Source organism: Tasmannia lanceolata, unplaced genomic scaffold, assembly GCF_043159265.1.
Source record: "Tasmannia lanceolata isolate RefF3 unplaced genomic scaffold, GAP_Taslan_0.1 ptg000013l, whole genome shotgun sequence".
NCBI classification, from domain to species: Eukaryota; Viridiplantae; Streptophyta; class Magnoliopsida; order Canellales; family Winteraceae; genus Tasmannia; species Tasmannia lanceolata.
The window spans coordinates 12,909,661-13,053,839 of NW_027518690.1; the positions used below are offsets into that span (position 1 = coordinate 12,909,661).

The window sequence follows — 144,179 nt, forward strand, 5'->3', positions numbered from 1 at the left end:
CTTCCCTGAACCAGACTCAGAGCTAGAGTTACTACAGGACATGAACGCAGGAAAAGAAACGAATAAAAGACGCGCTCAAGAAGATTACCGGTCAGAACAGAAAGCTCCCAATCCGCAGACGGTCACAACCACGAGCTACCCGAGTCGAACAGGCAGAGCAAAAAGCAGAAAGGCAAGAGTGAAAAGCAAGAAATGCAAGAGTAAAAAGTTAAAAGTGAGAAATGAAGGGTGAAAACCTCTTCTTATAGCCTCTGTAGGCTCGAGGCGGTTCACATTCGCGAACCAGATAATGCCACGTGTCTTTCATTAATGACGGACACACACTTCGAGGCAAGGGCGTGACTAAATATGCACGTATCTCCAAGAGGCTAAGGGACATCCGTAAGGTGCTCGTGTACGGGATAACTTTTAAAGCGATTGTGCCCGTCAAGAAAATCTGCCCGGCCCAAGCCGGACAGAACATGGTGCATTCGCTAGCCGACAAAAATCTATCCGGCCCAAGCCGGACAAAATATGGCGCATTCACTAAACGACAAAAATGTGTCCGGCCCAAGCCGGACAGAATATGGCGCATTCGCTACGCGACAAAAATCTGTCCGGCCCAAGCCGGACAGAATATGGCACATTCGCTACGCAACAAAAATCTGTCCGGCCCAAGCCGGACAGAATATGGCGCATTCGCTACGAGACAAAAATCTGTCCGGCCCAAGCCGGACAGAATATGACGCATTCGCTACGCAACAAAAATCTGTCGAACAAAATTTCCCGACTGATTTCCTGGCCTGACAGACAAAATTTTCGGACTGATCTCCAAGCTGGACAGACAGAATTTCCGGACTGATTTCCAGGCCGGACGGACATAATTTCCGGACTGATTCCCAGGCCGGACAGACAGAATTTCCGGACATATCCAGGCCGAACAGACGGCTTAGCCATTTAAGGATACAACTCTTTACACTTCCCCAAATCACTACAATGACTTGGAGAACTGGGGGCAACTGATGGGGTACAAAAAACAGCAACTAATGAGCTGTCGACACGTGGCCCTAGGAGGGTCCACCACAAGCCCAACTGCTACACAGGGGCAATCTGGTAATTTCCTGAATAGTAGGTGGACCTAAAGCCACAAAGGGTCTGACACCTGTCCTGGGGTAGGTAATCCAACCACCCCAGGTCCCCTCCTATAAAAGGCCTCTCAAGGCTCAGATCACAGGGTAATAACTTCTTGTGGACCCCGATCCGGGAGAGAGGTGGAGGACGAGCCCCCAGCGGCCTCTAGGATCATCCACGTGTGAAGGAGAGCTCTACCAAGGAACTCTCGAAACGGATGCCACCCTCATAGCATAGCACGAGTGGCGATATAAAAGAGATACCTCTTGATTCGGGAACAAGTCCGGATTCGAAACGTACCTAAACAAACTCAGAGTCGCCATCCACGGTATACGGCCATGGATCTTTTAAACAAAAATATGATTTGCATACCATGGATAACCAGAAATATATATGGGTTCGTGCCTGATTACGAATGGAGAAGGCCTGAGAGCACCCCCAATTCGTCCGAGTGCAAGCACTTGGTCTCTTATGCCATTTATCATTAAATTTAAAGAGTTTCGGGCGAAAATCATATAAAATAGGAACAATTCTCAGGAATCGTCTACCTAAGCATGCATTTCCTGAGGATAAAGAAATAAGCATACACAAAATGAAATGAAAAAAATGTGTCACCTAAGCAAAGCTAGGTTATGAGTGACATGTCTAATGGGTGTCTAAGTTCTGGTGAACATACACATGCAAGCTACAGCTAAAAGTATAGTATCAGTACAAGAAAGTAAGAAAACACATCAAAACATAAAACATAAATCAATCCTATATATGACAGGACAAGACAAGTCCTAACTCTAATGCGACTTAACTCGGACCAAGATGGCCGTCCATCCCAGCTGCTCTACGTATCCCGGCCTCGGGAAGAATCGGAGTCAACGTAGTTCGATGACCTATTCTAAACTACGATGCCTAACCATCTAGAACCGCTACCCTAGACTCAATCCACTAGACTCGACTGATTTTTAAAGCTTTTTACACAATTGCTTAAGTTCAAATGAATTATAAATTTTCAGGACTCTCTATATGTCCTAACTAATGCAAGTTGATTAGCCTTAAGCTAATGCAGATGGGCCCTACATCCTATGTGTATCTAGGCTGTGCAACCTAATGAAAACCATGGGCTGACTATATGCTTCCTAGTCTAGCCACCGGTTCGACTAAATGTCTAACCGATCGATTCGAGGCCTCCTAACTCTAGGGACACTCACACGACAGGACACACCATATCAAACAAATCAAGACAACCTCCTAACTCTAAAACAAATCAAACAGCTAGGACAGACTCCTAACTCTAGGGGAAGATCTTTTAAAAAGGTTTTGAAGAAGCTTTGTATTTTTTAAGTTTTGACAAATTTATTTTTAAAGGTTTGGCTGGACCTGGGATGTGGATCCCAAGCTGCACTACGTACCTCGTGGAAGAGGATCAAGCCAACGTAGTTCGAAATGCGAACTCTCCTAATTACCACTAAAAAAAAGCTTAACACTCCAAATGATTTAAAAGCTTTTGGTATTTTTTAAAGTTTTCATATGTTTTTTGAATTTTAAGATATTTCAAATGTTTTTGGATTTCGAATTTTCGATGTTTTTAGATTTTTAATTTCTGATTTCACCCTTTTGGTCAAAGACCTAAGGGAACACACAAAGCAACAAACTAGGGCAAAACCCTAAAGCTACGGGGAAACCCCGAACAAGTAAGCTAGTGTTAAAGACACTTGAACTAAACCATAAACAAGTAACTGAAATCTAAAGTAAAAGAGAAAGAATAAGGTTCCTAACAAGTCAAACCCGAACAAGACTAAGCTAGTCTCTAAGGATAAACCTCTAAACCAAGATAAAACTAAAGAAGGGTTACAAATTGAGGTCAAGTATGGGAGGTTCTATAAATGAGACACTGTATGCCTCCTATGGGTATCTCTCTATTAAACCAAGGAACACTCCTTAAGGGTAAAATTAAAACGAGGATTATCTCCAAATGAGAACCACCTAATGAGACATAGTGTGTCTCCTAATGAGGGCTCTACTATTTAAGAGGTGTCTAAAAGACTATGTTAGTCTACTAAATAAAGAGGGGAGCACTACTGGGACTGAGTAAGTCCCCTAAGGATGGGCTTGGGCTAGCGCATTCATCGCCTAAATGCACTTAAAAGGCTAGGCTAGCCTACTATATGAAAGAGGGGAAAACTACTCATTTGCAAAATACTATTATAAAAGCTTTTCTTTCACCCTGAAAATAATAGGTCTAATGAGGAAACAACATGTAAGTCATATCAGATCTATTACTTGAAACTTAATGATTGAAATGTCCATCATCTAAAACAAAATTACTCAGAGATTTACTTATAGCACAAGAATTAATGTGTGTGTATACATATATATATATATATATATATATATATATATATATGTATATATATATATATATATATATATTATGATCAATTTAAACAGTTAACAATATTCTTAAGCATGTACCAACGAAGACTCAAATTCTAATAGCGTTATTTAGTTAAGAAAATTTTACTCTAATACTTAAACTGAAATTAAAGGCTTTTGCAGGTCTATTTCAAAAGATAGACCTTATTATACCATGGTTGGGATATTATGCAGCCAAAAGTCATAAAGGAAGTAATACTAAAGGATCAATCTCATATCTTGTACTTGTCTAGACGTCCATTTAAAAAGCTTAAAGACCAAAATCATAACTAAAAATGGAACCTATATAAACAATCAACCCTGTACACCAACCCAACCTTTCACATTTATGACCAACCATGATTGTGAAATATATGAATAACAATTAAAACTACAATAATGTTATCAAAAGAAAACTCAACAAAATTCGTGTTATTGATCATTTCAAATCACATCAAGTAATCAGGCTAATCTATACATCATATTATGACCTCTTACTGAAGAAATACAATGGAAATTTCATATCAAAAACTATTAATGTACTATTTACAAAAAAATATAAACTAAAATACGTTTCAATACAGTATTAGGATTTGAAGGCAAACTTACTTAATGAAAAAAAAAATTATCATACTAATATGCTATTGGGAAACATGAACCCAAACAAATTTTATTCAATTGCCATTGCTAAATTAACTAAATAAATTCAATTCAATATTCTTAAACTTCTTTGTAACTGAAATCAGTTTGAGGAACAACATATCACAAACAAAATTGAGACCTAAACAAGTATTTTATATGCTCATAGAGTATTAATGCTGCCCTGGTTCTTTAAGTAGGAAGAATATATAGGGAAAATTACTGTGATAATTTTTCTTATAAAAAATCTTTTAAAATATAATTTGGTGACTTAAGCTTTCAAAACAAAACATTAACATCTCTTAAGCCCCCTAACTAAAGTATAAAATGGAATCAAGATAAAGTTTGACTATCAATCCATTATATACATTTAATCAAGAAAACCTTCACAGTCCTTCCTACGAACTAGCATTGAAATCCAAATATTAAAGGTGAAATATTAGAGCAATTCCATCATCTAAACATATTAATATCCCTATCACTGTTTGGACATTATAACAGCCATGTTATTCATAATTTAAAGTTTAAAATTTCTACAAAAATGGAATCATAAGGAGTTCAAAAAGACAATAAACTGATCATATATAGCCATAAAGATATGCTAGTATTATCACTGCCATGTTTTAACATTTGCATTAAAGCCTTCTTGTCTTTCATCCAAACAATGTGAATGAGATATTCTTGGTGGAAGGACTAAAAAAAAATGAAAATGAACTGGATCACTATATAATGAACCTACTACTATGTTTAAGGTCCCCAAGCAAGATGCGTTTTCTTATGGTTAAGAGCAGGAAAAGGGGAACTGAGTTGACCTTAATCAATTAGTATCCGCCTAAGGCACGTAAATGAGACAGCATGCAACTGTTTCTCTTATCTGCAGTCTTTCCTCGTTAGTTATCATATCCAAAAAGAAACAACTAGTGTCTAGTGGCATAAATGAACTAGATTAAATGGGCATCACCATTCAGGATCCTCTGAAACTTCTGCACTAATTCAGTCAAAAACTAGGATGCATAGGTATTCCAAAATAGGCAGTGTATCCATACCGTATTTTTGTTTGATGTCCAATATTAACTGCAAAAGCCATCCTCAGGCCATTCGGTGTCATATCGAGGTATCATAGCTTGAAAGTGTTTCAATTCAACCCAGAAATGACCACCCACAAGCTGCAGCCACAAACTATTCCAGGTAGCTAAAAAAAAACTTCATCTAGATAATTGTGAATTGAAACTAACGGATGGACAACGGCTAACCAGTCCAGTGTCAACATCATTCTTTTCAACTCAAGGACTCAAACTTGTCATTATTTCATTAAAATTTTACACCAGGGCCACCAACAAATTACAACAAGAAGGATAAAGGAACTGGTTGTGCTTCACGCTATAAAGATAGGTGTGTTCTTGTCTTTATATTTTTAGTATTAGTATATTAAATATTTGCTTTTTAGCAATCAATAATTATCTTTACCCAAGAATGTAGCTTCTTGCAGTCTAACGTTCCAAATTACAGTAGGACAGTAGTTTTTATAAAAATAAATGGATATACATATGAGATACCCTTAACCAGATACTGATTGAGACTTTCTAACACACCCAATGACTAACAGAATCATGTCAAGGCAGATTTTGGCACCCAAGGCATTGTCATAAACCAAAGAAGGAAAAATAAAAAAAAATTACTATATAATAAATCAGGCATGAAGAGAGTGACCTAGCAGCTAAATGAGCACATAACAGAGAGAACTCAACCTTCTCTGAGAAAAAAAAAACGTAAGTGCTAAGACTGGCAAAAGGCATGACATGCAGGAACAACAACAATTCAAAGGAATATCCTCTGATTAAAAAGCATTTTGGCCACAACATGTTATATATAAAATCATTTTTTTTAATGGAAATATAAATAGAAGAGTTAGCTACATGAGAGACAAGTTGACAAAAAAAAAATGGTTATCAATGTTCATAATATCATATCTCTCTTCAACCCATTTAAATCAACCACATGATCCGAGGAATCATCAACCTTAAGACTAAAAAAAAAAACTTATTTGGTCCTCCCTTAAAACCAGATATTCATGACACAACATGATTCCAATCACCTCTTGTCACATTTTTTTTTTATAAGAAAAACGCCTGCGCAACATAACCAATAACCTCAAGACCAATGCCTAGACCCCCTCCAATACCATATCCAAAACAGGGGCTGAAATAGGATAGGGGCTGAAATCATATTTATTAAAACCTCATTTTCCAAATCAATTCAATATGTTCAGAAGAATGACTCATAAGCTCCCAAGCTCGTTATGAAAAATTTACATACAATTGTGCATATATTTCAACTCAGCAAACATGATGGAAATGAGCATATGTAAGGTTGCTATGTGCTAAAAACAAGGGCTAAATGATGGACAAAATTATGCCTCAAACAGGGGCTGAAATGCGCTTAAACATGTGCATAAAAATGGAGCTAAACTACGGGGCAGATATGTGCTAACAGTGGCTGAACCATGGGTTCATATTGTGCCAAAACAAGTCTGAACTGTGGACAGAATTGGTGTGCATATTTTGTCCCAAAACAGGTACAGATTTGTGAACAGAATTCGTGCTAAAAACAGGTCTGAACTGTGGACAGAATTTGTGCTAAAACGGGTCTGAACTGTGACAGAATTTGTGTGCAGAATTTGTGCCAAAACAGGGACAGATTTGTGAGTGAAAACTGTGCTTAAACAAGGGCTGAAGTGTATAAATCTGTGTTGAAACAGGGGCAGCAGTGGGGCTGAATCTGTATAAATCTGTGTTGAAACAGGGGCAGCAGTGGCTGAAATAATGAGCTCAAAATGTGTCTAAAGCCGGGAGCTAACCATGGGCTATCAATTAGTGACCGAAGGAAATCCACTGTGATGCATGATAATTTTGCAGAAAATTCCATGGTCGTGCTAGTTTAAGGGAATTACTCTCATCGTGCATACAAAGTGATCTAAACAAGCATTTTATAAGGACAGTGATTAACATGGGTATTATAAAAAAACCTGCTTTATATTCCTTTGAATAACAAGGATCACAATATTGTCAAAATACGAATCACATCTCCAAGTTTAATAATCATTCAACACATATTTTCCAGTTTTTTTTTTTTTTTCATAAACCAAATAATCTGTATAATTTATTCTTCTTCTTTAGATAGCATATGAAATCCAAAGTGACTCCATGTAAGCCATAATTGAAAAAGAGCAAATGTCCACCCCTATCATCTTATTTTACATATATAAAGAGATTCTAAGTGTAAGCATTTTAACGTATAAGTAACTACTGTCACTATTCCAAGAAGATTAAAATAATAATAATAATAATAACAACAGTTCACTACAATTTTGATCTTGCAACATTCAACACATGTAAATAACTTTACAGACCAATTCTTCCTCACGTGTATAAAATAAAAAGGAAAATGACATAATCAAACATTTTTTTTTTTAAATGAAGTGCTCATATCATAAGTGAAAAGGCCAGGACATATGAAAAGGACATAACAAGTCTAAAATATTTGATCATTCAAACAAAACAAGACTATATTACATAGCAATCCAGGCTCATTCATTCATTTATTTTGCTTTGATGTAGGCCTTGAAAACATTGTTTATAAGATAATCCTGACCATTCAATTCACAGTAAATTCAATATGACCTTTCTTTTTGAAATCATCAATACACAACAAAATCAAACCTTGTAAATAAATTTACAAATTCTTATGTTTTGAAATTGTAGAGAACTATTCTAGAAAGATCCTCATTTCATCAAATCGATCAAAGAATCACAGACTGAGAAACTCAAGTAAAATAACTCATGTACTTATGCAGATTTCTCATAAAAGAAAGCTACAGGTCATCACAAAATTTCATCTTTCCATATTTCAATGTGATCATCAATCAATTAAGCCAAAATCGTAACAAAATCAACAGGATTATACCTTAATCAAGTTTATAAACCAAATACCTTAAAAGTATCCATAAAATATATGAACAGATGAACATCATACCTAAATTTTCTTTGCCTTTGTGAATATCCAAACCTTTTTCCTTCTTCTGTAAAGATATTATGCCAAGATCTGCTTGCAAATGATGTTCTCTTGTTCAAAATCAAGTGGAACGCCCAAACCTTACTAACAAGGAGATCTGAATCAGTAACAATTAGATCTATAACGTATATGAATAGATCAAGAGTTTTACGCCTTAGATCTAAGGTTTGGATGAGATAACCTAAGATTTAGAGATTTAGATCTGAAGGAATTAAGATCTAAAGGACACAAAACTAATTAGAGGAGAAAGAAGAAAAGTTTGCAACAGATGAAGATTTGCCGGGATTTAACCAAAATCTGCCAAAAGAAACCGGAGAAGATGAGATCTAGGGTTAGGGTTTCTAATCTAGAAAACAAAGCTTGATGTAGTAGAAAAGAAGAAGATGATGACAGATACTAAAACAAAACCATCAGATCTCGTGACAGACGACCAGAATTCAATCGGAGATCTGGCGGAGAAGAAGAATAGATTGGGGTTTCAAAATTGGGGAAAATCCTCTCTAAAAACGCTCTGCTAGGGCTTTCTTGATGAACTTTTCTTCCTCGGGAAAATGAGGCCCAAGCCTCTTATTTATAGAAATTTGTCATAATTTTTGCACCCATTATGTACCTTAGACAACCCCCTTTGCCTCATTCTAGCTTATTTTGTATAGCCTCGGGTGATCTGCAAAAAATTGCTTTAAATAAAAAAAATAAAAAATAAATTCGTGCCTCCCTGGTCATCCAGGGACACCCTCCTGCAGCAAATTACCCACATTTTATTCCCACCAGGTCACCCTCTGGTCAGGATAATGCACACCCCTTCTACGACACTAAAATTATACAACATTACCTACCCTTCTCGTTTGCTATGCAAACCGCGACGGATTTTTCTGAAATTATAGAGGAACCTAAATGGGACCCTGACCTATGCTAGTACTGATTTTGGGACATCAAATTCAACTATTTAAAGGATTTTTTTAACAAAAACAACGGTTTAGGGTTCGGTCGAAATGGGGTGTCTACACTTCTCAATCTACCACTCTTAAAAACTCGCTCTGCACTCCTGCTCGTACTGACTTGAGTGTCGAAGGGCTTGTCCGAAGTAACGATTCCGGGTTGGTCTTCTGACCTCGTTTGCTCTTGTGCAGGACTCAGCTCCTTCACTTCGGCTCATCGGGTCCTCCAGCTCAACTCTTACGTCACTGCCATATATGTTACCGATTTTAGGCCTAACAGGTACCATCATTGAAGAATGAGAGCCCTCCCCCCATAGGTGGTGGGGGGGATTCCAATACCTTGGTGCAATCTTCATTATTCCCGAATCTGAAGAGGAAAAAACTATTCGGCAGTGCTATCAACTGGAATTCTGCTTTCAAGTTCCATTTTCTTCTCAAATGGTCTTTTAGAGCTACATAATTTGGCCTCCTGCCCAGGAAATACCCAAACAAACAGTTGTTTGATCCATTTTCCTTTTGCTTTTTTTTTTTTAACCCGGAAAGATAACGACCCCGGGGCGGATCGGCAAATTTATATATAAAAAGTTGGGACCATACAAGAGGAGGGGAAACCTCCTAACCATCAATACAAGAAGCCATAGCCCTAGAAAGAGAGTAAGGAAGAGGGGAAGCCTCTAACTCGACAAAATAGCAAGCAAAAGCCATAGGAAAAAGACAACATTCAATGCTTATAAGGGAGAATGCCCTTAGTTGATCTTGCTTCTGATGTTGGGAAGGCCAAGTGCATCACATCTTGCTGCCCCTCTTGCTAGGCGACGCATGGAGGCCCAGGAGGGATAGAACAAATTGGATCTTGATGAGCAGCCAAAGTTTGCAAGGGCATCCGCAACTGAGTTTCCCTCTCTGAAATGGTGATTGCAAGTGGGAGACAAAATGCAAAGGAGTGGTTGAATCTCTTTCCAGAGATATTGGATTGCCCAAGGGATTTGCCCTTTCCCGTCGATGAGTGAAATTCCACTTAACAACCCAAGAGGGGGTGAATTGGGTTTCTTTTCAAATTTTAAGGGTTTTGAAAACTTAGATTGCACTAGTTTTAGTTTGAATAGGAAATCAAAAATAGTTTTTAAAGCAATAGTAAAAAGCTTACCACAAGAGAAGAGGTGAAGAGACAAAGAAGCTTTGACACAAGGATTTTTATAGTGGTTCGGTCTTAGCTCAAGACCTACTCCACTCTTCTCAAGTTACTCTCCTTGAGGATTCCACTATCTTCTCCAAGGAACTTAAATACGGTGTTCCTTCCGCCTTGTACAAATCGAGCTTCAAGCTCCAAGGGTCTTCTACGGCGCCCTTCGTGCCAAATACAAAGAAGATGAAAGGTTTTAGCTTGCTTGCCTCTAGATAGGCTAATTTACAAGTAAAGCTCACTCACTCTCACAAGAACAAGATGAACAAATGAAAGTCTTAAAGTTTCTCAAGAATAATCTAAGGTAAATGGCACAAGAGAGAGATTGAGAGTGAAGATCTTGAGGAGAAGGAGAATGAATGCATTTTAGTGCTTTTAAAATATTTGTAAACTCCTTAGGTAATGTTCCAAGGGTCCCAAGGTTCATATATATAGAGGGGAGAAAAATACATAATTTTTAAGCTCCCCAACGGTCTTCTCGGACTCCGGGCTCGGAGCTCCGAGCCCTTATTTTTTTGAACCTGGAACCATTCTCGGACCTCCGAGAATATTCTCAGAGTTCCAAGAATATTCTCGGAGTTCCGAGAAGCCTACGAACAACAGATTTTTTCTTATATTTTTGCTGTTTTTGTTTGGGCTTTTGGAAGTTTAATTTATCAAGTGAAATGAAATGTCATGAGGGTCCAACAATGTTGGGACACCACTATGATCATTCACAAACCCATTAAGTTCTAATTAGTTTGATTTTAACACTCCTTTGTGCCATAGACCTAGATTAAACATGAAGGACCATTTACATTCTAAATTTACTTGGTTTTCAATCTTGTTGGCACATTGTAGAGGCTTTGACATGTCTTCACTCAGCTCCACTGATGCTTAAGCCAAGCTTGAACTTTTGAGTTGATTACCATTCTTGTTAGGCTAGAGTCCAACCTTGTCTTTGAATACCTTTGAGATGGTGATGCCTTCTTCATGCCTTTGATATCACTTTGAGCTTGAATGATTTGCCATTTGTCATGCACTCTTGAGGATGCTACGCTATCAACACCATAACTTTGCCAATGGAAATCATTAGTGCATAAAACCTTTATTTTATAACAAATTGAGTTTGTTAATCATCAAAACATTTCAATGCGAGTACATGTTGAACCCTTGGGCTAACAATGAGATCGATTAGAACTTTACTATCTGATTCCACGATCATCTTGCTCATATTAAAGGCCTTGCAACAGCGGAGCCCGTCCAAGAGCGCATGAGATTCCGCAACCATGTTAGTGCCTTTCTCGTAGTAAAGAGAGAAAGCTAAGATAACCGTTGATTTTTCATTTCGAATAACTCCTCCTCCACCTGCTTCTCCAGGGCTCCCCTTCGAAGCTCCATCTATGTTGAGCTTAAGAGTTCCTTTAGGGGGTCTCTTCCATTGAATCCAGCAATCCTTTTGAATCCTTGGAAGCCAAGGAGAAATGCCAAGCTGTGACAGAGAAAAAACCTCTAACAAGTTTGGTTCCTTGAGAGGAGAATGGCTACAATCCAGGTTTCTGATACCCTCTGAAATGGTGCTGATGATTCTATTGGTGGAATTAGATTTTCCTTCCATTCGTCTGCTACACCGCTCTTTCCAAATTTCCCAAGCTATGATGGGTGCTGTGAGGCTGAATAGATGGGCTATTTGAGTTTTTTTTTAGTTCCTGCTTTCCACCAACTTATAATTCTAGTCTTGATAGACTGAAATTGGATCAGATTGAAGTTCTAAAGGTTGGCAAACTCTGACCAAATAGATCGAGCTAACTCTCCTTCTATGAATAGATGGTTCATGGTTTCCTCTTTATGGATCGAGCAACAAACACATTTGGATGGCGCCTGAATGTGCTTACTTTTTATTCTTTCATCTGTGGCAATGGCTTCCTGAAAAACTTTCCAGAGGAAACAACTGATTTTTGGAGGAACAGATCCCCAGGTTGGTGCGGCCCAGTTCACATTACTATTTCTAGTCATGTTGATGATCCATGTTGAATTGGTGCTAAAGGTGCCTGATGGGGAGGGACACCAAATTAGAATATCTGGAGATTCATTCAATTGGAGCCTGGTGTTGAACAAACGCATCAATCCAGACCGTCGAGAGGTATGGTTCAATGATCTCCATGTTCCAGCCCCCTGATGGAAGAAGCATGTCTTTGATGGTAGCAGTGATGTTTATGTCTTCTCTATTTTCAGCCAAGAAGAATAATAGTGTGCTTCCCATCCAGAGATCAGCCCAAAAAGAGATGGATCCATTTCCAACAATCCATCTCGAATTTTGAATCCAAGTAGCTCGAACAGATAAGATTTCTTTCCACATTTTTGAACAACCACGAGTTGGTTGGATTAAATTCAAGTGATGTTTTCTGCAGTATATCGATCTGATAAGGGAGCTCCATAATGAGTTGTTAGAGTGAAGGTGGTGAAGAGACTTTAATCTGAATGCTGAGCTTAGTTCAAAAAGGGATTTAGTTGCCAGGCCGCCCTCAACTTTGGGCTTGGATATGCGACTCCATGATACCCAGTGCATTTTGGCTCATTGATCACTGCTGCCCCACCAAAAACTGGACAACAAGTTCTCTATTCTCTTTAGGACCGCTTTAGGAGGACACATTGCTGATAATGTGTGAATAGGAGTGCTTGACAGGACATGATTGATGAGAACTAATCTCCCAGCTTGGGAAAGTAGTTTACCTTTCTAGCCCTCTATCTTTCTTCTTATCTTCTGAATTAAATCATCGAAGAAGCTGGATTTCACATGCCCTACATAGAGAGGTACTCCCAAGTAAGTGATTGGTGGAATTTTATTGGTGAATCCAGTTGTACTTGCGATAATTTTTCTTCTAGATGGGGAGGTCTTCTCAGAAACAGCAAAGCAACTCTTTGATTTGTTAACTAGTTGGCCTGATACTTGCTCGTATCTACCGAGGAAGGACATGACTTGCTTGAGGCTATTTTTACTCCCATTTGAAAAGATTATGGTGTCGTCCGCGAACAAGCAGTGGGTGATCGGGATGCTGCCTCTACTCCTTTGAAAATATGTTGCTCGGCCTTCTCTAAAAGTACAGGAGAGCCCTTTGAAAATATGTTGCTCAGCCTTCTCTAAAAATCGGGTGTCGTCCCCTCATTTTCCTTTTGCTTCACAGTATTCATCCATGTCACTAACTACTAGATATTAAAAGTCCACGTGTAAGGTTAACCCCCCAAAAAAGAGGGGGCACACATGAGGGGGAGTGTTGAATACTTAATTAAATAAACACCAACTCCAACAGCTTAAGCTCTTGGAGTAATTGGTTGTTTCACAGGCACTACCGTGCTTTAATAATTGCACAAACTCAGCATGTCTTTTCCTTCTTAATTGGCTTCTAAGAGCTTTCTGGGGACTCTAATAACCTTTGGCAACTGTTTAAATAATGTGTTTATGCAATTATCAAAACATGGTAAATTATCAAAACATGGTAGTGCCAACATCAGTAGCCAAAAAAAAGCACCCTAATAGAAGGCCCCATCACGAACATACTAACCGCCCATACGGTCTCAGTTCCGTAATCATATCCCGCATGAATGCCAAGACTATTGAACAAAATGGTATGTTATAAGGGTGGCCCAAATTGAAAATGCTAGTCAATTAGGGAAGTCTAACATCTTTTCTAAAGGTGGGTTTTTGGGTAACTATAGATAACTTTAGAGTCCAAGATTAGTACGAGTCTAGTGTAATAGAGAAACTAAACACAATCCCTACCTAACCTTATAAAGAGCGATTGCTTAATAGAAGCAACACATTAAGAAATAAACAAGGCTTTGATCTATAAAGAATGTGTTTGTGATTCCTGTGGTACCCGGATCCCGCGAGAGGGGTGGGGCGCGAGCCGCCTCGCACTCTCTCTTGGTCTCTCGTATCCACGCGATTGGCGTGTGCATTTTAATATTGATTTGAATTCGTCTTTTATGTGAACTTGGGATCACTAAGGCAATCCGAATTCCACACGAAAGAGACTGACAGAGTCGCCACCTAGATGTGGGATCTAGGACCCGTAATTAACCAGAAATCTAGACTCGCTACCTGGTTACGAGAATGGAAGGTATGGGGAGTTATCCACCACATGCACCATTCTTGCCCGATAATCGGTCTTCGATTCCAAAAGCTAACTCTTTTAAATTTATTTTAAATGGCTCATTCAACTCTATGTTAATGTGCGAACTAAGTGACATGCATCCTATGATCTAATTTCAATGTGAATCCTAAATGTGTATCTTGATTTATTAATTTGTCTGGATTCAATCTAAGTGAAAGTTCTCCTAAAATTCTAATTTCATGGAAAGTCCTAAGTGATTTGATTAAGCATTTACAAGAAAATTAATATACAAAACACCACAATTTGTTTGTGGTGCCGACTCGCGGGTGGTATGCCATCAGACATCCAAGCTGCCTACGTACCCAAGCCTCACTGGGATCAGAGTCGACGTAGTTCGGTGCACCTAAGCTAAGCTACTTATGCCTAACTCAACTAGGACACCGACCTAGACGGGATTGACTGTTTCAACAGTTTTAGGAGAAGTTATTTAATTCAAGTTGAGGATTTTATTATCTTAGGATTTCATCTAAGATGCTATATGATTCTCATCTAAATGCAAATGGTCCCTTAGACTAATGCAGGTTTGCCTACATCCTAGTTTACTAGGCTTGTCCTAGGGAAAGATTGGGTGACTAGTGTAACTAGACCTATGGCACGGTTGCTATACATAGCAAACGTCCGTGATGAGGCTGGACTCCTAACTCTAGGACTCCCTAAAACTTAGGACACAACACGACACGACACCATTGTTCCTAAATTGGGCTCTAAGGGTTCTTACGACGGAAACCATAATCCAATGGTTCCGAGAGACACGAGATGAATCGAGATGATGAATAGTGTGAGGGAATGGGAAAGATAGAGAAAGGTGCGACTGAACTTGGGAGTGCCAAATTGCCTACGTACCCCGTGATGGGGATCAAGCCACACGTAGTTCCACTGGGGAGGTTGCTTGGATTTTGGAAAACAGGTTTGGTATTTGGATCAGGAATCGGGTTTGTATTTGAGCATTGGACTTGAGATTCAAAAACATTGATATAGCAATGGGATTTTGGAATTGGGAATTTGCATCAAAGAATTGAGCATATTGGAATCATCAAGGGTTTGAATTTTCGGAATTCAAAGTGGGCGGGCTTATGAGATTCGGCCAAATGGATTCAGACATGCGACTCGGATTGTGTTGGGATATGACTTGGTTGGATTGGGTTAATGGTTAGGGTCAAGTGAGTCGGGTCTAAGTTAGGAGCAAACCCGAGACTAGCCATGGTCTAACTAGGAGGAAGCAGGGTACAAACCAGGGTGCGGACCAGGGTGCACCAGGGTGCGAACCAGCAGGGAACCAGGGTGCGAACCAGCAGGGAACCAGGGTGCGAACCAGCAGGGGAACCAGGGTGCAACCAGCAGGGAACCTGGGTGCAACCAGCAGCGAACCTGGGTGCAACCAGGGTCTAACCAGAGTGCGAACCAGCAGGGAACCAGGGTGCGAACCAATATCGAACCAGGGTGCGAACCAGTAGGGAACCAGGGTGCAACCAGCAGGGAAGCAGGGTGCGAACCAGTAGGGAACCAGGGTGCGAACCAGTAGAGAACCAGGGTGCAACCAGCAGGGAACCAGGGTGCGAATCAGTAGGGAACCAGGGTGCAACCAGCATCGAACCTGGGTGCAACCAGCAGCGAACCTGGGTGCAACCAGGGTCTAACCAGAGGCTAACCAGGGGGAAAACAGACCCTACATGCTTCCTAACATGGTTTTTCTTTTAAAGTAAAAGATATGCATGAAAACAGACCCTACATAGAATTGAAATAAATGCCTACCTCTTTGGAAACCCACTTTGTGTTTGATTTTTCTTTGATGGTAATTCCTTGAAGATGATTCCTTGCTTGATAATGACTGCTTTTGATATATATCACCCAACGTATAAAATCACCCGATCCGGCAAGGATGGCCGAACCCTTGAAGAGATGAGGGAGAGGGATGAATTTTCTAAGAGAGGGGTTCTTTTTCTTCTTTTTGTTGGATGGTGGGATGAGAGGGTATTTATAGGAGAATGGGATAGGAGGTTAGGTGAGGTTAGGTGAGGTTAGGTAAGGTTAGGTGAGGTTAGGTGGTTAGGTGAGGTTAGGTGAGGTTAGGTGAGGTTTGGATGGTTAGGATGAGAGGAGAGGTTAGGTGAGGTTAGGTGAGGTTTGGATGGTTAGGATGAGAGGAGAGGTTAGGTGGTTTTGGATGGTTAGACCCAGGTCAAGATCTGCCATTGATCTAACGATTTACGGAAATCGGGTCTCGGAATGGAATCAGGGTTCGGGCTATGAAGTGACCCTATCTTATTTTGTCCCGATTGATGATCCGTAAAGTCAGATCAAGATATTAATGACCTAAAACATATATTAGGTTATTGTTGGTTAAAGTAAAGCAAAATGTGGGTGTCTACAGATGCCCCTCTTTGGTAGAGACGACGTAGTCATCGAATACCAAAGTTAAAATGACAGAACCATTTTGCGTAACTTTAATCGACAAAGGAACCCCCTAAACACAATGCAACCTAATATAATGCAAGACCTTAGATGAAATCCTAGAATTGGAATGCAATAAAACAAACCCGCTGCGGTGCCGCTGGCAACGAGAGAAATGGGATACCATTTTCAAATGGATTTTCGGAGGGAAAGGAATATCGCTTTTGAACAGCTTCAGAGGAAATGAGACGTCATTTTCAAATGGTCTCAGAGAGAATAATGGATGACTTTTGAAAGATTCTTAATGAAAATGCAGCATCATTTTTGAATGGGCTTGGGCAAGATAAAATACCGTATTTATACGGATTCCAAGGAAATGAGACATCATAGTTGTATGATGTTCAAAGGGTATAAGAGATCATTGTTGTATGGACTCGAAGAGAATGAAATACCGTATTTGTACGGATTCCAAGGAAATGAGACATCATAGTTGTATGATGTTCAAAGGGGATAAGAGATCAAAGTTGTATGGACTCGAAGAGAATGAAATACCGTATTTGTACGGATTCCAAGGAAATGAGACATCATAGTTGTATGATGTTCAAAGAGGATAAGAGACCATAGTTGTATGGACTTGAAGAGAATGAAATACCGTATTTGTACGGATTCCAAGGAAATGAGACATCATAGTTGTATGATGTTCAAAGGGGATAAGAGACCATAGTTGTATGGACTCGAAGAGAATGAAATACCGTATTTGTACGGATTCCAAGGAAATGAGACATCATAGTTGTATGATGTTCAAAGGGTATAAGAGACCATAGTTGTATGGACTCGAAGAGAATGAAATACCGTATTTGTAAGGATTCCAAGGAAATGAGACATCATAGTTGTATGATGTTCAAAGGGGATAAGAGATCAAAGTTGTATGGACTCGAAGAGAATGAAATACCGTATTTGTACGGATTCCAAGGAAATGAGACATCATAGTTGTATGATGTTCAAAGAGGATAAGAGACCATAGTTGTATGGACTTGAAGAGAATGAAATACCGTATTTGTACGGATTCCAAGGAAATGAGACATCATAGTTGTATGATGTTCAAAGGGGATAAGAGACCATAGTTGTATGGACTCGAAGAGAATGAAATACCGTATTTGTACGGATTCCAAGGAAATGAGACATCATAGTTGTATGATGTTCAAAGGGTATAAGAGACCATAGTTGTATGGACTCGAAGAGAATGAAATACCGTATTTGTAAGGATTCCAAGGAAATGAGACATCATAGTTGTATGATGTTCAAAGGGGATAAGAGATCAAAGTTGTATGGACTCGAAGAGAATGAAATACCGTATTTGTACGGATTCCAAGGAAATGAGACATCATAGTTGTATGATGTTCAAAGAGGATAAGAGACCATAGTTGTATGGACTTGAAGAGAATGAAATACCGTATTTGTACGGATTCCAAGGAAATGAGACATCATAGTTGTATGATGTTCAAAGGGGATAAGAGACCAAAGTTGTATGGACTCGAAGAAAAGAGGCACCGTTCACAAACGGGCTCAAGGAGAAGACAAGACCATTCACAAATGGACTCGAGAAATGAGGCACCATTCACAAACGGGCTCAAGGAGGACAATACCATTCACAAATGGATTCGAGAAAAGAGGCGCCATTCACAAATGGGCTCAAGGATAAGACAAGACCATTCACAAATGGACTCGAGAAATGAGGCACCATTCACAAACGGGCTCAAGGAGAAGACGAGACCATTCACAAATGGATTCGAGAAATGAGGCACCGTTCACAAACGGGCTCAAGGAGAAGACAAGACCATTCACAAATGGACTCGAGAAATGAGGCACCGTTCACAAACGGGCTCAAAGAGGACACGAGACCATTCACAAATGGACTCAGAAAATGAGGCACCGTTCACAAACGGGCTCAAGGAGAAGACGAGACCATTCACAAATGGACTTGAGAAATGAGGCCCCGTTCACAAACGGGCTCGAAGAATTTAGAGATTTTTTATGAACTTGAATTTGACGTAGGATTGGATTTTTTTTTTATTTTTTTTTTTTTAATTAAGGATTTGGATTTGATAAATTTTTTTATTTTTGGAAAATGAGGTACCGTCCGCAAACGGGCTCAAGGAGAAGATGAGACTATTCACAAATGGCCTCGAGAACAGAGGCACCGTTCACAAACGGGCTCAAAGAGGACATTAGAGCATTCACAAATGGACTCAGAGAATGAGAAACCTGTTCACAAACGGGTTCAAGGAGAAGACGAGACCATTCACAAATGGACTCGAGAAATGAGGCACCTTTCACAAAAGGGCTCAAAGAGGACATGAGATTTTTCATGAACTTGAATTTGACGTAAGATTGGATTTGTTTGAATCGGGGATTGGATTTGATGAATTTTGGATTTTTTTTTTTTTTTTTTTTTTTTTGAACTCAATGAAATCGGGGACATTATAGATCGTGCCCAGTAAAGATATTGGAAACCAAGACTTTGACGAATGATGAGACGACCAACCTTATGAACGAAGAACCATTAGTAACAAGAATGGATTAGGAACACTTTTATGAAACTTCAACAAGATTTTTCTCAATGAGACTGTTGGTCTTGTCTTCTGGGGATTTTGATAACTGAAACCTTGAACAAGATACTTGAAATTGGTAATTTAGAACAACGGCTCTCTAACATGGAAAAGCGGGATCTGTTTTTTGACAGGTGCTTAGATGAACATTTCTTGACCAGGATAGTATTTAACTAACCGGAAGGAAATTCTGAATTTTAATGGTTCATCTTTCTGAGAAATTGGCTCAACCACCATTGCATCTGGGGCTCTTCCAAGCTTAAGGTGCCTTCCTGGGGTATGATCTTTTTACGGAAGCTGGGCTTTCTGATGTTTCTACTTCTGAACTCTTCTGAGTTGATCTTCTTTGAAATGTAGCTGTTTGACTAGATTCTCGAACCCTTTCAGGTATAATTGCAGGGAGCTGCCTAGGCCGGGCCTCCTTCACCAAGACAGTTACATCATTTGGACATAGGAACGACGATTGACTCTTTCTAAAGAGAAAACTTAGATGAAAGGCACTACTCAAAGGATTGAGCAGCCCTGAAGGAGTGAACTTAGAATAACAAAGATTGACTGACTATACTGACAAACACAGTGATGCTTCTGACTTAGTTAATATTTTGTTTGGTAAGTCTATCCTTTCGAGGAATAGTTTTTCAATTGGTAAACACTGGACTTTTTCCTTAAAACAGTAATGCCTCAAGGATTTAATTACGCCCCCTAAGATTGCTTAGCTTCAATGCCCCCAGTTTTGAGGATATCACTTGAATTTGCTTGAACTTCAGTTGATCTTCAGTCTTGATACCAGCTGTAGCCTTCTTATAATGATTCTCTTACCGTGACCAAGTCACCTCTTCGGGGTTTTTAACTTGGCGGACCGCGCTAGCCTTAACTTTTGCCTGAACCACCATTCTAGGTTTTCGATCCAGTAGGCTATCCCCTTAGCTTTTGCCTAAGCCGCCCTTTCGGGTTTTCAACTTAGCAGGGGAATGATCTTAAATTTTGCCTAGACCGCCCTTTCAGGTTTTCAGTCTAGCAGATCTTCAAACTCCGTTCGTTTTCTTATTCATCATTTTTTTTTATTGTGTCTCGGGACCTAGCTCATTAGTTCTGAACACCAGAAGGACTTTATAGGTAGGATAGGGCTTTTCAAAGAATGGCTTAAGGTTCAACAAAGATTTCGACCGAACCTGTGAACAGGTTGCCTACATATCCCAAGGTAGGAATCAGGTCGTGTGTAGGTCAAGGCGAATGCCCCTAGTTTGAAGATCAATTGTTTGAAGGTTAATTGATTTTTTTCCTTTTTTCTTTTCTTTCTGGAACAATTAACTTCTCTTCTTTTGGAACTTGTCCCTCTTTTTTTTTTCTGGAACGATTGATTTTTCTTTTTCTTTTTTTTTTGAATCGACCGAACTCGGTTTAACCGAGCTGCCTACGTACCCCAGTGTAGGGATCAGGTCTCGCGTAGTTCGGGGCGGATGCCCCTAGTTTGATGGGTTTTCAAGAAAATTTGATTCAGGCTCGAAGGGTTTGCAAACCGGTATTCTTTTGACGTTGGGTTCTGATTTTGGGATTTATTCGGCCAAAGGAGGCCTTCCGATGTTCAAATTGGGAATCGATCTAGGTTACTAGGGTCCCTCTGGTACTGATTATTTATTTATTTTTTCTTTTCTTTTTTTTCACAGAATTTGACGGCATTTCCAGGTAAGAGATAATGGATCTTCTTCTTCCAAGATTCTAATACGTGCTTTTGATTTTCATAGAGTGAAACTTGTTCTTTGACATCCTCCATCTATGGATTCGTACTCTCGATATCTGATGATCACTTTTCATTGTTTGCTCTTGAACTTTTCATCTTGAATTTGTTGGCTTTATGTTATGAATTTGAGAACCAAGGTCATTGATTGGAAATATGAAAGTTGTTTCCACTCTATGCCCCTTGTATAGCATATATCTTCTCACTTTCTTCATTTTCTTTGAGCTTTCCATCTATGTCTTGCCCCTGGTATCGGTTGTAGCTTTTCTAGACAATCTTCTTATTCTTGAAATAATTTTATCAATTCTTCACACTCTTTAGAGGGTAATGTATTTTCAATCGGCATTCACTGAATCAAAGTTTCAGTGCCAGTGTTTATCATTTCAATTTCATCTTTGAAAGGTTGGGATTGGCGCTCCTCCTCTCGTTCAAGTAATTGCTGTGACTCAAGTGGAGTTTCGTCAATTTTGTCCTCATTTGAAGAGGGAGTCTTATTTTAAGATCAGAAGCACACTTAAGAACAGACACAAGTGAACTTTTTGGAACTGACTGAAATTTTATTTAAAGAAAAGCTATTACATCAGACGACCTATCCTGAACATGCTCAGGATTCACAACTCTAAATAAGAAAGGGAAACAGAAGATAACTTGCCTGGACTAGGCATTGACCTTTAACTGTAAGACCGGACTCAACAATTATACTGACCATGATGACTGACTCAACATAAAATAGTAAGTGACTAAAACTTTAACTGCTGCAACTGTTTGGCGTTGAAGGCTCGGCGAAGGCTGGTTCGTTCTGAACATCATCATGGCTGATACTTTCAATTTTGGACAATGATGACTGATTCGCATAGGGAAATGCCCCTAGCTCAAGGATTCTGAGAGTGAACTCTGAAGGACTTAGCAAAATAATCTTGAAAAAGGTAGCCCCTAGAGGAGGAACAGACCAGGGGTACAAGCAAGATTGGATTATCTGGACCAGGCATGATCAGATCATGAGAACGCATAATCGAAAGATTGTGAGATTCTGCATCTGCCAGTTAGGGGATGGCATGAAGATACGATCGAATCGTATGACAGAAGAACGAAAGACGCACGATCAAAAGATTAGATGAGATAGCATAAGATTGCTTTCAACGGATAGATCATGAATGACTAATCCTATGAGATCTTTGGAAATGATGGGATTTATATCCTAACTCAAAGGGAATTTTTTTTTCACATTTTATCAGTGTTACCTGAAGGCATCAACCTTAATCCTAATCTATCGGAGTGGAGAGAGAATCTCGACTCATGACTTTGTTCGTGTATATAAGGACCGATCGTGACCATTGGAAGATGGACCACGGCCTAATCTAGACACCAATGGGTAGGATATCCTAAACTAGGCTCACACACGTGATGCACATGTGTTCGTATACTACATGCATGTGTGGGTTAATCTAGGGGTAAGGCCAAGAGTTCCCTTAGCGCGAATCCCTGCTCGATATACTGTACCAGTGTCCGGCGTATCAGTACGTGAACAAGAGATCCGTTTACGTACCATAAAGGTACCAGGCTAAGGGTGGAATGCTTCTCTAGCACAGAGGCACCAGGTGATGAAATCCCAGTCAACCATGCTAGATAACACTCCGGGTTCCTAAAATAGGACGTGTGTGTATGTGAGATGCAGGGGTTTAGATGCAAGTGATGTAAGTGTGTGCAATAAGTTCGCGCAATCTATGATGCCTTCAGGTTTTGTTAGATTAAGTTTGAGTAAAGTGTGATGAGAAAATAAAACAAGACAAACTAATCTAAAAAGTATAGAGCTTTTATGAGCCAGTTAAATTAAATTCAAATGAGTTATCTTTTGAAATTTTAATGAAGTTAGGTGATCCCCAGCAGAGTCGCCAAACTGTGGTACCCGGATCCCGCGAGAGGGGTGGGGCGCGAGCCGCCTCGCACTCTCTCTTGGTCTCTCGTATCCACGCGATTGGCGTGTGCATTTTAATATTGATTTGAATTCGTCTTTTATGTGAACTTGGGATCACTAAGGCAATCCGAATTCCACACGAAAGAGACTGACAGAGTCGCCACCTAGATGTGGGATCTAGGACCCGTAATTAACCAGAAATCTAGACTCGCTACCTGGTTACGAGAATGGAAGGTATGGGGAGTTATCCACCACATGCACCATTCTTGCCCGATAATCGGTCTTCGATTCCAAAAGCTAACTCTTTTAAATTTATTTTAAATGGCTCATTCAACTCTATGTTAATGTGCGAACTAAGTGACATGCATCCTATGATCTAATTTCAATGTGAATCCTAAATGTGTATCTTGATTTATTAATTTGTCTGGATTCAATCTAAGTGAAAGTTCTCCTAAAATTCTAATTTCATGGAAAGTCCTAAGTGATTTGATTAAGCATTTACAAGAAAATTAATATACAAAACACCACAATTTGTTTGTGGTGCCGACTCGCGGGTGGTATGCCATCAGACATCCAAGCTGCCTACGTACCCAAGCCTCACTGGGATCAGAGTCGACGTAGTTCGGTGCACCTAAGCTAAGCTACTTATGCCTAACTCAACTAGGACACCGACCTAGACGGGATTGACTGTTTCAACAGTTTTAGGAGAAGTTATTTAATTCAAGTTGAGGATTTTATTATCTTAGGATTTCATCTAAGATGCTATATGATTCTCATCTAAATGCAAATGGTCCCTTAGACTAATGCAGGTTTGCCTACATCCTAGTTTACTAGGCTTGTCCTAGGGAAAGATTGGGTGACTAGTGTAACTAGACCTATGGCACGGTTGCTATACATAGCAAACGTCCGTGATGAGGCTGGACTCCTAACTCTAGGACTCCCTAAAACTTAGGACACAACACGACACGACACCATTGTTCCTAAATTGGGCTCTAAGGGTTCTTACGACGGAAACCATAATCCAATGGTTCCGAGAGACACGAGATGAATCGAGATGATGAATAGTGTGAGGGAATGGGAAAGATAGAGAAAGGTGCGACTGAACTTGGGAGTGCCAAATTGCCTACGTACCCCGTGATGGGGATCAAGCCACACGTAGTTCCACTGGGGAGGTTGCTTGGATTTTGGAAAACAGGTTTGGTATTTGGATCAGGAATCGGGTTTGTATTTGAGCATTGGACTTGAGATTCAAAAACATTGATATAGCAATGGGATTTTGGAATTGGGAATTTGCATCAAAGAATTGAGCATATTGGAATCATCAAGGGTTTGAATTTTCGGAATTCAAAGTGGGCGGGCTTATGAGATTCGGCCAAATGGATTCAGACATGCGACTCGGATTGTGTTGGGATATGACTTGGTTGGATTGGGTTAATGGTTAGGGTCAAGTGAGTCGGGTCTAAGTTAGGAGCAAACCCGAGACTAGCCATGGTCTAACTAGGAGGAAGCAGGGTACAAACCAGGGTGCGGACCAGGGTGCACCAGGGTGCGAACCAGCAGGGAACCAGGGTGCGAACCAGCAGGGAACCAGGGTGCGAACCAGCAGGGGAACCAGGGTGCAACCAGCAGGGAACCTGGGTGCAACCAGCAGCGAACCTGGGTGCAACCAGGGTCTAACCAGAGTGCGAACCAGCAGGGAACCAGGGTGCGAACCAATATCGAACCAGGGTGCGAACCAGTAGGGAACCAGGGTGCAACCAGCAGGGAAGCAGGGTGCGAACCAGTAGGGAACCAGGGTGCGAACCAGTAGAGAACCAGGGTGCAACCAGCAGGGAACCAGGGTGCGAATCAGTAGGGAACCAGGGTGCAACCAGCATCGAACCTGGGTGCAACCAGCAGCGAACCTGGGTGCAACCAGGGTCTAACCAGAGGCTAACCAGGGGGAAAACAGACCCTACATGCTTCCTAACATGGTTTTTCTTTTAAAGTAAAAGATATGCATGAAAACAGACCCTACATAGAATTGAAATAAATGCCTACCTCTTTGGAAACCCACTTTGTGTTTGATTTTTCTTTGATGGTAATTCCTTGAAGATGATTCCTTGCTTGATAATGACTGCTTTTGATATATATCACCCAACGTATAAAATCACCCGATCCGGCAAGGATGGCCGAACCCTTGAAGAGATGAGGGAGAGGGATGAATTTTCTAAGAGAGGGGTTCTTTTTCTTCTTTTTGTTGGATGGTGGGATGAGAGGGTATTTATAGGAGAATGGGATAGGAGGTTAGGTGAGGTTAGGTGAGGTTAGGTAAGGTTAGGTGAGGTTAGGTGGTTAGGTGAGGTTAGGTGAGGTTAGGTGAGGTTTGGATGGTTAGGATGAGAGGAGAGGTTAGGTGAGGTTAGGTGAGGTTTGGATGGTTAGGATGAGAGGAGAGGTTAGGTGGTTTTGGATGGTTAGACCCAGGTCAAGATCTGCCATTGATCTAACGATTTACGGAAATCGGGTCTCGGAATGGAATCAGGGTTCGGGCTATGAAGTGACCCTATCTTATTTTGTCCCGATTGATGATCCGTAAAGTCAGATCAAGATATTAATGACCTAAAACATATATTAGGTTATTGTTGGTTAAAGTAAAGCAAAATGTGGGTGTCTACAATTCCATAGATCAAAACACAAAGACTTGGATTAAAAAGACGACTACTTCATACTCGGATCCTTGTGTACATCGGGAGTTCTTTATCGGTTGGATTACGTGCATAGTTAGCAGCTTCCATCTGATCATCATGGCCGGAGGTAACGAATCTCTAACATATTAATTCTATAGTGGCACAAATTTCTCATTTTATGTTCAATTTTACAGCGTGCGCAAAGAAATAATCGTTACTAATCTTAGGAGATGTTTGACAACGACGAATTTTTTTTTTTTCATGATATTTTAATTTATGAAGTGTTGTAAGAGGTAGGGAGAGTGAGAGAGGAAGAGAATTGAGAGGGCTGAATGAGGAGATGGTGCAAAGTAACTGAAAAATAAGAAAAACAAAACTCTATTTTGAGTAGGTTTTTTCTTTTCCCCTTTTTCAGCCACTTTTCATCCTCTCATCACTCATGCCCTCTCAATTATCTCCCTCTCCCACCACTTGATAAATTAATATTCCATAGGGGAAAAACTTCCGTGGGTAAAATTTTATTCATTGAAAATCTTACTAGTTACTTTGTAAAATTTATCCCTAGAAATTTTAATGGGTCAATATGAGTGTGACGAATTGTAGCTATAAATCACTAAACTAAAAACTGGAGTAAAATCAAAGTGGGTGAAAATGAGTTCTGATTATGACAAAAGTGCTCTGATGCCTAGATTTCTTGCACTTAGCATCAAGAAATGAACTCATAAATCTCTCTTTGTTAGGAATTAGAGCCTAACAAAGGAATTAGTCTAATTTCCATGTAGTTCAAAACTAATTATACAAGAGGGATCATTTCAAGAACCCTAAAACAACATAGTATCCGATCAACACAGGCAAGGAAACTAGCATTCCGAAGATCACCCTGCAAACAATTAGAGACTTCGTGTTAAAACCCATTAGTTGAAAATCTATTCATTATTAAATTTTCAAAAATGCATTGGCAATCCCTGGTCTGAACCTTCTGATAATTGTAATTAATTTTTATTGTTCTTAATGCTTTGTAACAAGGAAAGAGGAAGATATGAATGTCTTTTGAAGATTTTTTTTTTTTTTTTTTTTTTTTTTTTGGTGGTGTAAGCCAATATAATCTAGTATATTTTTAAAAGTATTGTACGGCAATGATCTAAACCGTCCATCTAATGGGCCACAATGTAAATAGGTTGCGCCCAAAAAAATCATTTCCATATACTAGCCATCCGATCTCTAGAGTTCCTCTATAGATCGGATGGCTGAGATCATCCTATGGATATGATTTTTTGGGCACAGTCTATTGACCTTGTGGCCCATTAGATGGACGGTCTGGATCATCCTGTGGTGTGGGCCATACAGCACTTTTTAAAAAATACTGGACTGTAAGGGCTTACACCATATAAAAACTTGTCTATTTAAAGAGCAAAATGGGGTTAAGGCGTTAAGCAACTTACGCAGTGCTAAGAACGTCTGCATGTAATCCATATTCTCTAGCGTAGATGAAGGAGGTGATGGACTGTGGCAAGGCTGCCTGCATTTAACCAAACATATATTTCAACCCACATAACCAAACTCTTTCATCTGAATTCAATCTATTGCGAAACTATATGATGTACGCGACAGGTGCAACTCGGGTCGGGTTGAGGCCAACCCGGACCCGACCCGAGGAACCATTTACTCAATGCGAACCCAAACCTGACCCGAATTCCAACCCGATGAGATTCAACCCGACCCGAGTTCAACCCGACCAAACCTAACCCAACCCGAGCTTTTATGCTTACAAAAAAAAAATGCTGGGTTTCACTCGGGTCGGGTTGCCCATGCCCTCAACCCGAACCCGAACTCAACCCGCGGGGTTGGAAAAACTCAACCTGAACCTGAATTCAACCCAACGCGACCTGACTTTTTTTGGATTGAAGCCAACGGGTTCGGGTTGAACCCAACCCGAGTTGCACCCCTAGTGTACGCTCATAGCTGCACGTAATGAGGAACTAACAAAGATGCCACTCTGTGTGCATGAAGTCCAGTATTTTTTTATAACCCGTACAGATGAGAGTTCGAATCCCCCTGGGCTTACCCAATGCGCATGGTTTACGGGTGATTGCGCTCATCCGGAGGGAATTAGTCCCACTCTACAAAGTGGGGTGGGGACACCCTACGTCATAAAAAAAAAAAAAGTCCAGTATTTTTTAAAGCAATGTAGCGCTCAGTTCATAGAACGATCTAAACTGTTCATTAGTTGGGCAACAACATAAATAGGCCTTACCCTAGTAAATCATCTCCATAGGATGATCCTAACCCTCTGATCTATAGAGTTTCTATAGATCGAGGGTTAGGATCATCCTATGGAGTTGATTTACATGGTATGGCCTATTTACGCTGTTACCAAAGAAATGAACGGTTTGGACCATCCTATGAAGTGGCCCCACATAACTTTTTAAAAAAATTCTGGACTTCATGCACACACAGCTTGTAAAATATCTCTCTCTCTCTCTCTCTCTACTACTACTACTTGCTATAGTCTTGAAGTTAAAGAAGATTTTTCTGCAAAAAAACAATTAAACTAGGTTTATAATTATTCAAGGGAAATGATATCAGCACAACCATATTTTGATATTTTCGCTAACCCAGCTCGTCTTTTAAACTTTAAAAGAGCTGTTAAAAGGTTATTACATTTCCCAAAGAGTGCTGCTGTGGAGACCGAAGGTGGAACCGGGAATGGAACTGGACAAATCTTTGCACGCCACATGGCTTGGGAGGGGTAGTTTTGCCATTTCAAATTTTCAAGGGATGAAAAGCCAAAAATCAAGGAATAAGATTTTTAATGTGCTAATAGGCTATTTGTTAGGTTCCAATCTCGGTCTCCATATCATTATTCTTTCCCAAAAGGGAAGTGATATATCGGCCCTTTTTGTTTACTTGGGACAGCCAACTCTAACGTATCACGTGCAGGATTCAACGGGCCTAATTGTAACGTACACTAGAGCCAGCTGTCTCATGTAAAGACAAGGGGGCAAAATTATCACTTCCATACTCAAAAAGCTCTCACTAGCCAATTAAAGAAGAAAAGACAGCTGGGTTTGTGCAAATATCAAAATAGGGTTGTGCTCACAACGTTTCTCATATTCTCCCCCTCCTCCCCCGCCGCGCCGGAGGATAAAATCCCCCCCTTTAACGTTATTCGTTAAGTTTTTAAGGCAAAGAAAAATGTTAAAGACGGTGAATTTATCCTCAAGCAGTGAAAAATCCCCTTTAACGTTATTCGTTAAGTTTTTAAGGCAAAGAAAAATGTTAAAGGCGGTGAATTTATCCTCAAGCAGTGAAGCATTCTCACAAAAACCGTTAATGGGGGGATTTTATCCGTTTCAGGGAGGGGGATGCCCTGAGTTTACATGTAAAGCTACTAGTAATGTGTTCCTGCCATGAAGATGAGTCACCTGAATTATGGCAACGCGTAAGACGGTGCCATGTAAGCCGACAGCAATGGAGCCGATTGCCATGGCGGCTGGTCCGGCGATAAACCTTAACAACATACCGAACACGGTTAGGCTTGTGCCACACACAATTAGCTTCTCCTGCAATGCCATGAACAATCCTGCCAACAATACAATGAAGCCTTTCTTATGCAACTCTGCAACTAATTAAACTATGAAATATGGTAATTAGGGATAAAGAAGTGTGTAGTCCCTTACCCATGCTAAACATGGCCATACCAGTTCCTGCCTTTGACATGATTAGTACAGATCCTTCCATGATACTAGGCATTTTGAAATGCCACCTATTGATATACACAAAGCCAATGGTTAGAAAACATTCATAAATCATGGAAGATTGTTAATTAATACTAATTACATTAGATTTTAGCTAATTGGGTTAGTCACTTCTAACCCTGTTTTTTTTATAAGTTAGTATTGAAGATTTAATCTCAAGATAGTCTCGCAGAATATCAATCACACTGTTTAAAATCTCAGACTCGGACGAGAACTCAGCCAAGGTAAAAGGGAGTTGATATAGGAGAGTCAATGATTGACATGGGCAATTTTTCATTACCTCAGGCAAGTCCAAGGAGTTTCAATTGACTTTTTCTAGAAAAAGTGAAAAACTCAATGTTAGATGGGAGCTTGGCCAAGGTAAAACGATGTCGACTTGGGCAAGTCAATGATCGACTCAAGGAGTTTTTAAACAGTGATCAATCCAATTGAGCTAGGAGCTTGATCCCAATGGCTTCCCATTCTTAATTGAGTAAGCGATTGGAGAGTTTTGGACCATAAACTTGTGACGTTCGTCACAATCTAGATTATTCCGTACCTATTTGAGATAAAAGCCCATACGACGCCAACGATACTAGCATAAGAATTAGGATTGAGGGCGAGCTTTAGCCACACAATCTTCATTAAAGACCAAAAGGAAGGTCTGCTTCGAATCGCCACATTCTCATTTCCTTCTAAGTCTTTAGGCACAACGCTAGTAGTGTCACCGGCCGAAGTATCACTCCTAGCCCTTCGAAACTCTAGCACGAACAAAAGAATACTCAACCAGATGATAGCTTGCACCATTGATGATTGCACCACGAGGGGTATGGCCTCCTCCCCATACATGGCCTTCAATAAGGGCACCCCTACCACCAAAGTGTTGGTTAGAGTGGACAAGGAGAAGTTTGTTATAAACCAACAATAGCTCCCTTTGCTACTACACTTGGCCCACGCGGCTAACACGACTACGATGATAACTTTCGAGATGGCATCCGCCCCGATGAACTGATAGTTCATTTCGAATGGGTCGATGTGTGCGGCGAACTCGAAGGTGAACAAGGGGAGGGTGAAGAAGGAGACAAGGCGGTTAATTGCCATGCACTGATCGGGTGTGAATATGTGCCACCACCTCACAGAGCCATATCCTAGGCCAAGTGCTACATAAAGAGGTGTCATGGCCACCACCACCTTGTAAACATCCTCCCACCCTATCATTCTCTTCGCCTCTTTTCACCTTCACTCCCTCCAAATTTGGACTTGAATTGGGTTTCAATGCTTAGCTAAGAAGAAGTAATAAACATGTTCATTCATGTAGCTACATATATACCTCAAAGAGACAAGGAATTGCTTGGTGGGTGCATATGATTCTATGCCGTGGATTCTCACAAATGGGAAGTGTTTGGTTGTGCATGCAAAGTAGTGTTCCTGTCATCAAGAGTACAAAAAGTTTGCCATCTTTTGGATTTTGACCCATGGAAATGATATTTCCACTCCTTTTCCAATATTTCCTTTTTTTGTTAGTCTTTTCCTATAAATGATTGCATTTCCATCCCTTTTTCACTACAAGAAATATCACAATTGGCGACAGCTCAAATCAGTCACCAATTTATATATAATTGTTGTTATATGTTTTCCCATCCCTTTTTCACTACAAGAAATATCACAATTGGCGACGGCTCAAATCCGTCACCAATGTATATATAATTGTTGTTATATGTTTTCCGCGACAATTATATTTTTGTCGTTATGTAAAGGTTTTTAACGACCGATATATAACCATACAAAAAAGGGTGGCCCAGTGCACAAGGCTCCCGCCATTGCGGGGTCTGGGGAGGGCTAGATGTACGCAGCCTTACCCTTGCTTTGCAGAGAGGTTGTTTCTGTTACTCGAACCCATGACTACTAGGTCACAATGGAGTAACCTTACCATTGCGCCAAGGCTCGCCCTCTGACAGATATATAACCATCGCCGGTTATAAATATAGTTGCGGTAAGGTCCGTAGCCGAATATTTTTTTAATTATAAATAATTAAAATCAACTCTTTAGTGATGAAATAATTCAATTGATATAGCTTATCCGAAGCCAATTTAAAAAATCGTAAAATAATTCCATCGCTATAAATTATCCGTCCTCAATTCTACTCCCGTCGTGACATAATAATAATTGGCGACAACCTTAATTTAGGACTAAATAAAATAACCTTAATCCTGTTTTTCTATATTATTTGTTTGCTTTTTGCCCATAAATAAAATAATTTGCAGGAGAAGACAAACAAAAAGGGTTGGGAATATCATATCCTTATGGCCAATGGCAAGTGTTTTGGTTGTCCACTAAAAGTTGGCATTCTTTAATTAACCCATCTTTGTCTATCTCTTAGAATGAGGAATGATGCTCAGCCCATATTCCACCCATCATGCAAAGGTGAGTCTTGCTGTTATTATTGTGTTATATTCTCCTTAATAAATAAATACATTGGCTTGGAGAATATAGAATACATGGCATCTATATAAATGACGAGAAAATTGCAACATAGTTTTGGTTCTATTTTCCTTCTGAAAAATTATTGCCCACTGTCTATATTCCCTCCCTCATTATTTCTCAGGTGGTTTTAATGATGTGAGGAATATATGAATATAATTTTTTTTCTGGGATAAGCTATTCTCATTCACTGATGAAGATCCTTTGATTGGACTGATGTGGGTCTCTTCTCCTTAGGCTGGAAAACTTCTGCCTTTCTTTCTTTTTTTCTTTCTTCTCATTTTATGCTTTCTTTCTTATGTTCTGTTTTGTACATTTGTACATTTGATCTTTAGAACTTACTGGTGTGGAATTAAAGTAGTTTCACCTTTTCTCCTTTGGGCTTTTTAATTCCATCTTAGTAGCATGTTTGAAGTCCAGATGGGAGCTTGAACTGTTCTCTAACTGCCATGGTAGGGGATTTTGTTGTCTTAAAGTAATAATTCTATTAGATTGGTAACGAAGAAAACATTCGAAGTGAATAAAATGTTATGCTCAGTCATGACCTAGTCTTTGCATGTCTTTCAGATCTTTTGCAGTGGGTTATTACTATGTCACTTTTTCAGTTTTTAAGGAAAAGATTAGATCGAATTATGTTTAAATAGGGGATTGATTTGATGTCTATACTGACTTGTTTCAATAATGGAAGTCCACCCATTTCTTTACAATTTCCTAATTAGCTTTTAACGGTTGTTACGGTTCCCATGATGCTCTCAATAGCATCTCAGGAAAGTGGTTAATAAAGTGTGGGATGCCATTACCCAAACAAGGGACTCCTGATATCATTTATCCATTAAAATAATGCTCTTAAAGGAATATATGTATTGCACGGTCTATATTTTTCCATATATCATGATGGAGCTCTACACGTCTCACTAAAAATGCAGACCGCTAATCTAGATGCTTGTTCAAAAGAACCATAGCAGTAAGGGATAATTCTATGGGTGCAACCTTGAAATTAGGGGTGCAACTTGGGTCGGGCTCAACCCGAACCGGACAGGTTCAACCCGATTTTGGCTCGGGTTGGGTTAGGGTTGTGAAAAGCCGACCCGATTTAAATTCGGGTTGGGCTAGGGTTGAGGCCTTGACAACCCGACCTGAACCCGACCTTCGTCCTCTAATTTTATCATTATTTTCTCGGGATTATGTTTTTTCTTTCTTGTATTTTTCCGTTTGACCTTAGACGAACCCAAACCCAACCCGACTCAACCCAACCCAATTTGGAGGCGGGTTGGGTTAGGGTTGACCATCCTCAACCCGCGGCTTAGGTTTGGCCGGGTTAGGGTTGAGGGAATGCTATCTCGGGTTGGGTTAGGGTTGCCCTCAACCCGACCAGAGTTGCACCCCTAGTTGAAATTGGGTCAGGCTCAATCCAAACCCGATGGGTTCAACTCGATTTTGGCTTAGGTTGGATTGGCCTTAATTTCCTCGGTTTGGGTTGGGTTAAGGTTGGAAAAGCCAATCCGATTTAATTTTGGGTTGGGTTAGGGTTGAGGATCCGAACCCCACTCTGTCCTCCTACTTTTATCATGATTTTATTACGACATGACTCGATCCCAAACCCGATATTTATTTTTTGTATATATGTTATTTTTGCCTCGGTATCACATGAACTCAACCCAACCCGATTTGGGAAATTGGATTAGATGGGTTAGGTTAGTGTTGAGAGATTTAGATGCAGCTTGAGTTAGGATTGACCCTTCTCAACCCGAGGCTTAAGTTGAGTTGGGAAAGGGTTGAGGTAATTCTACCTTGGATTTGGTTAGGGTTGAGGGGCCTCAACCCTATCCAACCCGGCCCAAGTTGCACCATTAGATGATTTAGAAGCTACAAAGAAAGCTAAGTTTATTTTCCAACCCAGAATGATCGACTGAGACGCCTTTTTTTTAGTGATGATTTTTTCACCCCCTGTTTGAGGGATGCGCCCCCATTTAACATGATTTGAAGTCAAGAAGCGTTAAAGTTGCTCACAATTCACGTTAAAGGGCGCATCCCTCCTACTAGGGGTGAAAAAATCAACTCACTTTTTTTATTAATAGCAACCAAATCTAATCTAAGCTAATCTAATCTAATCTAACTACTATATATAAAGGCAAAATGATGGGTTAAGTTCTTCCACCATTTGCCGTTATTTTTTCCCGATTGTGTCCCCCTGCCATAATTCCAATTGTATCCCACATGTAAGGGCATTACTCTTTTACCATTAACCCCCTTGCTAATATCTAACATATGTCTCTACGAGAAATTATTTGAGGGTAAAATCGTAATCTACATACGAAAAGTACAAACACGGGGTACATATCTATGACAATTACGACAAAAAACTACCAAGAAGAGGTAAAGACACATGACAATGATGAAAGAACTACTTTATATTACTCATGCAGGACACTAGCAAAATATTGATGGATTCCGGGCACCTGAAGAGGAACAACAATTATGAAAACCCCTATCGATTGGAGGGCTAGGATCAGCCTATATCGATTGGAGGGCTAGGATCAACCTATGGAAATGGTTTTATGGGCACAACCGATTGATGTTGTGTTCGGATCAACCTATGAAAATTATTTTTAGGGCACAACCTATGTAGGAAGTAGCCCATCCAAAAGAAATTTCTTTTCTTTTTGTCTGGGATTTACATGTCAGCATTACTCTTTTACCTTAACCCCTTTGATGATATCTAACTTCTATCTCTATGAGAAATTATTTCATGGTCCAATTGTAATCTACATACGAAAAGTACCGACAGAGGGTACGGGCCATACCGTACATTTTAATAGAGTGAGAAGTGCGATCACCAAAATACAGTGAGTAGTGCCATTATAAAATATGGTAGTGAGAACATTAGCACTATATATAATTTCAAACCGTCGTTGTTACTTGGATGTTCTCACGCAGGTCGGGTTCAACCCAAATTTGGGTTGGGTCGGGTTAAGCTTTTTCGCAAATCGGGTTGGGAAAAATCAACCCCAATTGGAAATTGGGTTGGGACAGGGGGTTGGGACAGGTTGGGCTGTCGGGCAACCTGACGCGACCCGAAACTCGAATTTGGGTTCCATCTGAAGAAGTTCTGTATATGTGTGTTTTTCTTTTTCAACATTGAAATAGTCTCCACAGTCCACAATGGACGGTTTGGATAATCCTATGGTGCGGGTCATACCGTACTTGAATAAAGTGAGTGTTGTGATAATCAAAATATAGTAGTGAGAATAATATTTCCCTTTGTTAATTGTTAGTCCCTGTTTGGTTTGGATTTTGAGAACCAATTGTGACTTAAAAAAAACCTATTATTGGTGACTCACTATTGGGTCTCAAATCCAAAACAACCCGGCTTGAGTTGAGGTGGTCAACAATTGGTACCATATCAAATCAGGTCAGCCCGACCCAACCCAACCCAACCCAACCCAACCTGAATTGGGTCGGGTTGATACCCAAGTTGCACCCCTAACGATGACAAAAAATCTACTTTTCCTTATTCACTATATGCGGGTCAAATTACAGAAATGTTGATATTACGAATGCAGGACACCTGTAAAGATATTGACGAATTCTAGGCATCTTAAGAGGAACAACAATCATGGAAACTTCTATAGATTGGAGGGCTAGGATCAGCCTATGGAAATGATTTTACGGGCACAACCTATTGATGTTGTGTTCCATCACATGGACGGTTTAGATCAACCTATGATGTGGTCTGTACAATTTTAAATGGATAATTTAAATGGATAGCACGTGCATCGCACGTGCATTTTTACTAGTTTATTAAAAAGGAAGAGTAAGATGGTCAAATACAAAGCGAAAAAAGGTAAAAAGCAGAAAAAGGCTACAGCATGGAAAATATGATCGAAGGCTGATATGCCTAACATGGTCATTGCATGAAAAGACAAACAAAAGGGGTGGAGATATCATTTCCATTTTAAAAGATTACATCTAGTAAGGAAGTTAGACTGGCAAACAATATGGGATTAACTTTTAATAGTGCCATTTCTGTTCATTTTACACTTATTTTTCTTTTAAAAACTTAAAAAGCTGTTATATTTCTCATAGTACATCAACAATGAATCAAAAAGTGCCAAAGCCAAAGGTGTTAAATAAAGTGGTGATACAAGAGGGAGTACATGGAAACTCGGAGAGACTTCATACTCTGCCTTGGTGTAAAGTACAATATTTTTCAAAAACTGTAGTGGGGCACACTTCATATGATGATCCAAACCGTTCATTTCTTTCGCCACAACGTAAATATTCTACACCCAAAATATCTTCATATGATGATCCTAACCCTCTTGATCTATAGAGTTTTGCACAGTGGGCAGTCTCTCTACAGGTCAGAGGGTTAGAATCATCCTAAGGAAATGATTTTTGGGGTACTATCTATTTTTATTGTGGCCAACAAATGAACTGTTTGGATCATCCTATGAAGTGGGCCCTAATGAATGAACATATATACCTGATTAACATTGTTGATCGATGTCAACAAAGGATCGTGTGAGGTAGTACTGTAATGCTCCAACAATACTGTGATGGTCACTATGATAAGGAATATGAGTGTGTTCCGAGAGGGACATCTTCGTTCCACAGGGAACTAGAGTCGAACACTACTTGCTCCCAGGCATGTTTGCCCACTGAATAAGGTTAAGGTGTTCTTATTTTGTCTAAGCACAAGTGACAATGCGGTACGCTTGGTTTCTAATCCAAGAAAATAGCTGAGTTTCCTAAGAACCTTCATAACAAATTGATGAAGAACAATGTACCAAAGAGTTTCTAAGTGTAAGATTAAAAGAAGATAGTTTGAACTTTGAAGAGTCAAATCTTCAAATGATCATAACGTTTAATCCAGTAGTTTGATCGGTATGACTGTTTTATTTGCTACATTGGTTCCAGCCCCTGGTCATTATGAGAAATGCCTAGGAAGATAGAGCTATCTCACTGGTTTATGTTACTATTTTTAATCAATTTCATTCTTGGCTAAATTAGAGCCTTTTATGATCGTTCTTTTTAGGAAACTCTTTTAATATTTAGAGCCAAACAAAATATTTTGATTAGTTTTAACGAATTTCGCAAAAATACTATCACATACATAATTGTAACTCAAAATGAAATCATTTATTTTTTCCATTTAAATATAATACGTTTTTCTTATTTTGCTAGCTGATTCAAGGTTTTATCTAAGGAAGAAGATGTGATCATCCTTCTTTGGTTCCTCATGTGATTTCTTTTATGCTATTTTGGTATCAGCATTCTCTTATTTGATGGCGAATAATGGAGTGGATCGCCACAAAGATCTGCACCATGACAACAAGTGTTCAAGGCTTTCTAACATGAGAACTGACTTGTTACGGTCCTAACTGGAGGCCTGCTTAGGTATGGGACTAGTTGAGAACCGGTCTGATAAGGTATGGGACAAATTTAAAGGGCCTGATGCGTTCCATCTAGCTCTGGAGCTTTTGGCGTAATGTTAAGTACCTAAGTGGGACCCAACCTGGTATGGGACAGATTTAAAGGTCCTAGCTTAACGTGTTCAACTCTGGAGCTTTTGGCTTATTGATTAATTATGTAATGCAAGCAGTGATCACACTATTGGTGGAAGCTATAGGAAGCACCCGTGTTTGTGATGACCACAGACCCTTTATCATCGAAGAGGCTCACGATCCTGCTGGTGATAGTAAATCTAGAAAACCATATAGGCCTCAAATCCACACTAAAGAGTCTAGAGGAAAAATCCCGAAAAGAATATTTTTAGAGGGCTAGATTATATGTTAATCAAGATAAGGGCTCCAAAAATTACTAGATGAAACTGGATATCCGAAACTTTAATATATAATTTCTCCTAAAGGATTTACTCAATTTGATTTTGGAGGTTGAAGGACATTTTTATTATATCGAGATCCCTATAGTAAAGAAGCTCAAATTTCTAGCATACAAGCTTTATGGTAGGGGGCCTCTGCCTGGTAGGAGCAGTTACAAATCTTAAGGACTGGCCAAGGCAAAGCACCCATTTGAATGTGGCAAAGTATGGATGTGTGGAAGTCCTTCAGTTTAGCATTCGTCATTTGCAAATTAATCCTTGGAAAAGTATTATTCAATTAGTCAAAGTTTATCTATTATCTGAAAAGTTGGCAACCTAAAAATTAAAGACAAGAGGAATGTGATTATCAAAATGTGTTTGGTTGCGGCCTAGGGCAAAACTCATTGTTTGGTTGCCAATATAGCATTGAAATCGAAAACCACAAAAGTAGAATTTTGCTTGGATTTCTTGGAGAATGATGCTTTTTCCCTCCCCTATTTCTCTCTCTTCACTCTCTCTCCATATTGATAATGACACCCCCTACCACTACTAATTAACAACCAAACACTACTTACCACTATTCTCCGAGGTAAGTTCCAGGCAAATCCAATGCTTTTCTCCTCCCTTTTGATTACTTAATTATTACATTAGCTACTCTATCTATCTAACTCTATCTCTTATATATGAGGAATGCTAAAGTGGAGGTCGCCCTTGCAAAAACCAGCTACAAAGGTGCTCCTTTGCCGGCTGTGAACTTCACAACCAATAATCTCTCTCCAAAGAATTAGAATGGGGTCTTACAATAAGGCCCCATTCTACATGGCCAATCAAAAGCCATCTCTATAGCTTCTTCTATGTTTGAAGCCTCCCACTACCATTCCCCATGACACTTTAACCCTACCGTTACCTAACCCAATCTCACCCTTGAGAAAAAATCTAACCACATTTGGAACTTTATCCCTTTTATTCTCTTCTTCCTATGTAAGGACACTTTCTTTCGCACCCTACACGCATGGTTTCTTCTTCTTTTTTAGCTCTACATTTTCTTTTTTTACTTTTGGTTCCCTTTCAATTATGTTCCTCTGTCCGAAACTTCAAGGAAATTATGTGGGGAAAAAAAAAAAATAGGGAAGAAAAGAAAAGAGAAAAGCGTTGTTTTACATCGGTGAAAAAGAAAATATTACTAGAGAGAGAGTTGGGAGCGAAGCGAACGGTGAGTACAGGGATAAACTGAGTGGACCATTGGGTGTTAGCGTTGTTGTTGATAGTGGCACCGTCTATTTGTTTCTTGACCCTTTCACCGTCCCTATTTAGAAAGAAGTAGAGTAACGACACTCCCAGTTCCCAACCAGCATGTCAGGAGATCCGCCAATTGGGGGTATAGATAGGTTTTGCCAGGGATTGGGGTTTCCAAGGAGGGTTTGGACAGGGCCGGAGCCAGGAATTTGCACTTGCGGGGCTGGACAAATTTACACAGGGCTTGCATTGGTCATTGGGGGAGGCCCACAATGGGGGTCAAAGGGATTTTGCATTAGTCATTAGGTGGGGTCAAAGGGATTTTGCAAATCATTGGGCGGCCATGGGCCCCCCAAAGCTCTATGTACCTCCGCCCCTGGGCTTGGAGCTATTTGATTTCATGCCTCCATGAATTCCTTGTCTTGATCTCTTTCCTCCCATTTTGGAAGGGAAGTTTTTACTTTTTGTATTTTTCTTTTATTCTCTATTCTGCACGTGCCTTTGGATGCCCCGGTGAGAAGAAGTGACACTCGTGCCAAGTTGATGGAGTAAATAGAGCAAGCAGCAGACCGAAAACAACTTGGGTAGAAACAGTGAGGAAAGGCTCGATGGCTAGGAACATAACAAAGAACATGACTTTGGATACGAAAGAATGGAAGAAAATGATCCATGTAGACGAACAAAACTAGTGTCAAGATTAGAATTACTTAATTTGAGACGGGTAGAATCTTTTACCTCCATGAAAATTTTCTAAAGGATTCATTAGCCGACCCCACTAGTTTGGGACAAAAGCTTAGTTGAGTTACGTTGAGATTCCCTCTTCTTTATTGACCATCTCAGTCCTTCTTTCTTTCTCTTTTACTGAAGATTTTGGGAAGAGTAGTGGGAAAGAGAGAAAAAGAACAAGAGCTTAGAGAGGGCATTTTTCGCGGTAAGTGGCATGGGGCCGGCCAGTCAATGACACCAGGGACAAGGGGAAGAAGGGGAAGAAGGGAAGGACTAGAAGAGGATAAATCGGAAACGGAGGTCCCCATGGTATCTCTTGATTAGTGGTTCCTGTTGTAAAGAGTGTATCACATGGTAAGTCCATGACTGACATTGCTTCGGGCTATACAGATATAGATTCATATGTATATAGAGAGAGAGAGAGTGTGAAAGAGATATTTTCTTTCTCCTTATCTCTCTTAGTTATATAGAAAAGACCCACATGAATATGAAATGCAACTACTCGAAGGAGATGTAAGATTTTTATGTCTGCCTAGCATGTAAGACAATAGATGCATCCACTTAAGAATATTAAAAGCTAGAGATAAACACTCTTTTTAAAAGCTTGTCTCATTAGCAGGGATCTTGTGACCCCACAAACCATTTGTACTCTGTGCCAAAAACTGGTTTATTTATGGTCAAATCATTCAATATCTCCTCTCTATACATTGATAGTTTTGACTTGTTCTCAAAATACAATGAACGATGAGCTTAAAATATTCATAGTAACAAGAGGTTTTGAAAGTGACCAATACTTATCAAGTTCAGAAGATCAATATGCAAAAAGGAACCAACCAGTGCATATACAATTGAATGGTGTATACACAATGCTCCACCGTCATATCAAATTTAGGAAAGATCAAAATGTTGGAGTAAGACAAAGAACAACAGACATTCGTTAGTATTAAGGAGTTAGCTAGATGATGAGATATATCTTTAATAAACAAACACTAATCAGCACTGAAGATTGTGAGAATGAAATCAACCATTTGTTTAAGACTTTGCATGTAACAAGATGTTGTTACCCTTGGACATAGTTTTCTCCATCAAACGAGGGGCTACAATCCAACTACACATAAACAAACACTAATCAGCATTGAAGATTGTGAGAATGACATCAACCATTTGTTTAAGAAAATGAGATGTTACTACCCTTAGACATAGTTTTGTCCATCAAATGAGGGGCTACAATCCTAATATATTTCGGAATTTGGTGTAAGAGACATAGTTTTGTCCATGAAATATATCTTTAATACTGCACATGAAAGTTGATCTTGGCCCTCTAAAGATGGGCCATAAAGATTAATCATGTGGATTCAACGGTCTTGATTGACCAAGCATGTATTGAACCTGTAGACACTTGGGAGCTGTTTGGATATATAAGGTAAAAAAATTATGGAAAAAGAAATTTCAATGTTCAACGAGGTTAAAATTTTACTAGAAAATAGGGAAATTTTTCGAGACTGGAGAAAATTTCCATAGAAAGTGTCAGCACACTAGAAAACTCATTTTTTTATAGAAAACTTTTATCCTAGATTCAAACAGCAGAGAGAGAGAGAGAGAGAGAGAGAGAGAGAGAGAGAGAGAGAGAGAGAGAGAGAGAGAGAGAGAGAGAGAGAGAGAGAGAGAGCATAATCAACTGAATAGGAGATACCAATGTTTACAAATATATAACATGAAGCACATAATAGGCCACATTGGAAGTAAACAAGAAGTATATAGTAAGAGGAAGGTTATGATAAGTTAGGGAGGAAGAGTTAATTTAGTATGAATTGCAAGTAGTAAATAAAACTTTGATACTATTAGAATTACAAGTTTTAGAGATTTATAGTTTCACATAGTTTAGTCATATTTATTTAATTTTTAGTTTTCAGATAAACAATCATGCATTTCATTTAAAACTTAAGATGGATTTTTAAGTTTTAAATCCATTATTTTTTTAAGTAAACATCTTCAGTATTATCAGAAGGAAAAAAAAAATACTTTTTTAATTTTTTAAGGAAAAAAACACTTGAATAGAAAAACGCACTCTTAATTAAGAGGAAACACGCAAGTGTGAAGCCCACTTCTCCGAAATTTAAGAAGCGAGAATAACTCGGCTTCAAAAGCAAGCTATTCAACTCGGAAGTTTTCGGTATCTAAAGTATTATCATTACTATGAAACCATTATGCACAAATAATTATTTTTCTCTGAAAAGAAATGAAAATAGTTTCGTGATTGAATAATCCCAATCTGATCTCATTAGCCAACACTTCATCATCAATTACATTTGCTTAATTAGAAAGTTCGTGTATGCATTTGAAATTTTATCCAAAGCATACCAAGATAATTTAAAAAATGTTAACAATTCATGTATAAGATCAAGACAAAAAATAATACATAGATAATTTAAAAAATGTTAACAATTCATGTATAAGATCAAGACAAAAAATAATACATAGATAATTTAAAAAATGTTAACAATTCATGTATAAGATAATACATTTGCTATAGAAACATGAAAAGTATGATGGCCACGTGTCAAGCCAAAAATGGGGATTTGCTGGGCAGTGAGTAATTTCACAGCTCACTTTTGCATAAGAGAACAACCACACAGGCTTACTTTTTAGCATATTTTGTCTTATTCATTTAATTCATCCTGGTTCGCGGGTCGTAGCTCTCTCGTGCAAAAGTGAGCCACAAAATGGCTTTCTGCGAAATTGCCTAGCAAATTCCATAAAAAAAGATTAATTAATGGTTGTAAACTATATAAAAAGTCGTGTATAAACCAACTTTGATACCCAATTAGCTTATATTATACGCGGGGAATTGATTTACTCGCCTCCTTTTCTTCCCTGGGCTACCCACTCTTGTGTGTTTATATTTTTTTTTTGGGTGTCTTGTGTATTTATATAACTACTCTTCTTACACTACAAGGGAGTGGCCCGTAGAAGAAAAGAGGGGCAACCATTTAATTTCCCAAAAACATAACCACCAAATAAATGGAAAAAAAAAAAAAACAATTAAATGAGTTCTGGGTAAGAATTATAATACATGATTATTTTTGGGAGGTATAAAGTACAAAGTATAAACTATAAAAGTAGTATTAAATTACATATAAATGCACTATCTCAGACTGTCTTTTCTTTTTTAAATTTGCTTCTGAGAGCTTTTTAGGAACTGTTACAACCTTTCACAGCTTTTTACATAGTAAAAGACAAAACAAGTTATTGTAATTATTAAAACATGGTAGTGCCAATATCAGTACCAAAATAGAAAAATAACACAAACAAAAACAGTTCTACATAACACATGAAAGTATCGCCACCACCCTAAAAAGGACTTTCACTTCTGTCTCTTCTCCCACTGAAGAAACCCTAACTTTTTATGGACCCACATATCCAAATTCCATAACTTAGCTTTCAAGATTAATCTCCCTTCTCAAATTTTCCTTCAAGAAATTTCCACTGTTTGAAATAATCCAAGAAAAATGAAGAAACGTACCTCATTTTTACTCTCTGTTTCTCCTTCCTCCTTCAATTCCTAAGAATAAGAGAGATTCTATGGCTTTCTTATGAAAAGGGTATTTTAGTAGAGATGGGTTCTTGTGTTTCTGTCCATAGAAACCCTAACTCAGCCATGAAATTCCAATTTTCTATGGGTTCTAAGGCCAAAAAACTCTTTGTTCCATCACCCACAATGGAAAATGTTATGAATGGAACAAATGGGATTGGGGATTTAGGTTTGAATTCTTCGTCCTCGCCTCCGCAAACGAGGTCTAGCAGATACTTTGGTATGATCTGAATTTTACTTTGTATGAAGTTTCTGGGTTTTTTCTGGTTATGTTTTTTAGCATGTTGATTTGACATGTTTGTGATGAAGCACTGTTTTATAGAATAAAAGTCGCGACATAAATAGAAGAAGAATTGAAGAAGAAGAAAGAAGATAGGTTAATTCGAGGAAACCCAAACCCAACTGATATTGATAATTTTATATGTTCTTTGCCACTGTTCTATAGAATAAAAGTAGAGAGATAAATATAGAAGAAGTATTGAAGTAGAAGACAGGTTAATTCGAGAAAACCCAAATCAAACCTCCAACTGATATTGATAGTTTTCTATGTTCTTTTTCTTACAATCAAGCCATTGGAACCATAGAAAAAAAGTAGCGAGATAGATAGAAGAATAAAACAGGTTAATTCGAGGAAACACAAACCTTCAACTGATATTGATGATTTTCTACGTTCTTTTTCTTATAATCAAGCCCATCAAGCCCTTCTTTATACTAATTCCACCCTAATTAACTCCGTAATGCAACAAATTTTTTTTTAATTAAGCAATTGCAATTGTCTTAAATTATTTTTAATAATTGTCTTAAATCACGCAATTGCAACATTTAATTATTCCCTAAATCAAGCAATTACAGCCGTACACTTTATTTTTAAGCTCATAAAATGTGGAATAAAGTTAATTATAAATAGAAGAAGAACCGAAGAAGAAGGCAAGTTAATTCGAGGAAACCCAGACCTCCAACTGATATTGATAATTTTCTATGTTCTTTCTCTTACAATCAAGCCCTTCTTTATGCCAATTCCACCCAAATTAACTCCTTAATCTAACCACATAATTATCTTAAATCAAGCAATTGCAACATATAATTATTCCCTAAATCAAGCAATTACAGCGGTATGCTTTTACTTTGGAAACTCATAAAATATGGAATAAAAATAATTTAGGAAGTTTCCTAACAGTTTGATTGTTTTGCTTGCAAAAAAAAGGAAGAATTCGTATTTGCAAGAACATAGGTGCAGAGTTATTTCCATTTTTTGAGCAAAAATATGTACATATCTTTGTGACTTTGTATGTATGTATTGCTTTCATCTATTCTTGAAGTTTATAGTGGATGGTACAGCGAGGAATCAAACATTTGAATCAGCATGACTATTTTTCTTATGATGGGTGTTAATTTTTACATCGATGGAACGCTAATTGCCATCGAATTCAGATGTATATTTGTGATAAAGGCTCCGTTTCTTTTGACGTAAAAATCGACGTAAATTTTGTTTTATGTCGTAACACCATAAAACAAAATTTACGTCGAAAGAAACGGAGCCAAAATGTAAATTATGGATTCTATAGTTGACAGAACTGAGTATTGTAACGCTAATTGCCATCGAATTCCGATGTTATCTGTGATAAAATGTAAATTTTCTTTTTTGCCATTCCAAAAACAATGTAAATTATGGATTCTATAGTTGGCAGAACTGAGTATTGTTGCTGCTGAAATCTGGACAGACTCCCAGAATGAAACCTGCGCTGAGCTGACTCTGGAAGGACGACCTGCGCACACAAAACCCATTGGAAAGAGGACCAGAGTTGGACTTGAGGGACTCTTCGATGCTTAAGTCAGACGCGGGAACAATAGTACGAGCTGGAGAGTAGAATGAGAACAAGAATGAATGTGATAGATATGTGTACCTCAAATTTGTCCACCTTTTATAGAGTAGAGTCCCAAGCCTTTAAGGAATCTTGCCTTTCAAGGGCTCTTTCCTGATTAGGCTTGTTTCCTGGAATATCTCCTTCCAAGTATTTCTCTTTGAGGCGGTTTTGTGTTTCTGTAAGGGTCCGGGTAGTGAAATTACGCTTTTGCCCTAACCTTTGAGCCTCCAAGTGCCACGTGTCGGCTTCTCATAATTTTATTTGAATGGTAAAGAATTGTATTAATATAAAGAAAGGGGATCTCCATGACCGAGGTGGTCAATACATAGTATAATGTGTGGAACTAGAGAAAGAAATACAATAGAACTCCTCAAGGGGGTAGGAAATCGAAGACCTCCAAGCTAGCCCTTGCCACGCCATCTCTGGCGAGCTTGTCGGCCTCACTATTTGCCGAGCACCTGACATGCTGAAAGGAAACTGCAGACCCAGCTATGCGGTCCATGATCTCATCCATCCAATTTGCCAATCACCACGAGGGCAAAGATTTACCCTCCAATCATCGGATTACATTTAGGGAGTCACCTTCCACTATAACCTGATCTAGAAGAGAAGGGGGGTCCAATATCCTTAGCCCTTGAAGGATTGAAATGAGTTTTATGCCAATCGTTCCCGAGAATGCCAACATGTCGGCTTCTCATTAGTTGAAATTTTTTACCCCCAACCGTTATTTTGTTATCGTATATATCTATATCTGTTACCGTGCAGCATATTTACCATATAATAGTATGAACTAGGAATTGAAACTTTGAGTCATTATGAGTCTCTTTCCTCTGCAGAAGTCTATCAGGGACACGATTTTATCTGGAAGGGGCATTTAATCGATTTTTTTTTTTGAAATGGAGGGGTCATTTAAAAGTTGCCAAATGCATATGGCTATTATGATATATTTGAAATTTAATTTTGCATTCTGTAGTTGATCAAATCAGCAACCATTGTTTGGGTATGTACGATGTGATATATCTAACTCTGTTTCAGCATTGCCTGTTCTGGATTCTGCTAAGTTCTAGTTTTAAGAATGCCTAGTGAGTGGTGTGTTATGTCAGTTTGGGAGAAATTTGGTTGTTCTTTTAATTTTTTTTCAGATCATAAACCAAGGAAGAATCTTATAAACAGTGCGATAATTTCCTGTGTCCTGTGGGATCTAGCATGCAGTATTGCAGTAAGCATGTTACATATATAATACATACAATTTGACATTTTTTTTTATCAATCTTTGGTCTGAATCACTGGCTCAAATTTGGCACTTTTTGCAGTATGACGAGGTACCTACTTTGAAGAAAACCTTGAGATAGGGTCTTTCGTATAGGTGACCAATGTTTTTGGTTCATAGATATGTGTAATCTGGTTGGAAAGGTGTTATGATTTACAACGTATAAAGCTATTTTTCTCAAAACCTAAAAAAAAAAAAAAAAAAAAAAAAACTTGCCCTGATCTATTGTAAACCAAAATAACACTGCAAATCAAAGAAACATGTTTTCCTACTTTTCCTAGGAATTTTGCTGGAGAACCTTGTTTTGGAAAACCCTAAAATGTTTGGTATTCTCTATTTGAAAAACCCTGTTTTGGAAAAACCTAAAATTTTTGGAATGTTTTCCCTAAAACGTGTCTCTTTGATTTGTTTGTACTAAGGCCCTATTTTTCCTTTTAGGAACATTCTCAATTTCTACTAAGGCCTTGTTTTTCAACCTTTGAATTGTTGGATTTATAGATAAATTTCCATTCGCGTGTGATGGTGCAAATAATGATACCAATATTAATTGCAACAGTGAAAAACATTTAAGATTTTTAATCTTTGGCAACGTGCTTTGTGGGCCATGCTAGTTGAATCGAAGGTGGGCGTACTTTTCATTTCAATGTGAAGAGGTCATAGGAATTTCAAATTTCAAAACCTAAGCATCATACAAATGATGAGTCTCTGGCTAAAGCACAGAAGGGGGAACTACCGTTTTTTTTTCTATGGCATTTTCTTTGCAATTCATTTCATTTCATGAATACAGAGAATGATATTTGGTAGGCAACATCATTGAACTACACAACAAAGTAACCGTATCTTATGCATGAGATGTCAGATCTGCATAAGACCAATAATACCTCGTAACTCATGGTTTCGAGACATAGAGTTGTGGCCTTGAAAGGGAGACTGGTCATTGTACTTTTTTATTGACTTTACGGTTCCAAACATATGCGACAACGCATGTCACTAGATTTTCGATGTGATTAAACTATTATGGATGGTTTTCTCGCATATATGATGATTTTTACGTATGTATTTGTGCGTATTCTAGCATTTCCCACACTTTCATCTTGACATTTTATCATTTGCATATGTTTCCATACATTTCGTGATTTTACAAGAGTTCCACCGAAAATTCCAACCGAAACCGAAATGTTTCCATTTTCGCTTCCGTGCTAACTGAAACTGAGACCAAAATTTAAAACAAGTGATATGTCACCTTGGAGGCTTGCTGTCTTGATTGAGAGGATTTTAGACCTTGGCTCTAATATTCAGGTTTCTTTTTTATCGTGTTCATAGGGAGGCTAATTCATTGGCAAGCGAGGGGGTTGGGGAGGGAGGGCCATGTCATGGGAGATCATATAAGGATTTGGTCTCCATAGGTTTCTCACGAGACTGGTTCTCCATTTTGTATTGACATATTGTGGTTTACAGTTACTATGCATCAATATACTACTTGTACCATACATAGAGTATTTTTTGCATATTTTTCTGTATTTTGCATCATCTACTGTAATATATCTTAAATCTGCCTTTTAACCAAGGTATTCTTGTAATTCTCGACTTATGTTATAACTTTAACAAATGTGTCTCTATTATTTTCGTTATTCTTTTTGTATAATTAACCTTGTTTGTTGATGCCATTCAAATAATAATTAACCTTGTTGGTAAGCAAAAGATTACAAGGAGGTAAACATCAGGAAGGGTAGGGATCCCTTGTTCCAAAGCATCAGTGATGTCATTTTCCTGCGTTAAAATATTGCTAAAAAGATTCAACTATATTCATCGTCATATGTTGAAGCCCAGCATGGATGAATAATAAGTCTAAAAACTCCCTCTCGTTGCCAACATTGGGAGTCTTTAAGGCTGATCGGACTGAAATTGCTACACTAATGATTCTTTCGATTCTAGAAGCCAGGGGCACTTTACATCAAAGTTCAAAGCTAAAAGTTCATAGAGCCGGCCAGAGAGGGTTAGGGCACTGGCCAGAGCGAACGAATTGATGTGTTAAGTGTTAACTACTAATAGCTAATCCGTGATATGTAATGATTTTTATACACACAGTTTGTTACTCTCACAGTCTCACTATTCTTATGCTAAGCAAAAACTGAGTGTGAAAATGATCAACTTCTGCCAGCCCTTTCAATATCATGGTGTGAAGCTTTCGCCAGTTATGCAGTGGTCTTGGTTTGACCATTTTTGAGGTCTATGACCTCCTTCATCTTGCTTGCGTCTTTTGCCTAATAGGAATATATTCTTTGTTTTATTCTCTGTCATTTCTACATTTGACTGTTTCTCTAAATTCGTACAGTGCTGTTTCTTTGATATATGTATGTCTGTGCCTTTGCAGGTAGTAAAGAAGAGACATTCTTTGATACCCAGGTCTGGTTGGAATCTGATTGTGAAGATGATTTTCTCAGTGTCAATGGGGGTAATATCAACATCTAATGTTGAAAGATGTGATCTCTTCATGCTATTTTTTCTTAAAGAAAATCATATTGTATTTCCCGTGCAGATTGGTTTGTGATTAGTTCTTCTGCCGTGCAGATTTTACATCATCTAGCTGTAGTACTCCGAACCATCAGAGAAGTACCCCGGGAACACCTCAACTCAAAAAAGCTTTCTTTGTTGACAGAACACTTGACCCAACGTCTGAATTTTCTCCAACTGATAAAAAAAAGAAACTAGCTGACCTTTTTCGAGAGAGCTTGGGAGATGAACAAGTCCCCGAAGAACAAAACCTTGGCCACAACCAAAGTAAGGTCAATGGAAAGCTGGACGTTAACAATACCAACATTCACACTCCTCCAAAATCATCACAGGGAACCCCCTATTTGTCTGTAGCAAACTCTGTCTGCAATAGTGAGAGAATTCCAAATAAAGATACCAAACATGAAAAGGAGAAAACGGTTAAGGCCACCCAATGTTGCATGCCTGGTTTGATTTAAAACCTTAGCTTCAACGAGAGGAAGAAGCATCTGAGCCCGGAGCGCCACAATGGAGGATAAGGCTACTACTACTTTAAATGGTCATTTGATCTTATAATAAAGGATTTACTTGTAGTTGGTGTAAATGGAGGAACCTAAATTCTTGGGTCTGTGAATCTTTGAATTTCAAGTTAGCTTAGAAAAGCTGCTAAGCAGTCGGCGGTTTTTACCTTGGCAGAGATCACTGACAGTTTGTATAAAGTGGAAAGGCATCAGTGTGTATATCCCTTCATCTAGGTACATACTGTCTCAATTATGTTTTAGATGAAATTGTATCTTGTAAGTGAGACTGGTACTTTTTGGGATCTGACTGTAAAGTACCTTTTAATGGAGAAAGATGCATATGGCCAACACCTATAGCTATATAAAGAGGTATGTGTGCATGACTGTATATTGTCTTTTTATTTCATTTCATCTATGGTGCACCGGTACAGGTAGAGTGAATCCTACATGGGTATCGTGTGTCAGATACAGCAAATCTCAAAAACAAAGAATCTTGGATTTCGCCAAAACATTTTAATCAATTCTCAATCTTCTTTTTTACATAATAATATGGTTATAACAAGTAATACATTGAAGATTTTAATAAGTTAAGTAAATATAATTTTTATTTCTATTTAACAAACTTACTTATTTGACTGGATGGTACCAAGAAAACTATTGAAAGTGTCTGTTTGGAGAATGCACAATACAGTTGCAGTGTAGTTTTTATCTCAAGCTACAGAATGACCCAGCATTCAACTACACAGGTAAATAGTCTGAACTTCTTAGTTTCAAACCTAATGGGTTACTAATGTTAAAAATCCATAATGTGTACATGTTAATTAGTTATCGCCATATATCAGTCTTTGTTTCTTCCACCTGTTGAAAAACTAATCCAGTACTAAATGTCCAAGGGTACATATGACTACAATGCTATTAGAATAACAAACAACAAAAAGACTATTTTCTATATGATGTGTAGATATGTTTTGCTATCAGAATAACAAATAATAACAGAAAGACTATTGTCTATATGAAGTATAGCTATGTTTTAACTATCAAATTCTAATGTTCTCTACATCGATATATGAAGTATTGAACTCTGTGTTGTTTCCTGTTGCTTCTTTGATCATGGTGTACATCACCCATGAATTTTAAGTATCAAATTCTAATGTTCTCTACATCGATATATGAAGTATTGAACTCTGTGTTGTTTCCTGTTGCTTCTTTGATCATGGTGTACATCACCCCATCCATAATATCCTAACCAATAGCAAGAGGTAGTTTTCGAACTGTAAGGTCTCCAAAAAAAAAAAAAAACTCACCCAGAGATGGTTTTCATCATTCTAGATTTCAGAGGCCTCATATTCTTCTTCCTCAACATTTCCTTGTTAACAATCAAAACATTGAGTGAGAACTTGAAGGTTCATGAAAGTCTAACAAACTTGTATGTCTTTTTTTTTATGATATAGGGTATCACAACCCCATTTTAGGGCGGAACTAATCCTTATGGATGCACGCAATCACCCATAAACCACATGCATCGGGTAACTCCGAGGGGACTTGAACTCGCGTCTATGGGGAGCCAACCCACAACGCTACCCGATGTGCCAACCCTGTCTCGGTTCAAACTTGTATGCAGATAGTGAACTATTTATCAATCTTGGAGCTAGAAAGACATTATAAAACAAAAGCTTTCTTAGGTGTGTATGACTAAGCATAGATCCAACTTGAGTGAGCGGTACCTTGTCCATTTCCCTCCCCATGAACTACAACAGATTTAGTGGGACTTTGAGAACATAAATTATCTGCAAAGAGGTCAGAAGGCTTATCAATCTGCCTTCAGATTAGAACACTAAAACACAACATTCTTCCTACAATGAAGACTTCCTACAATGAAGACTGGTACAATGCAGTCGAGTACTCGGTTGACACGGTCATAATTCGGGATAGTCAAAAGGAGTTTTTATTGACTTTGTAGGTAAAACGCGGAACGCAGCAAAGGTAAAAAGGGAGTCGACTCGACTCGGATGCACGAGAGTTTTAAAACTATGATTGGAACGATTGGATCTAGGGATTTTTGCTAGAAAGCTCCGAGTTTACAAAATAGGATTTGCTAGGGACCATCACAATTTTGTGGACTGGCTGTTGCATGAGAGAACAGCCATTTCAGATGAATAAAAGGAATATGACAAAATCTGAGCCTATGTGGCTGCTCTCTCATGCAACAGCCGGTCCGCAAAATGCCTTGTGTGATGGTCCCTAGCAAATCCCAACATCCTAAAACCAATCCCCCTCCATAAGGGTTTGTTATTACCCATTTTACCCTTTTAAACCTTTTTGGTTTAAAACACGGGCACGTTTGCCTACATGATTTTTTTTCATGATAAACTAGTCTCCAAGTGGTGAGAGGGGGTAAAAATCAACAGACAAAAAACTCTTTAGGGGCCTTTTGGATACGCGGATTTTAGAAACCAAGTTTTTAGTTTGAAATCAGTGTAAAAGAGGGTTCATGATCAGGCTGCTGTGTGCTGTCCTGGCAGCGTTTCTTGGATTTTAAGTAAGAAAATCATGTTTTAAAAATCTCTCCTGCAACCTGAGATTTCTAAAACCAGGAAAATGGAAGGATCTTCTACTCTCTTGCTGATGGAAAGAAGGGAGAGAAGTAAAAAATGAGTAAAAAACGACGGCTTCTTCTCTTGTCTCTAACCCTCTTTTACACTATTTTCAAACTAAAAACTTGGTTTCTAAAATCCGCGTATCCAAACGGCTCCTTACGGTTGGCAACCGAGATTTAATATGATGTGTGGCTGTATTTGACCACACTATAGGATGATCCAAACCATCCATTTGTTGGGCAACAATGATTTTGCCCCAAAAATCATTTCCATAGGACGATCCTAACCCTTCTACCCTCGGACTGCAAATTATGGAAACTTCTATAGATAGAGGGGTTAGGATCGTCCTATGGAAATGATTTTTGGGGCCAAAACTGTTGTGGCCGGACAAATAAACGGTTTGGATCATCCAATGGCGTGGTTCGTACTTTATGAATAAATACGGGTTCATACGGCCACACATCATAAAAAAAAAAAAATCTAAGGGGGTGGCCTGAGGAAGAAAAGGGGTCTAATATATCATTTTACCTAAGAAAGTTACAAAGCCATATATCCATTCCCGCTACCATTTTTCAGAACACAAGAAGATGGCTCTCTCCTTCATCTCCGCTCGCCTACCCACTCACCCCTCACCCAGGAGGAAACTCAGCTCCCGCACCCAAACTCAAAACCCTAACCCTAACCCTAACCCTAACCCTAACCCTAACCCGAACCCTAATCCATTCCAAGACTCCTCCTTATCCTCAGCCCTTCAATGCCAACACTTCCAATCGTAACCACCATTTTCACTCTCTTTTCTGTTTTTGGTTTTTGGTTTGCCTTTTTTTCTCGATATCTGAGGAATTTTGGTTTTTTTTTTTTACTTTGAATTTTGGCAGATGCTCTGGTTGTTCGCACGAGTGGAACCTCGAGCAGCCACACGTGCTTCAGGAAGCCACTGATTTTTTCAAGAATCTTGGCGTTTCTGATTTCACTTTCGATAGTTGTAGACTGGTGTGTATGAAAAAACATCAACTCGGGTGATTTTTTTTATTGAACTCAGTGAGTTGACTCGGTTCCTTTGCTATGGCTTCTTGTTGATGACCGAGTCTACACCTCACTCGTTTTCTTTTATTTGGAATAGTCGTTTCTGTTCATTCCCAAAAAAAAAAAACCCATCTGGGATTTTGGATATTTCGGATCGTCTATGTGATGGTCCCTAATTCGAGAAATGGGCCCACCATATGGATATTGACCAGATTGGCATTATTTTGTATTGGGTCCCACCAGATTGATAGTCTGGATCATCCAAGTGTACCACCATTTGTACACTGCTGGTGTGCATAACTAAGATTTCAATCTCAAATGTATCTTTAAGCTAATCACATACCACTCACTACCCTCATATATTGAGATTTCTATAGTGTTATACAAGTCTCCTTGTGAAAATGACATGTTACATCTGGTTTTATATCATTTTTTTGAAACTGGCGATGTATCCAAATGTGATTTAAAGAAGTTAATCCTAGCTCTAGGTCCATTTATTATTGTTACATTGCTTGTTGTATATCTAATGTTATTTGTAGTAATTGTGGCTTACATAGTTACCTTTAAAATGCATGCTCATATAATATTTTTTTAGTGGGAATGGAGATGCCGGGCAAAGCTTGCGGTGCGAGGATCATCAAGCAGTCCTTTGATTGGGCTTTATCAAGAAGGAACACATACTGTCTTAGATATTCCTCATTGTAGAGGTCTGTGGGCATCTTATTTATTTCCTTCAGATTTTGTTGTTGGATGGATGCTTGACTAATACTGTCTCACAATTTGTGTTGGATGACTGGTTGTATTGATGCTTGACTATGTGAATTTATCTCTGCTTTATTTTCTTTTTATAAACTCATTGAGAAAGTGAAAGGTACTGTCCACTTTGTCATAATTAACCAATCTATCACCCTAGTTATAGTTTGACTTGCTGAATTATCTTGTTGTTCATTATAGATTATTTATCTTTTGTTCAGCTCATCATCCAAACATCAATGCAGCAGTCGAGCTCCTAAAACGAGGCAGGGCTCTTGTTTTCATGGCATCTATTCTTTTTCCTACTGTTTGTTCTTCATTTCATTCTATCGATTGGTGATTTTGTCTTGTTGCTCATATTCCCTCAGGGATTACTGTATTGGACGTCCAGCCATATGATGAAGATCTCGGGACAGGTGAACTGCGATATGTGCAGGTCAGTCATGTGGGTTATTTATTGTAGTGCATGTAACTCTCTTTTATATTCTTTCGAATGCCAATTGTGATTTGGTCAAGGATAATGTTACTTTCTTGTATATTCTTTCAAATGGAGATCATGATTTGTTTAAGTACTGTGAAACAACCAATTACTCCAAAAGCTTAAGCCGTTGGAGATGGCGTTATTTAATCATTTATAGTGGCCCCTCTTTTTAGGGTTGGCCTACATGTGGCACCTCTTCTGGGTTGGCCATTGCATGTGGATTTTTATTATCAAGGATTTTTGAACCCATGACCTTTGCTCTGATACCATGTGAAACAACCAATTACTCCAAAAGCTTAAGCCGTTGGAGATGGTGTTATTTAGTCTTTTATACTTTAACAAAAGTTGATTGGTCATGTTTTATGAACATTTGTGCTGTCGGAGTCTTCTTCTAGAGGGTGCCAACTGCTTTTTATGGTTGTACATGATTCAAAGCCTCAAACAAGCTACTGCATTGAACCTGCATGTTACTTCCTTCGACTCTCTTGAAATTTTTTCTTGGAATAAAAGACATATATAATATATAATTTATCATGTAACCATTCAAAAATAAAATAAAATTATATATATATATATATATATATATATATATATATATATATATATATATATATATATAATTTATCATGTAGCAGATAGATGCATTCCAATGCTTTGATGGGGTTGGATTGCCTTAAATGGGTGTCTTCCAATTCCTTCCCGTCTCACTCATACCTTGGTTGAGATCCTGCTACCTCAAGAGATTGTTCTTAACTGACTTTTCGTGGCACCAGGGATTGAAGCTGTGTCCTGCAATTCATGGTGAACTTGCGTGAGGATTATCGGGTAATTTGCTACTAACCTTTACGCCTGTACGTATGACTTTAGATGAGGCTGGGTTGGATGTTCCTTTCCCTTAGTGGTTATCTACTTTTGGTGAGGGAGACTACTTTGATAGTTCGATGTCAGTTTTGGGGTCTAGATAAAGCCATCTCATCCCTGGAGAATTAGGCCCCTCTTTGTCAAGAATGTACGTCTTTGTAACTGATTTTATCTGATTCTGACATTGTCAGAGAGGCCAGTGATGCTGTAGATTGAGTATTGCTTTTCATGACTTGAATTCATTGACACTTACTGGCCGTTTGGATACGCACATTTTTTAGAATCTTGGATTTCCTCAAAATCCTAGATGGGAGACGAGAGAAGAAGGAGACCGTTCGTTGTTTTCTGATTTCTCACCCTTCTTTCCGTCGAGCAATTATCCTGTGTTTCCAGGTTTTAAAAATCTCAGGATGGGGGAGAGATTTCTAAAACCTGGATTTCTTACTTAAACCCTTTATCTGCAACCTACTTCCCCCACATCGGCAACCTACTTCCATTGTAAAATCCAGAATTTTACACCGCTTCCAAACTAAAACCTGGATTCTAAATCCACTTATCCAAACAGCCCCTTAGGCCACGTTTGGATACCCACAAGATTTAGATTTGGATTTCTCACATTTGCAGTTGAGATTTGGAACTGGATCAGATCCTTAGATTTCCAAATCAGCTACAACAGTGAAAAAAAAATTGATTTTCAAATCTTTTCTGCAAGACATTATTTGGGAAAAAATATTTGTGGCAATTACCTTCACCCTCGCTGCTCCTCGACCTTGCTGCTCAGCAGCCAGACGTCTCTCTCTCTCTCTCTCTCTCTCTCTCTCTCTCTCTCTCTCTCTCTCTCTCACACACACACACACACACAACATGAGCATGAGGATGATTGATGTATTTTGTATCCAAAACTCTAATCCAAATCCAAATACAAGAACATGAGGTATCCAAATGTGGCCTTAGTGTTTTTTAGAAATTCTTTTTGTACTGATAAAAGAATCTATAAAGGTTTGCCCCTCTCACATCAGTTTACCATCTCCATTAATCACCTTCTATGCATGCGTAGGGATGTCTCCTTGATGAATAAATGTGGTACTCAAAACCTCTGAAAGGTCAAACTAAGATTCTCATTGACAGTGGCATTTGAACCTTGACTGTTCAGAGCTTGTTGGGATGTCAGAACTTTGCTGAGTTGGGTTGACACAATTAGGTACTATAAGGGAAACATTATCTGAAATATGAAAATTTCAAAGAGGACATGCCTCATCAGTCATCACGAAATCCCATTTTTTGCATAGTGAAAGCTAGCTGCATCATTTGCAGGTGGATAAGATGACAGCCAGATTAATGAGGGTCACAGCGAAAAAAATTCTGCAATTATTGTTTATTGAGTTCTATTTTTAATATATCTAACCGATATCCTATCATGGAATTTTACCCATTGATGAATCTTGTAATAAGTTTGTGAGTTTCCATTTCTATGAAAAATAGGAAAGGTAACATGCATTGTATGTGCTTACTGTTTAAAACTAGCTCACATCGCTGCTAATTGTTTCTAATGGTTGTTCTTACTATCGTTCGTTATGTTATGTATGCCTGAGTGTACAGATGGCTTTGACAACATACAACACGTCCATCCCAGTTTCAGAAAGATACCAAAATGGTTAGCCTTAGTTTTAGTATGTCATTTATTTGGATTATGTGCTATACATTCCGTTTTAGTTGGAACTGTCACACGGGATGTATGAAAAATAGCTCTGCTTGGTTCTAGGTAAAGTCCAGGTTACATTGGTTTGGAACTCAAATAGCGAGCACTCGCCTGCTTCAGAAAAGTTAAATGCCTTGTCAGATGTAAGTCATAGAATTTTTCAACCTCTTTCTCAGTTATTCCTTGGATTTGCAATGCATCCTTGTTTCTTAACTTCTTCAATCAAACCATCTTGTTAATCATTTGAAACCATTCATTTAGGTTCCATTTTGCTGTGGTAATTTATCACAAATAATGTTTTGGTTATTCTTTCCAGTTTTTATGGAGAAATGGTGGATCCAGCAGCAACACTCATCTGATTCACTCCATATGGGTTAACTTTCAGACTTCAACGAACAATGTAAGCTACTGATGAAGTTTTGACTGAAGCCACTGTGATTTTCTCAATACAGAGTTAATGCTTCATTTACATAACTGCTATGGTTATTCATGATAGTTATAATATTTGAAATAGATTTATATTGTTAACTATTGAAACGTCATTCCCACCGATAACTTGCCTTTGGTTATTTATTTGTGGTATCAAATCTTGGTCAATGTATAGTCTGGACTCTGGATCTCCATCGAAGGGATACTTGATATCCATATTTTTCAAAAATAAGAGAAAATTGACATGCAGACCGAGACTTGATGTCCAAATTTTGGTTATTTATTTGTAGGTTCGCCATTTAATACTCCGTTTACAACTTTTATGGCAAAAAAAAAAAAAAAAAAAAACTCCATTCTTTTAAGGAAAACCTTTAAAATATGTGTTTTAAATGTATTAAACACATTTTTTGGTCAATTTTCCAACTTTACACCAGCTATATTTTGTAAATGACAACATTATAAATGCATTAAATTTGTTTTCTTGTGTTTCTGTGTATTTGACTTTTTTTTACTGCATTTTTATTTGAACCAATACCATATCAAACTCGAATTTTCCCGTCCTTTTTTCCCCTAGTCACGTTTTGCTATGGCTCAATTAGATATGCATAACCCCATGCTGGACCCAAAAAATGATTATTAGGATTTTTTATTTTTTATTTTTTTCATCCTTTTTCAATGGGTTTAACAACTCGTTTGACTCGGCTGAGTCTACTCAAAATGGCCATGGTCAATTTTCGGCCCTCATTCGAGTTTTAAAACACTTTAGTAATATTTTACTATTGAAAATTATCATACTAGGTGGATCCGCTAGAAAAGGATTAGTTACTCTACCTTGACCATTATGTATTTGTTAACTTAATGATACGATTTAAAATGGTACAAAGAAAAAGAATTAATGGGGTTGAGCCTCTAGCTCAATTGGTAAAGACAATGTTCTTTAACCCTGAGGTCAGAGGTTCAATCCCAGATTACCTACCAAAAGAAAAAAGAAAATAATTCATTACTCTACCTGTCATTCAAAAAAAAAAAATCCATACTCTACCTTAACCAATAAGCCTATTAAATTCACAAAATGTCACGATCTAAGATGCAGGCTGTAAAATAAACCAGATAAATTTTAACAAAACTTCTCAACCTTATATCTTGGTAGTTCCAGGATATTGTTCACAATATTGTATAGTTCTGCGTGACAACATTATGCATTATGTATAAATAATTATGAGTTGCATGTGAAACCATTATAGGTATGTAGTGGATTATCAATATATGCGACAACGCTTGTCACTAGATGTTCGATGTTAAACCATTATGAGTGGGGGTTTTTTTGCTCGTGTGATTTTAGTGTAATTTATAGGATTTCCATCAAAATTTCCATCCAAAAATGACATGTACATACTGAAACTGAAATGTGAAACCTTAGATGAATTGGTGTTGTAAACTGCGAGAATTAATGACGAAACTGGGCCTGTCTTGGGAATTAAGGGGATGGTTCTGTTTATCTGTTGGGTCATTTTGTCCCCCCTCTTTATATTTTGCATTTTCTCATAATAAATTTTTATTATCAATAAAAAATTGTTAACTAAGAACGGATCCGTAATGAAGCACACTGTGACTAGTTTGTGATTCACATTAATTCTCTTTATGATTGACTTTCTTGAGAGCTTGATCCGGTAGCATAATAGGAGGATGGGAATGTTGTGTGAATTGCTGACTTATGGGACCAAGATTTTATGATATCCTAGGCCTAATGATTTCCAATTAAGGAGGACTTTCCTTTTCACTATCCTGAAATCAATGTTTATATATTGAATAAATGAGGATATATATACATACAGACATGTATACATACAAACAGATGCACACATGCACACACATATAATGTACACAGACACATTTACTCTTGATTTATCAATGGCTTTCTTGAAGATAGTTAATAATAAAAAAATTCTGATTCATGTGATTTACGATTTGCAGAACTTAAGGTTTTACTGGATATGCAGGTAATTTTTGGTAATAGATGGAGACATCTGTTGGGAGAAAGGGATTTCTGGGAACATGTTGGAGGGATTGATATTTCCTTGGCTCCATCTAGCTTTGGTCAAGCAAATACCCAGGTATACCAAAACCTTTTTCTGGCAGATAGTGTTGTCCTATTCAAATTAAAGTCACTGTACTGCCGGGTAATTAGTGAGCTTAAAGTGGACTAAGAATTAAGAAAACACAGATTCCAGGATCATCTTTTAAGGAAAAGAGAAACACAGGTTCCATGATGAGCTGTTTTGATTCAACGATGAGAAAATAAAGCACATAATACCTCTAATTCATTTGGACTTATAAACCTAAATTTAGTTCCCATCCAAGTATGTACAACAATGAACATAACTTCATTTCAATTATTTCCAAAAGTAGCTTGCTCTAACTTCCATGCCTCCTACCCATGGTCTATGTCACAAATATCTCCGATATTTTCAAAATATAGCGATTTTATTGCGATATTTTGATAAAACGACAAAATCCCAATATAATCCTGAGTATTTATTCAGCTCTCCCCAGTGAATGTGGGGGAGGAGGAAGCAAGGTGTTTGGCGAATCTAATGGGCTGTCGTTTGGATAAGTTCCCTTCTTCTTATCTTGGCCTCCCTTTGGGAGGTGGCAGACCGAAAATAGGTTCATGGGCACACATTGTGGAAAGAATTGAAAGGAGACTAGACACATGGAAAAGGAATTTGGTATCAAAAGGAGGTAGATTGACCTTGATTAAAGCAGTGCTGTCGAATCTTCCTATTTACCAATTATCATTATTCAGGTGCCCTGTTTCTATTGCAAAGCGAATCGAACTAATTCAGCGGAGGTTCTTGTGGGGCGGATCTTCAGGGAAAAAGAGCTTATCCTTGGTATCCTGGGAAGATGTATGCAAGCCGGTACGCGGCGGAGGTTTGGGAATCCGTAAAATTAACCAAGTAAATGCCGCCCTTTTGGGGAAATGGCTGTGGAGGTTTGGCGAAGAGCAGTCTCAGTTATGGGCGAAAGTTATAGGCAGTAAATATGGAGCAGACGTGGGTAATTGGAAATCTCTAAATCGATATAGGAAACCAGGAGTGACTCTGTGGAGGGATATTTTGCGTTTGAGTCCATCTTTCGACCGCGGCATCAGATATAGAGTATACTCGGGGGATAGAATCTCTTTTTGGAATATGGCCTGGTGCTCTGTCATCCCTTTAAAAGATATGTTCCCTGATTTATATATAGTAGCTAGGGACAAACAAGCTTTAGTCAGAGATTGCTTCGAGTTCCGGGCCAATAAGGTGATATGGAAGCCTTGTTTTCGCAGAAATTTCTTCGACAGGGAATTGCTCTCGTTGGTCTCTTTTCTTCAGGTCTTAGAAGCCAACTACATTAGTTCTTCGGGGGCCGATAAAAGGATCTGGATGTGGGAAACATCGGGTTACTTCTCGGTTTAATCTTTCTACTCAGGAATGTATCCGTGTGCAGTAAATCGATCGGTGGCAAAAGTGTGGCAGATGAAGGTTCCTCCTAGAATTTGTTTTTTCGGGTGGACGACGATTCTCGGCCGTATTCAAACGGTAGACTTTTTGAGGGACAGGAATATGATCATAGTTAATCATTGTGCCATGTGTATCGAAGACGGAGAATCCGCCGCGCATTTATTTATTCATTGCAAAGTCGCTCGTGAGGTGTGGGGAAGGGTTCTGGCAAGATTCGGCATTGAGTGGGTTTTTCCTTCCGAATTGAAGGATCCTTTTGAGGGGTGGGCCTTTTCTCCATGGAAGTCAAAAGGCAAGGTATTGTGGTCAATTTCTCTAATGGCTACGCTGTGGGTGTTATGGTCGGAAAGGAACAATAGGCTTTTTGAAGGGCGATCCAATTCTCCCTATTACTTATATATCAAGGTAGTTGTCTTATCGATTTCATGGGCAAGGGCGATGCCGATGTTCAAATTTATTTCGGCTTTCGACTTATGGGCGGGTTGGAAAGTGGTATGTAACAGCCATGTCTCCGTTCCTAGAATCTCTCAGCAATGGGTCAAACCTCCTGTAGGTTTTTCTAAGCTGAATTTTGACGGATCAAGCCTGGGTAACCCCGGCCCAGCAGGGATCGGGGGCGTGTTAAGGAATTCAGAGGGGGAGGTTGTAAAGGCTTTTTCTGGGCCATTAGGTGTCGCTGATTCTACCGAAGCCGAAGTCAGAGCTGCGTATCAAGGATTCTTGGTGCTTGGTCGCGAGAGGTTAGCGCACTCGTTGGTGGAAGGAGACTCTGTCAACGTTATAAGGTGGCTTAAGGGTTCGGTCTCTCCTCCTTGGAGATTTCTTCGTATTTTTGACGAAATAAAGGACTTATCGGTCGGATGCTCGGTTGACTTCCTGCATGTAAGGAGATCAGCCAATGACATCGCTGATAGGTTGGCTAAAGAGGGGGTGGTCAAGCAGTCTCTGGAACTTTTCGATTATCTTCCCCCCTAATTGTTTATTATTGTTTCGTTCTTTTCTTTTCCTTCAGTTTGTAAGTTCGGCCCAGTGGGGTGCGGGAGGGTTTTTCGGTCCTCCCTTTTAATATAATCAGTTACCATTCAAAAAAAAAATCCTGAGTATTTAAAAAATATAGTGATATTTTAAGATATTTTTTACTTTTTATTTTTTTCTTATTTTATATATTTTAAAATAATTTAATTTTATCATTTTTCCCGATATAAACCTGAAAAAATATATAAAAAAAACTAATGTATCCCGAGATTTTCCCTTGCCAAGAAATTCCGGAGAACGATATTTGTCACATACATAGCCCATGGTGGCAGAAATTTTGTCTTGGTTGTGTTTCCTCTATTCTAGTTAAATTGTGCCTGCCCTTTGCTTTGTTAGTACATGCTTAACAAATTCAACAGCAAATATGGGGTGACCAAACCTTATTCTAACAGGTTTTGAATCTGATTTATGATGCTAAGTTCTGATTTATGATGCTAAGTCTCCTCGACCTCTGAAGACCGAGTGGATAAAATTGTACTCTGATATTAAACATCGTTAGATCTATTCATGCAGGCTTTTGATTCCTTGCTCAGGAAGGTACAAAAGTATGTTCCTTATGGAGCATCTGTTGCTGATATTTACGCAGGAGCTGGTATTATCGGACTATCATTAGCTTTCACCAGGAAATGCAGGCAAGCATGGGACACACATAAACATTCCAAAGTATCCTGCTGTTACTACCATATAGCATCACATTAAAATGATTTTTCCTTATTTGCAGGTCTGTGAAATGCGTCGAAATTAACAAGGAGGCAAAACTATCTTTTGTGAAGTCAGTTGGCCGCTTACCAAGATCTGTGGACAGCAACATCAGCTGGCACCATGCAGATGCTTCAATTGTTGGTGTTTAAAATTTAAAGCTGTGGGCACATTTTCTCCTAAGGCTTGGAAGCTCTTGCCAAGGCTTAAAATTTCAATTTCGGAGTCGGTTTCGGCACTGGCCGAAACCGAAATTTCGCAGATTTCGGCCAAAATTTCAGAAATTTTGGAAAACAAAAAAATGGAAAAAAATATAAATGGCCGAAATTTCGGCCGAATCTGGGCCGACACCGAATTCATGTACTTTCGCTGTCGGCCAAAATTTTAAACCATGACTTGCCAAAATTTTGTATTTAGTAGAATTTTATTTGTGTAATGTTGTAGATTACTGTTTACAGGAACCCCTTCACTGGCTGTACGGATCAGACGTTGTTGTTGTTGATCCTCCTAGAAAAGGGTTGCACCCATCCCTGGTTGATGCATTACAGAATTTAAAATCATTTGATCATAAAGATGTTAAGGCTTCTTCAAGGTAGATATGTTTCTCTATTTTTGTTTCTTGGTCCATTTTCTATTTTTTTTTTATCAAGTTGTCATATGGGTACGTGCATTTAGGTGCCAGTTGGAATACTTATGGTAGATGAGAATTTCATTCTGAGTTCTGAGTGAAGTGGCTTCTATTTGAGTTTGTGATTACTTTTATCTTTTTCCTGCCTCAGTTCCATTGTAAAGGTAAAAGAAGAGAAAAGGCCATGGGTTCTACGTGCAAGAGAAGCATCTGCTCACGTAGAAAGCGAAACAAATTGGGGTATAGGTCAAGGATGGCCCCAAACCCTTGTTTATATAAGCTGTGGATGGGAAAGCTTTCAAGAGGTATTTTACCCGGTCATAGCGTACTAGATGAAAATTTAATCATCCAAAAATAAAAGAAAATCTGGTTATATGTTTGTATTTTTTTTTTCTCTGTATTGTTGAGTATTTCTTCAATCTTGGATATGCTGATTCATTTTCCCAATCTTCTAAGTACATTTTCTGTTGAACAGGATTGCAGGTCTTTGCTGTCCAATAAGGCATGGCATTTGGAAAAGGCTCATGCTTTCAACTTTTTTCCTGGCACCGAGAGGTATCTGTGTTCCTGCAATTAATTGCTAATATACTTTTTCGGTTTTTCCTTGTAACATTGATCTGAATTTATCTATCTTTTTCATTACTCTAATTAACAATTGAAATAGTAACAGTTATATAGCTTAGCATGAACTCATGAATTGAATATAAAATGCCAAATATGCCACTGTAAATTCCCATTGGTTTCATTCTAAACTTGGCAGTAGCAACTGGCTAAAGTCAATGAACAGGATGACGCTTTAGAAGCGAATCTCTGTAATTTTGTTGTACAAATTTATGGACCCATTTTTTTTCTGGAAGGAAGCTCCTTCCCATTTCATGATAAGTCTGTGAGGATACAAAGTTAGCAGTTTTTTTTCTCAGTTGCTATTCAATTCATGAGGTATGCTATGCTACCCATGGCAGCCATGTGAATCGAAGGTATTTCATAGGTAAGGGATTTACACTAAGTATCATACATGGTTTAGGTTCCTATTTTGACATGTCTAACCAAGATGAGGAAATGTCTCGCTTATTTTGTTTAAAGCATTGTGGTATTCACATAATAATAGAATTGATTAGTAGTACACGGCATTGCTTGCTGAATCTTCAAGTTAAGATTGCACAGAGTGTGGTCTCCATGGTGGTTGTCATTGTTGAAGATTCAAGGATAGATTGTAAATAGTGGAGTAAGTGTTCCGTGTTTCCAGGATGGCTCAAGGCACCTCCTTGTGGGGAATTTAACACTTGGCACATTGATGTCCTTGACTTGTTTTCAGTGGCTTAAGTTCAGAAGGACCTTGAATATATCATTTTACCTTGGTTGTAGCATGGGTTTGAAGATCCAAATAGATTTCCTCTGGTGTATAGAGACAAACCAAGGAAGACAAAACTTGTCAAGTGGGACGTGTTCACTTAGTCTGGATCTCTGGATATTTGTAGAACTAGAATTGTTAACAGTGCTTTATTGAGGAAATGGTGGTTGAGGATTACGAGGGATTAGATTTTCTTAGACATCAATCTTCCATGGATGGGGAAGATTGATTTCCGACACAGATATCTGTGAATCCTAAAGTATTAGAATCCGAGACGTGCCCGACACGGATTCTTCGTCTATTCAGAAGAATACATGTAACATAGCTTCTCAACAATCACATGGGTGTCCAATATAGGGTTTTTGGTTGCTATAGAGGAAGGACTGGTTGCAGATATCTTTCCTCAGCTATGTTACCTGGATATGGATACAGGTAGGGTCGAGTACTGGTCCTCCAAATTTGATTGTCCTGTATATGGTCAAGAAGGATCCAATATAAGTTATTTTGTACGAGTATTCTTATTGGATACTAGGATACTTATTCTTTTAACACTGGGCACTTCTTCCCATTGTTTAAGGCCTTCAATCTAAGTCTCTTTTTTTATTAGAATTACTATCCTTCCAAAACCCATATTGCTCATCATGCAAAGAAAAAGAATCCATGAAACTATGACTAATTTTTGAATGCATAAACATGCTATCTTTTTCTTCCTCCCAATTTGTTGTTATTTAGATAGTATTTGGATGCATGTAAAAGTGTTCCCGATGAAATAAATTTCATTGAAATCAGTTTTCACATTTTGGATAACCCGATTGCTATGGAAATCTATTTCAGGATGTAAGACATTTTATCATTTTTAGGGTAATATTATTCCTCCTGTGGTACTCTGAATTCGGTTTCAGTCAAAATCGAATTCTTATGTTATTGTATTCTCTTTATTGACAATCTAACACCCACTTCTTTCCTAAGATATAATATTAGAGTAGTCTTTGAAAATGAGACTCCATTTTAATAAAAAACGCAATGGTGAAAAATGAATAAAATACTTCCTATCTCATGGAAAATGACAAAAATACCCATTATCTCAGCGATTAATTTTTAAAACAATACTATTGCCACCGTAGCCATCTCTGGCGATGGGACAACACTGACACTGATCAGACTCACGTCACCCAGCTAATACAACACCGGAGGAGGGTGCAACTCACAAAAGATTTCCATTGGCTGTTAGAAAATCTTAAATATAAACTACCAACACAATAGCGCAAGCTAGGATTGGGAGAATAAAACATACTTCTGGTTTCCCGGTGGACGGGACACATTTACCCGATGGATCAAGGCATCTGATCGGATTTTTGATTTTGAAGAAAGCGTAATAGCTCACTGGTCTAGCTCCATGGCACCGAAAATGTATCAGGGCTCAAGTGATTCACCGAAGCGACGAGACCTTGAAAGCTGTCTTCTCTTGTTAGAGGAAGCCCTGGTTCAAAATCTTATTTATGTTACACGTAGCAACTCTTCTTGTTCAATCCTGACATCCGCTCTCAGGAACGATGAGAGATTCGTCCGAGTGTAGCCCCACCGACTGGAACACTTAGAGGGGCTCCCGTGTCAATCACTTCCATTCCTCTCATCAGACCATCTGTAGCACTCATAGCTACGGCTCTAACTCGATTATTTCCTAATAATTGCTTAAATCTTAAAAAATAAAAATAAAAATAAAAAACTTAGATTTTAGATTGATTTTTCGAAGGCACATGACCATCTTTTTGCCATCAAAATTTTCCATCGACACTGTTTTAGCTGCACAACGGGCTCCGGCCAGCATTGTTGTTGTCTGTCCGCCAAAGATGGCTTTTCCATTCGTAAAAATCAACTTGTGAAGGATATTTTTATCATGTCACTAGAATGGTATTTTGCTCAGCTGTTTGGACACTTTTTTTCCTCTTCTCCTAGACACGTGACATGTGTCTATGGAGTATGGACCACGCTGTTAATGGAAATGAGATTGCATTTCTCTAGCAGCCCTGTATAATATTTGAATATCTGGACCCATTTGGTTGTACACAGTTTTCAAGATTTTAAATTTAAAATAGAATATCCATTGGATTACTACCATTAAAAAAATATCCATTGGATTAGCCAAATCATTTGATAACAGATAATGTTCATAAAATCATCAACGGCTTGTTCAGTTTTTATGGAAATTAAAAAGATGTCATCCAATCAGTGCAATTAGATTTCCACGGAAATGATTTATAAATATATTTCAGCTGGAATCCATTTAGGGTGAAACCGATTTATGGATGCAATCAAATTACACACATCCAAACAGCCCCTTAACCACATGTTGATTTCTAGTTCAATAGACATAACAAGATTCTTATATTTCCATGTACTTCGGGTTATATTACTATGATATTTCTAAAGCTGAGAAAGTAATATACTGACTCATTTTGTGGAGCACAAGTATTCCATCATCTGCTAATCCATCTATTAAACATGGCTGTGCAATGGATGCAGTATCGAAGTTCTGGCTGTGTTCAAACGGGGACCACGGATTGCTCAGAGGAAGAAAACAGGAAAGAAGAAGAAGAAACAACAGTGAGATGACAACATATCATTTTATCAAAATAAAAAAGAAAGGAAGAAGAAAAGATCAAAAAGCCTTTCCTCACCTCCAGTGGAGGCAGCATTTGTTTATTCTTGACTGGAAAAAATGTGTAGAAAAACATTATTTTAAGATGAACAGTGTTCCTACTTGTTGTTTCTTATTTACTCCTACTGAAGATGATGAATGAATGCAAGATTGATGAGATGAAATGTCAATATAGTGTTCAGGAGTGGCTCATCGTCCTCTTTTCTCTTCACTTGCTATTTACTAGATGAAGGAATGCTGCCACTATATTGTGGGCCCCCAGATCTTTCCAGGTCAAGGTCCCCACCACAGGAGGCATCTACACAATTCAAAACTAAGCAAGCAGGTCAGCAAAAAGTACTTAACACTTCTTAGTTTTCATCTTCTTTTTCCTTAGCAGAACCATGCTCCAATATTTCATGAAAATAGCTTCTATATAACTTCTTTCCTAATGCTAAAGGTGGTGTTTCATGCGTATACTAAATGCTATTATTTCCTATGATGGCCTTAATTTCTTGTAAGAAACTGCTACTGACTGCTTGTTTAAAATGGCCAAAATGCAATAATACCCTTATCCCTGGCTAAAACTCTTATATTTCTTGAACCAATAAAAAAAAAAACCATCTTCCAAGAACAGTTGACTTCTACAAATAATTCAGAAGATGAATGATCTATTATGATGTACATATACTGGAAACGCAGAGTGTAGCAATGCATCTTTACTGTCCATTCATGAAAGAAGCGTGGGTTATGTGGTGCAAGGACGACCAATATTGACTGTAATGTGTGAGCAAATACTCGACCCACATCACACTCTGTCCAATAGCGAATGCCTACATTTTTTTCAGTACATCATTTGAATCGTTCATCAACCCTGTATCTGCTTTTCAAAATATCCAGATAGGAACAACCTAGTTATTTTTTTTTTGAAATGGCGGAACAACCTAGTTATTGTTAAGAACTTCTTTTTTTTGAATGATATTATTGGTAAAAACTTTTGAAACTTTAAAATAGTAAAAACAAACTTCCAAGAAATTATTTTTTTGTATGGTACGTGCATGGTGTTGTCAAGTGCATGGTATTTGGGCACGATCGGAAAATGCCAGAGCCCAAACTGCCAGAAAAGTACCACAGCCTTCGTCGATATTGCAGCTCTGTGGTTCCATATTGCACCATGCAGTTCTGTGGTTCCATATTGCACCTCCACTGGTGGCAGCACCCCTTGGTCGATCACAGGGAAACCATTGTGACTGTTGCTGTGCAGGACCTTGACTACTCGTGCCACCTTCTCGAAGCTCACTAGCGGTGAGGTTCCTCATCCATATTTCAGTGTGGGCCTCCAAGAAATGCAGGCCTTTGAGTTGCAGGATGATCTCATAGATGCTTTGGTTGAAACCATCACTGATGGTTTTGGACATGAGGCAATCATGGAGATGGGGAGGAGGCTGTGGTGAGCTCAAGGAAGAAGACGCCGAGAGCGGCAGTCATCTTCAGGGAACCCACCATGAGAGATGCATCCCCTTGGCAAAGAGGCCCTGGTCTATGTGTGTGTTAGGCCCCATGGCAAGGCCAAGCAGGCGGCCACATACAGAACCCATGAGGATGACAGGGAGAAAGAGACCCAAGTGCAGTATAGTGCAAAGAAAATAAGGGAGACTGGATTTCGGTTGGGGTGGAGATGGAGAAGATATTGCCGACAGCATTGTCTGTTGTTGGTGGAATGGAAGCTGCTAGTGAGTTTATTGTTGTAGCCAGCACTGCAACTGAAACCGGCTGGACCTGCTAGTGGTGGGGCAGATGGAATCAGTGGCAGAGAGATCACAGGCAAAGCGGCAGTCAAGGAATGGGAGGGAGTAAAGACAGAGGGAGACACTAAGACTGAGGAGGAGCTTGTACATTCTGTCCTTACTGCAAAACCAGGGTATAGACAATAGCTGTAGGAAGATTGTAATATCAGAAATAAAAGCACTAAAGAAGCAAAGGTTTTTGGTTTCTTGCAGCCCAAATGTTTATTTGGATCTTGACTGTTCATATGTCTAATTAAACTTTAATCTCTTCTAACCAGAAGTTATGATTAATTTCCTTCTTGGTTCGCGTCTGCAAGAATTGGCAATCAAAAGCAGAAAAGATGGCCTATAAAATAAAAAAGCAGAAAAGATGCGGTTCTTTCCATTGCTGTTTGTAGTTTTGCTTCTCTGGTTCTATGCAAGATTTGGGCTGAGTAGAAAGGATAGTTACCAAAGCTGGTAGCCAGGAAACAAAACCAGTGATCCATACGGTAACTACTAGGAATCAAAAACCATGTTAGAGTTACTCTGTTGTTGAGAACAGAAAAGCTTTAGTTAAAGTATTGGAGGAATATCCTTTCAGCACAGCAGCAATACTCCTCATGATCAGAGAAAGATAGGAAGGGTGTTTTGGAATATCCTTTCTCAGAAGCTTGTTTTCCAGCTGTAACTAATACCATGATGAATCTATTTTATTATTACAGATGAAATTGTGTTTTCTTTTCAAGTGCTCTCTCAGAAACTGGTTTACCAAAGGATTTTTTTCCACACTTTATTCATCTCAGGAATTCCTTCCTGAATACTTTAAACTTACAATATATTTCCTTGTTTAATTGACATAATGTAATGTGTTTTCAGGCTGCCCATTAGAAATTGGTCTTCCCAAGGGATTAGGTTTGAAGGAAAGAGAATGCCATTCAGGATCCCCCAATCACCGTCAATCGGAAAATGGATCAAGCAATCCACAGCGAAAGAACTGGTTAGATTTCTGGAGCATTATTTGTACATTTGTGGTACTTGAAATATGGGGGGTTTTGTATTAATCTAACTTCAACTAAAGTTTTATCCTTTTGTAGCATTGGATGAGTCGATTTTGAAATACATTCTTTCAAAGTTACATTTGCAAAGTAGGGTATTTTTTGTCAATTCAAGTGAGTGAGCATTTCAGGAAAACATCCTTCAAATCATCAGCATTTGAGTACTACTAAGGTAATCTTACCAAGTAGAAGATAAACTGTGAAACAACCAATTACTCCACCAGCTTAAGCTATTAGAGATGGCGTCATTTAATCTTTTATACATTAACACTCCCTTAAATGTGACTAGGGTTAGCCATACACGTGGCACATGTGGCACCTCTTTTGGGTTGGCCATTACATATGGATTTTTAAGGAAAACAATTTGAAAATGGGATTCCGCGTGGAAAATAAAAACAGGAGCGATGTGACTGTTGATGTGACCTTTTAAAGATGTATGTATTGCTTTTATGGGGTTTCGATCTCCCTTATTTTGTCGTTTTAGTGGACATGGCTCCAATGAACGATGCCCCTTTTTTTTTCCCTTTTTTTTTCACAAAACGGATTCCCGTTTTCCTAGCAGTCGGTTTTTAATATTAAGGAATTTTGAACCCAAAACCTTTGCTCTGATACCATGTGAAACAACCAATTACGCCAGAAGCTTAAGCTGTTGGAGATGGCGTTACTTAATCTTTTATACGTTAACAATAATGGCATTCCTTATCACTAGTCACCACAGCTTAGGATTGACAAAATGGAGGATCTGCATTGGGCCTAGGAGCATTTATGATTGATCCATACATGGAATCAATTGGGTAGACTGAAAATGGTACCAAATCAATTTGTAGGGCTGAAGCATTCACTCCAAAATTACTCTAAAAATCCCCAAAATGGTCTTGAAAATCCCATCATTTTTTTGTCAAAATTTTCATCTTGTCCAAGATCATTTAATGCACCCAGATTCCCAGAACCATAATCTCTTTGAGGTAATTCCCTTGGTAGCCAATAATAAAAATCCATGGGTTTTTATTAAATCAAGTGGCTTCTTTCTTGCACAAGAAAATGGAACAATTGAAACATCAGAATTATTTTAAAACCATAAAAGCTGATTTTAAAGAAAAAAATTTCCTTTCAAATCAAGTATTTGCATCTAAACATGGGCCCTTGATTAATTTGAATACTATGACACATGCCTCCTTTGGGTCAAAGGATGCACATACATTGAAGAAAATTAGGCTCGACAAATGTCATTCCAATTTTATAAATAATGATAATGATGTAGTTAATGACTTTCAAAGAGGCCTTAATGCCCCATTAGCAAATAAGGTTAACTTACAAATTGCCTTGAAGAAAAAGATAGTACAGCCCACATTCAAGTTCTATGATAGAAGTGAATTTCCAAAAGCTTGTAAGAGAGAGTATAAGTCACAAACACAGAGAACCCCAGTGAAATAAGAACACCGGAAATTCCATAGATAATGCAAAAATAAAATGTCTCAATAAACAACCAATTCAGATAGCCTTAATTATAAAGAACAATCTCAAAGTCTAATCCACTAAAGGTCTCTAACCTCTTCAGAAAACAGCAATAAAACAGATTTTCAACCAAAATAGCAGGTATTTTTTTTTGTTTCCCTCTTTCTTCAACTTCCTCTCTCACTGAACACGACCCGCCTTGTTTAGACTAACCATGCGAGCCGATGCATCCGTCTGAGATCTCATCGACGAACCCATCTGATACGGTGTCCTCCCAACCCCACTTCCATATGCATCCTGATAGCGCCCACCCGTTCCTCTTAACCCCTGTTGTCCCATCCTGTCCTTCGAAAATCCTCCCTGAGCCTGACCAGAATTTTGAAATCTTCCCCCAGTAACATACCCTGAACGACCACCATAACCACTCTGCCTCCCTTGGGAAAGGAAGTTATCCTGCCATTTTCCAGTAGCCGCACCGGCATAGTCCTGACCTTCTCTTCGTCTCGGAGGCAACCCATCCAGCCCTCCACCGGTCCTCGCCTCGAACGCCCTCTCGTTGCTCTCTACAAGAACAGAGAGCTTCTCTGTGAGTTGGAATGCGAGGTTTTGCAATCTTGAGTGCTCTACATTGTGAAAGGCAATGCATCTTGTGGGCTGGTCCCAGCTCGCGTGGAGCTCTTCTGTGATCATCATCTTGCTTACAATGCTGTGAGCGTGAGCTTCCGAGATGTCAAACATGGCAGTGAGTTGGGTTATGCTCAATGAATCATAACTTGAGGCGTAGGTGAGAAGGTAGGTTCTTAGAGCCTCTTCTTTGATCTTGGACTTGAGCATCTCAAGAACATTGTCTTTGTTTCTAAGGAGTTTCCAGACGTCGAGGGATTTGATTACGTCAAATGCCTTCTGGAAGTCTCCCTTGGTCAGGGCTCTAGTTGCAGCCATGACGTGATCACGTACATTCTCGGGAGGGCCTGTGAAAGTCTGCCTCTCACTCACCTCGAGAAGCCTACGGAACGTTTTGCTTATGACTTTGTGTTTGGCATCGTGTGTGTTGGCGGCCATGTTTGCGACTTCTAAGAGCATAGCACAGGTCAGATGGACGGCCTCTAAGAGCTCGAGGTTTACGTGCATGTGGTACGGCATCTGTCGCCTCCTTTCCAGCTTTTCCTGAAGGGAAAAACAGATAAAAACAAATAAACAGAAAATTATCACAAATTCCAAGATCACAGCGTAAGGATAAGCCAGCTCTATTTCAACATGTATTTGCATTTGCTACTTTAAATCAGAAATAAACTCTGAACTTAAGACTGTTCTTAACATCTCATTTCAGCATCATCGATAGACTAGTGAAAAGAACTCAATATCACTAGTAGACTAACAAGAAACATTAGATGGAGTACAACAGAACTAAAACAGCTAACCATCTACAGAGACAAATGTCCAAGAGAAAAGCCTTGGGGTATGTACTTCTAATGTTCTACATCTTGAAAAAGAAAATGCTCGTGGACAGACGTGCAGCATAACAGACAAAATAGTTTTAAAATACCTCTGTCTAGAAACACTTTTCTCTGCTTGTGCGTTTACCAACTAATACTTAAATAAGAACGTGGGAAATGATAGAGGATGTGCAGGGTGTGTGTCAAGACCAATACAGACTTCCCTGCACGCCATATGTTCAGTAGCTCTGGTCCTACAGGAAATTTGCGGGTCCGGACACCCTCCTATCACATCCTGTGAGGACCCCTAAGAACATACCCCCTGAAATCACTACCATCTTGACCATTTAGAACTGTTAGTTGGAATGCGAAGTTTTCCATGGTGACTGTCAGAAAGCATGTCAATGTATCTAAAGTTAAATAGCTTTCTAAAGGAAAAGCAGAACCACAGAATTTATCAGTGTCATTGTCTTATTCACAGCATGCTGCATGTAAGCACACAAATAACACTTAAACCTACTATCAATTATTACCACCTACCTTTATGATACGAATCTATGGTCCACAGGTGACTTTCTAGGAATTTAGGAGCAATAAAATGAGTTCTAATTCAATAAAATTAGAGCCAAGCAATTTCAAATCAGTATAAACATAACATGAACAATTAAAATCAGAAACGGATTTAAAGAAATTCTAGGCTGGAAGAAAAAAATTATTTTATACTAAAGTCCCGACAAGAAGTAACTAATCAATATAAAATAAAAATTAGTCCTCAACTGTAAAACTCGTCCCAATAATCAAATCTATGAATAGTTTTCCATAGATCCTACTCCCTTGCCATCAGGAAATGATCTTCTTCGCTGCCAACAGATCCTACTCCTTTGCCATCAGCAAATGATCTTCGCATTTCTCACTGTAAAGGTACATGTTCTTGTCCCATGCATCCTATTTCATTGTTTGGTCCGCTTGAAAATTTGCCTCTTGTTTCATAGTTTTATTGCTTCTTCATTATGTGTCCGTCCCTAAAACTCTACAGGAAGCCCACTCTCATTCTGATTGGATGCAAGGAAAGGAAGATGATATAGCTGCCCTTCATTCAAATAATACTTTGGAGTTATCCACTCTCTACCTGCTGGGAAACAGATTGTGAGATGTAGGGATTTATACAATAAAGTATTTACCCAATGGATAGGTAGAACGATTGAAGGCAAGATCGGTCACCAAAAGGCTATACTTAGACATATGGTATTGAATATTTAGGGTTTTCCTTCCGTTGCCAAGATTGGGTTTGTACAAGTAATCTTTGTCGCAACTAACCAGGTTGGGCTCTTTACTAACTTGATGTTGCATAGTGAGTTGCAAGAATAATATATGGAGCAATCAACTAGGTCTGTTGCTTAGAGGGAATCAGGGAAAGTGTGCAGATTGAAGAAATCGATTTATAGCCAGAAGCAATCACTAGGTCAATGATAATGATAGTAGAGCTATTGAAGACTTAAGTTGTTTCTTCAGCGACACTTCCATACTAAAGACCTTGAAATTTTTTGATATTTTTGGGTATTGAGGTGGCTCAATCTAGGCTTAGTATTAATCTTTCCCATAGGGAGTACGTACAAGATTTGCTCGAAGAAACATGTCATCTTAGAGGCAAGAGCAGTTGACACACCTATGAATCCCAATAACAACTCAACTCAACTCAACTCAACAAAGCCTTTGTCCCAAGCTAGTTGGGATCGGCTAAATGAATCCTTTAGAAAAAAAATTCATGAAGAAGGTAAAAGGGATCTACCCAGCTCTAATCCTGGTTCTAGTTGGGTTCTTCTACGTGGATCATTTTCTTCCATTCTATCCTATCCAAGGTTATGTTCTCTGTTAAGTTCCTAGCTATCAAGTCTTTCCTCACTGTTTCTACCTATGTTATTTTCGATCTACCCCTACCTCTTTTTACTCCCTCAATTTGGCACGGGTCACCTCCTCTCACCGGAGCATCCAAAGGCCTACTACATTGGATATGTCCAAACCATCTTAAGTGGTGCTCTCTCATCTTCTCCCCCACCTTTTTACGAATGTCTTCATTTTTAAGTCTATCTAACCTTGTGTGGCCACACACCCATCTAAGCATTCGCATATCCGCTACACTCATCTTATGCACATGCTGCTTTTTGGTGGCCCAACATTCTAAACCGTACAGCATGGCTGGCCTCACAGCTGTCTTATAAAACTTTCCCTTCAACTTGGTAGGAATTTTACGGTCGCACAGAGCTCCTGAGGCAAGCTTCCACTTCAACCAACATGCTCTTATTCTATGGTTAACATCCTCTTCAATCTCTCCTTCCTTATGTAGAATGAATCCCAATAACAAGCTTCTGGTTAATCAAGGAGAACTTTTTGAGGATACAGGAACACATAAGAGGTTGGTTGGTAGACTGATCTACCAGACCATTAATAGACCAGATATCGCATTTGTATTTAGTGTGGCAAGTCCCTGTTTGTAGATTCCATTTGCTCCACATTGGGAAATTGTGATCCGTGTTTTGAGATACCTTAAGGTGTTCCTGCACATGTGATATAGCATAGGTCAACCAAACAGATTTGGATTAAGGGGTTACACTAATGTTTTTTGGGTTGGCTATCCTTCATAAAGGCGATCCCAGAGAAGCCGGATTCGCACCTATACTTGGGGATTCGCGATTCCCCGAATCGCGAATCGGAATCGTAATTCGATTCGATTCCCCGATTCTGGGGAATCCCGAATCCATTCCATCGGAATCGCGAATCGTCATTTGGGAATCGCGATTCTGTTTCCACCGGAATCGCGATTCTGGAAAGGTAAATACGCGTTTTATGAAAATGAAATCCGCGGTTTTTAGTCATTTGGATTCGGGAATCACATAATTTAAAAGCGCGATTCCCATAAGATCAAATCCGGTATTTTAGTGATGGGAATCGTGAATCCCAACTTTTTGTCGTGAAATTACATTTATAGCCTTTTTTTAACAGTAAGGGTGATATTTTAAGTGGGGTTATTTTTGTAATTTCAACTTAAAACCTATAGAAGCTAAAAAAAACCCTAAAAAACGAAAAAACCGAAAACCCTCTTCTCCTCCTCCTCCTCCTCACAGCCGCTCCTCTCCCCCTTTCCTCTCTCACCGCCGCCCCTCTCTCTCACGGCGATTCCCGCCAGCAAGAAGAAGAAAAAGAAGAAGAAGAAGAAGAAGAAAAAGGAAAGGTATGTATATATTTTTTTCTATTTTTTTTTTAAATACTAAAAAAAAGGGATGGGTTTCTGTGTGGATGGTTTCTGTGAGAAACCGAATCTCACACAATTTCTGTGAAATGCAACTCATGTATTTTGATTTTGATTTTGATTTTTGATGAGGGCACTCCTCAGTCCTCACGGCATGGCCCGCACCACAGGATAATCCAAACCGTGGATTATCCTCACGGTTTGGAACTTTGGATAATCCATGATTTTTTATTTTTTGTATTTTTATTAAAAAGTATGGCATGGCCCGCACCACAGGATAATCCAAACCGTCCATTAGATGGGCCACGGCCTAAAAAAGTATTTTTGCCCCAAAAATAATTTCCATAGGTTGATCCTAACCCTCTATAGATTAGAGGGTTAGGATCAACTCTCAAACCCTCCGATCTGAATGTTTGAGAGTTGATCCTAACCCTCTATAGATCGGAGGGTTAGGATCAAACTTATTTCAATCGTTGCAAAAGCAAGCAACATTAGAAAGAGGGTCCTTTGCTATTCAAATTTAACGAGGTATTTATCTCTGTCTATTGCTAGTCCTTTTCTGAAAGTTATTATGGTGAAATCAGAAAATCACAAATGCCTGCATTCATCTGATCATCTCATCTCTAAGATATATAAAAAATATAGGAAAATCAAGTATAAACCTCCAGTTACCAAGTGTATCCCACACAGATTGGTTATAACTTGGTGTTTACTTTATACTTTATACCGATCAACCTTGGAAATGATTTTTGGGGCCCAACCTATTTAGGCTGTGGCCCATCTAATGGACGGTTTGGACTTTGGATCATCCTGTAGTGCAGGCCATACCATACTTTTAAATTTTTAATAAAGTGAGGACTGAGGATTGAGGAGTGCCCGCATCAAAATACAGTAGTGCTGATATATATTATTCAAATATTTTACAATTTGATTTTGTCAGGAGGCAATTGAGGAAAGATGGACGAGACTGTCGACCAAGAATTTCAAGGCCAAGGTGTAGGTGATGATGACATAGTTTTTGAAGGGGACCTAGAATACAACTATGATGAAGAATGTGTGGAAGAAGATTATGACGAGGACATAGTGTTGACTCCGAACGCAAGGTCAGTGACAGTTTTATGGTCACACGTAGTCAAAGGAAAGAAAGCTAGCGAAGGACATGGGGGAACCAAAAAGTGGAAATGTAAGCATTGTAAGAAGGTTTACACTGGGACTTATACAAGGGTGCACGCACACCTTGTGAAAGCACTAAGAGGTCAAGGTCAAGAAATAGCATATTGCAGTGCAGTTGCAAACAATTACAAGACCACATCAGAAGCCAAGTCCAAAGAGCAGAGAATTTACCTGGGAGACTGCCACTGAAGAAATCACGGTTAGACATGGTTGGCAAGTCTTCCAGCTCCGGTGCGACTTCTTCAAGTAAGGTTGGTGAATCACCACTTGGCAAGTCTTTTAGAGCAAAGGATAGAGACGATGTTGATCATAAAGTGCTGAGATTTTTGGCCGTCAATGGGATTCCCTTTAACGTCCTCCGATCTCCATATTTTCAAGAGATGATAACTGCCGCCAATTGTGTGCCTGGATACAAGTTGCCTTCTTATGAGAAAGCAAGAACAACTTTATTGGACCATGAGAAAGATAATGTAACAAAAGATCTAGGTGTTGTGAGAGAAAAATGGCCTGAACATGGGCTATCTATTGTCTCTGATGGATGGACAAACGTGAAGAACAAAGCCCTGATCAATGTACTGGCATCGAATATGTTCGGTTCAATGTTTCTCTATGCGCACGACTTCTCTGCCGTGGAGAAATCAGGGAAAAACATTGCAAAGTTTTTGTTGAATGCTATTGAAGAAGTAGGGCCTTTTAATGTTGTGCAAGTGCTGACAGATAATGCAGCCAATTGCAAGCTTGCTGGGACAGAGGTTAATAAAGTTTATCCCCACATATTTTGGTCTCCTTGTGTGGTTCACACATTAAATCTGATATTCAAAGACTTGACCAAGCATAAACACCTAGGTTGGATTAGAGAGACTTACCGTTCCTGCAAGGATGTCGTCAAATATATTACCAATCATTCGCAGGCTCTTGCTATATTTAGAAGCAATTCGAAGTTTGAGTTGCTGAAAGTTGCGAAGACTAGATTTGCAACTCATTATACTACACTTAAAAGACTTCTTGATGTAAGGGAGGCGTTGCAGATGACAGTATTAACAGATGCTTGGAAAGATTGGTTGAATGCTTGCACCGACAAAGTGATGATAGAGAGGGGCGAGATGACAACTACTTGTGTAGTCTCTGATGAATTTTGGACGAACATAAAATTGGCATTATTAATTACGAAGCCCGTCTATAAAATGATTAAGTTCACTGACCAGGAACGCTGTCTGATATCAGAAGTGTACGAAGGCATGGACAATATGTTAGGACAAATAAAAGATAACTTGAAAGATGTGCCTGACATGTACAATCATATTCATGGTATTGTGGTGGGACGATGGGGGAAGATGAATGTTCGAATGCATGCCTCGGCTCATGTACTCACTCCAAAATATTATAACCCTGCATATCTCAATATTCCAGCACCAGGCGGTGGTAAACGAGTCACCCCAGGTATGTAATTGTTTCTCATATTGTGAATTTTCATAATGTAATTGTATTTATCTTCATTTATGTTATCGACTGATCGATTATTCAATTTTATTTTCAGATAAAGACCCTGAAATCATGGATGCTGTATATGAAGCCATTAGGGATCTCTCCCCTGATGATGAGATGAGCGGTATGATTAGACGTCAGTTATATGATTTCATAGGAAGGGTTGGAAGGTTTTCCAGCAAATTTGCCAGGGATGATGCGAAAGATCCCAATGTGTGTGTGACCAAATGGTGGAACTTTCATGGAAGTCATGTACCAGAGTTACAGTCAGTGGCCATCAAAATTCTCTCACAGCCTATCAGCACATCTTCTGCAGAGAGAGTATGGAGCACGTATAGCTTCATTCACAATGTAAAGCGTAATCGCTTAAATTCACATCGTGCTGATATTCTTGTGTACATCCACTCAAATCTTCGACTCCTATCCAGGTTTAAAGTTTGTTTCGTTTTTGCATGCAATAATTGTTTTTTATTATTTATGTCAGATTATTTATTTAATTTCGAATCTATTATTTAGATTTAATGCGGCTGCATACAAAGAAGGACCAAATAGAAAATGGGACATCAACCCAGAGCTCCCACTTATGGATGAATCCTCTATCAGAATAGAGGATATGCGATGGCAGGATCTCGATGATGATTTCCTTAGACCTTCTACATTTCGTGCGTCATCTCAGTCATTACTTTCAAGTCCTTCACTCACTATTCGTGACTTAGATGACAATGACGAAGCTGCAGGATCTGGGACTCCAAGAGTGGTCAGTAGCTCGGAACTTGAAATTGGACGACCATCCAACACTCAAGGTCGTATTACTAGTTTCCTGGGGCGTGGAGAACGTACAAGGGGAGGTACAAAATCTTTAACACTTGCAATTTCCCAGTGAAGATATTAGTCTTATAAATATTAATTCATTTATTTAAACTTTTCCTTTACAGAAAATGTAGAAGGAAGAGGACGAGATGATCATGCTTATTCGAAGGGAAAGAGAAAAGCCTAACTTTATTTCTTTTTTTTTTAATACTACAAATCTTCTGCCTCCAAGCAAGGTGATCGTATGTCGAGACTTCACAGCAGGAAGTGTTCTAGGGGAAGCGCACAGCGAATGTCAGGTCGTCAATGCTGATTCTATCATGGAATATTAACGGGTTGGGGTCTTTGGTAAAAAAGGCACAGGTTAAAGATTTAGTGAAGCGGTATAAGCCGAATCTAGTCTGTTTACAAGAAACAAAAATGGGGGTGGCGAACAGGGTTCTAATCAACAATCTTGGTGGCAATTCCAATTGGGAATGGCTTTCTAAGGCAGCTGAGGGAGCAGCTGGAGGTATATTAGTCATGTGGGATCAATCGAAATGGGAGATTCAAGATTCTTGGGTTGGACATTTTTCAGTCTCAATAGTTCTTCTGAAAGTGGATACAAAGGAAGTAATTACTTTTTCCGGCATTTATGATCCTACTCTAAACTCGTTGAAACATCAGTTGTGGGAAGAACTTATCTTGATTAGGAACAAATGGGCCAATCCGTGGTGTTTAGGGGGAGACTTCAACGAAATTAGAAGAGTAGAAGAAAGAAGTGGGTGTACCAGAATCGCACCAAATATGCTTGCATTTTCAGAATTCATAGCATCAAATGAACTTGTTGATATTCCGCTCTTGGGGGCTCAATTCTCTTGGTCTAGAAACTCTCGGAAAAGTCGGATTGACCGCTTTTTATTTTGTGGGGGTTGGCTGTCCATTTTCCCGGAGGTGTGTCAAAAGACACTTGTACACTCTGTCTCTGATCATTGCCCGCTTCTGTTGGACCCAAGACTAGATTCATGGGGTCCATCACCTTTTAGATTTCAGATAGGCTGGCTTCTCATTCCAAATATGGTTGAGAGGATGGGTGGATGGTGGGAGTCCCATAAAGTGGAAGGAGCAGCTGATTGGATCATAGGGGCAAAACTCAGGTTCGTGAAAAAAAAGCTCAAAGAATGGAATTCCAACCGTCAAGAGGCTCTTAGGGAGCGTCAGATATGGATTCAAGCGCGGATTCGGGTATTATCTTTGGCTGATGAGGAAATGTTAGCTTCAGAGGACGACTTAATTGAGCTGGGCAAACTCAAGGAGGAACATAAAGGGAGCCTACTTCAGGAGGAAATTTCTTGGAGGCAGAAGTCCCGCGTTACTTGGCTAAAGCATGGAGACAAAAATACTGCTTACTTTCATAATATGGCTAGTGCTCGGCGTCGGAACAACAGGATCGAGGTCTTGGAAGTGCAAGGATCCCTATCTGGGAGCAAAATGGCGATTACGTCGGAAATTATTGCGTATTACCGAAAGTTATATTCAGTAGAAGACATTATCCGGCCTAGGTTGGATGAGGTGGTATTTAACACTCTTGATGATTCCAGCATATCGGGTTTAGAAGCACCGTTTACGATCGAAGAGGTAGAGAGAGGGGTTTTTTCGCTGAATCGAGACAAAGCTCCGGGGCCGGATGGTTTTTGCCTTGCTTTTTTTCAGGATTGTTGGGAGTATGTTAAGGGCGATTTAATGGGCTTCTTTCAAGCTTTTTATGAGGGGTTGGAATTGGATCGTGGAACTGGCGCAACATTTCTGACTCTCATTCCCAAAGTGAAAGGAGCCGTGAAAACTTCTGACTTTCGACCCATCAGCTTGGTAGGATGCTTATATAAGGTTTTGGCTAAAGTATTGGCGGACCGTCTCAAGAGGGTACTCCCTTCTATTATTTCAGAGAACCAAAGTGCTTTTGTTGCTCAAAGACAAATTATAGATTGTTCGATGGTGGCAAACGAAATGGTAGATTGGATGGCTAAGTCAGGGGCACCAGGTATTATCTGTAAGCTGGATATGGAAAAAGCATACGATAGAGTCGATTGGCAATGTTTGGACTTCTTCCTCAACAGAATGGGATTTGGTGAGAAATGGCGAGGGTGGATCAAGAGATGCTTATCTTCAGCATACTTCTCCATTTTGATTAATGGCTCTGCACAGGGTTTCTTTAAATCGTCTCGAGGATTGCGTCAAGGGGACCCTCTCTCGCCTTTCCTCTTTGTTATTATAGCGGAAGCTCTTAGTGTGCTGTTGAAGAAAGGTCAAGCGGAGGGGCTGATTTCAGGGGTTTCCAGCCGTGCTTCTGGGTTGCAGGTCTCTCATTTGCAATTTGCGGACGATACCCTCCTATTTAGCTCTTCCTTGGTCTCAGAGATTCTTAATCTGAAGGCAATTTTAAGGTGCTATGAAATAGTCACAGGTCTTCGCTCCAATTTCTCTAAATCCCGAATTTATGCTCTGAATCTAAGCGAGGAAGATGCTTCTACCTTAGCCAATATTATGGGTTGCTCTCTAGAGTCCTTGCCGGCGTCCTACCTGGGATTGCCCCTGGGAGTAGGGTGCCCACGTAAATGTGCATGGGATCCCATTGTGGAAAGAATAGAGAAAAGGCTTGATACATGGAAGCGGAATTTGTTATCTAAAGGTGGTAGGTTAACCTTGATTAAAGCGGCCTTGGCTAATGTTCCAATATATCAACTATCTTTATTCAAATGCCCGGAGTCTGTTGTGAAACGTATAGAACAGCTTCAGCGAAGATTTCTGTGGGGTGGTTCAGACCAACATCGGGTCATGGCACTAGTCAGCTGGAAAGAGGTTTGCATGCCAATTCAAGGAGGTGGTCTAGGCATTCGAAGGATCAGGCTGTTAAACCAAGCTTTGATGGGTAAATGGTTATGGAGGTTTGGCGAAGACAACGCAAGATTATGGACCAGAGTAATCTCCGATAAATATGGTGTTGCATCAGGTGAGTGGACTTCCCTCAATAATTTTCTTAATCCTGGGGTGACGATTTGGCGGGACATCCTCCGCCTAACTGCGCCCTTTCATTGTGGAGTTCGATTTCGGGTGTACTCCGGTGCACGGATTTCTTTTTGGTCAATGTGGTGGTGTTCGTCTGCTCCGCTTCAATTTCTTTTCCCAGATCTGTTTTTAGTAGCAGCAGATAAGTTTGCTTCTGTCCAAGACTGCTTCGAGTGCTATAATGGTAAAGTTATATGGCAGCCTCTCTTTCGTCGAAACTTTTTTGACCGCGAGCTGCCATCGATGAACAAACTATTTCAGCTTCTTGCTGAGACTTACGTCAGTGGCACGGGGGATGACAAAAGGTTGTGGGTAAACACTTCTTCAGGCAGATTCTCGGTAAAGTCATTTTACAACAGTATGGTGTCTGTTGAGGGCAATGCTTTGGCAGCAAAGGTGTGGAAATCTGCGGCGCCCCCTAGAGTTTGCTTCTTCGGATGGTCAGCCATAAGAAATAGGATCCAAACAGTGGATTTCTTGCGAAAGAGGCATATGCTGATTATTGATCACTGTTCTATGTGCCTTGAATCTGGGGAGACGGTGGATCACCTTTTCATTCATTGTCGAGTAGCTAGGGAGGTCTGGGGGAAGATTCTAGTAAGATTTGGCATCAATTGGGTGTTCCCCTCCGGCTTGCAAGATTTGATTGACGGATGGAAATGTATACCATGGGGCAGAAAAGGCAAGAGTTTGTGGTGGCTGACACTCATGGCATTCTTATGGGTCATCTGGAAAGAAAGGAATTCCCGAGTTTTTGTAGGGAAAACTAAATCTCCTCTTTTACTATTTATTCAGGTCATTACTCTGATTATATCTTGGGCAAGGGCACTCCCTTTATTCAGATTTGTGTCGGCCTATGACCTGTGGGAAGGGTGGACATTGGTCTGCGAGAGTCAGGAAACCAGGCCTGTTTTAACCCCTAAATGGAGCCCCCCTACTGCCGGAATCGTTAAATTCAACTTCGATGGTTCCAGTATGGGGAACCCTGGACCAGCTGGGATTGGGGGTGTTTTAAGAGATAGTAACGGTGTAGTCCTCCAGGCTTTTTCGGGGCCCATCGGTAGGGCTGATTCGAACGAGGCAGAGGTCAGGGCAGTGCATCAAGGCTTTTTAAGTTTGTTAAAGGGGCGCTCAATTAGATGTGTGGTGGAGGGGGACTCGTTGAATGTTATAAGATGGCTCAGAGGCTCGCGGGATCCCCCTTGGCGTTTTCTTCAATATTTTGATGAGATTAAGGACCTCGTCCAAGATATGTCGGTATCTTTTCAGCAGGTGAGAAGATCGGCTAATGAGGTGGCTGATAAGTTAGCAAAAGATGGAGTGTCAAATCAAGTTCTCACTCTTTATGATTTTCTCCCTCCTTAATTTCATCTCTCAGTTGTTGTATTTTGTTTTTGTTTCTCTTCTAGTTCTGTAAGGGGGACTCCCTCAGTCTTCTTTAATATATCATACTACCATTCAAAAAAAAAATACTTGAGAAATTCTGTAATAATTTTGATATTTCGCTTTTTGGAAACTAAATTTTTTGTTTAATGGTGGAGTCCTGGTCCCTGGACTCCTGGCTCCTGAATGAAAAACTGTTACAATTTCAGTATTTGGAGAATGATGTTTATGTTTAATGGTGTACAGTTGAATGCTTAGATTTTCATTTTCAGGTATTTTTCCTTAAATTTTATCTTTTATTAATTTTTTATCGCTCTCCGACGACTCCCCGGCGAATCCCCGACGAATCTCCGGCGACTCCCCGGCGAAAAATTGAATCCGGCTCCCAACCATCCCCGGAACCTTCGAATCCCGCTTTCGATTCCCGAATCGAATCCCGATTTCGAATCCCGCGCTGGCAACCTTGGGCGATCCACTACTAGCTATTGTACGTTGTACCTTAATTGGCAGTAATCTGGTAATATGGAGAAGTAAGAAGTTAAGTTTGGTTGTGATATCCATTGCAGAGGCAACAGTTCCAAGCTATGACTCACACAGCTTGCGAGTTGAAGTGATTGAATACTGTACTTCAGGAGATTGGTTTTACTATTGATTATCTAGTCAAATTATTTTGTGACAATCAAGCCACTTCACATTTTGCCCCACAAACTCAATCAAAACTCCTTTGACTCTCCTGAGTAACTAAGTGCTCAGCGGTGTCCACCGAATACTCAACCACGTCATGCTGAGTCAACCAGGATTAAATTTGGCCGTGTTTCAAGCCACCCCACATTTTGAAAAACTAATTGTTACAATTTCCAATAAGAAGACTATAATAAGCATATGTACCATAAAAAATGTACCATTTAATCGTTTTAAAAACCCAAGATAAACTTCATGAGAGAGATGCCTTGTACTTCACAATAATGGCAACAAAGGTCCTACAAATAACCATTTGCAAAAAGGAAATACATACCACTCATATAATATGGATATTGAAGGATTCAGTTCTTCAACATTGCAGCGATAAAACATAATAAACATGCATGATCTAGTTGCATTAGGAAAGTGGTCAATCGGTCACAATTTAGAGATAACATAAACAAAACTCGATTGTCAAGGAATGAAAAAAATCCCTTTAGCTTCTAAATGAACAAAACTGCATCCACTTCTATAAATCTCGATTTGAGAAATGATCAAACCACCTTGACCTGCCTCACTAGTCAAGGCATCTAGAGCAATAAACACACACCCATACACATAATAAGACAGATAAATGCACCCATATGAAAACAACATCACAAATCATATCCACTCAACAAGTGAAAAAACAAGGTTTAATCACACAGCAGAAGGCAAAATAAGGTCCCGTTCATACAGGCACTATACAGTGAAGGGGAAAACTCAGAGACCGTGTCCTCGGACATAAGCACTTGGAGAATACACCTAGGTTATCATAATAATCCATGAGAATGGACCTCTTTCACAATGGAATGCCACCAAGAAATAGTTCTTTTTTGTATATTGCATGAAAATGAACTTTCTTAGAAACTGAATGAGGATACAAATAATATAGCAGCATAGAATGATCAATGTAAGAAACATGAAAAAAATGAACTCTTGAAGCATAGAAGTACCTGTTCTGGAGTTTTTTCATAGTATCGGTTCTGTGAAACACCTTGTGCAAGTAACTCTTTCACCCTTCCACCCGCATATAGTTCAGAAAGGCAACCATGCGCTTCTGTTATAAGAGACACCCTAAATGCGCATAGACCGAGTTGGGCCATAGCCCTGTTGAACAGTATCTGCGTTGATATGTCCATGTGCTGGACACCATCCTGCAAGTGACTCATAAGCAATAAATCGCGGGCTGTGGAGAACTCATCTAAGATTGCATGGTGATATATATCACAAAGCATTGCCCGGGCTTTAGTCCGTTCATCCCCATACTTGTAGATGAGAGAGACCAGTTCATCCATCAGGGTCCTACTATTCTCAGGAAAAGTGGGCCTTCTAGGCACAAGCTCAGGAGTAACAACGAATGATGGAGGGCCTCTATTCTCTTCAACCACATGAGGCTCCTCATCTGCTTCCAAATCCCCATTTTCTCCATCCTCTGTACCATCAGTCCTCTGCTCTGAAAGGTTCCTCATAGCATCGTACACCTCTTGAGGTTTATAATATACGAGTTCAACAAGCCTCAAGGCTACCTTTGCAGCAGCCTTGAAATCTCCAATCCGTTCAAAGTAATTCTGAACGTTTTGCGCCAGAACAACAAACATAGGTTCATCCCTGAGCCTCTCAACATACTCCCGGGTATGGGGGTCAATACATTGCAAACTCTTGAAGTACTCAATATCCATCCGCTCAATAAAGGCGACCAAATTTCCCCAAACATGAATTGTCCCTTTGTAATCTGCACCCTTCTGAGACTCATTCTCTTCTGGCTCCACAGAGTCATCGACCACAATGTTTGGATACTGCTCAAGGATGTCAAGTATGATGAGCATGTTCTGTATGCACTTCTTCCACACATTTATCGGCATGTGCCCACTGAGGCTCGGGTTTACGTCAAACTGCGCAGAGACAACACTAAAGAGGATCTCAAGCTTCTGGGCCGGAGTCTTGGCAACCCTTGTCAAGAATGTGAGTTGCTCAACCTGCTCAACTCTTCCTGTTCCCTTCCGGCCTCTTGCAGCAACTATCTCTTTGAGTTTCTTATCAACCGTGTCCCATGTGATCTCACTCGGGTCTTTCATGAACTGCTTATCCATGAGCTTATCTTTCTTGCTCATCTTCTTCTCCCAACCTCCACCAGCCTCAGCTTGATTATCTTCATCCTCATCTTCTCCATCAGACCCAGAATCCGACAAGCTCCCGATCTTTGTCGGATCCTCTACAAACTCACCATCATCATCATCATCTTCCTCACCATCAGACGGTTCATCTCCATCGCCGTCCTCCTCACTCTCCGGCTTCTCCCTATACTTATTAATCACATCCTCAAACTGTTTGTTGTTCTTCTTGAGCTTCTGCTTCATCGAATTCAATGCCTTGGCATTACTACTACTCATCTTCTTCTTCGCATCCTTATTCGCCAACGCCTGAGCTAAGAAATCCTCCAACATTACAAGGGCCTTGATGTAAAGATTTGGGGCCTTTTCAGACTCCGTGACCCGAATTACCTTCTCGAGCTGCTTGTTAATCTTGTCGAAGCTCTCTTGGAGGCTTACCCAATCGTTAATTTTCATGGCATTTTTCATCTGATCTACGGTGGCCGACATCTCTTCGAATCGCTTGTCTTTAGCGGATCGAACAACACGCCTCTGTCCATCAGAATCCTCACTGTCGCTAGCATTAGTTTGCAAATATCTACTTCCGGTGGCTGCCCCAGAAGCTTCTCCTCCACCAACACCAGCCTCAGTTCCTTCTCCATACTCACTCCTCTCCTCCTCATCCTCAGTATCACTATCACCCTGTTCAAACAAAAAAAAGTGATTTTCAAGTGTTCTTTATGTACTGCAAATATCAAATTAGGGTTTAAAAAAAAGTGATTTTCAAGTGTTCTTTATGTACTGCAAATATCAAATTAGGGTTTTTAAAAAAAAGTGATTTTCAAGTGTTCTTTACGTACTGCAAATATCAAATTAGGGTTTTAAAAAAAAGTGATTTTCAAGTGTTCTTTATCTACTGGAAATATCAAATTAGGGTTTGGGACAGAACGTACCTGTCCCCAGAATCGAGAAGCCATTGTTATTCAAATCGAACTAACGAAGAGAAATCAAACAAACAATCAACGCTGCAAGAGGAACCAGAATTATATAAAGAAAATAAACAAAAACACAAATCATATGAGGAATTAAAAAGATGGAATGTTTAAACAACAAATACTAAATAAACAAACTTTTAACAATACAAAACCCTAAAATCTCCCCCAAATAAACAGACTTCTATACTGAAGAAAGAAAATTTAAAAAAAAAATACAAATCGCATCAGGAATTTTTTTTTAAAATTGAATGTTTACACAACACATAATAAATAAACAAACCAACTTTTAACAGTCCGAAACCCTAAAATCTCCCCCCTAAAAACACCGATTCAACAGTAGTAAACCCTAAAATTTGCCCCAAAACACAGATTCACATACCGAAGAAACACCGATTTCTGAATAGAGAGTGAGCGGTGAAGATGAGAGATAGTGGGAAACCCTAATTTCCTTTATCTGTGAGGAGAAACGAAACCCTTTTATAATAGAAGAGGGGAAGAGATACAAACGGACGGTGAAATCTCGTGAGATTTTGTTTATATGGGCACGAAGCTAGTGCGGACAGAAAAATCTTTCTCCATAAGATGATCCTAACCCTCCGATATATTTAGTGTCAAATGGACAGCTCACAAGGTTCAAAAAACTTGAGAATGTATTCGTCCTCCTCTCTTCCTTGGTCCCCCCTTCTTTAGTGTATTCATCACTACTTTATTTCAACTAGAAGGGGGTGGCCAAGGAAAAAATGGGGCAGAATATATCATGTTGCCCCCCAAAATCTCATTTTCATAGGATGATCGTAGCCCTCCTAACTAAGAGAAACTGCATAATATGGAAACCTATATAGCCCATGGAAATGAATTTTGGGGCACAACCTATTTACATTGCGGCCTATCAAATGGATGGTTTGGATCATCCTATGGTGTGGCCGTGTGGGTAATACATTGCGGCCCAATTGTAGGCCCCACCATGTTTTTCAAAATGAAGCATATGGCCCACACCATAGGATGTCCAAGCCGTCTATTTGATGGGCTGCAATATAAATAGGTTGTGCCCCCAAAATCATTCTCAAAGGATGATCGCAACCCTCTGATCTATAAGGTTTCAGGCTAGGATCATCCTGTGGAAATGATTTTTTGGGATACAACCTATTTATGATGTGGCCATCATATGGACAGTCTGGATCATCCTATGGTGTGGGCTGTACGGTTCATTTTGAAAAACATGGGTGGGGCCTACCTTTCTCATAGATTTAAACAAATTAATTATTGGGCCCAACAATCGTTCATGTTGGGGAGAGAGACCCAGTTTGGAGTAATTGTACCGGGTGTAGAGTAGAGGGGGGATTTTATCCAAGAAGGGGTGATATCACTGCCGTATATCATTTAGCAAAGACTTATCCCATTTTAGTGGGGCCTACATCGATTATTTATTTGGACCCACAATTAGGGCCCTACAAACTTCTATGCAGTGATAAATTCACCACTTCTAGGATAAATTCAATCCCTACGGCTATGGTAGCTACAACATTTAACAACCTGGAACTCTCCCTCCCTCGCAATATGAACCGTTGGATACTTATCCTCACAAGATTTTACATGTGCTTTTTCAAAATGGACTATATTGCCTGCACCATAGGATGATCCAACCGGTTCATTTGATAGGCCACAATATAAATGGATTTGACCTCAAAAATCATTTGCATATAATGATCCTAGCCCTCCAATCTATCGAGAAACTGCATAGTAGGGCTGCAACATGGTCGGGTTTTTCAAAACCCTAGCCCAACCCTGGATCCCATTATCTCGGCCCTGACCCGTCCTGACCCTGAGTCAGGGCCGAAAAACCTCAACCCATGGCCCGCCCTACAGGGTTCAGGTCTGGCCCTAGCCCGCCCTAATTGACCCTAGCAACAGAGACAATTAATAATAATAATCTAAAGAAACATCAATTCAAGATAATAGAAAACATTAGCAAAAGAAACATGCATAGATGGTTCAATTCTATAATAGAAAACTTAGGGTCAGGCCAGGTCAGGGTACCCGAGGCATTAACCCAGAACCCGACCCGACCTGAGTCAGGGTCTAAAAAAATGAACCCTGACCCTGTTCGGGCTCAGGGCGGGTCAGGGCCAAACTTGCACCCCTACTGCATAGTGTGGAAACCTCTATAGATCGAAGCATTAGGATCATCCTATGGGAATGATATTTTGGGGCACAACCTATTTACATTGTGGCCCATTAAATGGACGGTGCGGGCAATACAGTCCCATTTTGAAAATATCTGTCTATGCTGTCTTATACCATATATTCAGTGGGGCCAATAATGAATGGGGAAATGATATCCCCCCTATACGATAAATCCCCCACTCCCAGCGATTGTGACGACATCTACAAACCGGTATCACATTATCTCTCTCTCTCCAACATGAATGGTTGGTTGGTCCAACAATTGATTTGTTTAAATCTGTGACCAAGGTAGGCCCCACCCATGTTTTCCCAAAATAAACTTTACGGCCCACACCTTACGATGATCCAAACTGTTCATTAAAAAGGTTGTGTCCTAAAAATTCATTTCCATAGGATGATCTTAGCCCTCCGATCTAAAGAGAAATTGCATATTATGGAAACCTTTAATAGATCGGAGGGTTGCAAAATGATTTTGGGGGCACAACCTATTTATGTTGCAGCTCATCAAATGGATGGCTTGGATCATCCCTATGGTGTGGACCTTATACTTAATTTGGAAAAATATGGGTGGGCCTACAATTGGACCTTAATGTTGCTAGATTCTGCCCCCAAGATGAACTCTATTGGATGATCCTAACCGACACTAATGAAGAGTATGGTGGTGGTTCAACATATGTGTCGGTCCTAACACGTGTCATGTGCAAGTTGGCCATATAGCTAAATAATTTGGGATTTGCTAGGGTCCATCGCAAAAGGCATTTCGTGGCTGGTCTGTCGCACGTCAAACCAGCCACCTCGTGAATGGAGACAACACCCGCACGTCATACCAGCCACCTCGTGACGTCAAACCAGCCACCTCGTGAATGGAGACAACACCCGCACGTCAAACCAGCCACCTCGTGAATGAAGACGAGTGTTGTCTCCATATGGTGGCTGGTTTGACGTGCGACAGACCAGCCGCGAAATGCCTTTTGCGATGGACCCTAGCAATTTCCAAATAATTTTATCCTTGTGGGTTCCATTTGTAAATTGTTGCTCGTCACCCACTGCTGATATCTAATCAGAGAATGTGATACCGGTTTACTTGTGTTGTACTGGTTGTACAACTGGTAGAAGAGTGATTTATCCCGAAAGGGGTGGTAGATATCCACTCAGAGGAAGGTCTTTATCGTAATGTATGACCTTCGAGACCCGAGTTGCACCCCCTAGCCTTAATGAATGAAAATTGAGTACGAGCTAGCACTCGTGGTAAATGCGCTTGGTGACCCAGACCACTGATCTTATGGCCGAAAGGAGATCTCATTTGCAAGATGGAGGCATGCTATGATTGTTTTCCTCAATAATTCAGACCTTATTATCAAATATTTGGAGAGAGTTTGTTGAATCCTGACATGGGCATGGTTTTAAATTTCGGCCGAAATCCAGCCAGGACAAGAGGACGAGACCAGCAGTCATTTTCTTATTTCTCGCCCTTCTTTCTCACAACAAGAGAGCATGAGATCATCCCATGTTTCCAGATTTAGAAATCTCAGGATGGGGGAGAGATTTCTAAAACCTGAATTTAAAGCGAAACGGTCGGTCTCGTTCTTCTCTCATCTCCCAACTACTATTTTGAGGAAATCCAAGATTAGAAAATCCACGTATCCTAACGGCCTGTATGTGTCTTTTGGTTGAAATATTTTTATGCAGTAAGGTTCAAAATATTTGATACTTCTATCATTCAATAGTGAAAACTTACCTATAAATAAGGCAGGGATTCACTCTGCATCTCTTCTATACTAAAAAAGAAGAGCAGCATTTTTTCGATGATCCAACCCATTCATTTGTTGGGCCCCCCCATATCATTTTTTCTTTTTGAAAATTGGGCCCATCTATAAAATGAACAGCCCATAAATTTAAAAATTGGTATGACAATCTTAACAAATCGGAGCTTTAGGATAGCATGGTGCATGAGATTTGAAGCAGAACACAAACCACTGGATCCCACAAATACGTCCGCGGACCAGTATCATAACAAAGGTGCAGAATTCATTTTCCATTAAAAATCACTAGCTGTAAAAAAAAGCCACAATAGAATACAGCACAAGGAAACAAACATAGAAACTACCCATCACATAGATCATGCAAACATGTACTAAATAGAGCTCCAATTCGACTTGCAGAATGGAACTAAATCTAATTCGAAATCAGGTAAAGAATAATTTTCAAATAGTATCAGTTTCCTGTTTTAATTCACCATTCAAGTGAGAAACAAACTGAGGATATCATCTAATGCTTGGATTATCAGAGAAGAGTCAGATAAGATCACCTCATGCTTGAATTGTCACACTGCAAAGGCACAACCCAGATGGCTTCAGCATAGAAGTTTGCCATTCAGAGCCTGGCGCTGCTTCTGGATCATACAGCAATGTCTGGTACCCAGGTTCTTCCTCCAAAGAGAAAAGCAGTAATTTCCCATTGAGTATTCCAAACCGAAACCCTACCCTCGAGCTCCCCGTCAATGGCACTGGGACCATCTTCCACGAGTCATCTATGGGATTGAATATAACAAGTTTCCTTTGGTTCTTCCACTCCATACAGAAAAGCTTTTTCCCCAGTACAGCATGTGCAGTGACCATAACACACCCACTCTTCATCTCACACCAAGAGTGGTGCTCAGCATTGTAAATATCCACGAAGCGTGAATTTCCAATTGTGAAATTTGAACGCCCACCCATGACATAGAGCTTCCCTTCGAAACCGCAAGCAAAGCAGCCCCATCTTGGGCGCCGGAGGCTCTCTACTAGGGTCCATTTGTTAGTGTCGGGGTCATACATCTCAGCACTTGATAGGCTCTCACTGTCTGCTCCAAACCCCCCTACCGCATACACCACACCACCAACTTCCGCACAAGCGAAGTCGTAACGAGCAACGTTCATCTTTGCTAGCATGCTCCATCTGCAATCGGAAAAGAAATGATTAAACAGCTTCTTGGAAATGAAAAATAAGGGAATTAGTTAGGCAACACTGGTTCCTCCATAAATCTTTCTCCCTGCTTGTGCGGCAGATAAGAAGGTTCGACTAAAGATAATTGCAATAATCAGGAAAAAAAAAGCATTGCCTCATTTAAAAAAAAAATTAGTAGTCTGTACTGGCGGTTAACGGATACTGTGACCTGTTATTTCAAATACTTTTGAGAAGTTTGCTGAATCAGTACTATGGTGAATAGTTTTTTTCTCAAAACTAAGATGACAACTAGTGTTTATGACAGCAAAGATGTGCATGAGTACGATTTTTCTGGAAGAGAAAAGCATGGGGATTTCTATACTTCCTTAGAAACATATGTGCCATGACTTTGATCGTTGATAACCTTTATATATAAATGATAGAACAGACTTAAAAGGTAAAAGCAAGCAGTTCTCATACTCGAAATAAGCTTCTTTAGTATGTGTCCAGTACAAATGAAATTACATAGTGATCATCCTTAAAAATCCAACCAGAAGAAATCAAAATCCATTGTGTTTTAGAGGAGACTAGGAGATACTTGGACACTTGATGTGTAACACAATTCCTAGCTTTCATCAGATAATGCATGGATTCATAACATAAATAGAATCAAACATGCAAACAGACCTATTGAGACGAGAATCGTATTGATAAACATCTGCTGAAACACACCCATTACCAGCATCGACCAAATGACCACCCATAACCAAAAGCTTCCCATCAAGAACAACAACCCCAAACGAAGCCTTTACCGGACCAGGCATTGGCGGAAGCAGCTGGTGTTCCTTTCCAAAACAACCCAAAACTTCCCAATGGCTCCCCTTTCCATCTGCATCACAAGTTAACACATAGAGCCATTCCTCAAGCCTTCCAGCCTCCTTCCTAACAGTGATGAATTCTTTGCTTTGGATGAATGACCTCCATCGCTTGCACACAGCACCCATAACAGGGAAGTGACAGCGAGGGATGAGTGCAAGGCAGTACTTTGCCACATCATCAGGCAGACCAGGTAAAATGGGACAGTAATTGCAGGACCGCACTGGCGGCATTAATTGGGTGGTGAATTTCGAACGTGTTTGTGGATTTTTCTGTGTTGCAGTGGAAAAATAAATCTCTGATTCAGTGGACCACTTCTGAATGCTCACAAGTGCAGGCATTTCTCAATGGAGATGCTACACGAATCAAAAGAAATGTATACACTGACTATACTCCAACAGACCTGCCCATATGGTTATTGGAAACAAGAATCAAGACTGTTAGACAGAAAAAAGAAGGATCATACGAATTCATGGTAACCATCGCCTAAAGGAATTTTATGAGAACCGGGTTTGAAAGAGGTTGTAAAACGGACAATCTGAGCCGCTAGTATAGACAATTTTCTGGGTTTGATTCGATCCATTTCAAATGCCATTCCACATCTGCTCCTACTAGAGTAGTACTTTTTCCATATCAATTGGAAGACAATGAAATCAAGTCTTGCGCTGTACAAACTGTTCTTTCCCTCACGCATTGCCCCAATACCTACATAGAGTAGATAAAAGCCACAAATTTGCACAAATCAACAGATATTGGTGCAAATAGAGTAAGGACTTTATTAGAGTAAACGAGTGAAAGAAGAAAACGGTCATACCAGTCAAGGCCATAGAACTTTGACAAGTTTTACCCCCCTGTAGCTTCCATTTTCCCAATGTTTACAATTAGTTCAACTGCAACAAAAAAAAATGCAGATAAAATACCCGGAGAAAAAGATTTAGCTAGCCTCATTTTTAGTTCATACATGAGTGTTTCGAATCTAGATAACACTAAAATACTTCGCAAAATAGTCTTACAAGTCAGCAAGGATCTCTAGCAGCTCAAAAGGATGCAATCTAAGGGCATACCCAGGGAATGAAAAAAAAAATCCTAAACTTAGCAGTATCATAGCATAGGCTAAAATTGATGTTTCAGTCCTAATTGAAAGACCCACAAAAATATGATAACGCAATTCACAAATCGTAAAGGCAAGAAGATGTCATTATCATCAACAAATGGGGAGAGAATAAAATCAAACCCAAGTCCTTACAGGTCATTTCATATTTACTTTAATATCTAGTCAATCGTAAGATCAGAGAGCAAGATCATACAGCAATAAAATAACAGAGAGAGAGAGAGAGAGAGAGAGAGAGAGAGAGAGTACTAAACTTGACCTCTAGAAACCCATTCAACTATCTGAAGTTATACGAAACCATTCCCTAATATCCAAACAAAATTAAAACCCTGGATCTGAAACCATAGCCTTCCAAAGTTTGAAAACAGAAGAAAACGCAACCAGATCTGAATATAAAACCCTAGAAACCAAACAAAAAATTGCCCAAAGAGCACACCTGAAAGGATCAGGACAGCTTAGAAGAAAGGCAAATGCTTATCAGATACAAACAGATCAGCCAACCAACCTTCAGAACCAAAAAAGACAATTTAGCAACGAATTTTGAGATCAAAAGATGTGAGAAGGGGTAAACAACTAGACCAAACCACAAACTTTAATGGCAAGAATATCCTGGGAGCTTCAATGAAAAACCTGAGCCATGAAAAATCTTCAAAATCTAAGATCTTAAGAACCAGAACATGAAGCCTTGAAATTCATCAAAAGAAAAATCCTTTGAGCAGCTTCAATGATAAGGAAATTGGCGAGAGATTTCTAACTAATTTTAGTATCAAAAGATGAGAGCTAAAACAACCAGATCTTATCCTGATCAACAGCTCAAAACCAAATGGCAATAATTTTCTGTCTAATTACACAAAATAGAAATCAATAGATAGATCAAGATCTTCATCGTTACAAAGGCCAAAACTAGCGAATATTCCGATCAAATTTCAAATAAAGAAAAAAAAAACACCAGATCTAGAATTGAAACTCAAAAATAACTGAACCAGAATCGAACAAATCTATATCGACTGTAGCAAGAAACATAACAGAAATTTAGAATCTGATAACCATTATATTCAATAAAATTTCGAACAGAACTCTAATAACTGAAACAGAACAGAGCAGTAAACCTAAGATCTTTCGAAGAAGCGACAATGGGAAAATATTTCTGGTCAGATTTCGAATATGAAACCCTAAAAAACAAACGAGAATGGAAAATTAACTGAAAATTTTACCCTGAAATTTTGTGTAAAGATAGAGCTTTTAGAGATGGTGCTGAGATCTCTCTCTCTCTCTCTCTCTCTCTGTATATATATATATATATATATGAGTTTTTTATTCTCTTCGGTTTTGCAAAAGATGGGAAGGTATTTAAAGGCAGAGATTTGAGAAAGGATAGATACGACAACAAAAACCCGTCAGAAAAACGCGATAAAAAAAACTCCGAATTTTATATTCCGTAAAAGAAACGGATAAAGGGCGGAAACTCTTAAACATATGGGAATAAATTTAGGGTGATGATATTTTCACCCCCTCTGCAGTACTTGCACACCCCCTTATAACGTGAATTTGACATAAAGTTGCTCACTTCTCACGTCAAATCAGGTTATAACTTATAAGGGGGCTGTGCACGTAATGTAGGGGGTGAAAATATCATCTCCATAAATATAGATTAATAAAAATAGGAAAATGATATTACCACTACTGTATGTGGTAAACACGCTCCTCACTTCATTAAAAAGTACACTATGGCCCGCACGATAGTTGATTCAATCCCTCTATAGATCGGAGGGTAAGAATCAACCTATGGAAATAATTTTTGGGGCACAAACTATTTATGTTGTGGCCCATCTAATAGACGGTTTGGATCATCATATGGTGAGGGCCATACCGTACTTTTTAATAAGGTGAGGAGTATAATCATCAAAATATGGTGGTGGTGATATCATTTCCCTAAAAGTAAGATACTAAAAAGGGAAAACTACTAGAGAGTAGAAACCCTCTAATATCAAAACGTATTCACAAGTATTCCCTAAAATTTTCTTAATTACCATATGTACGGTTTTGTGCATTAAATAGCTTTTAATAACCATTTTATCCTTAGTTTAGAGATAATGTAGGAATCCCTAAAAAACTACTAGAAACCCCCTAATACCTAAACTTTTCTTAATTACCATATGCACCGTTTTGTGCATTAAATAACTTTTAATAACCATTTTAACCTTATCCTATAGATAATGTAGGAATCCCTAAATCTATCTAGCATTAAATCTGTTTAAATCACTCTCTCTCACAAATAAAGGCAACATTTCTCTCTTGCCCTTGCTTTTAAATGAGATTTTATATGGTGTAGGCCCGTATATTCCATTATTTTTTAAAAAAATACTGTACGGGCCACACCATAGAATGATCCAAACCGTCCATTTGTCGGGCCACTACATAAATAGGCTGTGGTCCAAAAATCATTTCCATAGGATGATCACAACCCCCCGATTTATAAAGGTATCCATAATATGACGTTCCTCTATAGATCGGAGGGGTAGGATTATCCTACGGAAATGATTTGGTGCCACAGCCTATTTACGTTGTGGCCCATCAAATGGACGGTTTGGATCATCCTATGATGTGGCTCGGATAATACCTTTCGAAAAATACTGGACTACATGGGCTTACACTGTATAAAATCTTAGCTTTATTCGAGAGAGAGAGATTTTAAGACGATTATGGCCTTTACAAGACAAAGTGAGAGATTTTAGGGTATCTTCATAATTTGCATTATCCACAACTAGGGGCAAGGGTAAAATGGGTAAAAGAACAGGTTAAAAGCTATTTAAGGCAAAACAAACGTGACCTTGGTATTTAAAAAATCTTGGGGGATTCTTGTTGATAAGTTTTTGTTTATGGGATTTCTAGTAGTTTTCCCTATTAAAAATACTGAAATTATATATTCGCCCCTTCTTCTTCCTTAGTCAGGCCGCTTGTAGTGTTAAAGAGCAATCATAAATAGACCAGAGGGGGCTGGCCTGAGGAAGAAAAGGGGCGAATGTTTTTTTTACGTATCTTTAAGATCCCTAAAAACGTATTCGTATTTTAGGTTACTGATGTCGGCACTACCATATTTTGATAAGTGCACCAACTCATCTTGTCTTTTACTGTTTATGCAGTTTTCACTTTTCAAAAGATAGTACGTTCCCAAAAGGCTCCCAGAAGGCTCCCAGAAGTCTATTTATGAAGAAAAGACAAGCTGAATTTGTGCAATTATCAAAACACGGTAGTGCCGATATTGGTATCTGTTTTTTTTTTTTTTTTGTTATATTAGAAAAAGGCAACTGATTTTCTCACTACCATGTTTTAATAATTGCACAAATTCTATTCTAATTGGCAATTCAGAGCTTTTTGGGGACCGTAAATAAGTTAATAACCTTCGACAGCTGTTTAAATGATAAGAAGGCAAGATGAACGTGAGCAATATTGAAAATTTGGTAGTGCCAATATCAGCCCAGAAAAAACATAGGGATTTGAAATTTCCAGGTAGTCGCTTTAAACTGTTTATTTTTGTCTTGGGCAATGATATTTTCACGAATCACCACCCCCTGCAGTACTCATTCGCCCACTCTTAACGTGATTTCACGTCAAAAAGCGTTAAAGTTTCCCACTGTTCACGTTATAAGGGGGCGAATGCCTACTTCAGAGGGGTGAAAATATGCTGTCTCGTTTTTCCTTAATAGAGACAACGGAGTGTTGAGAAATTCTCCCGCGGTAGTTGAGAATGCGGGGGACTGAAAGACGATAGCGATTTGGCTTATACAAATACCTTCAAAATTTAAAAAATTAACAAGTATGCCATCGACTCTACGTTTTTTTTTCGAGAAAACTTCTTTCAGTTGTTTTGTTTAGAGAGGTTGTTAAATGAACATATACAATTCCGTAATGTCAAATCACGTTATAAGGGGGGTGTGCAAGTACTGCAGGGGGTGAAAATATCATCTCCCTTCGGTAAAAGAGGTGAAGATTTTTTGGGCATCTCCTATCTATGTGAGGGCCCAACAAATGAATGGTTTGGATCACCCAAACAATGTGGGCCACACTGTATGGGCGGCCATGCCAAGGTTGCTTTGGTAATTTGATGTGGATACGTGGGGATACTGTTTTATTTTACTATTTTAGGCGTAAAACAGAAGTATCTGAGTGCTGCATCCCTATCCCTTATCCAGTTATCCCGTCCTTTTTGGGAAACCAAATTTCATTGGAGGCCGTGCCACCTACTAAGCTGACAAATTCGCCCCACGGATAAATTCACCCTTTTACAGTAAAGCTATAACTTGCACAACTCTCGTTATGTGCTCCCTGGAGAATTTATGCGATGGGTGGCCGCCGTGAAAACACGTGAAGTCTAAAAAAAGTAGGTACGGCCTACTTTTTTTTTTTTTATGATCCAAACCGTTCATCTGTTTGGGCACAACTTAGATAGGTTGTGCCCAAAAAATCATTTCCATAGGATGATCCTAGCCCTCCGATCTGTAGAAGATTCCATAAATGATTTTTGGAAATCTCCATTTTTAGATCAGTTCAGATCGGAGGGCTCGGATCATCCTATGGAAATGATTTTTTGGGCACAACCTATCTAAGTTGTGCCCAAACTGATCATAAAAAAGTAAAGCTATAACTTTCGTAGTTTGATTTGCGGCTAACAGAAAGAATACATTTCCTTATTTTGGAACTAATTTCACCTTATTTTTTTCCAAAAAAAAAAGCATTTCCCCTTTCATTTTCCCAAAAAAATAATACATCTTCCCCAACTATCCAAGCAGCAAAAACATACACAAACAATATTAGAAAAAATGGAGAAAAAAAATCAAATGACAGGGATAATGAAGACGAGAAGCATACCTTGATTTCTATTTGGAGTCTGTTAGAAATCTCACAATCAGAGCAGATAGAGAAAACCTTTACTAACCCTTACGTGTAGTAATCAGAGATGTTGCATGTACAGGATAGGAGACCCCGCAAGGGGAGCTCACAGAAGAAGAGCAGAAAAAACCCTAATCATAGATGTTCGTTGTTGGGAATAGGAAGAGTAATTTTTTATCTTCTCTCTTTTTTCACCCAACACAGTGTGGGGTAGGGGGATAGGGCACGACATTAGCGTCGCCACGAGAGGAGTTCGGAGAAGAAGAAGAGGCAAAACCCTAAATCTCAGACATGCTTCGTCGGGAAGAGGAAGACGAGTTTCTTCTCTCATCTCTTTTTTCACAATGCATACATTTTTCTCGAGAGACGCAAAGCGTAAAAATCGCGTGGAAAAGTAGAAAGGAATCGAGATGATTTTGGGTGATGGATTTTGCAAGGCCACGTACGTGTGAAAGAAAGCCATGTCACACGAGAAAGTTGCTGGAATACATCAACCGAATGCTGAAATTACAAAATCCACTAGATTGTGGAATACTTTCTTGCAAGAAACCTCCCACACACTTTTTGTGGTTTTGTTTTTGAACTGGTAAAAATTTATTAGAAAGAAGCACCCATGACAAAGGCAGCCAGGAGGCTGGAAATACAAAGCATATAGAACAACTGAACAACAATAGAGGCTCCTCGAGGAGGAAGGAAAAAAAAAACTCAAGCTCCATTCTAGTTACTCCTGCTCGAGCAAGGCGATCCGCCTCTTTATTCGCCGACCTTCTAATGCGATGAAATTGACAAATGACCCTTAACTCGTTAATAGATCTCATTAAAAAACTGTGAGAATCTCCAAGGGCGAGGAGATCGGCCTTCCATCCATCTTATAACATTTAGAGAATCACCCTCCAATATAAGGTTGTCCATATCTCTTTCCGGCATTAACCTAATTTCCTCGAGAATAGCCCTCACTTCCACTTCATTAGAGTCGATAGTTCCAATCGGGCCAGAGAAAGCCCACTTTTTTATAGTTTTCGCTAGCATAATGGTTATATTTCCTCACCATAATTTTATTTTCATGTAAAAACAAACAAAAGGGGTGAAAATATCCATTCCATAACACGTAAATTCTAGGAGGTAGATACGTAACGAGTCGCCCTATTCTGGTAAATAGTTTAATCAACTTTAGTTTTTTCCAATGTGAGGGGTAAAATAAGGCATTAGAGAGGTATTTATTTTTCAGTGTTCTACAGACCACAAATTTTACATTTGTAAATAGGGATTTGCTAGGGACCGCCACAAAGGCATTTCACGGATGGGCTGTTGCATGTGAGAGTAGCGTGCATTAAATGAATAAGACAAAATCTTAGCTTGTGTGGCTGCTCTCACATGCAACAGCGAAATGTCGTCTGCGATGATCCCTAGCAAATCCCTTGCAATAAATATTTATCTTTTTGAGCCATCCACTTCACAGCAAAATCCTCCTATGGAAAATACAACAAAACTACCCCTAGGGCCCGTTTGTATTTTGATTTGGATTTGAGTTGTGGATACATAATACATCAATCACATTCATGATCATGTTTTAAGAGAGAGAGAGAGAGAGAGAGAGAGAGAGAGATGTATCGCTGCCGCCGGTGCAACATCGAGGAGCAGCGACGGGGAAGGAAGTTGCCACAAACATTGATTTCCAAATAACGTCTTGCAGAACAGATTTGAAAATCGGAATTTTTTGCACTGTTGTAGCTGATTTAAAAATCTAAGGATCTAATCCAGTTCAAGATATCAACTAAATCCAAATCTAAATCTTGTGGGTATCCAAACTTGGCCCTACTGTTTTATATGAGATAAGGGATTTTGGTTATTTTTCAAGCTAGGTTTTCTTTGTTCATTTCTTAGCTTTTCATTATATGGATATTTTGGTCATTTTTAATGATATAAGGGCAGTTTTATCATTTTCAAAAGACATGGGTATTTTTGTCATTTTCTATTAGTCAGTGGTGCTTAGATCATCTTTCGTGAGACATAAGTATTTTTATCATTTTTCTGAACATATGGGTATTTTTATTTATTTTTATTAGATAAGGGTGCTTTGTTCATTTTGTAAAACTATACCTAACAACGCACTATGGTTGACCCCTGCGTCTCTTTCCACAGTGTACCCAACTTTGAAAATGATGGATGGCTCATGTCGATTCATCCAACGGTTCCACCACAAATTCTGTGGGTCCCACATAGGCCAAATTCCATTTCTAAGGTCATAAATATTGCTTGAATCAACATCTAATATTCGTTCCAAACAACTGATGTAGTTGCCCACAACCAACAATCTTGATCACCATAAAAATAAAAAAATTAAATACAATTATCACCACAAATTCGAAATATGAGAACCATATTCTTCCCCAGGCCACCCCCTTGTAGGCTCTGTTTCTTTCAATGTAAAAATGGACATAAGGGTGTCAATTTTCGCTCGGGCTCGGAAGCTCGCTCAAGCTCGGCTCGAATCCTTAACGAGCCGAGCCCAATTTAGGCCAGGCTCGGCTCGGCTCGGCTCGTTAAGAATTTAATATATTTAAATATTTATATTATATATTAATATATACACTAAAAGGGTTGTCCAGGGAGTGAAAGGAGGAGGCAAAATATGTCACTTCATTTTTGGAACCCCATTTGTTACTTGGACCAACCCCCATAGTGTAAAAAAAGTAGTCAAATTACACTAGATAGGGCTGTCCAGGGAAGATGAGGGGTGTGAACTTTATCCTGACCGAGCCCGAGCCGAGCTTTTGAGCTTAACGAGCCGAGCCGAGCTTGGCCAAGCTCGGCTTGGCTCGGCTCGTTTACACCCCTAAATGGACGTAAAATTTGTTTTATGTTGTAAAAATGAACATAAACAAAATTTACCTCCATTTTTACATAGAAAGAAACGGAGTCATAGTGTAAAAGAAGTCATAAATGCACTAGAGGGGGTGGTCTGGGAAAGGGATTGGAGTAAATATATCACTTCCCATATTACAATTGTGGCCGATGATTTTGGAACACCAACCTCATTGGCATCATAAAGTTAGCCATGCATGCACACAGTACACGGCTACTGAGGAGACGTTTGGATAAGGAAAAAAAAATTATGAAAATAAAATCCATGGAAAAAATAATTCCAGACTTATTCTGTACATTACTTATGGGCTCATTCTGGCAACCATGAAAAAATATTGCATGAAATGTTTGTGGGCCCAGTTGTGAGAGGGACAGCTGGTAGAGACATGAGAGGGGTTCTCTCCTACCCTTCGTATCCCTATCTCATGATTAGATAGCCCAAGATTTCATGATTCTTTTAATGGTTGCCAAAGGTGTCCTTGTCAAATTCTTGGCCATGAAAAATGAATTTTGTGGCGTTTGGTGGAGGTATTTTTGTGGATTTTTTCTTAAATTAGGAAAAAGTTCCAATTTTATAAAAAAACAATGAAAATGCCCGAAAATTAATTTGCCATGAAAAAACATCATATAAAATTTTAGCAACACATAAAGGAGGTTATTATAGGGAAAACTACTAAAAACCCCAGATAAAAACTTATCTACAGGAATCCCCCAAAAATTTCTTAATGACCAATCACACCAATATCTTTTAATTTTGCCTATTACTAATTTTGCCATTTCTTATATCACCTCACAAATCCCTAAAATCACTCAATCCATAAATCTCTCTCTCTCTCTCTCTCTCTCTCTCTCTCTCTCTCTCACACAACCATCTCCATTTTAGGATGATCCTAACACAACCATCCCCATTTTAAACCTAAACAACTGGGGTGATCCAAGCCATTCATTTGTTGGTCCCTGGCGTGGATAGGAAGTGCCTAGAAAATCTCCTCTTTAGGATGATCCTAACACTCCAATTTGTTTAGGTTTAAAATGGGGATGGTTTTGTTAGGATCATCCTAAAGAGGAGATTTTCTGCGCACTTCCTATCCACGTCAGGGAACAACAAATGAATGGCTTGGATCAACCTAGTAATGTGGGCCCACTGTATTTTTGGGCTTGCATGCATGGCTAAAATTTCTCAATTAAGAGAGCCACGTTCAAGTATACTTATTGAGAGAGAGAGAGAGAGAGAGAGAGAGAGAGATGAATGGATGGAGTGATTCTAGGGATTTGTCAGGTGATTTAAGAAAAGGGTAAAATTGGTAATAGGCAAAATTAAAAGACATTTATGGTGTAATTAGTAATTCAGAAATTTTTGGGGGGATTCCATGTAGATAAGTTTTTATCTCGGGGCGGGGGGGGGGGGGGGGGGGGGGGGGGTTTAGTAGTTTTCCCTTTATCATATCATATCAAGTGGGATTGTGGGACCCATTTCACCCAACAATGCATGGGAGTGAGTAGAAGTAAGTTTGCAAAAGATATCTTTTGTATATAACTAGTTGCAGACCCGTGCGATGCACGGGGCGAGAAAAATAGTATACTTTAGTATTTAAAACTGTTTTTTCTTTTTTTGTAAGAAAGGATGTATTTGTAATGAGATGGAAATTGGAAATGCAGCTTGTGCCTGAAAATAGAAAGAAAATGATGAAAAAGGATAAATAGTTCTTATAAATTGGAACTAAAAAACTAAGAACGAAAATGGAAATGATAATCTGCAGCTATCCTACTTTATAATAATCTATCAGCACTAATAGTTTTATACACCTTATGCTTATTCTCATACTCTAATTGCCAACGCGATTAAAAAAGAGAAGATTTCTCGCTCAACAACCAACTAACAGCAAAAGATCCAACAATTAACAAAACTCTCAATCTTCTACAGGAGAAGCACAAAATTTAATTAAAAGCACAACTTGAGTATCGATCAGGAGGTCGAACGTGAACCTGTCAATGTAAGAACTTCACCATATGCTGTCACTTTAGATATCTCGGCGCCGACCTCAATCTTAAGAAGAGTATCATTGACCTTCATGTCAAGTTTAGCAAGCCACGCACATTGCACACAGCTTCCACCCTATTTTTCAGCCCATAATCATTTTCAATGGGAAGCTTGCAGTGGCAATCAATGTTGGAAAGTAACTGGCAATAAAAAATATTTGCATCTCATGGTAATTAGTCCATTCATCAAGAGGTCTTTTCTAGTTTATATACATTGGTCATCGTAAATACAAACTATCTTGAGAGTGCTATACAAACCAATAATTATTGCAGCGTGTGTGACCTGAATCAAAGCATTAGGTGGCCTTTTGTGTGCATGGCCTCCAACCCATCATATGCAATCTAACCGACATCCCAATAATCATCTTATCTCAATCCTTTACTATTCTAAAAGCAAAAACCAGTGAAATTTAGTCTGCGTCTTCCTTAAAAATGCCTATTGTATCCGCCGGGTGTTACTTCCACTGGCCCTTAGATTCTCTATTATTTCATAAAGATCGTTTATTCCATAAAGACCATCCCAGCTACCTGTGGTATTTTTGTCTTTTGCATCTCATTCCTTACCCCTGAAGATTCTTCCAAAAATCACCGTAGCCTCTTTGCACCTGTTGCTCTCTTGTCGTCAAGCAACACCTGCCATCGAAACGATGCTTCGTGTCGGTTGAAGTTTGTTCTTTTCCTTCACTGTCCTTTTTGGGTTCGTTTTGGGGCTCATCTGCATTGATCGGACGATGCCCACCTCTGATTTAAGCTTCCTCTCCGGTAAGCTTTTCCGTTTTTTCCTTTTTGTTTATCTTCCTTTGTTTTAGATTGATGGATCTCTTGGTTTGATATCTTGTATTGATGGTTTTGTTGGGAACTTAGGATTCCAGTTTGTTAGAGAGGTATTGCCTTTTTTGTTCTGTTTTATCTCCGTTGGAGATAGCATGCAGAGAATTCGCCTTCATGCATTGTTGTCTTTTTCTGATGAATTTACATTCCTGTCGTTCACATTGCTGAAGATCGTGATTACATTTGGAGTGAGGGTTGCTAATGTGGAATTTGAGCCCATATCAGGGAGAAAGTACTCATCTATTTAAATTTCTTCTAAATCATTGTAGGTAAAGCATATTAGATTTGGATTGGGAACTGCACATTGGCTGTTTGACAGAATGCCGCAAAAAGAATTTATTTCTTGGAATGTTATGATTAGTGTTTATGCAAAGTGGGGCGAGATACAGAGCGCTGGGGCTAGAGTGCTCGGAAACAGTTTGATGCAATTCCCAAGAGACGCTGTCTCTTGGAATGCAGTGATTGCGATGATTTCTTGGAATGTGATAGATTATTTAGGTGTGGTTTAGACAAAGAAAATGGATTTTATTGTATGCATTTGATGAAAGTGTGGAACTGTAAACGGAGAGAGTAAATTGATTTTATTGTATGCAATTGAAAATGTGGAATGCGGTGGTTTAGAGAGAGGAAATGGATTTTAAGCAAAGGTTGTGATGATTTCTTGGAATGTGATGATTATTCATTGGGTGGTTTAGACGAAGAAAGTGGATTTTATTGTATGCAATTAATGATGGTGTCGAACTGTGGGGCAGAATTGACTTGGATTTTGACGAAATGGATGACCAAATAGTTTTTGACAAGTCTTTCATGTTGCTTTTTTGATAAGCTATTGGTATTCTGTTGTCAAACATGTTGTCAAGCATATTCCTGATTGAATAAGTTAGTAGATTCACATGTTGCAATCTACTAATGCAGATTTTACGTTAGTTAAGCAACAAGCAATGGTTAATGCCTTATGTTTCTCACTTGAGAGGTACTAATGAAGCAACTGAAGATTGTTAAAATATTTTATCTACATGGTGTTCCTCTTGCAAGTTTTCTGACTGTGTATAAACATGGTAGGCCATGTTCTAGGCTTAGGAGATATGCGATAGGCATTCATATAATATTCTATTGGATTTCGACTTCCCTTGTTGTTGTCTAAATGAATATTACATTTGCTTGCCGTGTTATTTGAGTGATTTTTCATAGTTTAGTTTAATGTTGGGTTTCATTGATGTGCAAGAATATATTCAAGGGAATCAATTATGCCTACAATACATCAGAGTCCAACTGACGACATAGGAGAAAATTGAGTCAGCATTTGACAATTTCTGTTGGATGGTCTGATCAGGGCACATTGCTCATTTGTTGTCTATGGGTGGTCATGCCATTCATGGCTGAGGGTTCTTGCTTGCCATCTTATGAAGATAGCATATACCTCCATTGACATGGGCATATCCATTGTGATGTCAAGCTAAGGTGTATGGTCGTTTATTTTCTCAGGCACTCTTTCAGACCCTTTATTACTCCATCTCCATCGTTTCCTCTCTCTCTCTCTCTCTCACGCACAATGTGGCTGATTTCTCAGAATACTTCAACATAGTCCTAATCAAATCATGACCCCAAAACAGTGAGAATTTATGTGGCTGTCTTCTGCTTTTCTTTGAATTTCTGTTGGGTCTATTTTTTTTAGCAGTAGACTTGTGGTAGTAGTCAACTCAGTAGTATGGTCATAACTTTTTGGAGAATGAGTTCACAATTTAACACTTTTTGCTTATTATTTCCAGATTTTTCTGATTTTTATCAGCTATGTCTTTTTTTTTTGCACGAGTTCTTTCTTCCTCTCCTTCTTAGGGCTTTTAAGCTATTGTTCTTTCACCCTTGCATTACATGGGGTTTCTTACAAAAAGGACATGGTGCCTCTTTTGTAATATTTATGTTTTCTTACTTCATGGGACATCTTGTCTCCTCATATGCTATAAGAATTATTTGTGTTTGTTTCTCACATTATATTTCTTTGGTATTCACCTTCAAGATGTTCGACTATGAGGATTTTATATTTTTTTGAATGGCAATGATTAATTAAGAAATGGGGTAAAGCCCGGTGGCCAAGGTGCTCAAATACATGAGGATTTTTTAGTAGTAAAAAATGAGGTAACATGATCCAAGTAGGGTTCCTGGAAACCAACAACAAAGACCGGTTAATCCACCAAAGAGATCACAACCTCCATCAAATTACCAGTCTTTGTCTGCTCAAGTCAGTTGTAAGATTTATTTTCTTTGTTTCTAAAGTCCTCAACAACAACTTCTTAAAAATTATCTATCCTATGTATCTTCTCTTCTCATGGTATATCTTCTCTTCTCATTTACTGAGGTTTTGAGGTCATCTTTTGTTGCAGGAGAAACAAGAGATTTCCATGGATATTGGCAATTGCATTTACAAAAAGGACATGATGCCCCTTTTGTAAAAGATATGCTTACCTATCTTACTTCATGGGACATCTTGTCCCCTCATATAAGGGCGGCCCAATGCACGAGGCTCCCGCCATTGCGGGTCTGGAGAGGGCTATAAATTTTTTTTTATTCTGCTGAATTATGTTTTTTTATTTCTCACATTATGTTTCTTTGGTATTCACCATCTAGATCTTCGGCTGTGAGGGTTTTGTATTTTTCTTTTTTGAATGACAGTGATTAATTAAGAAATGGGGCAAAGCCCGGGGACCGTGGTGCTCAAATACATGAGGATTTTATTGTTCTTGTAGAAAATGAGGTAACATGATTCTACGGTAAAGTTGGATATGCTGAATATTTTTTCTATTGCTTTCTATCCTTATTGTTGTTATAATTATTATTTTTCAGTTAGGACTGTTAATCTTCTTTCAATTATACATTCCATTTTTATGCCAAAACTTGTTCGTGTAACTAATCTTCGTTAATTTATTTAAGCTAAATCTTATTCGCGTAACTAATCCTCGTAACTTATTTAAGTTACTGATACCACACGACCATGTTTTGATAATTGGCAGATCACATTTTACACTCTTTTAACCATCTTTCAAAAGCTATAACAATATAAAAAAAGCTATCACCAGCCAATTAGATGAGTGTAAACAAAGACATTCATCCCATTATCAAAACACGGTCGTGTGCTTTTTCATTTTTTAGCCAACATGTGTATTTTTCTTATATGGATTAATGCACAGTGTATCACATGGTTTATTCTCGAACACTTTTTCACTGAGATTTTATTTTGTTCTCTGAAAATTGTGATATAATCACAGATTTATAAAGTCCGGAAGTAACAAGTTATATTTTTTTTAATTTTTTGAACATTCTAATATTCATTTCTTTGGCGTAATTCAGTTCCCTTTGTAATTTATATTTGTTAACTTACCAACTTCTCCAAAAGCTTAAGCTGTTGGAGAAAGCCGTTATTTATCTTTTATTTATCTTTTGTGCCAGGAGAAAAATTTGCGATTGATTGATTGCTAAGTCAGATTTTGCTTACAGTCATCTAAAACAATCAGGTTCACACGCCGTCAAAAGATACTGCTAGGTGATGGATGCGGTAATCTTAACAATTAACAATTTCAAGTTGGCGTACCTTTGTTTTTGGCAACATGACACTGATTTGCTAAATGCTGCTGAGATTACCAACTTATGTTTTTCTGCAATTATCTTATCATGTCTTATTTTTGGGAATATTCTTTTTATCATGTCCTATTTCTCAGAATTTTCTTTTTCTCGTGCCTGGTGTTTTGAAATGAATAGTTATTGGATATCATCCCTAAAGTCTACGTTATTTTAATAGTTCCTTCTCCATGTGAATGTGCGCCCATATAAGTGTTGCTTGTACCTTTTTCAGAAAATCTTAAGTAGATGGAAATCAAATAATTCATTTTATGCATCAAAACATGTGGAAAATAATCAACAAAAATTTATTTGCCATTAAAAAAATAATCAACAAAATATTTCTAAGATATTCATTTTGCACAAAAAGTACTCTCAATTTGCTCCTATTTTGAGTTGTATATCTCTAGAATTTCCATTATATTCATTTTGGTGGGTACTGTCTTTTTTATGCGTGTGCTTTTTTTAACCAAACTGATCATAAAGAAACTTTTATCTTTTTACCTTTTCTTTCCACGCAAAATTGTACGTAAAACAAATTTTATGCCCATTTTTAAGGTATGTAAAACAACTTTTATGCTCATTTTATTTTTACGCCAATTTTAGGGAGCCTGGCTATTAGTCATTGCTCTTCTACCACTTCATCAATCAATTGATATGCAACTACACATTTGTGGTATCTCATGCTCGGAGCATCTTCATCTTAGGCTTCTTTTTGTCTTGCTTTTCAGAAGTTTCCAAGTGGCCTCCATAGCAATTGTTATGTTAGCATAGTATGAATTAAAATTCATATGCAGTATTATCTTGTTTGCTAAGACTCTTAGTCGCACGTGCATTTTTGCACGTGCCTTTTTTACTAGTATCTATAAATCTTAATCTTCACAGTTCCAGCAAAAGGCTTCTCGAGAATGATCCATCTGAAAACACGAAAAATTGGAAACATCTTTTCACTATAAGAATGCAAATTGGAAAGAAAATAAACATAGGGGGGAAATCAAAATAAACAATTGTTTAAAAAAGAAAGAAGAATAAGAGGAGATTTTAGTCTGAAAATACAAAAAATGAAGTGATATATTAAGCCGTTTTTCTTCCATGGCAATTCCATTATAGTCTTAAAAAAGTAGTCATAAATACACTACAGGGCTAATCACATGAGAAGTTACCAAGACTCCAATATATTTTTGGTAAATGGTTGTTCATTTCTTTCCATTGAACCGTAAGAAAAGGAGGCGAATATATCACTTCCCTCCTAAATCTATAGTGAAGTGGGCCATGTTACTCTCATGGAAGCATTTGTAGAGGTTTATATATGGTGCCATCCGTCGATAAATCAGATGGCCAGGATCATCCTATTGGCAAGGCCTACTTTCGTTGGGGCCCAAAAAATGAACGGTTTAGATCTTCAAATAAAGTAGGCCCAATATTACAAAAAATACAATATATGATGCGTGGACCGTATTTTTTATGGAGAGGAGAGAGAGAGAGACTCTAAAAGGCCAAACTCATTGTCCAAATCCGCATGGAACCCTCTTGCAACACATCGTATCAAATTGAAACTGTTATGATATCCTTGCCTATTTTTTTGCACATCATTCCTTTTTCTTGGACACGACTCTTGTATTTGTGTTAATCCAAAATCGAAAAATATTCCTGGTTCGCCCTCACTTGGCTCCATCCTTGATGAAAGCAATAAGATGGAGCCCTCACCTGGCTCCATACTTGATGAAAATATTCCTAGTTCGCCCTCACCTGGCTCCATCCTTGGCGCTGTGGACCCCGATCCGAGAGAGGCGGGGGACGGCCCCCCCAGAAAGTCTCTAGATCGTCCACGAGAAGGAGAGCTCCACCAAAGAACTCTCGAAAGAGTGCCCCTCACAGCATGAGTGATGATGTAAAGTGAGATACCTCTCGATTCGGGGACTAGCCCGGATTTGAGGCGTACCTTAAACAAAGAAACAGTCGTCATCTAAGGAAGTAGGCCCTGGATCCCATGCTGTGCTCTGTGGCAACAGATAACCAGAGATACAAAAGGTCCGTACCTGATGACGAATGGGGAAAGGGTTAGGCGCCCCCAATTCGCCCAAGTGCAAGCACCTGGTCTCTTATGCCATTTATTATTAACCTTGAAGAGTTTTGAGCGAAAATCATGTGAAATGGGACGACTATCCCCGAGATAACGTCTAGCTAATCATGCACGTCTCGGAGGGGAATAATAAGCACACATAAAAAAAAATGAAAGACATGCCACCTAAGAATAACTAGGTTATGAGTGTTATGCATAATTGGTGTCTAAGTTCTGATGGGCAAACACATGCATGCTAAAGCTAAAGGTGTAGGGTCTGTACATGAAAGTAAGAAAACATAGCAAAACACACAACACAACATGACTCCAGACATGACTCGACACGACAAACCCTAGACTCTAATGCGATACTTGACTCGGACCAAGATGGCCATCCATCCCGGCTGCCCTACGTATCCCGACCTCGGGAAGAATTAGAGTCGACGTAGTTCAGCGGCCTATTCTAAACTACGATGCCTAACCCTCTAGGACCGCTATCCTAGACTCGATCAACTAGACTCGACTAGTTTTTAAAGCTTCTTGCTATTACTTAAGTTCAAGTGAATTGTAATTTTTAGGATTCCCTATATGCCCTAACTAATGCAAGCGGGCCCTACACTCTATGTGTGACTAGGCTGTGCGTCCTAAGGAAAACCATGGGTTAACTAAGTGCATTCTAGTCTAGCCATCGGCTCGACTAAGTGTCCAACTGACTACGACTCGAGGCCTCCTAACTCTAGGGACACTCCCACGACCAGACGGGACACCGACAGGACTAGACACACAAAGCATCAACTTATCCAGGACAGACTCCTAACTCTAAGACACCCCACACGCCTAGGACAGATTCCTAACTCTATGGGAAGATCTTTTGAAAAAATGAATTGCAAGGTTATTTTGAAGAAATTTTGTAGTTTTGGAAGGTTTGAGAGGCTTTGAAGCTTATGAAAGTTTTTGAAGTTGTGACTGAACTCAGGATGCCAGCTGCAAGCCTGAGCTGCTTACGTACCCCTCAGCTAGGGATCAAGCCATCTGTAGTTCCGATTCCTTTCTAAACTACGAAGCCTAGGAACATGCAACGATTGACTCTGAAAGATGGAAGGATGGAATCCTAAACTCTATGAAGGGATAGGACAGACTCCTAAACTCTATAATTGTAGGACAGACTCATAAACTCTATAGGGGGTAGGACAGACTCATATGATTCTATGATGGTAGGACAGAATCCAATAACTCTGCAAAGGTAGGACAGACTCTTAACTCTGAGAAAGGTAGGACAAAATCCTAAACTCTATAGAGGGTAGGACAGACTCCTAAATTCTAAAAATATAGGACAGACTCCTAAACTCTACAAGGGTAGGACAGACTCCTAAATCCTAGGATGGTAGGACAGACTCCTAAACTCTATGAGGGTAGGACAGACTCCTAAACTCTATGAGAGTAGGACATACTCCTATGACAATATGAAGGTAGAACAGAATCCTATGACTTTATGAGGGCATGACAGAATCCTATGATTCTATGACGGTAGGACAGAATCTAATAACTCTGCAAAAGTAGGACATACTCCTAACTCTGAGAAAGGTAGGACAGAATCCTAAACTCTATAGAGGTAGGACAGACTCCTAAACTCTATAGGGGTAGAACAGACTCCTAAGCTTTAAAAGGACAGACTCCTAAACTCTAGGATGGTAGACTCTAAAGAGGAAGAAATCCCTTAACCTGCGAAAACTCTAAGGCAGGAAGGAAAAGGGTTGGCTCAACAAGCATTCCGTCATAGCCAGGCACGAGGAAGTTTCCGAAAATCGACGAAGGTATCGAATGCTAACGACATTCTCGAACTCCACTGAAGACTCCAAAAAACAAAAGGAAACTCTAGAAATAAAATAAAATAAAAACGAAACCCAAGTATCGACACAGACTCCAAAAGAATGAGTGAAAAAGGAAGGGTAGGCTCCGAGTAATTTTAACCATATTAAGACCATTATCAAGAGGTGAAGAACATTCTTAACCCCTGCTAGGCCAAAACCAAGGTAAAATAGATTTGATCAGGTTACTTCCCTTTTGACAATCAATTATAAATTTTCCCTAGAGCGCCTACAGCAAAAGGGAAGACAACATAAATCCATTGCCAAAATCAATGTTATAAATGAGACAGCTAATGCTAGCACAAGTGAATTGGAGACCAAACATTACCCGAACCCTTTTTGGATAAAGAAAAGAAAGCAACAAACATTCCAGTGGAAAATTCTACATTAAGGCTCTTCTCCCATACTACTCAAATGTACAGGTTCAACCCGAAAGTAATATGGACTCAGAGGTAAGGCTAAAGCCTTGTCACTATATTCTGGATAGGAATACGAAAGACCAGCATTAATTCTCGACATGGACTCAAAGACTTAAAACATCTCTATGACCCTCTAATTACGCCGATTGGGGTTGATAAATCAACACGACCTTGAGGCTCTTGATCCATTGCCTCAAAGGTGATAAACTCACTTTGATCGTAATTGCCAAACTAGCCCCGAGATTCCTACGATTCAATTAGAAGTACACAAAGAAAACCCAATTGGCAGGGAGAAGAAAGATGGTCTTAGGGTGTCACCACACAACCAGCTAGTCAAACAAAATGACCAAGAATTATTGATGCCCTGAGTGAATATATCAATATTAGTCAAGAGCATCTAAAGGGAAGAATACCTGTGGACCCCGATCCGAGATAGGCGGCGAGGGAACGGGTCCCCACACCATCCGGATCATCCACGTGTGAAGGAGAACTCTACCAAGGAACTCTCAAAACGGATGCCACTCTCATAGCATAGCACGAGTGGCGATATAAAAGAAAGAGATATGTCTTGATCCGGAACCGAGGTTTGAAACCGAGACATACCTGAAATAAACTCAGAGTCGCCATCCATGGATATGCCATGGAACCCTAAAATCAAATCCTCTGTACAATGGATAACCAGAAATATATATGGGTTCGTGCCTGGTTACGAATGGGGAAGGTCTGAGAGCACCCCCGATTCGTCCGAGTGCAAGCACTTGGTCTCTTATGCCATTTATTATTAACTCCAAAGAAGTTTGGGTAAAAATCATCTGAAATAGGAACAATCCTCCAGAATCGTCTACCTAAGCATGCATTTCCTGAGGATAAAGATAATAAACACATATAAAATAAAATGAAAGATGTGCCACCTAAGCATAGCTAGGTTATGAGTGACAAACCTAATGGGTGTCTAAGTTCTGATGTGCAAACACATGCAAGCTACAGCAAAAGGTATAGGATCAGTACGAGAAAGTAAGAAAACACATCAAAACATATAATAACAACATAATAAATCCTAAGACTCTAAATTATTAGCCCGAGTCCTCGGATGGTCTGGTATTCATCCAAAGAAGCCTACGTATCCCCGCCTCCACGAGAATCAAGGCAACGTAGTTCTTCGCACCTATTCTAAGCTAGGATGCCTAAGACACCTAGACCTCTATCCTAGACTCGATCTAAAAGACCGGACCAATTATTAAAGTTTATTGTACGATTATTTAAATTCCAGTGAATTATGGATTTTAGGACACCCTATATGCCCTAACTAAATGCAGATTAGCCCTAGGCTAATGCAGGTGATTTCTACAACCTATGTGTAACTAGGCTGTATTTCCTAAGGAAAACCAAGGGTGGACTAGCGTATCCTACTCTAGTCATCACTCGGCGATGTGGATCGCCGACTGACCGGACGGAGGCGCACCTATAACTCTAGGACAGACCCCTAACTCTAAAACAAGCACAAACAAACAAACTACATATCAAAAGACACAACCTAACTCTAAAACTCTCTATCTAGGAGAAACTCCTAACTCTATAGGAAGATCTTTTGAAAATGAAGGTTTTAAAGGTTACTTATTCGAAAAGATTTAAAATGCTATCTACAAAATTTGGCTGGACTTGGGATGTGGATCCCAAGCTGCGCTACGTACCTCGGAAGAGGATCAAGCCAACGTAGTTCGAAACGAACTCTTTAACTACTAATTCTAAAAACACTCAACACTTTAGGCTTTTTAAGGTTTTTCAGATGTTTTTTCGTATTTTTAAAGTTTTCAAAAGTTTTTGAAGTAAAGAGTTTTCACCCTTTTGGTCAAAGACCTAAGGGAAAATACAAAGCAAAACCTTAGGGCCAAACCCTAGGGCAAATAGGGAAAACCCCTAAACAAGGCAAACTAAGCTATCGATGACAACAAAAAGATCTACGATCTCAAAAGGCAAAGCTATAATGAGACTGGGCTAGTCTCCAAAGAAGAAGGAAAGACAACAAGACTAAAGAGAAACTCCTTACTAACAGCACCAAAGAAGACAAATGAGCCATATGCTCTCTAATACTACAACTTAAAGGAGAAATGAGTCAAAGACTCCCAAATAACACCAACGGAAGAACCAACGAGTCAAAGACTCCTTAGTAATACCACAAAAGAACGAATGAGTCAAAGACTCTCTAATAATACCAACTAAGAAAACGAAGTGAGTCAAAGACTCTCTAAAAGAAATGGAAATATGAGTCAAAGACTCCAATAATACCAACTAAATGATAAATGAGTCAAAAACTCTCTAAAAGAGAATGAAACACGAGTCAAAGACTCCACTAACACCAACTAAAAGATAGATGAGTCAAAGACTCTCTAAAAGAGAAGGAAACACGAGTCAAAGACTCCACTAACACCAACTAAAGGATAGATGAGTCAAAGACTCTCTAGAAAAACCAATAAGAGAAAGATTGAGTCAGAACTCTTTAATAACACCACCTGAAAGACAAATGAGTCAAAGACTCTCCTATAACACCACCGAAAAGGCAAATGAGTCAAAGACTCTCCTATAACACCACCTAAAAGGCGAATGAGTCAAAGACTCTCTAATAATACTATCTAAAGGATGAATGAGTCAAAGACTCTCTAATCAAGGCTGACTCCTATACGAATGGACTATCGACTAAGGAGAAGCTCACAAGCAAAAGGAATAAGAGACCTTGTGCATATTTGGCAAAGGTAAAACATCCAACAGGGCCGGACAGCTACCTAGCCCTCAGGGTGCAACAAATGTGCAACCCAATACCCATAAGGGTAGGGGTATGAAGCCAAGCCGAGTAGGGTGTTCTTCCAAAACCAAACGGCGCACAAAGAGGAGGTTTAGCAAGAGAATGAGACCGGGCGGGTCTAAAAGGAAATAAGAGACTTTGTGTATATTTGGCAAAGGTAAAAACATCCAGCCGGGCCGGACAGCTACCTAGCCCTCAGGGTGCAACAAATGTGCAACCCAATACCCATAAGGGTAGGGGTATGAAGCCAAGCCGAGTAGGGTGTTCTTCCAAAATAAAAAAGCACACAAAGACGATTAACGAGGGAACGAGACCGGACGGGTCTCCCAAACACACAAAGATGGGCTCTAAGCAACCTTATCATTGCCCTTGCAAAGGGGGAAGCAAGGCTAAGACAACTAATTGACCAGATTGGTCTCTAATTAACAAAGGAACAAACTGAAGTACAACCTCAGAGAGGATTCTACAAATGAGGCTTGCCTCCAAAGGAGGATTGCCTAACGAGACAAAGTATGTCTCCTAGCACAGGCTCTATTATCTAAAGAAGTCTAGAAGACTACGCTAGTCTATCTAAAGAGAAGAAAAAGGTTACTAAGTAAACTCAAATTTCATTCAATTATTATAAAAACAAATCAAATATTCGCAAAGTAAGATCTACAACTAAAGAGTGCACAATCTGTAATAATAGCAATCATACAATGATAAACAACGTTAATTAGTCCAGACCAGCCGCTGGATAGCCTAATAAAGCAAGAAACAACATTAAACACTTCTATGCCAACCACAAACCACTGCCCCGATATGGGGGTGAAATCAGATGATGCTAAAGTAATCATCTGATATCACAAATACACAGGATAATATTTCTAAGCCCGCCTTGAGATCACACAGTACTCATATCGATAATATCGAATAGAGTAGTCATCTGATCTCCTTCTTTCCTAAAACAATTTATTTAAGTAAAAGACAAGTTTATGAACCTCAAGAGAGTCTCACCTGAACACCATTTATTACTGTCTTCAAACCCTAACTCAAAGCTTAGTACAAGAGAAGAATATTAAAAATCTTTAACAGATTATACAAATGCATGCAATGATATTTCCGATTTTTATAAATTTTGATGCATAACAGGGGCATATCTGAAAGGTTGGGTGAAGAAATACTTGCAACAACACCATGCCTCATAACTATATCAATTCTCTTCAGACTTTAAAAATAAAAATACAAAATAGTACTGATAGCAGAAGGAGAATTAAGCTAATGTAACTTTGTAATGCAAACAGTGAAAAAAATTGATATTGTAAAAACTGTAAAATGCCAAGTATTTCGTTTGATCCATCCATTCAACACAATTCAACTCCAAATCAACAAAGAATCGAACTAGTGTACAAGTATATGAATCATTAAAAACTTGCACCAGTGAAGGACCATATAAATTAATAAAAAAAAACAGAAACAGTGAAAAACTATATAAATCGGTGAACACTGGACCAGTGCATAAATCTGCGGAACAGTAACTGAATCAATCAAAGGTCTCAACTATTAAGCATATACCCTTGTTGGACAGCAGTTATGTGTAGAACAACAGTTATGGACCATTTATTACCGAAATAAGAGCCAAATCAAAAACTGTATCGTGACACAGCAGGTGCCCAATTCTTGAACTGAAATATCATGAATTATGGGCCACATCATGGGCCACCTAGTGCTAAAACAAGTTGAAACGTGAACTGAAATTTTGTGTAAAACAGTGCGACAAATGTGTGAAGTTCTGTGCAAAACTGGGCATCCAGTTCTCTTTCAAATTTTACTCCAATGCAAATCAGAACTGAAATCCAGTAAGCAATAGGACCTTGACTGGTCCTGCACAGGAGGTAACACCTCTCCTTTTTAACATAAATGTCATAGCAATGGTGAAGGACTGCACATGTCAACAAAAGGATTATGGCCGTTACTAACAAAAAAGGTTGAACTGTGCTTAGACATGTGCATTAATACAGGAGGGCATAACAGATCATAGAACTGTGTCAAAACAAGAGCAGCAATGTGCTAAAACTGGGTAATTTTGGAGATCAAATCTGTACAGAAAATGAGCAAGATTTATACAAGGATTGGACATATTTAAGGGCAGATTTGTGTATTTGAGCCATACAAAACAGGAGCTAATTTCAGTCATCATACAGAAATCACCTCAATTTGCATCATTCAATGAACTCAAGATTATGAACAGGCCCTAATAAGAATTAGATTCTAGAAATTTCAACTATAACTCCAAAAACCTTGTAATCCATTCAAGTTGAACTTCAAGATGAGCAAGTGAACATAGAGCTAAACCTATGTAAAGAAATAAGACATCTATGATAACCATTTGACATGTGAGCACAGTTAAGTAACCAAATCAACCACTATTACCTCAATCAAATGAAACTACTTTGGTGTATTAATCAGTCATATCTAATAAAATCTGGGAACATTTTTAACACTAATTCTCGTTCTAATAGAAACTAGAACTACAAAAATTTGATGATTATACCCAAAAGAAATCCAAACAGAGAGCCTGTTTCAACAAAAAAATTTCAGATCAAAATAAAAATTATCTTGAACAAAATAACCATCTCTTCTCAGGTATTTACAAAAAATCCACGATGATAAATATATCAAAGTATCTGAAAATCAGTCCTATTCACATTAAACAGCATTATAACACGTAGATTTCCATCCAAAAATTGAATTGAGAGACACACCATAACATCCACAGATTTTCTTTAGATTTCTTATACCATCGATATGTAACATATAACTATGTGAGAGACTAAACTTAAGCTTAAAATAAACACAGAATTAGAAAGGAGGAGAAAAAATAATTAAATAATAAGAAAAAATGGGAGAAATTCATGATAAATACGAACGAGATTATGATCAACAAAATAATTGAAGAACATCTCTCACCTCATGCTTAAGGTTCAGAAAATTATTTTAAACGTGAGATCTGGATTTTCATTTTAGCATTAAACACTATGCTCAAATAAATTGATTTAACCATATTAACAATCACAACATCATTTTAAAGCACTAGTCATGTGACCAGAGAATAAAATCAAGCTCAAAACTCTAAGGAACCTACTATTAAGATCTGATTCAAGAGAAATAAGAAAATGATAAGACCATTACCTTTTTGCTGATTTTCTTCACCTTCCCCTCAGAAATTGGTGATTATTCCTGCTAATCAAGCTACTACTTTTATCTTTGCTCTTCCAGAAATCAGATCAATCGGATAAGTGCTGGAGAAAAACAAGCAACAGATTTCCCCCAAATTTCCTTCTCTCTCTCTATTTCTCTTCTCAGATCTGAGATCTCAGATCTCAAATCTCATTCCCTTTCGAATTTGCAACGAAAATGGAAATAAGGCTTTGAAACCAATAGATCTGAGATTGAAAGCTGCAAACCGAGATTTGTAATCGGAGATCGGAAAATGATCAGAAAATGATTGGAACAGAAATGTAATCGGAGATCGAAAAATCGGCGAGAAGAAGATGGAGGAGATCGGAGAGAAAGAGTGTAGAGATGGAGGAGGTGTTGCCGGCCGGAGACAATCGGACGGAGGAGGATCGTAGATCCGGTCGGATTTGCAGAGAAAAGGTTGGAGGAGAAGGAGGTTGCTAGAGGAGGAGATGGATCGGAGAGGAGGAAGAGGCGGAGGATGCGGCTGCCGGAGAATGATCGGAGCAATGGATGCGGCCGGAAGAAGAAGGATTGGATGGTGGATCCGGTGGATCTACAGAGGAGGAAGATCGGAGAAAATGGAGTTGCCGGAGGAGGAAGTGGATCGGAGAGGAGGAAGACTACCTGAGGTGGAAGAAGGCCGGAGAAGAATCGGAGATCCGATCGGAAAAAAAAGAAAACCCAAATTTCCCTCTTTCCCTTTTCTCTCTTCTCTCTCAGATTTTTTTCACGAGAAGAAAAATGAACAGTGTCCTCTTTCGTTTTGATTTTTTTTTTATATTAAAACAACTGCGTTGATAATGGCACTCCAAATATGGATAAAGCGCGCGGTTCGCTAAGCGCACTCACGCCGCTTTGTCTTATTATCAACAGACAAACCTCGGCCAATTTTTCAAAAACACACCCCCTGTCCAGGATATATCACCCCCCTTCCAGATTTGCATTACTATACTTCTCTCGGCTCGTCCCATTTGCCAAATTGGCTCGGAATTTGATGAAATTTTACGGGGACCTCAGTGGGACCATAAGCTGCTTCAGGGTTCAATTCAGGACCCCGACTCACCGATTTGACGAGGCTTCGCACCAACGCTACGAATTTGGGTCCGGTCAAAATGGGGTGTCTACAATACCCCATAGGCCAACTGGATGGTCGAATCTATTGGGAATCATAAGCCTGCTATCATTAACAGGTGGCAAGGATAATCACAAAGTATTACAACTAAATTCAGTTTGTAAGCACAGAGGTATCCAAAAACAAGTTAGAACTGCAGAGTGCAATAAAAGACCAAGATCAACTTGTGAGGACCGAGCAATTCCAAATTGGTTTGTAATCAAAGTATATTACAACTGAAATTTATTTGCAAACCCCAATCATAGCCCAATCTATCTGCAATTTCAGGACATTCAAATATATATATCAAAGCCACAACTAAAGAGGACCGACTATCACAACATTACCCAATGCTCAGGGCCAAAATAGATTCTCCTATTGAAACCAAATCATGCAATAGACACCATTCAATCGAAAGAAACGAAACAAGAATAAACATTCTAGTGCGATCAACATTAGAAATAAATGGAAATGTTACCTGTATCTGCTCCTCAAGATAGGGTCAAACGATGGTGTCAAAGTGGAATGGAGTTTGCACGAGATATACCGGCGGCGATTGTGAGGTTCAGACAATGCTCAGATCATCGGCGCACAAGCCTCAATCTCCCCCTCTTCTTCTTTCAGATTATATACCAAGAGCGATGGGGTTACCGATGTGGATTGCCAGAATTATAGAGAAGAGGGTCACTGGAATATACAAAATCATGGGATATTGTTGTAAATTGTTGGATCCGATGGTGACTTGGATGAAATTGCAGAGGTGGTGGTATACGGGGTAATGAGGTTAAGGGGTATATGGTCGAGATGGGTTTGAGGAAGATGGTGGCCGAGGGTTAGGCAAGGTGGAGACACGACCGGAGCTCCGGTGACGGACAAGTTGCGGAGATGATGGGTTTGCAAAGAAGATAAATGGAGTGGGTTTGGCGTGGAGGTTAATAGAGAAGGGTTTCCATGAGGATTAAGATAACACAAGTTTAAGGGTGAGGGTAATGATAGAATGAGTTGATCGGTCGGAATGGGGTGTAACGGGGTTCGGATTCCGGTGGGAATTCTCGGAGCAGATGGAGACAGATTTGAGGAGGTTCGGTGAGGTGGGTTTTGGTTTTACAGAAATGGGCTTTGATGTTGAAGATGGTGGATGGATGGTTGATGAAGAAGGTTGGCCGGATTTGATGGTGGCCGGCAAAATCCGCCGGAGAAGATGATGGCTTGGCCGGGAAATGGACGAAAATGATGGTAGTGAAGGTGGAGAAATGGACGGATGAAAAATGAGGAGGGTTCGGGCAGAGATGATGGGGGTATGGATGGGGGCTTGCCGACGGCAAGAGAGATGGCTGGCCGGAGATGGGGTTCGGATGAGGAGATGGGTTTGGTAGATGGTGGCTGCTCTTTCCCTTCTCTCCCCTCTGTAATAAAAAAAAATGAAGAGCTTATCTCTCTTGAGAGCCCTAATCGGTGGGTTTTTAAATATAAAAAAATGATATTTTCGACCCCCCCTTAGCTTATTGGACAGCCCTCCTTAGTGTTATTCACTCCCCCTTTTTTACATTGGCCAAATTACAATAATAGCACAAACTTGGCTCGCCCTATTCGCCATTTCTTATTCGATTCCTGCGAGATTTTGCAGGGGCACTCTTAGGAATATTAACAACTTCTCAGGGAATTTGTACCTATAAATGTACACAATAAGCTGGTAAAATTCGGGTTCTCTCCTCGCTTGGGGTCCACTTCCTCGGGAATTTATTTAACTTCAAAGCTTCGACTCAACTTTGGGACTTTTGGGGCCTGTCAAATTGGGGTGTCTACAGGCGCAAATATCATTTTCCTAAAAAAAATCTCAGAGTAATATGGAAAAAAAAATCTTACATCAAATTCTTCAAATCCAAAAAAATAAAGTAAAAAGGAATGAAAAAAGAAGAAAACAAACACAGATGGCTATTAAACATTACAGTGAGGGATCGAAAGCAAAGAAATTGAAAAAGCAACTCAGTTTTCGTGGTATTTCATACCGGCCAGCAAAGAAATTGAAAAAACAGTCGCCTCAGTTGCCAGGCCTTCATGCATTTGTTATTTGAGGCAATGAAAATGGGGAAGCAAAAAGAGACGGGAAGGAATTACTGGTTTGGAACGTGCAGAATGTATTAATACGGGTTTTAAGTCGTTTTGTGCTAATTTTTTGGAGAATATGAAACGATATACAATTGAAGCTATCTTTTTAAAAAACGGATAGAGAGGGGTGCCAAGTGGAAAGATTTTATACCGAATATAGAGGGAGTGGCAGTTGGAAGGTTTTTTAGGCAACTGGCTTATCATCTTTAATGTAATAGAAATGCGTTATAGAGTCGGGTCCCATGTTAATAATAAAATCTGATGAAATTGTTTAGGGATAGAAACGCCACACACAGCTTTGATATATATCCAAATATAGATGCGAGATTTAAGGAAAGAGTAAACGGGATAACGGGTATAGATACTATGGAGAGAAAACGTGTACATATTATAATTAAAAGCATTTAATATATGGGATGGAGAATTTATAGCGTGCGAATTCATCACTTCCTAATTCGGTGGGATTTGGTGAGAATTTATAGCATGAGAAATATAGTAAACTCTTAGCAGATGTAATATACCGGCTGGAGAGGGGCTGACACGTGGCACCACCACGGCTTAGAGGATTTCGCTTTACTTATATATATATATATATATATATATATATATATATATATATATATATATATATAGAGAGAGAGAGAGAGAGAGAGAAAACGGTTCCTACACATATGTGTAGATAAGTTATCTACACACCAGCTTAAAATACAGTGGGAGCCACATTATTTGGGTGATCCAAACCATTCATTTTTAAGATGGAGATGCAATGTTATTCAAAACCATAGATCGTTGAGATGAACGCTTCCATTGATTGAATGGTTAGGATCATCTAATTGCTGTGATTCTCAGGCTATGTCCCACTACTCATTGGTCGATGAGTCTTCTATCAATTGATGTATCATCAGACAGGGCGGTTTAATCAATTATTTAATCATTTATACATTAGTGTAACAATGACTAAGCAGAATGTCACTTTTACAATCAATGCTAAAAGTCAATTTTTGGGGCCAAATGGAGGACATGTAGAGGGCATTTATAAGACCCCAAAAATCAAAGTTAAAGATTTTCTTGATGGAACCTAAGCTTGATGGGCAAAATGGCTTAGGATCATCCAAAAGGCGTTGTAAATGGCATTTGTTTTCGAATTATGGCTGCCGTTTGGATCAATGGATATGTGGGTTTGAGTCGTTTGACCCATATATTGATGCAGTAAATGATATATTTGTCCCCCTTTTTTACTCGGGACAGCCCCATCTAGTGTAGGCAGTCATGATTCATGAATACAATAGAGTGGGGCAGTGTTGAGTGAAAAAGGGGGTGAATATATCACTTCCTAGTGATGTAAACTTTTATTTGCTAGGCCCGGCTACAGATGGCCATGCACTATCCACGATAAGAAAAAATCTGAGCCTATGTGGCTGCACTATCATGCAGCAGCCTTTTCGAGAAATGCCTTATACGACGGTCCCTAGCAAAGCCCATATTTAGTATATTTACTTTGAGACAGGGGGTGGGGCCATTCGGGGGTGATCCTAACCATTCATTTGGAAGGCCCCATCATGGATGGGTGGCCTACCAAAAATCAGCTCCATTAGATTCCCAATGGGTGTCCATTTGTGGGGCCAAAATTGACAGATTCAAATCTGTCCATTTTTGGCCCCACAAATGGACACCCTAAGGTGATCCCATGGAACTGATTTTTGGTGGACACCCTACCCATGAAAGGGCCCATCAAATGAATGCTTTGGATCCCACCCAAAATTTGGCCCCACCCTGTTTTTGTGCTCGAGTGCAGGAACTCTATTCTCATTTACTATAAAAAATATGATAAATATAGTAATAATTTTAATGCAAAAATAATAAATCTCCAAGATATATATGATCATTTAAGTGTGTCAAAATATAGTAATACTGCTAATGTAAAAAACAATAAAATCTCTGAGGAAATATATATATATATATATATATATATATATATATATATATATATATATATATATATATATATATATATATATATATATATAGGAAACTGTTGGTGCGCTTAAGCTCACCAAACTTTTGGTGAGCTTAAGCGCCCCAATCACATGGGGGCCCACTTTGTTAGGTGATCCAAAGCATTCATTTTAAAGTCCCTTACATGGATAGGGGGTGTACCAAAAATCAGCTCCATAGGATCATCCTAACCCCTCCATTTGTGGAGGACAAAAATGGACACACACAAATCTGCCCATTTTTGTCCTCCACAAATGAAGGGGTTAGGATGATCCTATGGAGCTGATTTTTGGTACACCCCCTATCTATCATAAGGACTTTAAAATGAATGCTTTGGATCACCTAACAAAGTGGGCCCCCATGTGATTGGAGAGCTTAAGCGCACCATAGGTTTGGTGCGCTTAAGCTCACCAGCAGTTTTCTCATATATATATATATATATATATATATATATATATATATATATATATATATATATATATATATATATATGAGGAAACTGTTGGTGAGCTAGCTTGCCCAATCACATGGGTCCCACATTTTGGGGAGTGATCCAAACCATTCATTTGCAAGGCCTTATCATAGATAGGGGGTGTATCAAAAATCAGTTCCATAGGATCATCCTAACCCCTCCATTTGTGGAGGACAAAAATGGGGCAGATTTGTGTCTGTCCATTTTTGTCCTCCACAAATGGAGGGGTTAGGATGATCCTATCGAGCTGATTTTTGGTACACCCCCCATCTATGTAAGGGACTTTCAAATGAATGGTTTGGATCATCCTAACAAAGTGGGCCCCCATGTGATTGGGCAAGCTAGCTCACCATTAAGTTTGGTTAAGCTCACCAACAGTTTCTTCTCTCTCTCTCTCTCTCTATATATATATATATATATATATATATATATATATATATATATATATGCCTTATACGACGGTCCCTACCAAATCCCTAAATATACTAAATATGATAAATATAGTAATAATTTTAATGCAAAAACAATAAATCTCCAAGATATATATGATCATTTACGTGTGTGTCAAAATATAGTAATACTGCTAATGTAAAAAACAATAAAATCTTGAGGAAATAAAAAATATCAGATGGTTTCACCATATAGTTGGGTATAAAAATGGGTCGATACCAACACCCTCTTCACTCTCCTCAGTAAACTTGTTTGCAAGACGCATTAGCTTTGAGAAATTGCTTCCTTTGGATTAATGAAGCAACTCCTTTTGGCCTTTATGCTCGTGCTTTTCTTCGCACCTTGTAACCCACCTCTCTCTCTCTCTCAATACCTTCATACTGAAATAGGCCATACCCCATAAGTCATCTCCATATGATGAACTTTTAAATCATATCTATAAAGATGATCCAGACCCTCCGATTTGTAGAGGTTTCCTTGATCTGCAATCTCTTTTCAGATCGAAGGGTTAGGATCATCATATGGAGGTGATTTGCTCTGTATGACCATGTAAGATTTGGTGGCCTTATTTGCTTTACAATCCGCATCTGGGGAATTTCATAGCTATATTTATTAATGTTAAATGAAAAACAAGAAAGGACACGTTTCCACTATGTCATGACTACAAGATTACAACATGTCCTTTCTTGTTTTTCATTTAACATTAATAAATATAGTAACAAATTTCTCCAGAACATGGATTGTTTCCGACAGACTATTGAGTAGTGACGTTGTGGCCAATCAAATGAACGGTTTGGATCATCCTAAGAAGTGGGTCCCATTGTAATTTCTAAAAACTACTCGCGCCCACCCCTTCACTTTATTTTTGGAAATGATAAATATGCCCTTGCCACCTCTCCCTCACCATCTAACTTAATTTCCTTTGCCATATTTAACAACTAAATCTTTTTTTTTTTTTCTTTTGGGTGCAGATGAAAAAATCGTAGCCGTCAAATGCATAGACCCTCATTGCACTCCAGAAGATTACACTTGCCTGGACACGTGCAGATATTTAGGCCATAGTGGTGGGGTATGCATAGACGAAAGTAACTGCGGGAGTAACCCATGCCAAATCTCAGGCTGCTGTTGCCTCCCATGACATTGTCTAATTAAGCTGCTCATCCATGTTAGCATCTTATCATAAATAAAGCAAATAAGTAGCCTATACAAGGCTGCGAGTTTCATATAATGTCTACTCTATTCAACCTCTAAGTTTGAATGGATCTTCTTATTGTTTTTTCATGCAATGCAATAGTGGTCGAGGCCATGTTTGGTAGCCATGAAAGTTTTTTGTTCTCTGTGGAACATTGTTTTATCAAGTGATAGAGGCAAGGAGGGTTGGAGGAGGCTAAGTCACAAATATCATTCTCAGGAATTTATCTGCATGGGAGAATCTCTTGCTAGAGAGAGGCTAAAAAATCACAAAAAGAAAAAGAAATAAGCAAAATCATGAAAATTAACGGACAGAGAAATATGAACACAATGATCTGTAAAAAAATAGCAAATTGTGAAAGGATAACTAGGATTTCAAAGCTACATGGACAACTAAACAATGAGTTTTGCGGACATGACTACCAATCGATGTAGCCTTGGTGTATAATATTTAGGGAAATGACATGAAAACAAGGACTTGTTGGGGCCTCCCAAAAAGCCCTCCTAAAATTTCTATGTTTATTCAAGTTGGGGTATGTTGCTTATTTTATAAGAGAATTTATATGGTGGCCGACCGACGAAATCGAGCGCTAACTCCCATTTCTATTTCTTATTGAATTAACCGATCAACTTGCTATCGGACATTTATTTTGATTCGGTCATATTCGCAAAAAAAATTCGACATATTTCATTATTATTATTATTATTATTATGAGAATCAATCCTATTACTTCTGGTCCTGGGGTTTCCACATTTGAAGAAAAAAACCTGGGGCGTATTGCTCAAATCATTGGTCCGGAACTGGATGTAGTCTTGGATCTTATTCGTGATATTGAGAAAAGATCGATATCAATAAATATCTCTATGGATTCTCCTAATTTCTGTGTATTCTAAACTACTACAATATATATATATATATATATATATATATATATATATATATATATATATATATATAGAATTTATTATTCTTGCTCTTTTTGATTATTTTTTGTTGTCAAACAACAAGGGCAGAGAGAGAAAAACTCTCCCCCTTGATTTTTGATCAAGGTCAAACCCCCTTTTTTTACTTTCTCCTTGATAAAAAATCAAGGGGTTGATATTTTCTATCTCCGCCCTTTATATGTAAAGGGCGGCCACCATATAATTTCTCATTTTATAAAGAGGGCTGGTAGCAAAACGGGGTTTCAATTGAAAAATAAAGGCAAAAGTGGAATTCACCGACGATTTGGCCGTTTCCACAGTGTTGTTTTTTTTTTTGTTGCATCTGTTGGAGATTCAAGCTCACTCACCTGTCGTCTTGCGCATGTGTCACAATCAAGGTTTAAAATTTCGGTTTCGGTTCCGGTTTCGGACCTTGCAATTTTGAAATTTCGACCGCTCGAAACTTTGAAAACTTTCGGTACAAAAATCGAAACCAATATTTTATTCAATATTAAATTTCGGTGAAATATTAAATTAATTAAAAAAATAGATTTTTTGGGTCAAATTTCGGAAAAACCGAAATTTCGACCGAAATTCTGAAATTTCAGCCGAAATAAATGACCATTTCGGTATTGGGTGGTTTCGGTGTCGGTCTCCACCAAAATCTGAAATTTCGGATTTCGGTCGAAATTTAAACCCATGGTCACAATATAGGATTTTGTCTTTATTTTCCAAACGAAATCCCGTTTTGGAAGTGTTTTCCTTTTATAAAATTTAGACTTTTTTTTTCAAAAAAATATTATTAATACATTATCGGTTCAGTCCAGGCCATCTCACACCATCCTTTCAATCTCATCCATCTCTCATCTTAGGCTGAAAATGGCTAATGAAATCCATATGTTTTTGCTAGCTGGGGTTACAATATGGATTGCAAACCAGGGTTTATTTTATCCTTTGGATAGACATTCTATCATTTGTTCACATCAAGAACAGTCCCAATGCTTAAAGGTACAGTAGCCACCAATCCCATGAGTTTATCCAAGATAAAACTATTCAAGCAGGGTATCCTAAGAACACCTTATCTAGTGATGGGTCCTTAAAAGATTCAACCATATATGTTATGCGCCAGGTTGTTGGACCTTAAGGTACCTTAAGGTCATTTCTGTCCAAATACCCCATCTCTATTGGGCATGTGCCCCCCCCCCTAAAAAATGAATCTAGTCTCCCAGTGGCCCCACCATAGAAGGGTATACCAATCAAACCTAAAAACAAAGATATCTACGACCATAATATCCATCATTAGGATCAATCCTAAAATCAAACTTGGGTTCCACATAGCACAAATGTGCATGATCAGGCTTGTGGGTCTAGTGGGCTATCTAGTCCATTGCAAATCTACATCTGATCCAAACGATTAAAGCCTAAAAAAATCAAATTATGGTTTAACTTCTCTCGTCAGAATTTTAAACAACGCTTTATAGATCGAGGGCTATAATAATTTGATCATAGTGGGACCAATGACAATGGGCGAGACTAGTTGTTGCTCACCAGATCAATGGACTTGATTGCATGCAGGTGACACACATGGGGCCCAAGTGTGATCATTAAGAACAAATCCTAACATTTATCAGTAGGACAGCATTTGTTTTATGGCGAGGCCCGGCCTCTTGATGGAAGGCTTGGATTCATTAAGATCAACCCTCTAATATTCAGTCCCTCTATAGATCGGAGGGTTTGGATCAACCTATGAAAATGATTTTTGGGGCACAACCTATTTAGGCTGTTGCCCATCTAATGGATGGTTTGGGTCATCCTATGGTGCGGGTCATACCATATTTTTTAATAATGTGAGGAGTGTGATCATCAAAATACGGTAGTGGTTATATCATTTCCCTAAAAATATGAAAGAGAAATCTAAGTCCATGAACTAGATGAGTGGTCCAAGGAATTAAAATATTGAACACTAGTTTAAAAAGCATTGTCATGAAGCCTAAATCTCCTAAAAAGCAAGCATCCCACTGGTTGCAACACTAATTAAACCCTAATCAGCTCTACAGCGCACAGAGACTGAAATGGTCCTATGGATTATGGAATAGAAAAAATTAAAAGAAAAACCCTAACCCTAATCCACAAAACAAGGATTACATAAAAAATAGAAAATGAAAAAAGTGATGACATTGAAACTAGTGTTTAGAGGAATAAATTAAGAGAAAGTAAATCCACCACATTGATAAGTGGAGAGACAAGCATATATTTAGAAAAGAAGCTTTTATCCAATCGATATTGCACTAAGCCCAGAGAAAAGCCCCACTTTCTCGCATGGTAAGCGTGTCAACTTCTCATGGATTTTATTGTTAAAAAACACTTAAAATACCAATGGCACATGGTTTAGTATTCTTTTAAGATATATTATTTTAGTAGAATCTAACTAATGTCACTATATTTAATAAGAAAACAAAACAAAATGAAAAAGAACTCAAATGTCATAGAAATTTTCATGGGGGATATGATATGGACATGAGGACATCCTAGTTTTGATAATGAAACCTGACTTTTGGAAAGTTTTCTTGGAAAGTAAAATAACATGTATGAGGAGGTTTTCTTTTTTGCTTATTTCTTAAAGAATGCTTTTTTCAAGAAAAGAGAAATTCTCTGTTAAACAAGATAACCAAACCATAGGGCGGCCCAGTGCATGAGGCTCCCGCCATTGCGGACTCTTGGGAGGGCTAGATGTACACAGCCTTACGCCTGCTATGCAGAGAGGCTGTTTCTGTGACTCGAACCCATGACCCAATGTCACAATGGAGCAACCTTACCGTTGCACCAAGGCTCGCCCTCATAACCAAACCATAGAATGCTTATTTTTATAGAGAAGAATTTTTTTTCCCCGCGGAAGAAGAATGCCTACGTCCAAACATGACTACAGTTCATTTGCTGATCAAACCTCAAGGGAATAGCAAAAAGTTAGGATGCTAATGATTTTTGTTTCTATTTTTTTTTAATATGGGAGTAATATGACACATCAATCATCTATATTTGAATAAATATTCTCATCTGCATAAAATCCCTATCAGTGTAGAATCATTGTTGGTGTAAATTCCTGTCAGCATAAAGATGTAAATTCCTGTCCGCATAAATCCCCATCAATTCCTCATCGTGAGTAATATGATCGTTCTGTAAATATTATCGTCGGCATAAAATTCATGTCAACATAAAATCCCTGTCGGCATAAAATTCTACTGAGTAATATGACACTTTTGAACATCTTTGCAATAAAATATCCCTATTGGCGTAAAATTTGTATCAGTGCAAAATTCTTATCAACTTATAACTCTCATTGATTCGTTATCAAAAGGATCTTTTAGACTTTCCCACATGAACAGCTAAGTTGGTCATTTCTCAAAACTTGTGACTACACGTTAATTAGGGCGAAACAGTATGTTATTTGGGATTTGCTAAGCTCCATCGGAAAAGGCTATCGCGGCTTGTCTGTTGCACGTCAGACCAGCCACCTCGTGAATGGAGACAAAAGCTGTTGTCTTCATTAACGCGGTAGCTGGTCTGATTTGCGACAGACCAGCCGCAAAAACCCTCTTGCGGTGGACGCGAGCAATTCCGATATTATTTTGGTAAAATTTTATCCAGAAATTGTACTTAATTCTTAAATTTGAGTAACTCTTTAACTTGATTGGTCTATTATGGCATTCTTTTTAGGTAAGTGCTATATTCACCTGCTTTTCTTCCTCCGGCCACCCCCTCTAGGGTATTTATGACCACTTTTTACACTACAAGGGGCTGGCTTAGGGAACAAAAGGGGGCGAATATACGAGTTCCCTTCTTTTTATTGGACTCTTGCAATAGTATATATAAGATCTTTTATGAAATCATATCTTATAAACTAATTTATTATGTTGTTTGTGACAAGAAAATATCTTATAAAAACATATTCTATCTTACAATATATTGTATTTTTTGACATGGTCTTAGTCAACATCCCATGCCTAAGATAAAGGACTATAAAAAATTGATAGTTTATCTTTTAATGGCGGAACCCTAAACGAGGCTCGAAGGATCAAGGGTCTAAGATCATCCGATCAAAAGTATTCTCCAAGATATTTGGCCGGATTTATGGTTGTCATTCAAATAAATGAGGTAAGAAAGGGGTCCGACAAGTGTCTTTTCTTGCATAACCCTAAATGATGCTCAAAGGATTAAGGGCCTAAGATCATCTGATCATTAAGTATTCTCTTTGGTTAGTAAATGCCTTCTGAAATTTATTGCAATGAAATATTTTACTTTAAATTTAAGTTTTTTTTTATATCTATTAAATAATTAAGTACCTTACAAAAATGAATTTCTCTATAACTATTGATATCTTATAAATGTAAATTTCTTATATAACTATATTAAAAACTTTATCAATTTCGTGACTAATAATCGACATCAGCCACTGTTAGGCCTAAAATCGGTAACAGATACGACAGTGACGTAAGAGCCGAGCTGGAGGGCCCGAGGAGCTGAAGTGGATGAGTTGGTTCTTGAGGAACAGAAGTGAAGGAGCTGAGTCCTGCACAAGGAGCGAACGATGTCAGAAGACCAACCCGGAGTGTTACTCCGGACAGGCCCTTCGACACTCAAGTCAGTATGAGCAGGAGTGCAGAGCTAGTTTAAGAGTGGCGGGTGAGAAGTTATTACCCTTGGTTTGAGCTTTGAAAGCCCTTTTATAGAAGGAAGCCTGGGGTAGTTGGGGAGTTATTGTCCCAGGACAGGTGTCGACCAGCTATAGGTTCGAATTCACCTACTCTGCGGTAATTACCAGACTACCCCTGCTGACGCGGGGTTTGCGGTGGGCCATCCTCGGGCCACTTGTCGACAGCTAATAGGCTGCTGTTTTTATACCCCATCAGCCACCATCGTTTTTTTTATTTTATTTTTTGTGTTAAATGGCAAGCGGGTAAGATAGTTGGTGGTGGTTTTGTGTTACGTGGCAAGTGGAAGATGCAGGTGTTGGCGAACGAAACACATCGAAAATAAGGAAAAAAAGCTGAGATAAAAAAAAAAACCCCCGAAATAGGAAAAAAACCAAAAAACAAATGATGTTACGCTTTGGAAATGTGAAAAACGACAAAATTCGAGAATTTTCTATCCTGCAATATAGTAGTAGATTATAAAATTATTTAAATATATGTATATATACTTTTTTAACACAAAAGGAAGAAAATGGATGAGTGTATCAAAGATGCGAATGCTTAGATGGATGTACGGCCACCAAGGTTTTAAATTTCGGTTTCGGAACCAATTTCGATCTGGGCTGAAATCTGAAATTCGGAAATAATTAAAAACTATTATTTAATCAATTCCGAAATTTCGGCAGAAATTTTGTAATATTTCTTTTTTAAAAAAAATATACATTTTCTAGAAATTTCGGCCGAAATCATTGAAACTCTGAAATTTCGGCAAATTTCGGATTTCGGCCGAAATTTAAAACCATGGTGGTCACACAAAGTTAGATGGAATTAAAAATGAAGACATTCGTAAAAAGGTGAGGTGGCATCCATTGAGGAGAAGATGAGAAAGCACCGCTTAAAATGCAAACATAGGCCTTTGGATGCTCTAGTGAGAACAAGTGACACGTGCCAAGTTGATGGAGTAAAAAGAGGTAGAGGGAGACCGAAAACAATTTTGGTAGAAACACTGAGGAAAGACTTGAGGGCTAGGAACATAAAACATAACCTTTGATAGGAGAGAATGGAAGAAAATGATCCATGTAGACGAACCCAATTAGTGTCAGGGTAAGACTAAATAAAAGAGAAAATGATCCATGTAAACAAAACCAACTGGTGTTAGGAATTTAGACAAAAATGATCCTCTTCAATAGGGCTGCAACTCGAGCCGGGTTTTACCTGACCCGCATCGACCCGACCCGAAAATAGCCTGGGTTGGGTTCAGGTTTCATGGGTTTCGGGTCGAGCCGGGTTGGGCATTCAAAAGCCCGCATCAATCTCAGGTCGACCCGGTTTTGAAGGGGCCCGACTAGACCTGACCCGAGTTACATAAGTTACAGTATGTACATTTTTTTCTACTGTTAGTTAAAAGTTAAAAGTGAAAACCCACGCACCCACTGTTATTGCATGTGAGTGTAATTTCTGCTTCTATGAGTTGAGTTGAGTTGATTCAAGTGTTTGATTCAGCATTGTTTGATTGTAATTACAACATTGTTTGATTACAGCATTGTTTGATTCAAGTGTAATGTGAGTGTGATTACATCGTTGTTTGATTCAAGTGTAATGTGAGTGTAATTTCTGCTTCTATGAGTTGAGTTGCCTTGCCAAATAAGAATTTTTTAAAAAAAAATTGCGCCAACGTGAGAAAACCCGAACCGACCCGACCCGACCGGAGATATTTCTCAGGTAGGGTTGGGTTCTCCAAAACCCGACCCCCCCCCCCGACCCGAGTTGCAGCCCTACTCGTCAATATCTTACTTCATATTAATTCTCTTATTAAAATATGATAGTGTCAATATCACCAGCCTAGATTAAAGAGAAAAATGGAAAGGCAAATAAAGAGACAGAAGGAGAGAGATTGAAAGAGAGAATCAGTCACCTTTTCCCAAATCCCCCCCCAAGTGAGAAATGTTGTCTCTCATAATTTCTCTGTATTTTAATCCCCAAATGGCAACTAATCTAAGCATAAATCCTTCCCCTTCCTTCTCTCCAAACCATCATAACCACATTCCTCCTCCCTGTAATGTCCATTCCCTTCTCCTTCTCTCCTTTCTTCCCAAATCTAGGGTTTCCCTCTAACCCTAACCCTAACCCTAACCCTAAAAACACGCATATCCTCATGTAACCGTCGTCCATGGCTTCTCTGGTACGCTTCCTCTCTCCCTCCTTTAAATTCTCTTCTCTCTTTATTGAAAAAAAGAAACGTATTTTTTTTTTCTATTTTTCTCTTTTGGTTCTGGGTTTTGAAGTTAGGGTTTTGTGGAGTTAGGGTCTCTATATGTTGTTGTTTCTGTTTAATTGATTGTTCTCCTGATGACTTGAAATTATTTTATTTTTTTCTTTTTTCAATCTATCGATTGATTCTTCTTTAAAAAACGTTTTTTTTTTATATTTTCTCTTTTGGTTGAGATTTGAAGTTAGGGTTTTGTGATGTTAGGCTCCCTATCTGTTGTTTTTTTTCTATTTAATTGATTGATCTCTGCACGACTTGAAAGATTCTTTTTTTTCCCTATCTATGATCTATCTATTGATTCTTCATTAAAAAAAAAAACGTTTTTTTTTTCTCTTTTGTTTTTGGGATTTGAAGCTAGGGTTTCGCAAAGTTAGGCTCTGTGTGTTTTTTTTTTTTGTTTTGTTTAATTGATCGATTGTTCTTCTTTATGATTAGCAATCGATTGATCTCCATATGATTTGAAAGATTCAGTTTTTTCTTCTAGGTTTAGGAACGAAATCTGATGTCGGAGGAGGGGGAGAATGAGGATTTTCTTTGGCGTGATTATAATCTGAGAGCTGTCTCTATTGGTAATTGCAGTTATGGTTTGGTGAAAAAAAGTAGAGTTTCTGGGAATTTGTGGGGATTTGATGAGGGATTCGATGATGATCAAAATGTGAGTGATTCGTCCAATGTTAAACCTCAGGATGCAGATTACTCTTATGTTCCGTCGCTCAGCGACGAGCTCGCGCTTCTGATCTTGGCTAGGGTTCCAAGATCAGATTATGCGAAGCTTTACTCCATGAACAAGCGGTATTTAGCTCTGTTGAGGAGTGGAGAGCTGTTTAAGATTAGGAGAGAGATTGGAATTAAAGAACCAACAGTTTTCATGTTACCAAGCGGTGAGCCGCATTGGTGGTCATTGGACCCGAGGCTCAGATCTTGTAGGAAGCTCCCCGTTTTACCTTCGGACTCTTGCTTTACGTGCGGTGACAAGGAGACGCTTTGTGCAGGGACCCATTTGCTTGTTTCGGGCATGGAGATTCATGGACTTGTTATTTGGAGATATGAATTGGCCATGAATAGATGGTTCAAAGGTCCTTCAATGAGAAGACCACGTTGCTTGTTTGCGTCCGCAAGTTGTGGTAATTATGCGTGTCTAGGTGGTGGGGTGGTTCAATCAGGGATTGTACCTGGTATTGAGATTTTAAATTCAGCAGAGAAATATGACCCTGTTACTAAATTATGGCACCCACTTCCAAGGATGATTCGCCGTAGGAAGCTTTGCGCGGGATGCTATATGGATAATAAGTTCTATGTGATTGGGGGGCAAAATGAAGATGGCAATCTCACTTGTGGTGAGTTTTATGATGCAGAGAGGAACACATGGGAGCTGATTCCGGATATGATAAAGGATTTTCCCAATTTATCATCTCCCCCACTTGTTGCTGTTGTGAACAATGAGCTTTATTCGCTGGATGCGTCATCTAACCAGCTGAAAGTGTATTTGAAGGGAAGTAATTCATGGAAGGAGTTGGGAAATGTTCCTGTAAGAGCCGATCATAGCCGAGGATGGGGGGTAGCGTTCAAGTCATTGGGTAATGAGCTGCTTGTTATCGGCGGTGTGAGTGAAACTTTTGTGGGTCGTGGAATGACCATCTGTACTTGCTGCCCTGATCCTAATGCAAATGATTTGCAGTGGTTGTTTCTTGATGGTAACCATATGAGTCCCTTTGTTTTCAATTGTTCTGTAATGGTAGTTTGAATCCTAACCAGTGGGGATTTCTGTGGAGATGTTGGTTAAGGAGTTTGGGAATAAAGATGAAGTGTTTAAAGTGTGGAGTATTAAACAAAAATCAAGCACATTGTTTTCTAAACAACAAAATCTTGAATGACAAGAAGCTTGGGATCAATTACGGGCCTCTATCTTGAGATGAATTATTTTGCTTTGTTTATAACTTCGGGTGTGTTTCTCAGAAGGTTTGCAATGCCATTATGTCATCAATTATGGTATGTTACTGAAATTTTATCCTTTTGATTGAAAAAATATGATAAGTGTAACGGAAGCTCTATCAGCTGCGAACCATGCTTGCTTTCTAAATTTCTTACTTCCACATTTTGACCCGTTTGTAAGAGCCTTTTTGTTATAAAGTTTGCACACTAAAAGGTGTTGCAATTCCCTGGTGCGTTCTTCAATGGAAGTTTAAAAAATTGTAACTTTGACTGGAAAACTTGATGAGGGATCTCGTCTGAGCCTAACCTTGTTGATCACTCTTCCAAATTATACGAATTATTGTGTTTGTACATCCCTCTGAGATTTCAACTAAGGTATATTACTGAAATTTTGTCTTTCTTCCTTAAAATCATGTTTTCTTGAATCAGAAGCTCTATCAATAGCTAACCATGGTTGCTATCTAAGTCTCTCGCTTCACATTTCCATTTGATTGTAAGTGCTTCTATTGAGTTATATAGTTTGTATGTTGTGTGACATGGGGTTAACACACCTGGTTACAATTGCCTGGTTACTTTCCGCTAATCAAGGTTTAGAAACTAGAAACTTGACTTGAGCCCAATGGAGGGCTCCCTTCCGATTATAAACTGGCTGTGTGTTTGGCGAAATCATTTGAGTTTTTCAGCTTGTAGAACAATGTCTGGTTTTAAATCATCTGTGTATGGAATTTCTCATGTTCTAAGAGAAATAAAGTTACCCCCTTACCAAAGCTTGAGTCTTAACCAGATTGTCTTGGTCCATTTTGTGATAACTGATTGAGATTTTAAACCACCTTCCAAAAAAATGAGATTTTAAACTAGCTTGGCTGCCTGTTGTCATACACAAGAAAACAACCCATATTTTCTAATGAATTATTAGGGGTGCAACTTTGGTCAGGACCAACCCGAACCTGACGGGCTTAATTTGATTTTGGCTCAGGTTGGGTTGGCTTTCCCTTGATTTGGGTTGGATTAGGATTTGGAAAAGCCAACCCATTAATTCCGGGTTGGGTTAGGCTTGAGGCCTTGAATAAAGCCAACCAAATCTCGCCAACATCCTCACCCTTATCTCCTGTTCCGTTCTTAATCTTGATTTCATTTTTCTTGCCTTCTTTTTTCCGATTCTCGGTTATGTCTCTTTATTTTGGCTGTGAACAGCCATTCTTTCCCTCTCCCCTACTTGCTCTTTCCTCTCTTGAACACTAACTGTAGCAGATAATCAAGGTTGGCACACCCTCCCTGTACTGATTCTATTTTTCCTTGACTTTCTATAACTTATTTACCCTACAATCACACCCTTTAAACCTTCCCCTTTCCATAGCAAAGCAGAAGTATGTTCTAAAATTTCACTTTTTAAGACAAGCACACTATGAAAGTAAAAAAAGATAGTGAAAAAGATCATTTCTTTCTTTGTATAATCATTAGAGGTTCGAAAACTATATCTCTGCCGCCCTATTCCAGCATTTCAGCCTTGTTTGTTTGTCTTTACCTACAAACTGCCAACAGGTAGGGGTGTAAACGGATCGAATTCGGAGCGGATATGGGTATATCCGAATTCGATTACAGTATACACTATCCGAATTCGGATTCGGATTCGACGGATATTTAATATCTATTACCGAATTCGTATCCGTCGGATATTGTTCGAATTCGGATATTATTCGTATCCGTTTATCCGGTAAATTCGAACATTTTATTGCAGCACTTTATCTTTTTTCTCCTACTTACTCGAATGAATTTTTCAAACCCTAAAACTAGACCTCTACATTCTCTTCACAAAATTAACTCTCAAACCCTAAAATATATGAAATCCTCTTCTTTCTTTTAAAACAAAGGCAGAGAAAGAGAGGGAGGCGATGAGGATGGATGATAGTGTTGGTAGTGGTGTTTGGGTTTTTCCTTTTTTTATTGTATATGATGGAATGGGTTTGGGTTATTTTGATGGAATGGGTTTGGGCTATTTTTGTTTTTATTTTATTTTTTCTAAAAAGAATATTCACTTTTCTTATAGAAACAAAAGATATGTGTCATTACTAAAAATAAATATTAATGATATTATTAATAATAAATAAAAAGGATTTACTTCTCGGATTCGGATGTTAAACGGATCGGATATACCATTTACCAGATTCGCATCCGCTAAGAGCTGGATATCTCATAAACGGATTCGGATAATATCCGCTTGAAACGGATTCGGATAATATTCCCTTTAAACAGATTCGGATGCTGACGGTAATCGAATTTCCGAATATCCATTTACACCCCTACCAACTGGAGACAGAATACGCACTCTAAATTCACTCTAAATTCTAAAACCTTTATTCCTTTAATTCCCGCGATAAGTTCATAAAGAAGAAATTCCCTCGATAAATTTATAAAGAAGAAAGGAAATGATAATTCTATCAGCCCCACTGGCCACTTGCATGAAATCATGTGTCCATTCTTTGACCGCTGATATTTGGTTTGAATTTTGTCAACTTTTCTTATTGTTTCTTCATTGCTTTTGTTTTGTGTTTTATGCACAAAGATGGGCTGGGGCTAGAGCTGGTGTTGACAACATTTGGATCGGAAGAAAGGTAGAATGAGGGATCCACAGATCCACCTATGTCACAATCACAGTCCATTCAAATTCCTTATCGGTCGGGTCGGAGTCGGATTGTTCTTCAGATCCTACTTTCCACGTCATGATTACGATCCATTTTAATTCGGACTGTCCATCGGAGTGTCCTATTATGTTCCACTAAGGTAAGTAAACAATTAATTTTTTAAGGCGAGCAATTTAACAGCTTGAAGAGATGTCAATGCAGGGGGATCGATCTCGTTGATGGTGAGCTACAGAGGGTAGAGAAATCAGAACCCCTAGATCTGCGCTTTTTATGTTAAAAAAAAAAGAAAATGGAATAAAAACCTAAAAGCTTCCTAGGGCAATGTGAGATCTCCGGACAAGGGAGTCTCACTCAATGGAGTCCTCTTGAGTTTCTTGTCTTTTTCAGAGAGATTGGGATTTGGGATCGCCGTTGTTGTTAATGGCAGCCGGGTAGCCAAAGAACAAAACCCTAAAACCCTTCTCTCTTTTCCTTCGTGAAAGTATGAAATGAAACGAATGAAATGAGTGAAATATCATTCATTAAGTGATAAGAGAGGTTTTGATCAAAATATCATTCATGGAAGGGTAGCATTAACAAAATTTGGATGGTATTTTTGCAAAACATTTCGGATCGTGACTATCCAATGGGCATATGTGGCATGCCCATACCCAATCCGAAAATTTTTAGATCCCATATTGGATGATCCGAAATATGCCAATGGATCCTATTCATATGTTTAGATCCCGTTCATTAACGTTCGGATTCGGACGATCCATCGGAACGTCTAGATCCATTGACACTGCTAATGAAGTATTTAAATATAGATGAGATTTTGGAGGGAAAACAAACAGAGAGATAATACGGTAAGCTGCATTGTATATGGCAAGACTAGTATTTGTTTTACGGCCATTTTACATTGAAATAAATGTGGCCTAATTGAAACTTTTTACTTCCCATAATAACCTTTAGTGGGCCCAAATCGGCATGACTAATATTTGTTTTACACCCATTTTACATTGAAATAAATGTAGCCTAATTGAAACCTTTTACTTCCCATAATAACCTTTAGTGGGCCCAAATCTCTCTCTCTCTCTCTCTCTCTCTCTCTCTCTCTCTCTCTCTCTCTCTCTCCTTGTCATTCCATTTTGAAGAGGGGGATAAGTTGGGCGTTTTTAGGGCTTTCCGAGGCACTAGGCTCATTTCATTTCTCTTAACCATCTTGTCACAAATTAGTATTTGTGTAGTTATTCACACTCAATCATGCATAAGGCTTTATTAGAAGGTATCAAGGGTGGAGATTATCTCTATTGGGTTTATCCTGTAAAATTACAGTAATCTCATTTTAGCAATTCTGTAAATTTCAAGTTCAAATTTTCCCTTGATCTTGTTTGGATTGCAAGAATTTTTTTGAAAAGTTTGGAAAGGAAAAATATTTGTAAAAGTTACTATTTTTTTAATTAAGAAAATAGATTACTTGAATGAACCCTATTCAATTTTTACTTAGAGCGACCTTTAATTTATGATAATATCACTCTAAATTAACCATAATCGTATCATTTACCTTTATATGGTGGAAATAAAAACCAAGAAATATTTTCCGTAAAATGTTTTTCTTGCAATCCAAACCAGGCGTAAAGGAAGATATAAATTCATTTTTGTCATTTTATAAAAATAAAGTAGGTGCTCAAAACCAATTAGATAATTCAACTCAACTTAACTAAGCCTTTGTCCCAAACTAGTTGGGTTCGTCCACATGGATCATTTGCCAAACTTATCGTAGGCACTGCATGAAGCAATTCCATGATAAGGGTTTGGACATGATCAAGAATTGGTAATAATCAAGAACCCCATGAAACTGAATAGTTTTTTCTTTTTAATTTTCGTATGGGGAATTAGATGCAATTTATTGCTTTGGATTTGTATCTTAAATTTCCATAGTGAGATAATAATAATAAACTAGACTTAGTTTTGGATCCCATGAGAAAGCTATGTAATTAGCATCTTTTGAACCCAGGTCTTATGGCGCAAGCTTACCAAATAATTCAATTTCTAGTCTTGAATTCATTTTTTTTCTTTGAAATATAGCATGATTTGCTTGTTTGGAAATGATTTAACCTTTTTCATTTTTGTATGGGGAACTGTTTTCTCATATAAATATGAGCAATGATTGACACAAGGGAGCCCTTGCATAAAGAGCCAAAAAAGGGCTCTTCATTGAATCCACGTCATTTTCAGTTACAATTTAAAATTGGTTGAAAAAGTAAAATCAGTTACATTTATGACGTGGATCCAATCCAAAGCCATTTTTTTGCTCTTTATGCAAGGGCTTGTATCTATCATTGCTCATATATATATATATGAGAGAGAGAACATTTCCTACACACTTGTGTAGGTAAGTTACCTACACACTACCTTAAAATACAGTGGGGGCCCCCATTGTTTGGGTGATCCAAACAATTCATTTGAATGGTCCTCACATAGATAGGGTGTCCACAAAAAATTAGATCCATTGGATCATCCCAACCCTACGATTTGTGGAGGTAAAATGGACATGTATAAACCTTCACAAATTAGTCCATTTTTTGCCTCCATAGTTTGAATGGTTAGGATGATCCTATGGATCTGATTTTTTGTGGACACCCTATCTATGTGAGGATCATTCAAATGAATGGTTTGGATCACCCAAACAATGTGGGCCCCCACTGTATTTTAAGGTAGTGTGTAGGTAACTTACCTACACAAGTGTGTAGGAAATGTTCTCTCTCTCTCTCTCTCTCTATATATATATATATATATATATATATATATATATATATATATATATATATATATATATATATATATATATGAGGAAATGGTTTGTGTCCAGCTGCACAGATAAGCTATTTGTGCATGGCTGCACAAACCATTGGGGGGGGGGGCACATTTTTTGGGGGATTCAAAGCATTCATTTGGAAGGCCCTTCCATGGATAGGGTGTGTACCAAAAATCAGCCCTTTAGGATCATCCTAAACCTGCCATTTGTGGAGGGAAAAAATGGGCAGAAACAGTGTCTGTCCATTTTCCCATCCAACTTCATAGGATCATCCTAACACTTCCATTTGTGGAGGTTAAAATGGAGGGGTATAAAAATCAGCCCTTTAGGATCATCCTAAACCTGCCATTTGTGGAGGGAAAAAATGGGCAGAAACAGTGTCTGTCCATTTTCCCATCCAACTTCATAGGATCATCCTAACACTTCCATTTGTGGAGGTTAAAATGGAGGGGTATAAACCTCCACAAATGGAAGGGTAAGGATGATCCTGTAGACCTGATTTTTTGTGGGCACCCTATCTATGTAAGGGCCTATCAAATGAATGCTTTGGATAATCGAAACAAAGTGAACCACCTCATATAAGGTAGCGCTAGCACCACCTCAGGAACTGTTTAGTCTCTCTCTCTCTCTCTCTCTCTCTCTCTATATATATATATATATATATATATATATATATATATATATATATATATATATATATATATATATATATATATATATATGAGTAAAGGGTTCCTGCGCTCGAGCGCAAATAAGCTTATCTGCGCTCAAGCACAGAAACAGGGGTGGGCCACATTGGGGGGGGTATCCAAAGCATATGGGCCCTTTCATGGATAGGGTGTCCACAAAAAATCAGCTCTATTGGATCACCATAGGGTGTCCATTTGTGGGGTGAAAAAATGGGTAGATTTGTGGACAAACAATATTTGTCCATTTTCTCCCACACAAATAGACACCCTAAGAGGGTCCAATGGAGCTGATTTTTGGTTCACCCCCATCCATGATGGGACCTGTCAAATGAATGCTTAGGATCACCCCCCCAATGTGGCCCCACCCTTGTTTCCAGCACTCGAACGCGGATGAGCTATCTGCGCTCGAGCGCAAGAACCCTTCTCTCGCTCTCTCTCTCTCTCTCTCTCTCTATATATATATATATATATATATATATATATATACTAGTAAAAATCCCGTGCGATGCACGGGCCGACAAAGAACTGTACGGACCACGTCATAGGTTGATCCAAACCATCCATGTGATGGAACACAACATAAATAGGTTGTGCCCCAAAATCATTTCCATAGGCTGATTCTAGCCCTCCAATCTATAGATGTTTCCATAATTCCTCTTAAATCGGATGGTTAAGATCACCCTATAGATTTTTTATTAAAAAACCATAAAGGAGGGGGGTAAGATTGAAATTATACGGCTTTAATGGGTGCCTTTGTTAAAAGCATAAAGGAGGGGGTAGGATTGAAATTATATGATTTAATGGGTGCCTTTGTTAAAAGCATAAAGGAGGGGGTAGGATTGAAATTATATGAGTTGAATGGGTGCATTTGTTCAAAAAAGTCAAAAAATGTGACGTGTAATTCTCATGTAATTTTCAAAAAAATGGAAAAAACTCTCTTCTTTTCATCACAGCTTATTGTAGTATATATATATATATATATATATATATATATATATATATATGAGAAAAGGGTTTCTGCGCTCGAGCGTAGATAAGCTTATATGCGCTCGAGCACAGAAACAGGGTGGGCCATTGGGGGTGGGTGATCCTAAGCATTCATTTGGAAGGCCCCATCATGGATGGGGTGCCTACCAAAAATCAGCTCCATTGGATCACCATAGGGTGTCCATTTGTAGGGCCATAAAATGACAGCTACTGTTTGTCCACTATCTACCCATTTTTTGGGCCCACAAATGGATACCCTAAGGTGATCCAATGGAGATGA

At 38.8% G+C, this 144,179-nt stretch overlaps 6 protein-coding genes and 2 long non-coding RNA genes across 13 annotated transcripts; 5 read left to right on the plus strand and 3 right to left on the minus strand.

Annotated features, from left to right (window-relative positions):
• Window positions 1–26,537: 26,537 nt before the first annotated feature.
• Window positions 26,538–30,863, minus strand: LOC143890821 (auxin efflux carrier component 5-like). Its single transcript, XM_077395503.1, has 5 exons — window positions 30,120–30,863; window positions 29,504–29,589; window positions 29,249–29,406; window positions 27,266–27,342; window positions 26,538–26,703 (listed from the first exon to the last, which is right to left on the minus strand). The coding sequence occupies exons 1-5, from the start codon at window positions 30,776–30,778 to the stop codon at window positions 26,631–26,633; spliced, it is 1,053 nt and encodes a 350-aa protein (XP_077251618.1). The 5' UTR covers window positions 30,779–30,863; the 3' UTR covers window positions 26,538–26,630.
• Window positions 30,864–43,172: 12,309 nt separating this feature from the next.
• On the plus strand, window positions 43,173–49,935 carry LOC143889824 (uncharacterized protein At3g27210-like). Its single transcript, XM_077394189.1, has 3 exons — window positions 43,173–43,640; window positions 48,930–49,010; window positions 49,127–49,935. The coding sequence occupies exons 1-3, from the start codon at window positions 43,445–43,447 to the stop codon at window positions 49,525–49,527; spliced, it is 678 nt and encodes a 225-aa protein (XP_077250304.1). The 5' UTR covers window positions 43,173–43,444; the 3' UTR covers window positions 49,528–49,935.
• A 2,781-nt stretch (window positions 49,936–52,716) lies between these two features.
• Window positions 52,717–70,205, plus strand: LOC143889825 (S-adenosyl-L-methionine-dependent methyltransferases superfamily protein). 3 transcript variants are annotated; one of them, XR_013254948.1, is made up of 17 exons: window positions 52,717–52,938; window positions 53,045–53,159; window positions 53,788–53,899; window positions 54,167–54,211; window positions 54,314–54,381; window positions 56,887–56,941; window positions 57,050–57,129; window positions 57,303–57,386; window positions 59,416–59,529; window positions 62,470–62,588; window positions 62,678–62,795; window positions 63,114–63,247; window positions 63,435–63,588; window positions 63,759–63,838; window positions 67,158–67,238; window positions 67,520–67,618; window positions 69,918–70,205. XR_013254948.1 is itself a non-coding variant. In XM_077394190.1 (16 exons), exons 1-16 carry the CDS (start codon window positions 52,754–52,756, stop codon window positions 67,521–67,523), a joined length of 1,548 nt encoding a protein of 515 aa, XP_077250305.1. In that variant the 5' UTR covers window positions 52,717–52,753; the 3' UTR covers window positions 67,524–69,265. The 3 variants fall into 3 exon arrangements, 1 of the variants encoding a protein (XP_077250305.1); XR_013254949.1 differs by lacking the exon at window positions 69,918–70,205 and adding an exon at window positions 68,537–69,265; XM_077394190.1 differs by lacking the exon at window positions 69,918–70,205 and having other exon boundaries at window positions 67,520–69,265.
• Window positions 70,206–71,522: 1,317 nt separating this feature from the next.
• On the minus strand, window positions 71,523–88,455 carry LOC143889826 (eukaryotic translation initiation factor 3 subunit C-like). Its single transcript, XM_077394191.1, has 4 exons — window positions 88,318–88,455; window positions 87,897–87,968; window positions 85,807–87,645; window positions 71,523–72,718 (listed from the first exon to the last, which is right to left on the minus strand). The coding sequence occupies exons 2-4, from the start codon at window positions 87,918–87,920 to the stop codon at window positions 71,732–71,734; spliced, it is 2,850 nt and encodes a 949-aa protein (XP_077250306.1). The 5' UTR covers window positions 87,921–87,968; window positions 88,318–88,455; the 3' UTR covers window positions 71,523–71,731.
• Window positions 88,456–92,142: 3,687 nt separating this feature from the next.
• LOC143889827 (F-box/kelch-repeat protein At1g67480-like) lies at window positions 92,143–96,377 on the minus strand. Its single transcript, XM_077394192.1, has 4 exons — window positions 96,249–96,377; window positions 94,738–94,813; window positions 93,735–94,628; window positions 92,143–93,059 (listed from the first exon to the last, which is right to left on the minus strand). The coding sequence occupies exons 3-4, from the start codon at window positions 94,262–94,264 to the stop codon at window positions 92,432–92,434; spliced, it is 1,158 nt and encodes a 385-aa protein (XP_077250307.1). The 5' UTR covers window positions 94,265–94,628; window positions 94,738–94,813; window positions 96,249–96,377; the 3' UTR covers window positions 92,143–92,431.
• Window positions 96,378–105,203: 8,826 nt separating this feature from the next.
• Window positions 105,204–109,457, plus strand: LOC143889828 (uncharacterized). 3 transcript variants are annotated; one of them, XR_013254951.1, is made up of 3 exons: window positions 105,204–105,591; window positions 107,678–108,412; window positions 109,105–109,457. It is a non-coding gene; the product is annotated as an uncharacterized LOC143889828 (long non-coding RNA). The 3 variants fall into 3 exon arrangements; XR_013254952.1 differs by having other exon boundaries at window positions 105,208–105,591; window positions 107,730–108,412; XR_013254950.1 differs by having other exon boundaries at window positions 105,265–105,591; window positions 108,042–108,412.
• On the plus strand, window positions 105,598–106,832 carry LOC143889829 (uncharacterized). The gene is made up of 2 exons (XR_013254953.1): window positions 105,598–106,492; window positions 106,634–106,832. It is a non-coding gene; the product is annotated as an uncharacterized LOC143889829 (long non-coding RNA).
• Window positions 109,458–134,416: 24,959 nt separating the features above from the next.
• LOC143889830 (Galactose oxidase/kelch repeat superfamily protein) lies at window positions 134,417–137,010 on the plus strand. 2 transcript variants are annotated; one of them, XM_077394194.1, is made up of 2 exons: window positions 134,417–134,765; window positions 135,324–137,010. In XM_077394194.1, exon 2 carries the CDS (start codon window positions 135,355–135,357, stop codon window positions 136,594–136,596), a length of 1,242 nt encoding a protein of 413 aa, XP_077250309.1. In that variant the 5' UTR covers window positions 134,417–134,765; window positions 135,324–135,354; the 3' UTR covers window positions 136,597–137,010. The 2 variants fall into 2 exon arrangements, with proteins under 2 accessions (XP_077250309.1, XP_077250308.1); XM_077394193.1 differs by having other exon boundaries at window positions 134,418–134,765; window positions 135,337–137,010.
• Window positions 137,011–144,179: the final 7,169 nt, after the last annotated feature.

Bases quoted from the DNA above. Each gene is read 5' to 3' on its own strand.
- LOC143889826 (XM_077394191.1), bottom strand. From the start codon at position 87,920: ATGGCTTCTCGATTCTGGGGACAG. The intron at 87,646-87,896 runs GTACGTTCTGTC...TTGTTTGAACAG, and splicing joins CTTCTCGATTCTGGGGACAG to GGTGATAGTGATACTGAGGA. The intron at 72,719-85,806 runs GTACTTCTATGC...TTTTCCCTTCAG, and splicing joins ATGAAAAAACTCCAGAACAG to GAAAAGCTGGAAAGGAGGCG.
- LOC143889830 (XM_077394194.1), top strand. From the start codon at position 135,355: ATGTCGGAGGAGGGGGAGAATGAGGATTTTCTTTGGCGTGATTATAAT.
- LOC143889825 (XM_077394190.1), top strand. From the start codon at position 52,754: ATGGCTCTCTCCTTCATCTCCGCTCGCCTACCCACTCACCCCTCACCC. The intron at 53,160-53,787 runs GTGTGTATGAAA...ATATTTTTTTAG, and splicing joins CTTTCGATAGTTGTAGACTG to TGGGAATGGAGATGCCGGGC. The intron at 63,248-63,434 runs GTAGATATGTTT...TTCCTGCCTCAG, and splicing joins GATGTTAAGGCTTCTTCAAG to TTCCATTGTAAAGGTAAAAG.
- LOC143889824 (XM_077394189.1), top strand. From the start codon at position 43,445: ATGGGTTCTTGTGTTTCTGTCCATAGAAACCCTAACTCAGCCATGAAA. The intron at 43,641-48,929 runs GTATGATCTGAA...GTGCCTTTGCAG, and splicing joins GAGGTCTAGCAGATACTTTG to GTAGTAAAGAAGAGACATTC. The intron at 49,011-49,126 runs GTAATATCAACA...TCTGCCGTGCAG, and splicing joins TTTTCTCAGTGTCAATGGGG to ATTTTACATCATCTAGCTGT.
- LOC143889827 (XM_077394192.1), bottom strand. From the start codon at position 94,264: ATGCCTGCACTTGTGAGCATTCAGAAGTGGTCCACTGAATCAGAGATT. The intron at 93,060-93,734 runs GTCTGTTTGCAT...TTCCGATTGCAG, and splicing joins TACGATTCTCGTCTCAATAG to ATGGAGCATGCTAGCAAAGA.
- LOC143890821 (XM_077395503.1), bottom strand. From the start codon at position 30,778: ATGATAGGGTGGGAGGATGTTTACAAGGTGGTGGTGGCCATGACACCT. The intron at 29,590-30,119 runs GTACGGAATAAT...GTATATCAATAG, and splicing joins TGGGCTTTTATCTCAAATAG to GTGGCATTTCAAAATGCCTA. The intron at 29,407-29,503 runs GTAAGGGACTAC...TATTGTTGGCAG, and splicing joins TATGGCCATGTTTAGCATGG to GATTGTTCATGGCATTGCAG.